The sequence below is a fragment of the Ahaetulla prasina genome, chromosome 5, assembly GCF_028640845.1.
Source record: "Ahaetulla prasina isolate Xishuangbanna chromosome 5, ASM2864084v1, whole genome shotgun sequence".
NCBI classification, from domain to species: Eukaryota; Metazoa; Chordata; class Lepidosauria; order Squamata; family Colubridae; genus Ahaetulla; species Ahaetulla prasina.
The window spans coordinates 4416483-4560661 of NC_080543.1; the positions used below are offsets into that span (position 1 = coordinate 4416483).

General features: G+C 44.2%; 2 protein-coding genes across 2 annotated transcripts; both read right to left on the bottom strand.

Moving 5' to 3' along the window:
- Positions 1-12454: 12454 nt before the first annotated feature.
- On the bottom strand, positions 12455-110706 carry CAPN5 (calpain 5). Its single transcript, XM_058186655.1, has 13 exons — positions 110638-110706; positions 91849-92025; positions 57116-57247; positions 35107-35315; positions 32093-32285; positions 25903-26096; positions 24576-24653; positions 21095-21290; positions 20099-20221; positions 18920-19116; positions 16357-16478; positions 14152-14288; positions 12455-13153 (listed from the first exon to the last, which is right to left on the bottom strand). The coding sequence occupies exons 2-13, from the start codon at positions 92008-92010 to the stop codon at positions 12971-12973; spliced, it is 1926 nt and encodes a 641-aa protein (XP_058042638.1). The 5' UTR covers positions 92011-92025; positions 110638-110706; the 3' UTR covers positions 12455-12970.
- On the bottom strand, positions 45934-47017 carry OMP (olfactory marker protein). The gene has a single exon (XM_058186656.1). It carries the CDS (start codon positions 46636-46638, stop codon positions 46156-46158), a length of 483 nt encoding a protein of 160 aa, XP_058042639.1. The 5' UTR covers positions 46639-47017; the 3' UTR covers positions 45934-46155.
- Positions 110707-144179: the final 33473 nt, after the last annotated feature.

Sequence of the window (144179 nt, forward strand, 5' to 3'; positions counted from 1 at the left end):
AGGGGACTGGAGGCTAAAACATATGAAGAACGGTTGCAGGAACTGGGTATGTCTAGTTTAATAAAAAGAAGGACTAGGGGAGACATGATAACAGTCTTCCAATATCTCAGGGGTTGCCACAAAGAAGAGGGAGTCAAACTATTCTCCAAAACACCTGAGGGTAGAACAAGAAGCAATGGGTGGAAACTGATCAAAGAAAGAAGCAACTTAGAACTAAGGAGAAATTTCCTGACAGTTAGAACAATTAACCAGTGGAACAATCTGCCTCCAGAAGTTGTAAATGCTCCAACACTGGAAATTTTTAAGAAAATGTTGGATAACCATCTGTCTGAGATGATGTAGGGTTTCCTGCCTGGGCAGGGGGTTGGACTAGAAGGCCTCCAAGGTCCCTTCCAACTCTGTTGTTATTATTATTATTAAGTCTGCACAATATAAAGCATATTGGCTGAGGAATTTTGGGAGTTGAAGTCCATGCATCTTAAAGCATGCTGGCTAGGGAATTCTGGGAGTTGAAGTCCACTTATCTTAAAATATGCTGGCTGGGGAATTTGGGGAACTAAATTCCACACATTTTAAACTATGCTGGCTGGGCAATTCTGGGAATTCAAGTCCACACATTTTAAAGTTGTCAAGATTGAAAAAATTTGCTCTATAGAATGCGACTTTGCAGTACAGCTCAAATTTTAATATATAATATAATAATATAATAACAGAGTTGGAAGGGACCTTGGAGGTCTTCTAGTCCAACCCCCTGCCCAGGCAGGAAACCCTACACCATTTCAGACAAATGGCTATCCAACATTTTCTTAAAAATTTCCAGTGTTGGAGGATTCACAATTTCTGCAGGCAAGTTGTTCCACTTATTGATTATTCTAACTGTCAGGAAATTTCTCCTTAGTTCTAAGTTGCTTGTCTCCTTGATCAGTTTCCACCCATTGCTTCTTGTTCTGCGCTCAGGTGCTTTGGAGAATAGCTTGACTCCCTCTTCTTTGGGGCAACCCCTGAGATATTGGAAAATTGCTATCATGTCTCCCCTGGTCTTTCTTTTCATTAAACTAGGCATACCAAGTTCCTGCAACCGTTCTTTATATGTTTTAGGCCTCCAGTCCCCTCATCATCTTTGTTGCTCTTCTCTGCACTCTTTCTAGAGTCTCAACATCTTTTTTACATCGTGGCGACCAAAACTGAATCCAATATTCCAAAATATTCCAATTTTCTCGAAACACAGTGGAGTTCAGTTTACAAAATTCCCCAGTTTATGGAAGATGACACCCAACGCATCCGGAGGGCACGATATTCAGAGAATCAGTCTCTTGTAACCTAACTTCCGCAGCCAGGTCAAATCACAAATCTAATTGCGTTCAGACGAAATGTTTAATTAAATATTGTTTATTTAAACAATATTTTGTTTAAATATAGCTGGTGTTCGGCTACCACCAGGATGGCTTATTCCACAACAGGGAAAACAAGAGCTGAGTTTTCCCCAAACACAATTATGTTTAACAATTATCCAGCTGCCCTGTACTGCGTCTAATATCACGTACCAATCCACACGGTCTGGGATGCAGTAATTTGGATTAACGCACTCAGCAGGGGATGGATTGCATGTGTTCATTCCTGTTCTAGGAGAAACAGTTGTGACTGCATGACAGCTGAATCTCCACTTCTTACAAGAAGTCCTTGTTTAGTGGCCGTTCCAAGTTACAAATGGCACTGAGAAAAAGTGACTTATGGCTGTTTTTCACCCTTAACGACCGCTGTAGCACCCTTATGATCACGTGATCAAAATTCAGATGCTTGGCAACCGGCTCACATTTATGATGGCCGCAGTGTTGCTTTCGTGAACTTCTGACAAGCAAAGTCAAGGAGGAAGCCGGATTCACTGAGCAACTTGTGTCAGCAAGAAAGGTCGTAAAATGGGGGGGAACTCACTTAACGACTGCCTTACTTAACAACAGAAATGTTGGGCGCAGTTGTGGTCGTAAGTCGAGGACCACCTGTAAGGACGTCTTTTGCCTCTTGTGGAAATCTACCAGAATGCTTTCTCTATGGTTCAATGCAGACCTACAACATTGAGCACGGACCGTGTCTAACCATGCAATACGAACACAATGCAACCCGCTTGAATATTTGCTTTTACTCCTCTTCACGGGCTAGAGTTCTACAGAGCCATAATCTACTTGAAGTTTGGGGCTTAACATTTTAAATAAACTCAGACATCATGATTTAGAGGCTGGGTCTTGGGGTTTAACCTATTGCTGTACAAGTAAGCAGTCGATTCTGGCTTATTATACAGCAAACTGTGGCTTGGTATGACAGCAGTCAAATCATTGCAGGTGGAAACTGTGTTTTCAACAGCCTGAAAACATCATTTGGTCCGAAGTTGTGGTTTTTATAAAATAAATATTGAGCTAAAATGTCACTTGCTGAGATAGGCGGTGGGAGGGAGGGAGGGAGGGAGGAAAGAAGGAAGGAAGGAAGGAAGAAGAAAAAGAAAGAAAAGGAGAGAGAAAGAAAGAGAAAGAAAGAGAAGGAAGGCAGGAGAGAAGGAAGGAAGGAAGGAAGGAAGGAAGGAAGGAAGGAAGGAAGGAAGAGAAAGAAAAAGAAAGAGAAAAAGAAAGAATGAGAGAGAGAGAGAAAAGAAAGAAAGGAGAGAGAAGGAAGGAAGGAAGGAAGGAAGGAAGGAAGGAAGGAAGGAAGGAAGGAAGGAAGGAAGGAAGGAAGGAAGGAAGGAAGGAAGGGAAAGAGAGAGAGAGAAAAGAAAGAGAAGAAAAGAGGGAAGAAAGGAAGAAGAAATAAAGAGAGAGAGAGAGAGAGAAAGAGAGAGAGAGAGAGAGAGAAGGAAGGCAGATAGGAAGGAAGGAAAGAAGGAAGGAAGAAAGGAAGAAAGAGAAAGAAAGAAAGAAAGAGAAAATGCTGCTATATTTTTCAGCCGTTTGTTTGCCCAAACACCTAAATTCCTGCACCTCACAGATCCCCACTCAAAAACAAAAAAAACCCTGGTTCACCTTTATTCCATTCAAGAGGCCAGACCTGGTCGATGCCTGGTCACAAAAAATGCTGGTATCCTTTGAAAACCAAGCACGTGCCTTCGCTCTGCACATTCCTAAAAGCTTTGCAAATGCAAGAGGAAGAAAGAAAAAAACCAAAACCCTGCAAATTCAGAGGCCCGGCGACCTGGTAAGGAAAAAAAATATATATATCCCATCCGATTCGTGTGTTTGGATTTCCCGAATTGAGATGAATCCTAAGAGGCGATCCAGTTTCAATAAAGTTATTTCCCTTTTGAAAAGGATCTTTGTGCAGGGTAGCCTTTCCACCCTCCAGCGAAGTAAGTATTTAAAAAAAAAAAAGATAATTTAAATATCCACCCGGGTTCAAGAAAAGACAGTTAAGAAGTGACAAAATCCAAAGGCTTTTGAGCAAATGCGTATGAATTCATATCAATGAATCTGGAATCGCCCACCTTTGCCCCTCCTTACCTTAAGTCACAGCAGCAATTTTCCTCTCTTTTTTTTGGGTGTTTTTAATTCCTGACTCAAAATCTGGAGATTCTTTGGGTCTTTCAAAGCAGGTTCAGAAACCAACCGGGGCAGGAACCGAGCAAAGGTGAGCAGCGGCCGTGATGCGGAGGGGAAACAGAGGCATCACCATCATCATCGTCGCTCCGATCTCCATTTCTCCGTCGTGCCCGGATTCTTTCCGCTTCCCATTGGCATTCAGCACCTGTTTCGCTTCAATAGCTGCCCATTCATACATACCAGGCTGCTCAGGGGGAAGGGAGGAGTTAGAGGCACCCTCGGAGAAGAATAACCTAGAAAGACGACAACTGGGAGGGAGGAGGAGCCCCCTTGGGCCGAGCGGCGAAGGGACCCAGCTAACAAGTGAGACGCCGTTGAGTTCAAGTCACACCCCAGGCGTGAAAGCCGGCTGGATGACGACTTTGTGCCGATCACTAGGAGACGGTGAGTTCTAGTCCTCCCTTAGGCCTGGAAGCCTGCTGGATGACTTTGGGCCAGGAGACGGTGAGTTCTAGTCCCACATTAGGCATGAAAGCCAGCTGGGTGACTTTGGGCCAATCAGCAGGAGACGGTGAGTTCTAGTTCCAACTTAGTCATGGAAGCCTGCTGGGTGACTTTGGGCCAATCACCAGGAGATGGTGAGTTCTAGTCCTCCCTTAGGCATGGAAGCCTGCTGGGTGACTTTGGGCCAATCACCAGGAGATGGTGAGTTCTAGTCCTCCCTTAGGCATGGAAGCCTGCTGGGTGACTTTGGGCCAATCACCAGGAGACGGTGAGTTCTAGTCCCACATTAGGCATGAAAGCCAGCTGGGTGACTTTGGGCCAATCACCAGGAGACGGTGAGTTATAGTCCTCCCTTAGGCATGGAAGCCAGCTGGGTGACTTTGGGCCAATCACCAGGAGACGGTGAGTTCTAGTTCCAACTTAGTCATGGAAGCCTTATGTGCGACTTTGGGCCAATCACCAGGAGACTGGGAATTCTAGTCCCACCTTAGTCATGGAAGCCTACTGGATGGCTTTGGGCCAATCACCAGGAGATGGTGAGTTCTAGTCCCGCCTTAGGTATGAAAGCCAGCTGGGTGACTTTGGGCCAGTCCCTCTCTTCTCAGCCCAACCCACCTCACAAGGTTCTTCTTGTGGGAAAAATAGGAGGAAGGTGTTTTATTTATGTTCACCTCCTTGAGTTAACTTATGAAATTATAAGGGAGGGAGGGAGGGAGAGGAAGGAAGGAAGGAAGGAAGGAAGGAAGGAAGGAAGGAAGGAAGGAAGGAAGGAAGGAAGGAAGGAAGGAAGGAAGGAAGGATTGATTAGATTAGGTTTTTAGAGGATTTTTGAAATCAAGCCAGAGAGGTTAGAAAAAGCAGGAGAGGGCAGGACAAGGAGTAATCAGTGGGGGGAAAAAGGAATCTAATCTAGAATTATAAATTTCCTGCCAGTGAGAACAATTAACCAGAGGAACTACTTGCCTCCAGAAGTTGTGGGTGCTCCATCACTGGAGGTTTTCAAGAAGAGACTGGACAGCCACTTTTCTGAAATGGTATTGGCCAGGGTTTCCTGCTTAGGCAGGGGGTTGGACTAGAAGACCTCCAAGGTCCCTCCCCAACCTGCGATTCCATGTTTCTTCTGACAAGCAAAGTGCAAATTAAGCAACCAGAATTCAGAAAGAATCTGGTACTACTTTTGAAGGGTAACCCTTTTTATTAAAACGGCAGAAGGTTTTATGAACTGCAAAGAATCACAAACATTGTATTTAATGAAGCAGGATATTTATTCACAAGAGATTTCTGCCTTCCAGTAAAATGTGTTAATTTTAAAAGGTGCTTAAAAAAAAAAAATCAACCGATTTGTTAATGTTTTGACCGCTGGTTATAATAAATCAGCTGCAAAATTGAATCCCCAAAGTCTCTTCCTTCGGTTATTCTGATTTAGGGACCCAGATAAACTCTGATTTATGCATTTAGCATCTTGATTAAATGTGTATAAATTATCTTCCCTGCAGAAAGGGCTGGCAAGCCAAGACAATTATTGTTTATTCAGCAAACCGTACTTAGGACATAGAATCATTATTTTTATATTTATTTATTTATTTATTTATCACATTTGTATACCACCCTATCTCCCTAGGGACTCAGGGCGGTTCACAGGCGAATAAAAAAAGTACATATAAATACAGAATAAAATAACAGTTAAAAAACTTATTCTACATGGCCAAATTTTTTAAAAAACAATATAAATAATAAAACCCATTAAAACCAATATAAAATTTAAAATCTAATCTAAAATCTAATCCATAGAACACAGAATCATAGGGTTGGAAGGGACCTTAGGAGGTCATCTACTCCAACCCGCTCCTGTTGAAGGCAGGAGACTTTATACCATCTCAAACAATTATCCAGTATTTTTGAAAACCTCCAGCCATAGATCATCAATTACGTAATAGGTTACAGGGAAAAACTCAACTTAACTGTCTTGCTCAGCTACAGAAATTTGGGGATAAATTGTGGTTGTAAGTTGTATGAGGACAAGATACATGAAGTCCTTGCTTAACAACCAAAGTTACGCCGCACCTGCCCAAGGCTAGTTATGATCTGTTTTTGATGTCCACACATCAAAAATGGGTTGTAACAGCCCTGGGGAGGTGTGTCGTAACTTTGAATGGTCCTTAAGCAAGGACTACATATATCTTCGCTTAACTTGCCCCAATAAGGGTAATCTTCAATTTACAACCACCCCTATGGTCACATAATTGATTATACCTTGGGCACTTGTCAATCAACTTCTATTACCACTGTTTGCAGTGTCCCCCAGTTATATGACATAATATTTTCAGCAGTTTTTTCTGGGTTCTGGTGTCGATTTCTACTTTCCAGGAAAAAATGCCCCTTGGTGAAAATCGGCTCACTTGATGACAGCCGCAAAGAAGGTCGTAAAATCAGCCACGGTCATGCGCTGGCTCGCTTAACAACTGTATTTCCAGCCCTAATTATGATCGTAAGCTGAGGACCATTGTGTAGTGCAACGGTCACCAACCGGTGGTCCGTGGACCACTGGCGATCCGCAAGAGAATTTTGGTGGCCCCCAGAAAGGTTATTTGCATTTTTTTTATATTGCACTAAATACTATTTATCTTTTTTTAAAAATTCATATTAGTGGTCCGCGGGTTTTAAAATTATGAATTTGGTGGTCCTTGAAGCCCAAAAGGTTGGTGACCCCTGGTATAGATTGCACAATAATAGAATTAAGGAAGAATTTTACAAATTCAAAGCCAGAAGTGGTGTCAGCGCCACCTTGTGGTTGCAAGCAGGAAGTTATTATTAATTGCAATTAATATTGACAGAGGGAGGGAGGGAAGGAAGGAAGGAAGGAGGGAAGGGGAGAGGGAGGGAGGGAAGGAAAGAAGGAAGGAAGCGGGGAGGGAGGGAGGGAGAGAAGGAAGGAAGGATGGAAGGGGAGAGGGAGGGAGGGAAGGAAAGAAGGAAGGGGGAGGGAGGGAGGGAGTGAAGGAAGGATGGATGGAAGGGGAGAGGGAGGGAGGGAAGGAGGGAAGGAAAGAAGGAGGGAGGGAAGGAGGGAAGGAAAGAAGGAAGGTGTGAGGGAGGGAGGGAAGAAAGGAGGGAAGGAGGGAAGGAAGGAAGGGGGGGGAGGGAAGGAAGGGGGAGGAGGGAGGAAGGAGGAAGGAAAGAAGGAAGGGGGAGGAGGAGGGAAGAGGAAGGATGGAAGGGAGAGGAGGAGGAAGGAGGAAGGAAAGAAGGAGGGAGGGAAGAAAGAAAGGAAGGAAGGAAGGAAGGAGGGAAGGAAGGAATGGGGGGAGGGAAGGAGATTTCTTAAACTGATCTCAATCCCTTTTAATTCTTAATGAAACGGTACAGTTTATAATAACTCCACTGCTTTATTTTTAAGATGTTCCCAACCGCCCTGTGCTCCTTTTTGACTTAAGGATTTTTGTGCAAATGCAGCTGTTTCAAAACCAGGTTTCTGCTTTGTGTAGTACACCCTTCTTCTCCCCGATGTTCTCCAGATGTGTTTCAAAAACAACACTTGCTGATTTCCATAACCCCCATTCTTCAGGGAAGAAGAATGAAGATACAGCTGTCAGAAATACCAATTCTTATGAAAAAGAAGCACAATTGTAGAATCATATAAAAGCTCAAATAGTTCATGTTTGAAATATCTCGAATCTTAAAGTGTTAATACTACTTTATAGTGCCTTAGTAAGGCCACACTTGGAATCCTGCATCCAGTTTTGGTCGCCACGATATAAAAAAGATGTTGAGACTCTAGAAAGAGTGCAGAGAAGAGCAAAAAAGATGATTAGGGGATTGCAAGATAAAACATATGAAGAACGGTTGCAGGAACTGGGAATGTTTAATGAAAAGAAGGACTAGGGGAGACATGATAGCAGTCTTCCAATATCTCAGGGGCTGCCCCAAAGAAGAGGGAGTCCAGCTGTTCTCCAAAGCACCTGAAGGCAGGACGAGAAGCAACGGATGGAAACTCATCAAGGAGAGAAGCAACTTAGAACAAAGAAGAAATTTCCTGACAGTGTGAACAATTAACCAGTGGAACAACTTGCCTCCAGAAGTTGTAAATGCTCCAACACTGGAAGTTTTTAAGAAGAGATTGGATAATCATTTGTCTGAAATGGTGTAGGGTTTCCTGCCTGGGCAGGGGGTTGGACTAGAAGACCTCCAAGGTCCCTTCCAACTGTTACTTTGTTATAGTCTGTTAAAATGATTTTATATTATTCTGAAAATTATAATTACAATTTAAAATAATTATAATTGAAGAAGTCACCAATCAAGAAGGCTCCAAACCTGGTGTGCGTGTATGATTTTGTTTGGCTCAGACTTGCTCTTTTAATTTTTAAAAAAAGTTCTACGATTTCTATCCAATCTTTCATGCAAACACATTTATTCTCTTATTCCCATTCTTGGGAGCGACTTTCAATGTACGTAAGGAAAAAAACAACAACGGGGCGCAGGTTCTTGAAAAGAAGGTCCCACACAAACAGCAGTCAAAATTAAACCGTTATTAACAGTCCAAACGTTGGTTCTGTTTTGGCTTTTAATTACAAATCTCGTACAGCCGGCTTATTTCAATGCATTTAAAATCCCATATAATCAAGACATTCTCCCCCAAATCTGCATTCATATATTTCACGAAGCATCCATTGAATAAAGTGCAAGTGACACAAGACTTTATAAACTTATAAAAATGGCTGACAGAACCAGCAAAATCAGAAATCAAACATCTTCGGTTTTACCTGATTTCATAATTGCAAGGACAGTCATAATGTTAATATGTTCCCAAGTTCAATAACTTTCCTTCAAATTATTAGAAACGCAAGGAAGGAAAATGAATTCAAAAAAGACACACCACAATAAAAGATACAAAGAGAGATGTATTGTAAAAGCAGAGTTTTCTCAATTCTCAATTTGTGTGGACTTCAATTCCCATAATAGCCCGCAGCTGACATCTACGGACTTCAACTCCCAGCATTCCCCAGCCAGGATGCCGGCTGGGAATGCTGGGAGTTGAAGTCCACCTATCCAAAAGTTGTTAACGTTGAGAATACTATTAATAAAGAATAATTCAGCGAATTATTTAAAATTTGGAATTTTAAAAAGGGATGGGGTTTATGCTAAGATTTGAGAAGACCGAAATAAACAGAAGATTACGCGACTATCGGATTTTTGGAAAAGACAAAATAAGAGCAGAAAAAATGGCGAGTAGAATTTCCTTCTGGATAAATTGTGGTTAAGTCCTCGACTTACAACTATCCTTTTAGTGACCGTTCAAAGTTACAACGGCACGGAAAAAAGTGAGTTGGGACCAATTTTTCACACTTACGACCGCTGCAGCCTCCCGATGTCACGTGATCAAAATCCAGACACTTGGCAACTGGCGTGTACTTATGACGGTTTTTAGTATCCTGGGGGTCTTATGATCCCATTTTTTGTGATCTTTTGATGAGCCAAGTCCAGGGGAAAGCCAGATTCACTTAACAACCGTGTGACTAACTTAAGAATGGCAGTGATTCGCTTAACAAGGGTGACAGGTAAGGTCGTAAAAAATGGGAGCAAAACTCACTCTGCAACTTGTCTCGCATAGCAACGACAATGTATGGCCTCGATTGTGGTCGTAAGTCGAGGACTACCTGCAATGCTTTCCACATGTAGGTTTATTTGGGGAGACATGGCACGGAAAAGGAATAAGGAGTTTGGGCCGTAGCGGAAACAAGGTCAGGGCGATAAGATGATGGTTGATTTCTCAGGATGTGCATCGTTAACCGTTTTACAAACAGCACAACTGCCCTTAATCCGAATCTTTGTTATCGATCCTCGTTTGCAGGGATCCATTTCACATTAATTTTACTACAATATGAAGCATTCACTGCTCTTTTACAGAAGGATAAAACAGAACGAGTGAAAACACTTTCGGTCCTTGGCAAAACACGGTGCTTTCAAAATTCGTCACCTCTTGTAAAAGCTTCTTTCTCTACAGATTGATCCCCAAACCCTCAAAATTGGAGCTTGATTCTAACACAAATATGACTCCCCCCACCGCCACTTTGGATTAGCAGAAACCAAAAGGTACAAATCAGGCAGTCCTTGACTTACAACAGTTCATTTAGTGACTTAAAGGAAGCTTGTTTTTTCAGAAATGTAAATTGGAAAAGCTTCAAATGAATTTGGGGTGTTCTATAAAAAAAAAAACGGGGGAGGAAAAACGCTCTCGGAGGATGCGACGGATTAAAGACTGTTCCATGATGGAAATTCAACTCCGTCTAAATTTTCAAAAAAATTGGTTTATTTTACATGGGAAATTTCTACAGGAAGAGTAAAAAAAACAAACAGTCAAACCAAGAGTAAAAAACGTAAAACAAGCCAATGGCGCTTCAACGACTCAAAAATATTTCTGTGGCACCTGGATATTTATGTGGAAAATACTCTTTAAAAATATGGCCATAAGACAAAATCATTTCGTTTCCCTGTTGCGCACCCACAGACTTACAAATGGGGTGTGCGTGAATTTAACAATAACCACAATGTTTGGGGAAGACCTCCAATCTGGAAATTTTTTTCCTTATTGCAATACTTTTATATATATATATATATAAATATATAAATATATATATAAATATATATATATATATATATATATATATATATATATATATATATATATTTATATATATATAAAAAATATATATATATTTGTTTTCTGAGGTTTTCGCAGGTGTTTGTATGTAGATCTTTGGTTATTCGGGTTTTCTCCCACGTAAAATTGGAAGTGTCTTGGCGACGTTTCGACGAAGTCTCATTCGTCATCTTCAGGCTTCAGCTTCGTGCTTCTGGGAGCAATGTGTGACTGCAGCTGTTTCTTCCTTTTTAACTGCTAGTGGGGGTTTGAACTGATTGGGTGGGAACTTGGCTGTGCTCTGATTGGACACTCACGAGGTCCACACAGGATGTCACCACCACACATCCACCCAGAAAGCAGACCCAAACCCACACTGATCATGAAGCACGACCAAGGACCAGAAGCCAGACTGCAGCTGCAACATTAGCCAATTCAAACCCCTCCAATCCATTCATGCAGCAGACTGACACCCACTATGAAGATGTAGCACGACCACAAAGCCAAACAACAGCTATGCAGCTCACCAGCTCAAATCCCCTGCAACTCAGACTAATCTGAGCACAACCAAGCCCCAACACAGGACACACCCCAGCCAATCAGAGCACAGAAAACCCCATCCAATCAGAGCACAGCCAAGCCCCCACCCAATCAGTTCAAACCCCCACTAGCAGTTAAAAGGAAGAAACAGCTGCAGTCACACATTGCTCCCAGAAGCACGAAGCTGAAGCCTGAAGATGACGAATGAGACTTCGTCGAAATGTTGCCAAGACACTTCCAATTTACACGGAGAAAACCCGAACAACCAAAGACCTATATATATATATATATATATATATATATATATATATATATATATATATATATATATATATATATTTATTTCCCTGTTCTGTTTCAAGGATTTATGTGAGTGAATTGTAAATCTAGGGCAGTGTTTCTTAATCTCAGTAGTTTAAACCATGTGGACTTCAACTCCCAGAATTCCCCAGCCAGCTTGGGGAGTTCTGGGAGTTGGAAGTCCACAAGGCTTAAAAGTTCCTGAGTTTGAGAAACGCTGTTCTGTCGGATACTGGAGATGGGATTCAGCTCCTGAAACACTCAACTTCGTTATTTATTTTAAAATTTTCTTTTAAAAACCCAGGAAGACGAAAGCAATTCCTGTTGAAATAATAATAAACAAAAAACTCCCGTTGAAATCAAAAGGACAACGGAAGGCATCTTAAGGACTGGAATGGTTAATGAAATGCAAACCAAGCTGTAGAGACTTCCATGGCTAAGCTTAGATCTTATGCAATTCCTGCAGAGGGCCCACAACGGGTATCGCACACATCATGTCCGATGAGGCTGTCCGTCTTGCGTCCCCCTAGCTTTGTCCTCCATGGATGTAGACAGCACCACCCACGGTGCATCGATGAAGACTGTGCCCTTTGGCAAATATGGCGATGCGACTCACAGGCTGGTCACACCCGTGTGTGCGCAGAGGGGGAGTTGCGTCCCTCCGTCAGTTTTTTTTTTGCACAGAACGTTGGCTCGGGAATTTCTCTGTGTGAGTTGACCTTCCAACTTTGGTTACTGATGATGTCCCAGGAAGGAGGAGGAGGAGGAGAAAAGAAGAAGGAGAAGGAGAAGGAGAAGGAGAAGGAGGAGAGGAAGAAGAAGAGGATGGGGAGGAGGAGGAGGAGGGGAGGAGGAGGAGGAGAAAAGAAGAAGAAGAAGGAGGAGAAGGAGGAGGAGAAAAAAGAAAAGAGAAGAAGAAGGAGGAGGAGAAAGAGAAGGAGAAGAAGCAGGAGGAGGAGGAGAAGGGGAGGAGAAGGAGAAAAGAAGGAGAAGAAGAAGGAGAGGAAGAGGAAGAGGAAGAAGAGGAGGAGGAGGAGAAGGGGATGGGGAGGAGGAGGAGAAAAGGAGAAGGAGAAGGAGAGGGAGAAGGAGAAGGAGAGGAAGAAGAAGAGGAAGAGGAGGAGGAGGAGGAGAAAAGAAGAAGGAGAAGGAGAAGAAGGAGAAGGAGGAGAAGGAGAGGAAGAGGAAGGAGGAGGAGGAGGAGAAGGGGAGGAGGAGGAGAAGAAGAAGGAGAAGAAGAGGAGGAGGTGAGGAAGACGTCGCATTTTGGCTTCTTGGAAAAAAGGCACCTTTTTGTGTCAAATTGTGAAAAACAACCCAGACTGAACTTAGAAGGGCTGGTCCCATTTCAAAAGTGAAGACATGCACGGTCTACGGAGACAACTGACAGGCACACACAATGACGTACATAGAGGAATCCTGGAAGATGGCGTAGAGCAGAGAAGGCCACCGCCTGGGCTCTGTGGTCTCAGATGCTCGTGAGAACGTTGCTACTCAACAGCTGCACCTTAAGAACGCCGGGAAGATCCGAAACCCGTTTGCTCCCTCTGTCTTGGAGGTGGAGAATGTGCAAAGGTTGAAGCTCGCTGGGGTCTCCGACCAAGGCGACTTGACCCAGAAACTCATCTGTGATCAGGTTGTGGTTCCATATCTGGAGGGAGAGAAAGAGGAAGAATAACCAAATAACAGAGTTGGAAGGGGCCTTGGCGGTCTTCTAGTCCAACCCCCTGCTCAAGCAGGAAACCTGATACCATTTGAGACAAGTGGCTGTTCAGTCTCTTCTTAAAAACCTCCAGTGTTGGAGCATTCGCAACATCTGGTGGCAAGCTGTTCCACTGGTTAATTGTCCTCACTGTCAGGAAATGTCTCCTTAGTTCTAAGTTGCTTCTCTCCTTGATTAGTTTCCACCTGTTGCTTCTTGTTCTGCCTTCAAGTGCTTTGGAGAATAGCTTGACTCCCTCTTCTTTGGGGCAGCCCCTGAGATATTGGAAGACTGCTATCATGTCTCCCCTAGTCCTTCTTTTCATTAAACTAGACATACCCAGTTCCTGCAACCGTTCTTCATATGTTTTAGCCTCCAGTCCCCTAATCCTCTTTGTTGCTCTTCTCTGCACTCTTTCTAGAGTCTCAACATTTTTTTTTTTACATCGTGGCAACCAAAACTGGATGCAATATTCCAAGTGTGGCCTTACCAAGGCCTTATAAAGTGGTATTAACACTTCACGTGATCTTGATTCTATCCCTCTGTTTATGAACTGTGTTGGCTTTTTTAGCAGCAGCTGCACACTGCTGGCTCATATCTAAATGATTGTCCACTAGGACTCCAAGATCCCTCTCACAGGTACTACTATTGAGCAAGGTACCACATATATGGTACCTGTGCATTTTGGTTTTCTTGCCTAAATGTACGAACCTTCCTTTTTTCACTGTTGAATTTCATTTTGTTTTTATATTTTGTTTAAGGTATTTTATATTTTCTTTATTTTATATTTTGTTTAAGTTATTTTATATTTTATTTATTTCATATTTTGTTTAAGTTATTTTATATTTTATTTATTTCATATTTTGTTTAAGTTATTTTATATTTTGTTTAAGTTATATCATATTTTATTTAAGTTATTTTATATTTTATTTTATGTTGTCCATTACCTGAATTATGATCGGCTGCCCCGGTTTCTTGCGGTAGAAAAGTCCTTTGACATCGAATTCTGGCGCCAGGGTGTTCTTCAGTACCGGTGATCGAATTTTCTCCCCTTCGCACTTTATGATCACATAGGGATCCACTCCTGAGGTCCAAGGGAAACGAAAGGAATTGTCAACTCATTGTTTCCTCTTCCCCTTAAGTAAGTAAGCCTGTCTTGATTCTTAAAATTCTTAAAATTCCTTGATTCTTAAATTCCTTCCTTAAAATTCGCATTGTATGACCGGTTTCCGCAAATTATTGCCACAGAATCATTGTATGACCAGTTTCCAAAATTCTCCAAATATTCTCCAAGTATGCCCTTTCAGCCAAACTTCTTCTACTACTATGAGGAACGTAAGAGGTGAAGGAGAAATTCCACCAATAGAAAAGAATATTTGTAGCTTGGGGTTTGAACTGTGGGGCCCTTGCTGCTCTCTGAGGTTGGTGGTTTTCTTGCAAACGTTTCATGACCCAACTAGGGAACATCCTCAATGCTAGAAGGGAGTAGGGTTTGCTCTCTGTTTATATACAAGAAGCTTGCTGGCAAAGATTGCTTGAAATCCTGGGATTAGAAAACTTACAACTCCGTCGACTTCGACATGACCTGTGTTTAACACACAAAATCATCTATTGCAATATCCTTCCTATAAAAGACTACTTCAGCTTCAATCGCAATATTACAAGAGCAAAAAACAGATTCAAGCTAAATGTCAACCGCTTCAAACTTGATTGCAGAAAATATGACTTCTGTAACAGAGTTGTTAATGCTTGGAAGTCATTACCTGACTCCATAGTCTCTACTCAAAATCCCAAAATCTTCAACCAAAAACTGTCTACTATTGACCTCACCCCATTCCTAAGAGGACTGTAAGGGGCGTGCATAAGAGCACAAAAGTGCCTATAGTTCCTCTCCTATGGTTCCCTTCATTATATCAAATTAATATAGTTGATCCATATTTTTTTTTACACACAGGTCCACACAGGATGTCACCACCGCACATCCACCCAGAAAGCAGACCCAAACCCACACTGATCATGAAGCACGACCAAGGACTAGAAACCAGACCGCAGCTGCAACATTAGCCATTTCAAACCCCTCCAATCCATACATGCAGCAGACTGACACCCACTATGAAGATGTAGCACGACCACAAACACGAAGCCAAACAACAGCAATGCAGCTCACCAGCTCAAATCCCCCTGCAACTCAGACTAATCTGAGCACAACCAAGCCCCCACCCAAACAGGACACATCCCCATCCAATCAGAGCACAAAAAAACCCCATCCAATCAGAGCACAGCCAAGCTCCCACCCAATCAGTTCAAACCCCCACTAGCAGTTAAAAAGGAAGAAACAGCTGCAGTCACACATTGCTCCCAGAAGCACAAAGCTGAAGATGACGAATGAGACTTCGTCGAAACGTCGCCAAGACACTTCCAATTTTACGCGGGAGAAAACCCGAATAACCAAAGACCTACATACAAATACCCGCGAAAACCTCAGAAAACAAATATATATATCAGACTCCGAGTCTGATAATGAAGATGAACGGCCTGTCATGCCTCCAGCTCCCGGCCCTGGCCCCATGCCGGGAGAGGATTCCAGGAGTGAACAAACAAGCCCGATAAACCTCACTCCTACGGCGTGTGTTCCTTTGGCTCAGCCTTCAGAGCAGGAAGCCAGCCAGGTGCTGAAATCACTCGTCCCTAATCCCTCTGACCCCTCCCTTTCCCAGAAGCTGACAGCAGATCCAGTTGAAGACAATTCAGTGTGGGAGGACCCTCGCTTCCGGAGATCTGAGAGGCGATGCCAGCAGAAGGAGGGGTGGGGCAGGCCTGGATAAATGCTGAGTCATGGAGCCACACCCCACAGCCTATATAAAGGACCTGCTTTTGGCATTCCAACCTTGACTCAAGCAAAGTCTTATCTAGTTGGCTGATATCGGACCCTATCGCTGAAGTCACAACTTGGACTCCTGCCTGCCCTGATAAACCTCAAAGGCACTTGGCAAGCTGCAGAGGGTTCGTTGCCAAGTTTGTCATGGACTTCCTTGACCCGGTCGTCGGAGTGGGAGTGGGAGACGACACCAACGTTGAGAAACACTGGCTTATAAGAAGACACCTATTTCCTGATTTCCTTTCTCTTTGATTGTGGATGGATTGAAACCCACCTTCTTCAGCGCCTTGATTCTTTAGCCCGGAAGCCGAGATGACATGGACTTGGGACACCAGTTGGGGATAGCCACATATTCCACTCCAGCAGGTGTGAGGGGGTTCGTCCAAGGTCAATTCTCTGAGAAAGAAGATGAAAAACCCAAGAGATATCAGATATTTTGAAGACCAGGGAATTAACCTCCTTTAGAAGCAAGGACCCAATTGTTGTGGTCCGCCAGCAGCCTGCAGAGCCGGCAGCGGAGTCTGCCAGTGAGGAGGCTGAGGAGGACCATCGACCAGTCCTGGAGTCTGGGGAAGGTTCGGACGAGGGCTCTGCGTCGGAGGCAGAGAAAGGGCCATCTGGGAGGTACCTGCTGCCTCCAAAGCCTCCAGAGTCGGACATCAGCGAGGCAGAAGGGGGGGCCTGTTCCCAGTGCGCACATGCTCAGAGCTGCCAGAAGGCAAGAACAGTTAAAACAAAAGGGACGACTCGGGAGTAGGGCTGGGAGACGATTGGCCCCTCTCATAAGACTTAAAAAGAGGAGCAAAGGCATGTGAGCTTTTGCAGGAAGCAACTTTGTTCGTTCTGGTCAGTTTAAATTCTGAAGCTCCGTTTTTTGACTCTGTGCTCCGTGTGGCCTTGCAAAGCTAATGGCCAATGAGGTCTTTGGCAGCGTGTCAAGGGAGATAAAAGTGGGTGATTAAGAGCCTTATCCCGAAGGACTCTTGACAACTATTTGGGACTCAGCTGTGAATGAACAGAATTCACAGCTGTTTCAATAAAAGAGGTTTTTGGGGACTACTCGTGTGTTTTAATGACTCAGGAAGCCTAGGTCAGAACACCAACCAGGCACAATCCGACGAAAAGCAGCTCTGAATTGTAGTTAAACAAGGTAAGAAACTGTAAAATGCAAAGAGGCCATGGGGTGGGCTTCACACAACGTCCGTAGCCAGATCGATGAAAGACCGAGGGACTGCCTTTGCACAACACGTATAGTTTTAACCCTGGTTAGGTTTTTGCAGCTTAATCCAAATTCTAACCAAACCTAGGTTTGTACGTGGACGATAATTTAGGTGAATTTGGAGAACCGGTTAATTCTGTTTTGTGAATGTGGAGAAGGTCCCGGATGAATACTGATCATGCGTTAATTATATATTGATGGCTGCGACGTGTCTCCAAGTCAGATTTACAAATGTCAGCTGCTGCAAGCTTGCACGAAGCCGTATCCTGATGCCCTCCCGACACAATTTTAAATACTGTTCTTTGAAAATTCAGGTCTTCTAAAACAGGGGTCTCCAACCTTGGCAATTTTAAGACTTGTGGACTTCAACTCCCAGAATTCCTCAGCCAGCTTTGCTGGCTGAGGGACTCTGGGAGTTGAAGTCCACAAGTCTTAAAGTTGCCAAGGTTGGAGACCCCTGTTCTAAACCCCTATTATTAATATCTAACTTTGTGGCACCATCTCAGGGAATATCCACAGGAAGGTCAAAATAGTTGAGATGATGGGTACAACCTGTGCCTATCATCTTGACATTTTTGGACCACCGTGAACACCCCCCGACCCCCGACCCCCACCCCACCTGGTTTCTACAGTCTGAGCTGTTTCCAGAAAGGCTTCGTTGCTGTCAAATTTAGCAAGAAAAAAAAGTACAGTAGGTAAAGATATTCATACATAGGTATAAAAATTTTCTTGCACGAGATAGGAAGGAAGGAAGGAAGGAAGGAAATAGAAGGGGAAGAAGGGAGGGAGGGAGGGAAGGAAGGAAAGAGAAGTGGGAAGGAAAGAAATAGGAGGGAGGGAGGGAAGGAAGGAAGGAAAGAAGGAAAGAAAAGTGGGAAGGAAAGAAATAGGAGGGAGGAAAGGAAGGAAGGAAAGAAAAGTGGGAAGGAAAGAAATAGGAGGGAGGGAGGGAAGGAAGGAAGGAAAGAAGGAAAGAAAAGTGGGAAGGAAAGAAATAGGAGGGAAGAAGGGAGGGAGGGAAGGAAGGAAGGAAGGAAGGAAAGAAATAGGAGGGAAGGAAGGAAGGAAGGAAGGAAAGAAAAGTGGGAAGGAAAGAAATAGGAGGGAGGGAGGGAAGGAAGGAAAGCAAGGAAGGAAGGAAAGAAAAGTGGGAAGGAAAAAAATAGGAGGGAGGGAGGGAAGGAAGGAAGGTAGGAAAAGGGGAAAGGAAAGAAATAGAAGGGGAAGGAAGGAAGGAAGGAAGGAAGGAAAGAAAAGTGGGAAGGAAAGAAATAGGAGGGAAGAAGGGAGGGAGGGGAAGGAAGGAAAACAAGGAAGGAAGGAAAGAAAAGTGAGAAGGAAAGAAATAGGACGGAGGGAGGGGAGGAAGGGAAGGAAGGCAGGAAAAGGGGAAAGGAAAGAAATAGAAGGGGACAGAAGTGAAGGAGGGAAGGAAGGAAGGAAGAAAGGAAAGAAGAGAATATGAGGGGAAGGGAACGGAAGACATCCTGTGGCAGTGAATTCCAAAGGTGATTTCTACACTCTGCATGTAAAGTAACCCCCTTTTCCTGATTGCCCTGATCTGCCCCCACTCAACCTCTTCCGAAGGGAAGGCCGAGGGGAGCCCCCTGGTCCTTACTGGAAGTCAGAAGGCACATCTGTGAACTGCCTGAGCAGGAACTCGGCCACGTGGCCAGCCTCGAAAGTGGCCGGAATGACGACATAGCGACCCTCTTTCAGGTCCGTCCTCAGGAAGACACTACGAGAGTTGATGTAGATGGAGCTGGCGACCTTGGTCTGTAGGGTGTGCATTCGATACGTCCGGTTGAGTTCCACCTGGGTGTAATAAAAAAATAATTCAGAGAAGGAATTAGGAAAAGGATTGTGTCTGGGTTTCTCGACCTTGACGACTTGAAGTTGGGAGGACGTCAACTCCCAGAATTCTCAACTTTCTCAACCTTTCTTGACTTTGATTACTTGAAAATAGGTAGACTTCAGCTCCCAGAATTCTCAACCTTTGTCAACCTTGATGAGTTGAAGATGGGACAATTTCAACTCCCAGAATTCTTACTTTCCCAACCTTTCTTGACCTTGGCGACTTGAAGATGGGTGGACTTCAACTCCCAGAATTCTTACTTTCTCAACTTTTCTCAACCGTAGTGACTTGAAGATTGGAGGACTTCAACACCTTCCCAACCTTTCTTGACCTTGGCGACTTGAAGAAGGGTGGACTTCAGCTCCCAGAATTCTCAACCTTCCTCAACATTGATGAGTTGAAGATGGGGGGATTTCAAGTCCCAGAATTCTCACCTTCTCAACTTTTCTCAACCTTAGTGACTTGAAGATTGGAGGACTTCAACACCCAGAATTCTCACTTTCCCAACCTTTCTTGACCTTGGCGACTTGAAGAAGGGTGGACTTCAACTCCCAGAATTCTCAACCTTCCTCAACATTGATGAGTTGAAGATGGGGGGACTTCAAGTCCCAGAATTCTCACCTTCTCAACTTTTCTCAACCTTGGTGACTTGAAGTTGGGAGGACTTCAACTCCTAGAATTCTCAATTTTCTCAACCTTGGCGACTTGAAGATGGGAGGATTTCAACTCCCAGAATTCTCACCTCCCCAACCTTTCTTGACCTTGGCGACTTGAAGATGGGTGGGCTTCAATTTCCAGAATTCTCAACCTTCTCAACCTGGAAGTTGGTCCACCCATCTTCATGTGGCCATGGTTGAGAAACACTGCTCTGCGGTCAGAACCAGAACGGTCCATTCTGGCCACCTCCAAACCTCTAATAAGAAGTTGGTCATCAAAGCTTACCTTGAAGATGTCAAATCCTATGGCGAGGTTTTCTCCCTTCCCTTCCTTCTGGCTGGCTCGTTTGGGCTTTTGCTGGATGCAAACCAAGACTTCGTCTTCTGCTTTCTTCACATCAAAAATGTACTGGGTGAAAAAGAGAGGCACACAACGATCAGATCGTTGAAGTCAGTCAGGTCAACAAAACGAGGAGAGTGAAAAAAACTAATGTTAGAAGGTATAAAAATATCGCTGGGGAATTCTGGGAGTTGAAGTCCACCTATCTTAAATTCGCCAAGGTTGGAAAACATTGCTCTAATGCATGGGTGTCAAACTCAAGGCCTGGGGGACCGGATCTGGCCCATGAGGTGCTTAAATCTGGCCCACGGAGCTGGCCTGGAAATACCAAAGGACTGGCCCGCGGTGACTCTACTGGCTAAAACGGGACATGGTGTGGCCGTGTGTTGCCCCCCTCCCTCGCTGTGACCCATTTTTGGCAGGCAGAGTGCTGCAGGAGGCTGTGGAGGCTGAAAACGGGCCACACGTTTTTGGCCGGCAAAATGCTGCAGGAGGCCGTGGAGGCTGAAAACGGGCCACACATTTTTGGTCAGCAGAGTGCTGCAGGAGGCCGTGGAGGCTGAAAACGGGCCACACGTTTTTGGCCGGCAGAGTGCTGCAGGAGGCTGTGGAGGCTGAAAACGGGCCACACGTTTTTGGTCAGCAGAGTGCTGCAGGAGGCTGTGGAGGCTGAAAACGGGCCACACGTTTTTGACTGGCAGAGTGCTGCAGGAGGCTGTGAAGGCTGAATATGGGCCTCGGAGGGCCTTGCAGGGCCTCCGTGTGCCCCATTTTGGCCAACAAGGTGCTGCTGGAGGCGTCCGTCCCATCTTTCCTCCCTCCCACTCCCCGCCCCCACTGGCCCACGGAGGAGAACTACAATGCTGATCTGGCCCTCAAAGAAATCCAGTTTGACCCCCTCTGCTCTAATGCCTTTCTCAATCTCCCTCTTGACCTTCCTACCTGGGGGTTTTGCAAGAAAGTATCCCGGTTGTTGATGCAGCCTCCGCAGCGGTTCTTCAAGGGGTCTTCATGCCGTGTCCAGGCGCCCTTCAAGACGGCTTCTTCCCAAGTCTTATGGATGCTCAGGTAGGACGTGTTGATCAGGCGGCATTTGATGATGTCAGTGAAGTATGTACAGAAGTCATCAAAGGCCATCCTAGGAAAAAGGAGAACCGGACATTCAGTTCTGGAATATCTCACCTTTCATTGCTCTATAAAGACCATCTTTCCTTGGCTATGCAAAGTGGATCCTGTATTCAAAAGCTCACAGCTGTCTTCTTCGGTCAGCCCAGAAGGAAAACACACATTTTTCCAGTGTTTCCACTAAGAAATGCTCCAGTTGGATTTATTTTAAACACACAACTCACCTAAAATGTGCCAAAATTTGCCTGCAATTTGACAGTTCAAATCCCACCAGGCTCAGACGTTGACTCAGCCGTCTATCCTTCAGAGGTGGGTAAAATGAGGACCCAGATTGTTGGGAGGCAAGAGGCTGACTCTGTAAACCGCTTAGAGAGGGCTGTGAAAGCACTGTGAAGCGGTATATAAGTCTTAAGGGCTATTAATAATAATAATAATAATAATATCAGAGTTGGAAGGGACCTTGGAGATCTTCTAGTCCAACCCCCTGCCCAGGCAGGAAACCCTACACTATTTCAGACAAATGATTAGCCAACATTTTCTTAAAAATTTCCAGTGTTGGAGCATTCACAACTTCTGCAGGCAAGTCGTTCCACTTATTAATTGTTCTAACTGTCAGAAAATTTCTCCTTAGTTCTAAGTTGCTTCTCTCCTTGGATAGTTTCCACCCATTGCTTCTTGTTCTACCCTCAGGTGCTTTGGAGAATAGCTTGACTCCCTCTTCTTTGTGGCAACCCCTGAGATATTGGAACACAGCTATCATGTCTCCCCTAGTCCTTCTTTTCATTAAACTAGGCATACCCAGTTCCTGCAACCGTTCTTCATATGTTTTAGCCTCCAGTCCCCTAATCATCTTTGCTGCTCTTCTCTGCACTCTTTCTAGAGTCTCAGCATCTTTTTTACATCGTGGCGACCAAAACTGAATGCAATATTCCAAGTGTGGCCTTACCAAGGCATTGTAAAGTGGTATTAACACTTCACCTGATCTTGATTCTATCCCTCTGTTTATGCAGCCCAGAACTGTGTTGGCTTTTTTGGAAGCTGCTGCACACTGCTGGCTCAGTGTGCAGCGAGGGAGGAGGGAGGGAGGAGGGAGGAGGGAGGAGGGAGGAGGAGGAAGGAAGGAAGGAAGGAAGGAAGGAAGGAAGGAAGGAAGGAAGGAAGGAAGGAAGGAAGGAAGGAAGGGCAATTGCTATTGCCCTCCCTTCCTTCCTTCCTTCCTTCCTTCCTTCCTTCCTTCCTTCCTTCCTTCCTTCTTTCCTTTACTTTCCTTTCCTTCCTTCCTCCCTCCCTCCCTCCCTGCCTGCCATAGTGGCACAGTGGTTGAGAATAAAGTATTGCAGGCTAATTCACAGCCAGTAGTTCGATCCTGACGGGCTCAAGGTTGACTCAGCCTTCCCTCCTTCCGAGGTTGGTAAAATGAGGACCCAGATTGTTGGGAGCAACAAACAGGCTATTGTTCTCTTCATTATAATATTATATGCATACTTTTACTTATACTTTTACTTATATATACTTTTTCTCTCATGATGAGTTATGGATATCTGCTTTTCTGTCTAACAGACAACAAGTGGTCAAAATTGGCAATGCTTTATCAAATCCTGTTCCTGTCAAGAGTGGCGTTCCTCAAGGCAGCGTCCTTGGACCAACACTCTTTATTCTATACATTAATGATCTTTGTGACCATATCTCAAGTAATTGTGTTCTCTTTGCTGACGATGTCAAACTATTTAACACCACAGACAACACTTCTATCATTCAAAATGACCTTGATCATCTAACCGCTTGGTCTAAAAATTGGCAGCTCCAAATTTCAACCAGCAAATGCTCAGTCTTACATATAGGAAAAAAGAACCCTAAAACTAAGTACATACTAGATGGACATTACCTTACAGACGACCCCCATCCCGTTAAAGACCTTGGAGTTTTCATGTCAAATGATCTAAGTGCCAAAGCCCACTGCAACTACATAGCAAAAAAAGCTCTAAGAGTTGTAAACCTAATTTTGCGTAGCTTCTTTTCCAAAAACACCACACTACTAACCAGAGCATATAAAACATTTGCTAGACCAATTCTAGAATACAGCTCACCTGTTTGGAACCCTCACCACATCTCTGACATCAATACAATTGAGCGTGTCCAGAAATATTTTACAAGAAGAGTTCTCCATTCCTCTGAAAACAACAAAATACCTTATCCCACCAGACTTGAAATCCTAGGCTTAGAAAACTTGGTACTCCGTCGCCTTGACAAGACCTAAGTTTAACTCACAGAATCATCTATTGTAATGTCCTTCCTGTCAAAGACTACTTCAGCTTTAATTGCAATAATACAAGGGCAACCAATAGATTTAAACTTAATGTCAACCGCTTTAATCTAGATTGCAGAAAATATGACTTCTGCAACAGAATCATCAGTGCTTGGAATACTTTACCTGACTCTGTGGTCTCTTCCCATAATCCTAAAAGCTTTAACCAAAAACTTTCTACTATTGACCTCACCCCATTCCTAAGAGGACCATAAGGGGCGTGCATAAGCGCACAAACGTGCCTACCGTTCCTGTCCTATTGTTTTTCTTTTCTCCTTCCTATATATGTTTATATATATTATAGGGCCGGAATAGCTCTGGCTGGTAAAGCCTGTTATTAAGAACACAAAGCCTGCAATTACTGCAGGTTCGAGCCCGGCCCAAGGTTGACTCAGCCTTCCATCCTTTATAAGGTAGGTAAAATGAGGACCCAGATTGTTGGGGGGGCAATAAGTTGACTTTGTAAAAAATATACAAAATAGAATGAGACTATTGCCTTACACACTGTAAGCCGCAGTGAGTCTTCGGAGAAGGGCGGGGTATAAATGTAAACAAAAATATATATATATATATATATATATATATATATATATATATATATATATATATATATATATATATATATATATATATATATATATATATATATATATATATATGTGTATATATTATATAATCTTTTTGTATGATGTTGTGACAAAATAAATAAAATAAATAAAATAAAATAAATAAATTTTTATGTTGATGATTGTATATACTGTTGTGACAAAATAAAATAAAATAAGTCTGTAAACCGCTTAGAGAGGCGCTGGAAAGCCCCGTCAAACAGTGTATAAGTGCTACCGCTATTGCCAAGTGCTAAAACTAAAACATACAACGAACGGTTGCAGGAATTGGGTATGTCTAGTTTAATGAAAAGAAGATAAGCATGGAACGTGCATCTGCTTTTTGCTTGCTGTCCCCCTTTTAATTTTCTTTGCACAAGATGCTCACCAAAATTCTCCATCGTCCTCCACGGTCATTCCGAGTTTCTCTCGTTCACTGGTGCTGACTTTCTGCCATTCCTCCGAGCTGGAAAAAGGAAAATAAGATTTTTGGGATGGCGAGTTAACACAGGAGAACCTTCGGGGCCGTGTCAGTCATTCTGCATTCTGGGAACAAGCCTATACGTTTAGTCCTCGAATTACAGCCCCTCGTTTAGCGACTGTTCAAAGTTACAACAGCAATGAAAAAAAGTCACTTATGACCGTTCCTCACACTTATGACCATTGCAGCAATCCCCAAGTTCAAGTGATCGAAATTCAGGCACTTAGCAACTGTCATGTATCCAGGACAGCTGCAGAATCCCAAGGTCATAGGATTACCATTCGTGGTCACGATTCACTTAATAACTAAAGTGATTTGCTTAACAACCGATTTGCATTTGGCTACGTGGTTGTCATTTGCTATCTTCCCTGACTGGCTTCTAACAACCAAAAGTTAACTGGGGAAGCCTAATTTGTTTAATGACGTGATTCATTTAACAACATGGCCAAACAGTGACTCTGGGCCAAAAAGCCAGCTGGGTGACTTTGGGCCAATCACCAGGAGATGGTGAGTTCCAGTTCCACCTTAAGACATGAAAACCGGCTGGGTGACTTTGGGCCAATCACTAGGAGACAGGGAGTTCTAGTCTCAATTTAGGCATGAAATGCATCTGGGTGACCTTGGACTTATCACCAGGAGATGGTGAGTTCTAGTGCTGCCTTTGATATGAAAGCCAGCTGGGTGACTTTGGGCCAATCACCAGGAGACAGTGAGTTCTAGTCCCGCCTTGGGCATGAAGGCTAGTTGGGTGACTTTGGGCCAATCACCAGGAGACGGTGAGTTCTAGTCCCGCCTTGGGCATGAAGGCCAGTTGGGTGACTTTGGGCCAATCACCAGGAGACAGTGAGTTCTAGTCCCGCCTTGGGCATGAAGGCCAGTTGGGTGACTTTGGGCCAATCACCAGGAGACGGTGAGTTCTAGTCCCGCCTTGGGCATGAAGACCAGCTGGGTGACTTTGCGCCAGTCTGTCTCTCTCAGCCCATCCCACCTTGCAAGGCTGTTGTTGTGAGGAAAACAGGCAGAGGAAGGAAGATTAGATATATTCGCCGCCTTGAGCCGTTTATAAAAATAATGAAAGTAGGTTATAAATAAACAAAATTAAATAAACATTCTTCCTAAGCAAGAACAAGATTCCCCAACCTGCCTTTGTGCCTGCATGAGAAAGAAAATTAACATGGATGGTTACAAGACATCTGGGGCACATGTGGACGGACGATGCAGCAGCCGGACTTACGTGTCACTCCAGGGGCCGTTCCACTCTCGCTCCCCCCAAGGGTTCCTCAACCGGATCATGTCCAGCTTTTCGGATTTGAAGAAGGCCAGCAAGCCGTGGCCAAGGCGGACTTTCCTGACGTCGGTGACTGCATAGGCGTGGCCTTTGACCAGGCCACAGTCCAGCCGGGCTTCCATATCGGCAGCTGACACGGCCTTGAAAAGAGAACGCAGGAATTTGGTGTTTTAGGGTTAAAAATTGATTTTTTGAGACCCTGGTCAAGAAACTCTGGCAAGGATGCTCAGGTTGGTGAAGTATGGGAAGACACGAGTGGTCTTAGAAGAAAAGTAGCAAGCCTCCACAAAAAATTCGAGTTCAGTGACTACTTCGCCCACTCTCCAAACTGAAATTTTGGAATAGTGACCATTTAGACCAATCACCAGGAGACGGTGAGTTCTAGTCCCACCTTAGGCATGAAAGCCAACTTTAGGTCAATCACCAGGAGACGGTGAGTTCTATTTATGACGGCCGCCTAACTGGGGTCACGTGACCACCATTTGCGAACTTGCCAGTGAGAATACACCAAAAAAAGTGACTTAGGTCCACTTTTCAGACTTATGACCGTTGCAGCATCCCAGCGTCACGTGGTCAAACTTCCGGTGCTTGGCAACTGGGATATATTTATGTATTCTCGCTGGCAAGTTCGCAAATGGTGGTCACCTGACCCCAGATAGGCAGCCGTCATAAATAGAACTCACCGTCTCCTGGTGATTGATCCAAAGTTGGCTTTCACGCCTAAGGTAGGACTAGAACTCACCGTCTCCTGGTGATTGGTCAAAGTCACCCAGTCGGCTTTCACGCTTAAGGCGGGACTAGAATTCACTGTCTCTTGATGATTGGCCCAAAGACACCCAGTCAGCTTTTATGCTTAAGGTGGGACTAGAATTCCCCATCTCCTGGTGATTGGCCCAACGTCACCCAGTCAGCTTTCATGCTTAAGGCGGAACTAGAACTAACCGTCTCCTGCTGATTGGCTTCTAGTCACCTAGCCGACTTTTCATGCCTAAGGCAGGACTAGAATTCACTGTCTCCTGGTGATTGGCCCAAAGTCACCCAGCTGGCTTTCATGCCTAAGTGGGGGGGACTAGAACTCACCATCTCCCACTTCCTAGCTTGGTGCTTAACCACTGGAGCAAACTGGCTCTAGATTTTTAGAAAGGCCTGCTCTGCAGTTCATCTTATGTAAACATAGCCAGATTTTTTAAATTTCATTTTGTCACAACATTATACACAAACATTGTCATAAATAAAACAACATATCATGAAGAAAATATATATATATATAAGTAAAAAAATATGCATCAGCTATATTAATTTGATATAATGAAGGGAACAATAGGACAGGAACGGTAGGCACTTTTGTGCTCTTATGCACGCCCCTTATAGTCCTCTTAGGAATGGGGTGAGGTCAGTAGTAGACAGTTTTTGGTTGAAGATTTTGGGATTTTGAGTAGAGACTATGGAGTCAAGTAATGAGTTCCAAGCATGAACAACTCTGTTACAGAAGTCATATTTTCTGCAATCAAGTTTGAAGCGGTTGACATTAAGCTTGAATCTATTTTTTGCTCTTGTAATATTGCGATTGAAGCTGAAGTAGTCTTTTACAGGAAGGATATTGCAATAGATGATTGCAATATATTATAGATATATATTATAGATATTGCAATAGATGATATTGCAATAGATGATATTGCAATAGATGATTACAGCATCTGTCTTTAACTCATCCGCCTATTAGACTACAGCTCCCCTGATCCCCAGCTGGATGTCCCTGTTTGATCATTGGGTCTAAGGAGGAACAGATAAAAGGCACCTTGTTATAACCCCCAATATGCAAAGATGGGGAATGAGATAGCCGCTTGTATGACTCGTGGACTTCAAGTCCCAGAATCCCTGAGCCAGCATGGGGAACTATGGCCCTTTTATGACTCGTGGACTTCAACTCCCAGAATCCCAGAGCCAGCATGGGGAACTATGGCCCTTTTATGACTCGTGGACTCCAACTCCCAGAATCCCTGAGCCAGCATGGGGAACTAGGGCCCTTTTATGACTCGTGGACTTCAAGTCCCAGAATCCCTGAGCCAGCATGGGGAACTAGGGCCCTTTTATGACTCGTGGACTTCAAGTCCCAGAATCCCTGAGCCAGCATGGGGAACTATGGCCCTTTTATGACTCGTGGACTCCAACTCCCAGAATCCCTGAGCCAGCATGGGGAACTATGGCCCTTTTATGACTCGTGGACTTCAACTCCCAGAATCCCTGAGCCAGCATGGGGAACTATGGCCCTTTTATGACTCGTGGACTTCAACTCCCAGAATCCCTGAGCCAGCATGGGGAACTATGGCCCTTTTATGACTCGTGGACTTCAAGTCCCAGAATCCCTGAGCCAGCATGGGGAACTAGGGCCCTTTTATGACTCGTGGACTTCAACTCTCAGAATCCCTGAGCCAGCATGGGGAACTAGGGCCCTTTTATGACTCGTGGACTTCAACTCCCAGAATCCCTGAGCCAGCATGGGGAACTAGGGCCCTTTTATGACTCGTGGACTTCAACTCCCAGAATCCCTGAGCCAGCATGGGGAACTAGGGCCCTTTTATGACTCGTGGACTTCAAGTCCCAGAATCCCTGAGCCAGCATGGGGAACTAGGGCCCTTTTATGACTCGTGGACTTCAAGTCCCAGAATCCCTGAGCCAGCATGGGGAACTAGGGCCCTTTTATGACTCGTGGACTTCAACTCCCAGAATCCCTGAGCCAGCATGGGGAACTATGGCCCATTTATTTATTTATTTGATTTTTTTGATTTTTTTTTTATTTTTATACCGCCCTTCTCCCGAAGGACTCAGGGCGGTGTACAGGCAACAATAAAATACAAAACACCACAATATACAATTTAAAATACGAATTAAAAAACTTATTATAACTAGCCTAGAACCTTAAAATTTATAAAACCAAACCCCATTTAAAATTAGTAGAAAATTTAAAATCGATAAAATTTATGTAGTTTAAAATTTAAAATTTAAAATTTAAAATTTAGGCCAGCCCCGTGCGAATAAAAAGGTATGTCTTCAGTTCGCGGCGGAAAGTCCGAAGGTCAGGTATTTGACGTAAACCTGGGGGAAGCTCGTTCCAAAGTGTGGGAGCCCCCACAGAGAAGGCCCTTCCTCTGGGGGCCGCCAGCCGACATTGTTTGGCGGACGGCACCCTGAGAAGTCCCTCTCTGTGAGGCGTCTGGTCGGTGGGAGGCATGTGGTAACAGCAGGCGGTCCCGTAAGTACCCAGGCCCTAAGCCATGGGCGCTTTAAAGGTCGTAACCAACACCTTAAAGTGCACTCGAAGGCCACAGGTAGCCAGTGCAGTCTGCGCAGGAGGCGGTGTTACATGGGAGCTACGCGAGCTCCTCTATCACCAGCGCAGCTGCATTCTGGACTAACTGAAGCCTCCGAGTGCACTTCAAGGAGCCCCATGTAGAGAGCATTACAATAATCCAAGCGAGAGGTAGCAGCGCAGTGACTGTGCACAAGGCATCCCGATCAAGGAAGGCGCAACTGCGAACCAGGCGGACCTGGTGGAAGGCCCTCCTGGAGCGGCCGTCAAATGATCTTCAAGCGACAGCCGGTCATCCAGGAGGACACCTAAGTTGCGCACCCTATCCTTTGGGGCCAATAACTCGCCTCCAACAGTCAGCGCGGCTGCAGTTGACTGAATCGGGATGCCGGCATCCACAGCCACTCCGTCTTGGAGGGATTAAGCTTGTGCCTGTTTCTCCCCATCCAGACCCGTACGGCTTCCAAACACCGGGACATCACTTCAACAACTTCATTGGGGTGGCCCGGGGTGGAAAAGTACAGCTGGGTGTCATCAGCGTACTGTTGGTATCTCAACCCGAAGCCACTGATGATCTCACCCAGTGGCTTCATATAGATGTTGAACAGAAGGGGCGAGAGAATCGACCCCTGCGGGACCCCACAAGTGAGTCACCTCGCGACCGACCTCTACCCCCCTGTCAACACCGTCTGCGACCGGTCGGAGAGATAGGAGGAGAACCACCGATACACGGTGCCTCCCACTCCCAATCCCCCCAACCGGCGCAGCAAGATACCATGGTCGATGGTATCAAAAGCCGCTGAGAGATCTAATAGGACCAGGGCAGAGGAGTACCCACTGTCCCTGGCCCGCCAGAGATCATCCACCAATGCGACCAAAGCTGTTTCCGTGCTGTATCCGGGTCGAAAGCCGGACTGGAACGGGTCTAGATAGACGGCTTCATCCAGGTATTGGGGTAGCTGTCACGCCACAGCACTCTCTACAACCTTCGCAACGAAGCGAAGGTTGGAGACTGGACGATAGTTACCCAAAATAGCTGGGTCCAGGGAGGGCTTCTTGAGGAGGGGTCTCACCACCGCCTCTTTCAAGGCGGCAGGGAAAACCCCTTCCAACAAAGAAGCGTTGATAATCCTCTGGAGCCAGCCTCGTGTCACCTCCTGAGTGGCCAGTACCAGCCAGGAAGGACACGGGTCCAGTAAACATGTCGTGGCGTGAAGCCTCCCCAACAACCTGTCCACGTCCTCGGGAGCCACAGGGTCAAACTCATCCCAAACCGGTTCAACAAGACGTGTCTCCTCTCTCTCGCTTGGATCATCCCAATTTCGGTCCAGACCATCCCGGAGCTGAGCGATTTTATCGTATAGATAACCACTAAACTCCTCGGCACGTCCCTGCAAAGGGTCATCCCGCACCTCCTGATGAAGGAGGGAGCGGGTCACCCGAAACAGGGCGGCCGGGCGGTTATCTGCCGACGCAATGAGGGTGGAGGCGTAGGAACGCCTCGCCTCCCTCATTGCCACCAGGTAGGTCCTAGAATAGGACCTAACTAGTGTCCGATCAGCTTCGGAACGACTGGACCTCCAGGTGCTCTCTAGGCGTCTTCTCCGGCGTTTCATCTCCCTCAGCCCCTCAGAGAACCAAGGGGCCGGACGAGATCTGCGCCGGGTCAGAGGCCGCAAAGGCGCGACACGGTCCAGGGCCCCAGCCGCGGCCTGTTCCCAGGCCGCGACTAGTTCCTCAGTCGTGCCGTGGGCCAGATCCTCAGGGAATGGCCCAAGCTCCGTCAGGAACCTCTCAGGGTCCATCAGGCGCCTGGGACGGAACCAACGTATAGGCTCCGTCTCCCTGCGGTGGTGAGTGGCGGTCCGGAAGTCTAGGCGAAGGAGAAAATGATCAGACCATGACATAGGTTCTGTTACTAAATCACCTAACTCCAGATCATTTAGCCACTGTCCAGAGATATAAATCAGATCCAGCGTGCCTCCCCCCATGTGTGTTATGACTCGTGGACTTCAAGTCCCAGAATCCCTGAGCCAGCATGGGGAACTAGGGCCCTTTTATGACTCGTAGACTTCAAGTCCCAGAATCCCTGAGCCAGCATGGGGAACTAGGGCCCTTTTATGACTCATGGACTTCAACTCCCAGAATCCCTGAGCCAGCATGGGGAACTAGGGCCCTTTTATGACTTCTGGACTTCAACTCCCAGAATCCCTGAGCCAGCATGGGGAACTATGGCCATTTTATGATTCGTGGACTTCAACTCTCAGAATCCCTGAGCCAGCATGGGGAACTATGGTCCTTTTATGACTCGTGGACTTCAACTCCCAGAATCCATAAGCCAGCATGGAGAACTATGGCCCTTTTATGACTCGTGGACTCCAACTCCCAGAATTCCTGAGCCAGTATGGGGAACTATGGCCCTTTTATGACTCGTGGACTTCAACTCCCAGAATCCATAAGCCAGCATGGAGAACTATGGCCCTTTTATGACTCGTGGACTTCAATTCCCAGAATCCCTGAGCCAGCATGGGGAACTAGGGCCCTTTTATGACTCGTGGACTTCAACTCCCAGAATCCCTGAGCCTGCATGGGGAACTATGGTCCTTTTATGACTCGTGGACTTCAAGTCCCAGAATCCCTGAGCCAGCATGGGGAACTATGGCCCTTTTATGACTCGTGGACTTCAACTCCCAGAATCCCTAAAGGCGCCATTGTTTCCTCACCCCTGGGGTAGAGCAAGGGAAAGCCCACCTCAAAATGCCCCTCCTCAAATCCGGTGGGATGCATAAAATTCTTCTTCATTCTGTCCTGACCAGACCTGCTTACTTTGATGGAGCAGCTGATGAGACCTCCTCGGTTATGGACCTTCAACACCCGCTCAAAAAGGAGGTTTCGCTTGGCTTCGTCATCGGCGTAGCCTCCTTCGACCAGGTCGATCGGTTCCGAGACCCCGCCAGTAAAATCCACCAAGGCATCGCCCGTGTTGCCTCCGTCTAAGGCTTCGTAGCATCCCGAGAGTCTACGGGTGGAATAAGAAAGAGACTTTGCCATTCAGGACCGTTCCTCACACTTACGACCGTTCCTCACACTTACGACCATTGCCCCATTTTTCTCCCCCCCCTCCACGGTCACGTGATCGAAATTCACAGGTTCTCAACAGGCATGTACGTAGGACAGTTCATCTGATCGCTTTCGTCAATCTTCTGAGAAGCAAAATCAGCGAGATTCGCTTCGTGACGCTTAGCAAGGGAGATTCGGGGCTCAATTGCTGTCATAAGTTGAGGACCGCCTCTACGTACATCAATGCTCCTCATTGCGAACATAACTGACAAGCGCCAGCAGGAGGTTAGGCAAAAGACTTAAAAAACAGGAGGAAGAGGCACTTGAACGGAAGGAAATATCTGTTAATTCAGGGTTGAACTGTTTGCTTGCAGACGTCTCTTTGCCCAACTAGGGAACATCATCAGTGCTAGGAGGGAGTGGGGTTTTGCTCTCTGCTTATATAGCAATCAGCTACACGGGGGACCATTAAGAACCATCACCAAGAGCCACTAAGAACGTTCCCACCGACAGGGTAAGCCACTCATATACAGTATAAAAAACAGCATACCCTTCTTCCTTCTAGCACTGATGGCGTTACCTAGTTCGGTAATGAAAGGACTGCAAGCCCAGAGAGAACCAAGGTTTGCACCGACGGCTTGTTTGGGGAAGCTCCTGACATCAGGGCACAACCAGGAAGCCAGAACTACGTAGAATTTTATTAATAAGGTTGAACATCAAGAAATCGAGCCGCAGAATCTCGGAAACCCAAGAAGCAAAACGCCTGTCCTCGCTGAAGAATTCATTTAACTCAGGGGTGTCAAACTGGATTTCTTCGAGGGCCGGATCAGCATTGCAGTTCTCCTGCATGGGCTGGCCGGGGGGGCAGTAGGGGGAGATGGGGCAGACACATCTGTTCTGTCCCCCCTCGGCTCCGTCCGAGCGATGGCTTAATTAGCCGGCACTATCAGCTCTGGCAGCAAACTAGCGAGCATCTGCCAAGTGACTCTGTTATCTCCCTTGATGCCAATGAGTCACCCAGGAACAAACAGTACTTCAGCTCTAGTTAAGCAGTTGATGTGCCTGCTACGAAGAGGCATAGCAGCCCTCGCTGGTTTTATATACTGTGGGGTGTGGCTCTGTGACTCGGCACTTCCTAGCCCTGCCCCACCCCTGCTTCTGTTGTTCCTGCCTCTCCTGCCTACGAAACCTAGGGTCCAGCCAGGCCTGATTGCCATCAGCTGGGTCTGCAGGCGTGGCCTGGGGGGAAAGAGTCAGGGGACGGAGGCCTTGTTATCTCCTCCACCTGGCCTGCCTCCGGCTCCTGGAGCTGAGCCAAGGAAGCCGGTGCTCCCAAAGTAAGTCCTGACGGCCCTTCCCCCTCACTTTCCAAGTCATTTTCTGGCAGGGGCCCCAGCTCTGGGGGCGCAGACACAACAACATCCTGCAGCAACCTGCCAGCCAAAACGGGGCACGGGGGGGGGCACGAGGTCCCCTCGTTCCCCATTTTCAGCCTCAACGGCCTCTTGCAGCATCCTGTTGGCCATAATGGCACGCGGGGAGCCTCACGCGCCCACCCCCCAGTGCCCCATTTTGGCTGCCAGAGGTACTGCGGGCTGCTCCTTTCCTATTTCCAGGCCAGCTCTGCGGGCCAGATTTAAGCACCCCGTGGTCCTCGAGTTTGACACCCCTGATTTAAGTGGGGCCGCTGTCTAAATCTCTCTTCAGCAGTTGGCAAGATTTGAAAGACCAATTTCCTTTTGCCAGATAGGATCTGTCGGTCCCTATCCCACCTAGGATCCAGGGGTGAAATCCAGCAGGTTCTGACAGGTTCTGGAGAACCGGTAGCGGAAATTTTGAGCAGTTTGGAGAACCAGTAGTGGAAATTTTGAGCGGTTTGGAGAACCGGTAGTGGAAATTTTGAGTAGTTTGGAAAACCGATAGCGGAAATGTTGAGCAGTTTGGAGAACCGGTAGTGGAAATTTTGAGCGGTTTGGAGAACCGGTATTGGAAATTTTGAGTAGTTTGGAAAACCAGTAGCGGAAATGTTGAGCAGTTTGGAGAACCGGTAGTGGAAATTTTGAGCGGTTTGGAGAACCGGTAGTGGAAATTTTGAGTAGTTCGGAGAACTGGTAGCAGAAATGTTGAGTGGTTTGGAGAACCGGTAGCGGAAATGTTGAGCGGTTTGGAGAACCAGTAGTGGAAATTTTGAGCGGTTTGGAAAACCGGTAGCGGAAATTTTGAGCAGTTCGAAGAACCGGTAGCGGAAATTTTGAGCGGTTTGGAGAACCGGTAGTGGAAATTTTGAGCAGTTCGGAGAACCGGTAGGGGAAATTTTGAGCGGTTTGGAGAACCGGTAGGGGAAATTTTGAATGGTTTGGAGAACCGGTAGTGGAAATTTTGAGTAGTTCGGAGAACTGGTAGGGGAAATTTTGAGTAGTTGAGAGAATTGGCAAATACCACCTCTGGCTGGCCCCAGAGTGAGGTGGGAATGGAGATTTTGTAATATCCTTCCCCCAGGAGTAGGGATTTTGCAGTATCCTTCCCCTGGAGCAGGGTGGGAATGGAGATTTCACAGCATCCTTCCCCTGCCATGCCCACCAAGCCACGCCCACCAAGCCACGCCACGCCCACCAAGCCACGCCACGCCCACCAAGCCACGCCCACTGAACCGGTAGTAAAAAAAATTGGATTTCACCACTGCTAGGATCCCGTCTAGATCCTATCCCACATAGGATCTGTGGGACCCCATAGGTCAGGAAAAGCTGGTAGGACACGCAATCCTCGAGGGGTCTCCTTACTTCGCGTAGGCTTTTTCCACCAAAGCACACCACAGTTCGTTCTTGGAGTTGGAATGGCAGTAGATGAGTTGGTTGTGGAGGGTGGGCAGCCGGTCGTCGATTACCACGTCGATCCACCGGCCAAAACGCCAGAACTGGAAATGGAAAATCCCGGCATAATTTTGCGGCTTCTCCGAAGACCATTCTTGCTCTTTCCAATCTGGAATTACCTGGCGGAATTGAAGGGAGCAAACAAGAGAAAGAGCGTTTAACGAACACAGGTGGTCCATAATTTTATTTTATTTTATTTTTTTGGCCTTTGGGCATGTCCGCCACATATGGTGGTATGAGCCCGTTATCTAATAAGCCCGTAAACTAATCAAGAAGAGAAGCAACTTAGAACTCAGGAGAAATTTCCTGACTGTGAGAACAATTAACCAATGGAACTCCTTGCCTCCAGAAGTTGTAAATGCTCCAACGTTGGAAGTTTTTAAGTAGATGTTGGATAACCATTTGTCTGAAGTGGTGTAGAATTTCCTGCCTAAGCAGGGGGTTGGACTAGAAGACCTCCAAGGTCCCTTCCAACTCTGTTATTCTATTTCTATTATTTCTATTTCTATTATTTCTATTTCTATTCTTTTCTATTCTCTTTCTGTTATTTCTATTTCTATTCTATTCTATTTCTAATTCTAATTCTATTTCTATTCTATTCTATTTCTATTATTTCTAATTCTATTCTATTCTATTTCTATTATTTCTATTCTAGAATAGAATAGAATAGATTTTTTTATTGGCCAAGTGTGATTGGACACACAAGGAATTTGTCTTGGGGCATACGCTCTCAGTGTACATAAAAGAAAAGATACCTTCATCAAGGTACAACATTTACAACACAAATGATGGTCAATATATCAATATAAATCATAAGGATTACCAGCAACAAAGTTACAGTCATACAGTCATAAATGGAAAGAGATTGATGATGGGAATGATGAGAAGATTAATAGTAGTGCTGACTTAGTGAATAGTTTGACAGTGTTGAGGGAATTATTTGTTTAGCAGAGTGATGGCCTTCGGGAAAAGGCATTCTATTCTATTCTATTCTATTCTATTCTATTCTATTCTATTCTATTCTATTCTATTCTATTCTATTCTATTCTTTCTAATTCTAATTCTAATTCTAATTCTATTTCTATTTCTATTAATTCTAATTCTAATTCTAATTCTATTCTATCCCTATCCCTATCTCTATCCCTATCCCATATGATTGCATTTCCAGTATTTCTGGATGAAAATACATACATGGTTAGAGAAAACAATAAAGCAATACATACATTTAAAGCCAGAAATATTTTTGTTAGGTATATTGCCAGAAAAATATGACAAAGGGAACGTATAGTTAATACTACATGTTTTGGCAGCAGTGGGAATTGTATTTGCACAACATTGGAAAAATGAGGAAATTCCTACAGATGAAAATGTAATTTAAAAAAATATTAGATTGTGCGGAAATGGATAGGTTAACATTAAAGATAAAGGATAAAGAAGATATTTTAAACGTGGGATTTGTTTTTACCAATGATTAAATAATAAACGTAGAAATTAGAAGTTGGAAGAATACCACTATATATAAGTAAATAATATTATTATTACTATTATTATGTATAAGTAAATTGACCCAGACAATCCTAACCCAGAAAAATGTATAAATAAAAATTAAAACAATGACAACAACGCAAGGTAGTCCTCGACTTATAACAGTTCATTTAGTGACCGTTCGAAGTTACAAGCGCCCCAGGATCGTTTTTCACACTTACAATCCTTGCAGCATCACTGTGGTCACGCGATCAAAATTCAGACGCTCAGCAAATGACTCATATTTATGACGGTTGCAGCGTTCTGGGGTCAGGTGATCCCCTTTGCGACCTTCTAACAAGCCATATTCACTTAACCATGTTATTAACATAACAGCTGCGGTGATTCACTTAACAGCTGTGGCAAGAAAGGTCGTAAAATGGGACACAAAACTCACTGAACAACTGTCTCGCTTAGCGATGGAAAGTTTGGTCTCAATTGCGGTCGTAAGTTGACAACTTCCTGTAATTAATGAATGTGCTGTTTGAATCCAGTTACAACTCAGGGGTGGGATTCACCTGGTTCAGACCGGTTCGGGCGAACCGCATGTTAATTTTAATCTGGCTCGCCGAACCGGTTGTTCCAAGGACTGGCTGACCTCGCCTCGCCCCGCCCCTCCCAGGAGTCTCTACCCGGCCAGTTTTAGATACCAGGTAAATGCAAGGCATGCGCGGAGGCGGCTCTGGGAAGGCGAAAAATGGAAGTACCGGAAGTTTGGAAACGGGCCCATTTCTGGCCTCTGGAGGGTCTCCGGTGCCTGGGGGAGGCCATTTTTGCCCTCTTGGAGGCTCTAGGAAAGCCTCCAGAGCCTGAAGAGGGCAAAAACCAGGCCTATTGGAAGTACTGGAAGTCCGGAAACATTTATTTATTTATTTAATCAAATTTTTATACCGCCCTATCTCCCGAAGGACTCAGGGCGGTTTACAGCCCGATAAAAATACAAATATAATACAAGATAAAACACTAATTAAAAAAACTTATTTAAATAGGCCAAAATTTAAAATTACAATTAAAATGATAAAACCCCATTAAAACTAAATTTAAAATTAAAATTCTAGTCCTCATTCATAGTGCTCAAACAGACTCATTTCCGGCCTCGAGGGCTTCCAGTGCCCAGGGGAGGCTGTTTTTGCCCCCCCCCCCGGAGACTCAAAGAAAGCCTCCGGAGCCTGGGGAGGGCGAAAATGCCCCCCCCCCCGCCGTGGTGCAGGAGGCTGAATAGGCCACGCCCCCATGGCCACACCCACCCAGCAACCGAGCAGCACACCGGTTACTGAAATTTTTCAATCCCAACCCTTGACCGCAGCCCTCAGTATTTTCTTTTCAAGTTGAATTGAAAGGAAACGCACAAATATTTTAATCCTTTTTCGTGGCTGGAAAAAAACCAGGACAATCTGTCCAAATTCCCCTTTTTAAAAATCCATTAGCCACTGACACCATTTAAAGGAAGAAATATGGAAACCACTCAGTGGAACAGAGCGATCCATAAAAAAAAATATATATCACTATTAATATTCACGCTGATCTCTTTTCGCTTAAAAGCTGTCACAATAAATAGGGGCAAACAGGGAATAAATTTCAAAAGGCTTTTTCTCCCGTTTAAAAAAAAAAAAAAGCCGATACGGTTTGTCCTTTTGATAGAGGCGGAAAAGAAAACCCTCTTAGAATGATTTGTGGAATAATTAATTTTTACCTTCTCCATTCCTGTGGTGCCTGATGAAAAAAGTAAATAAAAATTGGGATTTTTTTTTTTTAAGAAATCAGAATTTTAACATCCATGATAAACCTTCACCAAGCCTACTAGTTAAGGTTAGGTATAGTTTAATATATTTTAATATATTAATCATTCTCTCTCCCCCCCCTCTCTCATTCTTTCTCTTTCTCATTCTCTCATTGTTTCGCTCTCATTCTCTTTATCTCTAATTCTCTTGTTCATTCTCATTCTTTCTTTCTAATTCTCTCGTTCATTCTCATTCTTTCTTTCTTTCGCTCTGTCTGTCTGTTTGTCTGTCTACCTACCTATCTATCATCTATCTATCTTCTCTCTCTCTCTCTCATCTCTCTCTCTCTCTCTCTCTCTATCTAGCCAAGGTGGCGCAGTGGTTAGAGTGCAGTACTGCAGGCTCCTTCTGCTGACTGCTGACTGCCAGCAGTTTGGCAGTTCGAATCTCACCAGGCTCAAGATTGACTCATCCTTCCATCCTTCCAAGGTGGGTAAAATGAGGACCCAGACTGGGAAGCGGTATATAAGTGTCATTTCCCCCCGTTGGAGTCTGAATCCGAAGGGGAAGAGGAACGGCTGACAGAGAGTGAGAGTGTGGATCTGTTGGCTGTGGAAGAAACTGGGGAAGGGCAAAGTCAGGCTGGGCAGAGCAGGGGAGAGGTAGAACAAGGGAGAAGGGGTTCAGACAAAGACCAAGGCCCACCCCCTCCTCATCCTAGGCAGCGCAGGGAGGAACGGAGAAGACAGCAACGTGGGTGGGTTGCGTGGCTTACGAGGGAGGAAAGAGACCAGATCCTCTTTACAAGGCACAGCTGCTGATGGAGTTTAAAAGGAGAGGCAAATGGGAGGGGCGGTTGTCGGGAACAAACGTTGAGTTCGTTTGGTGTTTATCTTAGTTTCTGGCATCCTCCCAACGGGTTTGATTTACCGCCGTGCTACTTCACTTCTGGAATTCCTTATTTTGCTTGCCCCGCCAGATTAATTCCCTGGTCTTGCCTTGTTGGATTTTTAGCTGGAAGTTTTCTGCAACTTACACAACGTTTGGGGCTGAAGTATTATCAGCCAAAGACTATTACAGGTTGGTGGAAAAGCTTTCTCTCCAGGCCGGAGAGTTGAAAGGGACATTGGGGGGCACAGTTGGTGATAATAAATGGACTCATATTGGTTCTCTGGCTGTGTTGCCTTTGTGTCACACCCCGGGTCATCACAATAAGTCTAAGGGCTACTGCTATTGCTAATATATTTTGCATCCATAAATAAACTATATTTGCACACATCTATTCATCTCCGCCCTCTGCCTTTTATCCCCAGAGCTAGGGTGGGGCTTCGCTAGCAGCGGTGGTTCTTCCGTCCCAAGGACCGGCCTATAGATTTCCACTGTTCTCCTCTCCTCTGCCTTCTATGCATCCACGCATCAGGCACTGGATCCAGCTGTTCCTCCTCTTCCTCATCAGCCACCTCTAGACCTGGGGGCTGACGGATGGTCCAGGCTCTGCCTCTGTCTCTCTCTCTCTCTCTCTCTCTGTGCCAGCTCCCTTCCCTCTTCCCCCTCGGAGCTCTCAAGTTGCCTTGATGCTGACCCTGACTCCCGCGGCCCCTCCTTCTCTTCTGAGTCGGGCTGCTGGAGGGGCCGGGCCACAACGCACCATCACTCGAACACGGCAATGAAACACAACTCAGAAATATGTATCTTTTTTCCTGTTTTTATTAATTAGAGTGCTTTTTGTACAGTGGGAAGTAAGTACACTTGAAGAGTACAAGTAGTCATTACCAATTTTTATTTTCCAGCTCCAGAAGAAAAGAACCTCTTACATTAAAGAGAAGACTGTGACTTTGTTATGACCCAGGAAGAGAGTTTAAGATTGTAACCGAGGAAATCTCACTTCGGCTGTTAAGACAAGGACTGAAGAAATCTTTAAAGGTAGTCCTTGACTTACAACAGTTCATTTAGTGACTGTTCAAAGTTGCAACAGCACTGAAAAAAGTGACTTATCATTGAATTTTTCACATTTACGACCGTTGCAACATCCCCGTATCATGTGATCAAAATTCAGACACTCGGCAACCGACTCATATTTATGACGGTTGCAGTCTCCCGGGGTCCCGGGGTCCCGTTTTGCGACCCCTTGACAAGCAAAGTCAAATAGGGACGCCAGATTCACTTAACAAACATGTGACTCACTTAAGAAAGGTTGTAAAATGGGGCAACATTCAACAATTGTTTTGCTTAGCAATAGAAAAGTTGGGTACAATTGTGGTCCTAAGTCGAGGACTCCCTGTAATTTATCCATTATCAAAAAGGCTATTTTTTTTTCTACCAATCAAAATATGACACCATGTTTTCCTTTGGTATAGATTCGTTTTATAATATTGTACAAGAATATATCATTGTTATGGCTAATTTGATATTTTTCATACATACATACACACATATATATATATATAAAACATAACATAACATAACATAACATAACAACAGAGTTGGAAGGGACCTTGGAGGCCTTCTAGTCCAACCCCCTGCCCAGGCAGGAAACCCTACACCATCTCAGTCAGATGGTTATCCAACATTTTCTTAAAAATTTCCAGTGTTGGAGCATTCACAACTTCTGCAGGCAAGTCGTTCCACTTATTAATTGTTCTAACTGTCAGGAAATTTCTCCTTAATTCTAAGTTGCTTCTTTCTTTGATCAGTTTCCACCCATTGCTTCTTGTTCTACCCTCAGGTGCTTTGGAGAACAGCCCGACTCCCTCTTCTTTGTGGCAGCCCCTGAGATATATATATATATATATATTTGTTTTCTGAGGTTTTCGCGGGTGTTTGTATGTAGGTCTTTGGTTATTCGGGTTTTCTCCCGCGTAAAATTGGAAGTGTCTTGGCGACATTTCGACGAAGTCTCATTCGTCATCTTCAGGCTTCAGCTTCGTGCTTCTGGGAGCAAAGCTGAAGCCTGAAGATGACGAATGAGACTTCAAAACGTCACCAAGACACTTCCACTATATATATATATGACAGAGACACATGCAGCTGATTAATATATTCATTCTTGAGAGGATTGTTTTCTATTTTATTTTTTTTATTATTATAGTAATAAATCTAATACTTTTAATATTTATACTAAATTATCTTATCTCCTAAGGCATCTGCAGATTACTTTTCAAAAATGTGTCTGTGGTTTTTTAAAGCTTTTTCTTAGTTCTGTTTTACCCGATTTTTTTAAATTAAAAATTGCAATAAAACATCTTTAAAGGAAAGTGAACGCAGAAAACCCAACATCGTGAGCTGAAGGCAAGGATCCCTAGTTTAAAACGCCATGCATTTACAAGTAGTCCTCGACTTACAACAGTTCATTTAGTGACCGAAGTTACGACGGGATTGAGAAAAGGGATTTATGACCGTTTTTCACGCTAATGACTGTTGTACCATCTGCACGATCATGTGATCAAAATTCAGAACCGAAACTCAGAACCTGGGATCTGATTCATATTTATGACGGTCGCAATGTCCCAGGGTCACGTGATCCCCTTATGCGACCTTCTGATCAGCAAAGTCAAGGGGGGGGGGAAGCTCAGATTCACTTAACAATATTAAGTGTGACAAACTTAAGAACGTCAGTGATTCACTTAACAACCGTGGCAAGAAAAGCCGTAAAATGGGGCAAAATTCACTTAACAACCGAAATGTTGGGATCAATTCTGATCGTAAGTCGAGGATTACCTTGTACTGCATGTGTTAATCTTGCTAGAGACGACCTTGGGTTTTTTTTTTCCCCCCTCTGGCCACGTGGAACAAAGATAGAAATATAGGGAATATATTGGCTAGCGCAGGGGTCTGCAAACTTGGCTCTTTTAAGACTTGTGGACTTCAACTCCCAGTGTTCCAAAGCTGGCTGAGGAACTCTGGGAGTTGAAGTCCACAGGTCTTAAAGGGACCAAGGTTGGAGACCCCTGTTCTAAAAAAGCCACAGCAGCTTGCATTTAAACAAAAACTTCCCTCGCCGCTCCAACACCAAAATCTCCCACGCTTTCAAGCTTGACTTTTCTCCTAAGGGAGACATTGCTTCGTCTCTTGAAAAAGTCCGTTTTTGGAATAGCATCTACAGGAGCTTCTCAGGTCTAGCACCATGCGAGGGAGGGAGGGAGGGAGGGAAAGAAAAAAAGAAAAAGAAAGAAAGAAAGAAAGAAAGAAAGAAGAAAGAAGGAAGGAAGGAGATGGCAGAGAGGGAGGGAAAGACGGAGGAAGGAAAGGAAGAAAGAAGGAGGGAGGAAAGGAAGGAGATGGCAGAGAGGGAGGGAAAGAGGCAGGGAGGAAAGGAAGGAAAGAAGAAGGGAGGGAGGGAGGGAGGAAGGAGGGAGGAGGAAAGAAGGAAGGAAGGAGAAAGGAAGATGGCAGAGAGGGAGGAGGAGGAAAAATGAAAGAAAGGGAGGGAGGAGGGAGGGAGGAGGGAGGGAGGGAGGAGGAAGGAAGGAAGGAAGGAAGGAAGGAAGGAAGGAAGGAAGGAAGAAGAGAGACAGGAAAGGAAGGAAGGAAGAAAAAAGAAAGAAAAAGAGACGGAAAGAAGGAAGGAAGGAAGGAAGGAAGGAAGGAGAAAGAGAAGGAAAATAAAGGAAGGAAGAAAAAAGGAAGAAAGAAAAAAGAGTCAGGGAAGGAGGGAAGGAAGGAAGGAAGGAAAGAAAGAAGGAAGGAAGGAGATGGCAGAGAGCGAGGGAAAGAGGCAGGGAGGAAAGGAAGGAAAGAATAAGGGAGGGAGAGAGGAAAGGAAGGAAGGAAGGAAGGAAGGAAGGAAGGAAGGAAGGAAGGAAGGAAGGAAGGAAGGAAGGAAGGAAGGAAGGAAGGAAGGATCTAATACAGGGCAACTGCCAAGATTCAACCTAGATAGGGGCTACAGAGCAGGAAGAAATTATCCCTGGATTCTTCAGAGGCATTAAGAGAGGATTTTAAGATACTCTCTTCCCCGCTGCGATTCAGAAACAACAGGCTTATTCCCGCAGCCACAATCTCAGCGCACAAGGAGAACACAACACCTCTCTTTCGGTCTCGTTAACACCCTGCTGACCGAGAGACCCGGAGTCCTTGGCGGTCTCAGCCTGATGGTTTTCTTGCAAGACGTTTCATGACCCAACGAGGCAACATCATCAGTTCTAAGGCTGGAGAACTCGCTCCTAAGGAGGAAACCCCTCAAAGTCCCACAAAAACAACTCCCAACGGATTCCGGCGTTCGATTCCGCTTCGTGATTCTCCCCGCCTGGAAGGGATTCCCATAGTTTTGGTGAGAAGGAATGAGCCATCAAAAGTCTTAAGCACTTGGCCAAATTCAGAGGGACAAAAAGAAAAAAAAAGAAAAAAAGAACATGACCTCACAGGGGATTGAACTATCAATCAATCAATCAGAATAGAGCTGGAAGGGACCTTGGAGGTCTTCTAGTCCAACCCCCTGCTCAAGCAGGAGATCCCATACCATTCCAGACAAGTGGCTATGCAATCTCTTCTTTAAAAAACTCAGTGATGGAACATCCGCAACTTCTGGTGGCAAGCTGTTCCGCTGGTTAATTGTCCTCACTGCCAGGAAGTTTCTCCTTAATTCCAGGTTGCTTCTCTCCTTGATCAGTTTCCATCCATCGATTCTTGTCTTGCCTTCTGATGCTCTGGAAAATAGGTTGACCCCCCCTCTTCTTCGTGGCAGCCCTTCAAATATTGGAATAATGTCCTCACATTACCCCTAATCCTTCATTTCATTAAACTAGACATACCCCAATTCCTGCAACTGTCCTAGTTGCTCTTGGTTGCACTATATATATATATATATATATATATATATATATATATATATATATATATATATATATATATATATATATATATATATATATATATATATGTAGGTAGGTCTTTGGTTATTCGGGTTTTCTCCCGCGTAAAATTGGAAGTGTCTTGGCAACGTTTCGACGAAGTCTCATTCATCATCTTCAGGCTTCAGCTTCGTGCTTCTGGGAGCAATGTGTGATTGCAGCTGTTTCTTCCTTTTTAACTGCTAGTGGGGGTTTGAACTGATTGGGTGGGAGCTTGGCTGTGCTCTGATTGGATGGGTTTTTTTGTGCTCTGATTGGCTGGGGTGTGTCCTGTTTGGGTGGGGGCTTGGTTGTGCTCAGATTAATGTGAGTTGCAGGGGGATTTGAGCTGGTGAGCTGCATTGCTGTTGTTTGGCTTCATGTTTGTGGTCGTGCTACATCTTCATAGTGGGTGTCTGTCTGCTGTATGTATGGATTGGAGGGGTTTGAAATGGCTAATGTTGCAGCTGCGGTCTGGCTTCTGGTCCTTGGTCGTGCTTCCTGATCAGTGTGGGTTTGGGTCTGCTTTCTGGGTGGATGTGTGGTGGTGACATCCTGTGTGGACCTCGTGAGTGTGGGTCTGGTGTCATTCCTCGTGTCAAATATATATATTTGGGGACCAGAACTGGATCCAGTATTCCAAGTGGGGTCTTATTAAGGCTTTATAGAGCAGTACTAATACTTGACGTGATTAATAAAACTAGAAGGCATCCAAAATCCCTTCCAGCTCTCTTTATTCTCTATTCTGCATTCGAAGCGCCTCAAGCAAACCAGCCAATTTTGGGTGCCTCCAAGCAAAAAAAAAAAAAAAAGATTTCTCCGATCAAGCAAAAAAATGCCGTGTTCAGCTTTTCATTCGACCTCCGTCAATCGAGCAGAAAAAGTTTGAAAAGCTTCTTTCAAACCTCAGATTTGCACAAAGGGGAAAAAACGCACTGCTTTTCATTTAAAGGAATTTAATCCGCCGTGTAGCAAGGCGCTCGTTTCGGGTGGTGGCAAACCTTTTATTTTCCTGGAAAAGCCAGCGAGGGGATGGAAGTGATCTCGAGATCCTGAAGTTCGGATCCAAATCTAGCTACGGATCTACCAGAAAGTCACGCTGCTATCTCTGGTCTTCAGGTCCCAGTTTAGAAAAATGTTTCAATTTTGCAAAAGAGGACATCTGTTTAATACTTGTCGTGCTTAATGTGCCTCTAATTGATGGTAGGTTGTAGTGCTGGAGAACATAAAATAAGTTAGGAGAACTTTTGATGAAGAAAAGTCAACGTTTTTCGCAGCTTCCATGAAATTTAGGGCTTACTTTGAAAGAAAAAAAACGTTTAAAATTATCAAGAGCCTGGATTTAGGCAATGAGAAGCATTTTGAGCAGCGTGCAAAGCATTGCAATAAATCGGATCGAAGGAATATTAAGATATATGGCTGTTTTTTTTCACACCCAGCCCTGCTAGGTAGGCTTCCGAGACACTCCATGGGGGCCTAATCCCCTTTTCTGGAGGTCTTGAGTGTGATGGGGAAACGCTCCAAATTTTCGAAGATGCCTTCTGCGCCAGCCAGCTCGGTTCCTGTTTGGAGAGGCGATAGTGAAATGGATGGACCTATACACTGAATTTTTAAAAATGAAAAAAAACTTCTGGAGAAAAGTCTTCAACGTTTCCAACAGCAGATTTCCCAGCCTAGCGAAGGGAAGGTGGTATTTCTTAAGTCCTCCTTAGACCCGGATCTAAGGTCAGGCTGAAGGTCGAGGAAGGTCAACGTCAATTCTGCATTTCAAAAGTGCATCTGGTTTCAAAACTAAAGTCACGGTTGGAGCTGCAGAGCCCAAAACAAAAAGAAGATTATTTGAGGGGGGCGGAAAAGCCATCGAGGAGACGTAGTGGGACCAGAATTCAGACTTTGAATATGACGGAGCATTTCAGGTGAGCTGGCTCGAGACCGTCGCTGAAGGCCACCAAGAAATACATCACTTTCCGGATTTTGGCTAGCTCCGCCAATCTTTCTCCAAACTCCAGGGCATCGGCTTCGTTGCAATGTACCACGTCGGGCGCGTCCGGCTTCTTCCAAAACACGCCCACCGGATCCAAGAGCTGCCTTCTCATGAGGTTGGTCAAATCCGGCGTCCAGTGTTGAGAGGTCCCGATAATGGTGGCCTTACCCGGCTGGTCCAGGACGACTTTCCAGTTCAGGAAACGGAGGCCGTGTTGACGGGAGAAATCCAGGCGGAAGATGAATTCGTTGGCTTGAAGGAGCTTCTCGCCGTCTTGAGCCTTCTCGTTCTTCTGCCGGAGGGTCGTCACTCGAATCCTCATCACCTCGGTCAGCTGGACATCTTGGACCAAATGCAGCTCCAATTCGGCTGCCTCGGAACTCATAATTCTTCTTTATGAGTTACGGGGAGATTCTGCAGGGTTTGAACGAGTGACAGAGGTGCCTTGGCAGGCAAAAGGAAACTTCCTGCTGTGTCTTCGCTCGCTTGCTGGTACCCAAGTGATGCTAAGCAACCTGGCCTGGGGAAGCAGGGAACCCGAGGGCTTTTCCTCTGGGCATCTCATTTTCCAGGGAGGGACATGATCATCGATGGTACGATCCTCCCCCCGAGCTAAGTCTCTTGATATTAGCTGCCTTAACAACCATTCCCAAGCAAGAACACGTTTAACAGAATAACAGAGTTGGAAGGGACCTTGGAGGCCTTCTAGTCCAACCCCCTGCTGAAGCAGGAGACCCTCGACCATTCTGGATAAATACCTGCCCAGTCTCTTATTAAAAGCCTCCAGTGATGGAAGCATTTCTGGAGACAAGCCGTTTCACGGATTTAATTGTTCTCTCTATCAGGAAATTCCTCCTTAGTTCTCAGTTGCTTCTACAGATACGGATTAACAGAGTCGGATGGGACCTTGTAGGTCATCTAGTCCAACCCCCCGCCCAAGGAGGAGACCCGACACCATTTCTGACAGATGGCAGTCCGGTCTCTTCTTGAAAGCCTCCAGGGATGAAGCTCCCACAACTTCCGAAGACAACTTCCGTTCCATCCGTTGATTGTTCTCACTGTCAGAAAATTCCTCCTTATTTCCAGGTTGAATCTCTCCTTGATCAGTTTCCATCCATTATTCCTTTTCTGGCCTTCTGGAGCTTTGCAAAATAGCTTGACCCCTTTCCTCCTCTCTGTGGCAGCCATTCAAATATTGGAAAGATGCTCTCCTGTCTCCCCTGGTCCTTCTCTTCAATAGACTAGCCAGGCCCAGTTCCTGCAACCGTTCTTTGTATGTTTTAGCCTCCAGTCCCCTCATCATCTTTGTTGCTCTTCTCTGCACTCTTTCTAGAGTCTCAACATCTTTTTTTATAGTGTGGTGACCAAAACTGGATGCAGGATTCTAGGTGTGGCCTTCTCTCCTTGATTAGTTTCCATCCATTGCTTCTTGTCCTACCTTCAGGTGCTTTGCAGAATAGGTTTGACCCCCGTTCTTCTCTGTGGCACCCCTTAAATATTGGAAGGCTGCTATCATGTCACCCCTAGTCTTCCTTTTCATTAAACTAGACATACCCAATTCCTGCAACTGTTCTTAGTATGTTTTATCCTCCAGTCCTCTATTCATCCTGGTTGCTCTTCTCTGCACTTTTTTTCTAGAGTCTCAACCGTCCAACTGAACAGCATTCTCAAGATGGGCTAAAATTCAACTTTATGGTCAAAGGGCGGAGGGAAAGAAGAGATATTGAAGAAGGCTTTTTATAAGGGTTAATTGCAAACCTTTTTTTCCTAATGGTGATTCAATTTAGGAAGTCTGCCAAAGGTTTCAGATTCTTTCAGGATTTAAAGATGGTTTACAGAAAACAAAACACTTGCAATTCCACTCAGGGATTTGACCGGTAGCTGGCAAAACGCTTTCGACTTTGCTAAAATGAGGGGTCAGGATTGGATGCTTTGATCCATGGCTCTGCTTGAGCAGGGGGTTGGACTAGAAGACCTCCAAGGTCCCTTCCAACTCTATTATTCTGTGTTCTAAACCTTCCCTTAGGAAAAGCAGAACTCGGTTCTCTGACTGGAGGCTAAAACATACGATGAACGGTTGCAGGAACTGGGCCTGGCTAGTCTAAGGAAGAGAAGGACCCGGGGAGACAGGAGAGCATCTTCCAATATTTGAGGGGCTGCCACAGAGAGGAGGAAGGGGGTCAAGCTATTTTCCAAAGCACCTGAAGGCCAGAAAAGGAATAACGGATGGAAACTGATCAAGGAGAGATTCAACCTGGAAATAAGGAGGAATTTTCTGACAGTGAGAACAATCAACCGATGGAACGGAAGTTGCCTTCAGAAGTTGTAGGAGCTTCATCAGTGGAAGCTTTCAAGAAGAGACTAGACTGCCATCTGTCAGAAATGGTGTCGGGTCTCCTGCTTGAGCAGGGGGTTGGACTAGATGACCTACAAGGTCCCTTCCGACTCTTATTCCTTTGTTAATCTGGTTAAGGAGCTCATGAATGGAGGGCATGTGACACAGCCCACGGAGAATGTGATCATGGAAAGAGGACAATCCCTCGTGTCATCCACCTTCCAATTCCATTCATTAGGAGGTTCACTGGAGACCTAGGCTATGGCGTCGAATGGAGGATTGCAACACAGCTGTAGCAGCACAACAACGCATTCTAAGTTGCACTGGACACAATGGATGTTGCGGTTCCAGCTAGTCAGTGGCCAGCTTGGTGGCATCTGACATAAATACAATAGAATGAGTCCAGAAATATTTTACTAGAAGAGTTCTCCGCTCCTCCGAAAACAACAAAATACCTTATGCCGACAGACTTGAAATCCTGGGATTAGAAAACTTACAACTCCGTCGACTTCGACATGACCTGTGTTTAACACACAGAATCATTATTGCAACATCCTTCCTGTAAAAGACTACTTCAGCTTCAATCGCAATATTACAAGAGCAAAAAATAGATTCAAGCTTAATGTCAACCGCTTCAAACTTGATTGCAGAAAATATGACTTCTGTAACAGAGTTGTTCATGCTTGGAACTCATTACCTGACTCCATAGTCTCTACTCAAAATCCCAAAATCTTCAACCAAAAACTGTCTACTACTGACCTCACCCCATTCCTAAGAGGGCTATAAGGGGCGTGCATAAGAGCACAAAAGTGCCTACCGTTCCTGTCCTATTGTTCCCTTCATTATATATCAAATTAATATAGCTGATGCATATTTTTTTACTTATATATATATATATATATATATATATATATATATATACATATATATTTTCTTCAAGATATGTTGTTTTATTTATGACAATGTTTGTGTATACTGTTGTGACAAAATGAAATAAAAATAATAATAATAATAATCAACCTTCCCTGACATTTAGGAAACCTGGAAGCTCTGAAATTTGGTTATTTATGATTGTTTTGATCCCAAGTAGCCCTCGATTTGCAACCATTCATTTAGTGACCGTTTGAAATGACGTCACTGAAAAAAAGTGACTTGAAACCCGTCCTCCCACTTACGACCGTTGCATCCCCCTAAGTCATGCGATCAAAATTTGGATGCTTGGCAACTGGCTCATATTTATGACGGTTGCAGTGTCCCAGGGTCCTATGATATCCTTTTAGGGCCTTCTGACAAGCAGTGTCAATGGGGAAGCCAGATTCGCTTAAGAACCGTGTTGCTTAACTTAACAACCGCAGTGATTCACTTAGCAACCGTGGCAAGAACGGTCATAAAATGGGGCAAAACTCACTCAACAAGTCTCTTGCTTAGCAGTGGGAATGCTGGGCTAAGTTGTGGTCGTAAGTCGAGGGCTAATGCAGCCTATTATTATTAACAGCAACTGCTTGCAATATTGCAGGTTCAAGTCCCACCAGGCCCCAGGTTGACTCAGCCTTCCATCCTTTATAAGGTAGGTAAAATGAGGATCCAGATTGTTGGGGGCAATAAAAGTTGACTTTGTATATAATATACAAATGGATGAAGACTATTGCTTAACACAGTGTAAGCCGCCCTGAGTCTTCGGAAAAGGGCGGGATATAAATGCAAAAAAAAAATAAAAAAAAAAATAAAGTAGTATTTCTTAAATTAATTTTAAACGGGGTTTTGTACTTTTAACTATAGTTTTAAATTTGGCCTAATGGAATAAGTTTTTTTTAAATGTTGTTTTAACATGTATTTATTTTATATTTTATGTTTTATAAGGCTGTCCTCTCCTTCGGGAGATAGGGCGGTCTAGAAATTTGAATAATAAATAATAAATAATAATACATTTCTCAAGTTCAGCAACTTTAAGACATGTGGGCTTTTTTTTAGCGCTTGTTCAGCTGATAAAATTATTTCACGCTTTTGTGTTATTCGGGGCTGTACAGAGAATTCAGATATGTCTACAGGACTAGTGTGAGAATTCCAAGCTGTTTTTTCTCCACTTTAATATCTTTATCCAATTTCAAAGGCAAACGTTAAAATTCAAACTAACCTAAAAAGAGAAAAACAAATTAAAAGTGACCACAAAATACAACCAATTTAGAACGAAGAGGGCCTCCAATTTCCTTTTAAGTCCAGCAATAAGTCAACAACCTCTCTCTGCATTTAAGCAAATCATACCAGTATCTCGAAATACAGAAGTCCTCGACTTACGACCACAATTGTGCCGAAGATTTCTGTCGCTAAGCCAGACGGTTGTTAAGTGGGATTTGCCCCACCTTACGACTATTCTTGCCACCAATCGGTAAGCGAATCACCGCAGGTGTTAAGTTAAGTCACTGCAGTTGTTAAGACAGTATCACAATTGTTAAATGAATCCGGCTTCCCCCATCGATTTTGCTCGTCAGAATTTGGCAGGAGGAGATCACGTCGCGACACTGTGACCGTCATAAATATGAGTCAAATTGCCCAGGGTCCGAATTTTGATCACGTGACCGTGGGGAGGCCGCAAAGGGTGGTTAAGTGTGACAAATGGTCATCCGTCTTTTTTTTTTTTTAAATGCCGTCGTAGCTTTGAACGGTCACTAAACGGACGGTTGTAAGTCGAGGACTTCCTGTTCTAACCGTCCGTTTCTAATGCATCCGTATTCGTAAATATTCTGCAAGCTTTTCCTGTCAGGGCGACGAGCACAAGGAGAAAGTTCAAACTCCTTTCGGCACAAAAGGCCACGACGGAAAAATCAGCGTTGAGCAAACAAGCCGGGAGCGATTTGGGAGTCCAGAAAGGAAGAAATCTCAAATAATAATAAGACTCTAGTGAGCCTTCCTCCTAGGCTTCAGTAACATCCCACAGGACACAGAGGGAGGCTTGAGGAAGTCAGTTGTGTGTATGTGTGTCTCTCTGAAACGAAATACAGGTACAGGTAATCCTCAAATTACAACCGTTCGTTTAATGACTGTCCAAACTTATAACGGCCCTGAAAAGGACAGTTGTCGTGTCCCACTCCTCCGCTGACGGCCGGGTCAGGGAAATCCGAATCAGGCTTGCCTCTGCAGCTCTGTCCAAAGTCCTAGCAAAGTCCTCAGAGCAGGCAGGAGACCAGAAAGTGACTTCAGCAAGATAAGTTCGACTTTGCCTGACTCAGAGACTGCCAGAAAGTAGATCCTTTATATAGGCCATGGGGTGTGGCTCTATGACTCAGCACTTATCCAGGCCTGCCCCTCCCTTCCTTCTGTTGCCTCCGCCTATCCAGTCTTCTGATGCGAGGGTCACTCCAATCAGCAGCTGTTGGAAGTAAACTTTCCTCAGGCTCACATGCTGTGGAGGAGGGGGAGGGGTCTAGCTGCTCCGTTTGCCTGGGCATGGAGCCAGGGCTGGGGCCGGGAGGTGCTCCTTCTTCTTCAGCCTGTCTGGGCATGGAGCCAGGACTTGGGCCGGGAGGCATACATTCCTCAGTGTTCGGGAGCAGGTAAGAAGGCCCCGGCTGCTCTGAGGGCGGGCAAGACACAACAACAGTTGTAAGGATTTGTTAGGACAGCACAGAAGTGACTTACGAACTTTCTTCACACTTAACGACCATTGCAGTAGCCCCATGGACCCAGGATCAAAATTCAGAGGCTCGGCAACTTACTCATATTTATGACGGTCGCTGTGGTGGTGGTAGTGAGTCACGTGACCCCCTTCTGACAAGCAAAGCCAACGGGGGAAGCCACGTTCACTCAACAGCCGTGTGATTCGCTTATCGACTGCAGCCATTCACTTAAAAAACAACTGCGGCAAGGAAGGTCGTAAAACGGGGGCAAAGCTGACTGAACAAAGGTCTCACTTAACCACAAACATTTTGGACTCAATTGGGGTCGTAAATCAAGGATTACCTGTATATACTGCTTCACAGTGCTTTATTTATTTATTTATTTATTTATTTATTTATTTATTTATTTATTTATTTATTTATTTATTTATTTCAATTTTTATACCGCCCTTCTCCCGAAGGACTCAGGGCAGTGTACAGCCTAGTAAAAATACAATGTATAAACATTAAAAAGAAATTAAAAAGAAATATTATACATGGCCAAAATTTTAAAACCATTTAAAATCATAAGACATAAATACCCCAATAAAATATCAATCCAGTCCCGCTTGAATAAATAAGTGCGTTTTCAGCTCACGGCGGAAGGTCCGAAGATCAGGCACTTGACGGGGGGGGGGGGAAGTTCATTCCAGAGCGTGGGAGCTCCCACAGAAAAGGCTCTTCCCCTGGGGGCCGCCAGCCGGCATTGCTTGGCGGACGGCACCCTGAGAAGTCCCTCTCTGTGTGAGCGTATGGGTCGGTGGGAGGCAAAAGGTAACAGCAGGCGGTCCCGTAAGTACCCGGGTCCTAAGCCATGGAGCGCTTTAAAGGTGGTAACCAAAATCTTGAAGCGCACCCAAAAGACCACAGGAAGCCAGTGCAAGCTGCGCAGGATTGGTGTTACATGGGAGCAACGAGTCGCTCCCACTATTACCCGCGCAGCTGCATTCTGAACTAGCTGCAGCCTCCGGGTGCACTTCAAGGGCAGCCCCATGTAGAGAGCATTGCAATAGTCCAAGCGGGAAGTGACAAGGGCATGAGTGACCGTGCATAAGGCATCCCGGTCAAGAAAGGGGCGCAACTGGCGCACCAAGCGTACTTGGTGGAAGGCCCTCCTGGAGACGGCCGCCAAATGATCATCAAACGACAGCCGCCCATCCAGGAGGACGCCCAAGTTGCGCACCCTCTCCGTTGGGGCCAATAACTCGCCCCCAACAGTCAGCCGCGGCTGCAGCTGACTGTACTGGGGTGCCGGCATCCACAGCCACTCCGTCTTGGAGGGATTGAGCTTGAGCCTGTTTCTCCCCATCCAGACCCGTACGGCCTCCAGGCACCGGGACAGCACTTCGATAGCTTCATTGGGGTGGTCCGGGGTGGAAAAGTACAGCTGAGTATCATCAGCGTACAGATGATAACTCACCCCGAAACCACTGATGACCTCACTTTATAGCCCTCTCTGAAGCGGTTTCCAGAGTCAGCCTCTTGCCCCCAACAATCTGGGTCCTCGATTTACAACCATTCTTTTAGTGACTGTTCAAACTTACGACGGCACTAAAAAAAGTGGCTTGTGACCATTTTTCACCCTTATGACCGTTGGAGCATCGCTACGGTGATCAAAATTCGGATGCTTGGCAACTGACTCATATTTATGACGGTTGCAGTGTCCCCAATCTCCTTTTGCGACCTTCTGGCAAGCAAAATCAATGGGGAAGCCATTGATTCACTTAACAACCGTGATACTGTCTTAACAACTGCAGTGACTCACTTAACAACTGCGGCGAGAAAGGTCACGAAACAGAGCGCAACTCACTTAACTAACCACTGTCTTTCGTAGCAACATAAATTGCGGTCCTAAGTCAAGGACTACTACCTGTATATCGATATATTTAGAAGCACAAACGGTACCGTCTTTTGAAGAGGTAGAATTTCACCAAGCGCCCACTAGAGGGAGACACCTCCCTCCAGGTAAGGAAGGGAATACAATAAAGTAAAAGCGAATTTTTCTCTCCTGTGTATTATGCTCAACTGACTTGCAAAATACAATACAACTAATTTATCCATCTTTTTTCCAACCAGTTTCCCAATTGGAAAAGGAGTATGAAATTGCATCCCAAGGGGAGAAATTGCTTGCAAATTGAACTGCAGAAAAAATAATTGCTACCAACCTGCCTTCCATGGAGGACCTGTATACTGCACGAATCAAGAAGAGGGCCATGAAAATATTTGCAGATCCCTCGCATCCTGGACATAAACGGTTTCAACTCCTACCCTCAAAACGACGCTATAGAGCACTGCACACCAGAACAACTAGACACAAGAACAGTTTTTTCCCGAAGGCCATCACTCTGCTAAACAAATAATTCCCTCAACACTGTCAAACTATTTACTGAATCTGCACTACTATTAATCGTCTCGTAGTTCCCATCACCAATCTCTTTCTACTTATGACTGTATGACTATAACTTGTTGCTGGCAATCCTTATGATTTATATTGATATATTGATCATCAATTGTGTTGTAAATGTTGTACCTTGATGAAGGTATCTTTTCTTTTATGTACACTGAGAGCATATGCACCAAGACAAATTCCTTGTGTGTCCAATCACGCTTGGCCAATGAAAAATTCTATTCTATTCTATTCTATTCTATTCTATTCTATTCTATTCTATTCTATTTCTTTTATGTACACTGAGAGCTTATGCACCAAGACAAATTCCTTGTGTGTCCAATCACACTTGGCCAATACAAAATTCTATTCTATTCTATTCTAAATCTATAGATATTAGAGAACGTGCATACCAGAATAAAATATACCTGCAGTTTTTTGTTTGCATCACATTGATCCTAAACCAGTTCCTCTCTCTCAGCCCAACCCACCTCACAGGGTTGTTGTTGGGGGTGGGGAAGAGGAGGAGGAAGGAAGGAATATTAGGAATATTTGCCACCTTGAGTTGCTTATAAAGTGGAGGGAGTCCTTGACTTACAACAGTTTATTTACCGACTGTTCGACATTACGACATCACTGAAAAAAGTGACACGGCTGTTTTCCCACACTTACGACCGTTGCAGTATCTGCACGCAATCAAAATTTAGACACTTGGCAACCGAGTCACATTTATGACAGTTGCAATGTCCTTTTGTTGACCTTCTGAACAAGCAAAGTCAATGGAGAAGCCAGATTCCCTTCAATAACCATGTGACTAACTTAACCATTGCAGCGATTCGGTTAACCACGGTGGCAAGAAAGGTTGCAAAATGGGATAAAGCTCACATAACAACCGTCTCGCTTAGCCACAGAGATTCTGGGCTCAACTGTGGTGGTAAGATTTAATTTTTAATGAAATAGGATTTAATAATGGTGGTCGTTTGTGCATAAGAGCAAACAAACGTGCCTACCGTTCCTGTCCTATTGTTTCCTTTCATTGTATTCAATTGATATGGTTATTGCATACTTATGCTTATAGAATAGAATAGAATAGAATAGAATAGAATAGAATAGAATAGAATAGAATAGAATAGAATAGAATAGAATAGAATTTTATTGGCCAAGTGTGATTGGACACACAAGGAATTTGTCTTGGTGCATAGGCTCTCAGTGTACATAAAAGAAAAGACACCTTCATCAAGGTACAACACTTACAACACAATTGATGGTCAATATATCAATATAAATCATAAGGATTGCCAGCAACAAGTTATAGTCATACAGTCATAAGTGGAAAGAGATTGGTGATGGGAACTATGAAACGATTAATAGTAGTGCAGATTCAGTAAATAGTCTGACAGTGTTGAGGGAATTATTTGTTTAGCAGAGTGATGGCCTTCGGGAAAAATCTGTTCTTGTGTCTAGTTGTTCTGGTGTGCAGTGCTCTATAGCGTCGTTTTGAGGGTAGGAGTTGAAACAGTTTATGTCCAGGATGCGAGGGATCTGCAAATATTTTCACGGCCCTCTTCTTGATTCGTGCAGTATACAGGTCCTCAATGGAAGGCAGGTTGGTAGCAATTATTTATATATATGCTTATATATTATATAGTTCCTTTCATGCTTATGCTTATATATACTGTTGCGACAAAATAAATAAATAAATAAATAAATAAATAAATAAATAAATAAATAAATAAATAAATAAATAAGTCGAGGACGCGCTGTTACAAACCCATTTCACACGACAGCTAAGTACAATAGTGGCCAAAATTGTGGAAACCTTTTGGGGAAAGTGTATTTTCTAAAACTGGCTATTAACACCACTTTTTTTGGGGGGGGAGTAGTACCATAAAATTATATATTAATGGAAAGATAATTTAATCAAGAATGTCATGCAATAACTTTTGTGAAGGATTTGCTATTAGAATAGCAGTTACTGTATAAAGAAGAAAAGTGAAACACGTAGAAAAAACGAGATAAACAAAAATGATCACCATAGAAAAAACGAGATATACAAAAATTATCCCCATGTCAATTAATCCTTAGTTGGGTAACCTTTAGCTTGAATCACAGCCTTACAAGGTCTTCCCATGGAGTGAACCAAGTCTTTGAGTTCTGCAGCTGTTCTAATGTGAAACCAAGATTGAATGATGGCTTCTATTAACTGGGTTTTATTGCTGGGTCGCTTCTGACTAACCAGTTTCTTTAGTCAGCTCCTAGATTTTCAAATGGGTGAAGGTCTGGGCTATTCCCAGGTCATTCCAACAGTGGAATATGAGTATCTTGAAACTCCCCCCCAAAAAGTGGTGTTATTAGCCATCAAACCTCAAAAATACACTTTCCCCAAAAGGTTTCCACAATTTTGGCCACTACTGTAGATTGTGTCAACACAGCCATTGGAAGCAAACAAGATCATATTTTTTTTTCTGACAATTTCCAAAATGGTTACCTTCTGCCATAGGGCCTCCCTGGATGCCAACGCTGAGCAGGCAGCCACGAACCAGCAGTTGCCCACCTGCCCCTGATGTAAGTCATGGGAGCTGATTCCATCCACAAAGAGATGGGGGTCCTCACAGATGTCCTGCAAGGGAGAGAGACAAAGCAGGTTTGTTGGTGAAGGCCAGGAGGGAAAATGTGGACGCAGAAGTTCAAGACGTTCTTAGGCTGTTTCTGTCCCAATCTTCATCTTTGGTACGTGAACCTGGGAAAAGAAGCCTTATGGATTTATTTGCTGGCTAGAACTTTGTGCTGGGATTTTGTTCTGGTTTATGGAAACATAAAAGTCCTCTCTCAAATTTGAACACTCTCTCCCAACAGCTGTTGTGACCCAGGCCCAAGTAGGTAGTAGGAAACTCAGTCAGTGTAAAAACAAACAAACTTTATTCGGAAAGCTTTCAATTCTTCCTCAATTATTTTTTTTCTTTCTTAAATTTTTACTACTTCTTGGGCTATTTTCTGCTTTATTTTTTCCATTTCTGATTTTTGTTCACTTGCATCCTACAAGATAGGCATTAATCAAGACATCAGTTCAGACACCTTATACGTTGCTTCAGAGTGAATGCAGCCATTTTTCTTTGCAACATGAGATTTTTATCTTTCATAGAAATCATATATTATTCTTATACACTCTTTGAAACTGAACAACTGCATGAGGTGACCGCAGTGTGGCTCAGGCTGTAAGAAGCCTGTTATTAAAACACAGCTGCCTGCAATTACTGCAGGTTCTAGTCCCACCAGGTCCAAGGTTGACTCAGCCTTCCATCCTTTATAAGGTAGGTAAAATGAGGACCCAGATTGTTGGGGGGGCAATAAGTTGACTTTGTAAATATACAAATAGAATGAGACTATTGCCTTACACACTGTAAGCCGCCCTGAGTCTTCGGAGAAGGGCGGGATATAAATGTAAATAAATTTTAAAAAAATTACTTCATTCTCAGCGTCGTCCAACTAAATTAAAGCAAATTCCTCCCAACACAAATTCCTCAGTCCTATCACCAACCTTGGTCCAATTAGGCAAACTGCCAAAGGCCTTTCTTGGCAAAAGTTCAGAAGACACTGATACGAAACAAATGCAACAAGACGAAGCTATCAACATTGTTTTCCGGTAAAGAGCCCAAATGCTGTTGCTGGTCTTTTAAGCCTTATGGGAGGGGCCAATCATCTCTCGGCCCTACTCCCGAGTCGTCCTCTTTGCTTCAGCTGCTCTTGCCTTCTGGCAGCTCTTCTGATGAGTGCATTAGGAACAGGCTCCTCCTGTTCCTCTGCCTCACTACTGTCAGCTTCTGGAGGCTCTGGAGTCTGCACCTCACTCCCCGATGGCCCTGGCCCCATCTCAGCCTCTGACGCAGAGCCCTCATCCGGGTCTTCCCTAGCCTCCAGGACTGGCCCATGTTCTTCCTCAGCCTCATCGCTGTCCAACTCTGTTGGACAGCTCCGCAGGCTGCTGGCGGACCACAACAACAGCAACCATGCAAAGTAGATTGGACTGTGGCCCTATTCCCACAAGCAATTGAGTCAAGAATGTGGTTCAGTTCCAACCACCAACTCAAATGGGTCAATGCTGGGTCCTATTCCAAGAACTCAACTGGGTCGATGCTGGCTCCTGTTGCAACAACCAACTCAACTCGGCTGATGCTGGCTCCTGTCCCAACAACCAACTCAACTGGATCAATGACATGTCCTATTCCAACAACCAACTCGACTGGGCCAAGAGACATGGTCCTGTTCCAACAACCAACTCAACTGGATCAATGACATGTCCTATTCCAACAACCAACTCGACTGGGCCAAGAGACATGGTCCTGTTCCAACAACCAACTCAACTCGGCTGATGCTGGCTCCTGTCCCAACAACCAACTCAACTGGATCAATGACATGTCCTATTTCAACAACCAACTCGACTGGGCCAAGAGACATGGTCCTGTTCCAACAACCAACTCAACTCGGCCGATGCTGGCTCCTGTCCCAACAACCAACTCAACTAGATCAATGACATGTCCTATTCCAAAAACCAACTCGACTGGGCCAAGAGACATGGTCCTGTTGCAACAACCAACTCAACTTGGCCGATGCTGGCTCCTGTCCCAACAACCAACTCAACTGGATCAATGACACGTCCTATTTCAACAACCAACTCGACTGGGCCAAAAGACATGGTCCTGTTGCAACAACCAACTCAACAAGGTCAATGATGTCTTGCATTTAGATTGAAGCTAGACATGTACAGATTATCCATCTTCCATCTCAACCAGTGATGTAATGGATGCACCTCTGTTTTTGTGCATAATAGAGATGTCCAGCTGGTGGCTAGGAACTCCGTCTTGCCAGATCAGAGCTGAAGAAGCTTCTTGGATAAGAAGCGAAAGGTCTTCAAAGAAAAAAAATCAGAAAGTCCAGTTGTCTCTTCAAAAAAAAAAGCACGACCTGGATGACGGAGAACCTCCATAGCAGAGTTGCTATTCAGCAGGTTCTGGAAAACTGGTAGCGGAAATTTTGAGTAGTTCGGAGAATCGGCAAATAACCACCTCTGGCTGTCCCCAGAGTGGGGTGGGAATGGAGATTTTGCAGTATCCTTCCCCTGGAATGGGAGGGAATGGGGATTTTGCAATATTCTTCCTCTGCCATGCCCACCAAGCCACACCCACAGAACCAGTAATAAAAAAATTGAATTCCACCACTGCTCCATAAATATTTCCATTCATTGCTTTTTGTCCTTGCTTTGGAGAATAGCTTGACTCTCTCTTCTTTGGGGCAGCCCCTGAGATATTGGAACACAGCTATCATGTCTCCCCTAGTCCTCCTTTTCATTAAACTAGACATACCCAGTTCCTGCAACCGTTCTTCATATGTTCTAGCCTCCAGTCCCCTCATCATCTTTGTTGCTCTTCTCTGCACTCTTTCTAGAGTCTCCACATCTTTTTTTACATCGTGGCGACCAAAACTGAATGCAATATTCCAAGTGTGGCCTTACCAAGGCATTATAAAGCGGTATTAACACTTCACGTGATCTTGATTCTGTCCCTCTGTCAATGCAGCCTAAGATTGTGTTGGCTTATTTTTTATTTTTCTTTCTTTCTTTCTCAGACTCAGGCCACTGCAAAAATGGGGTCCTTCTCCTCAGCAGAGACCACGTCCCTGCCTTAAAACCATCTTCGTGGCCTGAATCCACTTCCTCTTTTTCTATTCTGGTATTTGGGGCAGGGGGGAAATAATTATTTATTGCGTATACAGAAAAGCTAAATGGGTGGAGAGAAAAGAAATGAATGCAGTTTTGCAACTTAGCGACCGGTGACGCAGTGGAGAACAATGTCTTCTGTCCTCCAACACCAAGCGACCTCTGTTCTGTCATAAATCATTTTCCAGAAAAGTTGCGTAGCAGGAAAAATACAAAACCCAGCCCTAATTTTGAAAATAATGAACTGCATCGGCAAGAATGCAGAACATTTGCTCTGGGGGACGGACAGACAATGCGGAATCTCAAGTTACTGCTATTATTATTATTTTTCCTCGTCTGAAAAATCTCCACCATCTCATTTGGGAGAGGATGTTGAGAAAGTCCACTTTTCACTATGAAGGCTTCCAAACTTCTCCAGATCCATCCTGGGTTGGGATCAATTGGGCAAAATAACCAAAGCTCCCAATTTCATTCGATTAAAAGCAAAGGTTTTCAGACTTGGCAGCTTTAAGACTTGTGGACTTCAACTCCCAGAATTCTTCAGCCAGCATGCATCGATTTCACTGGCTGCTCTCCGAGTTGGGTTGTTTTCTTGCAGACGTTTCATTACCCAACTAGGTAACATCATCAGTGCTAGAAGGGAGTGGGGTTTTTTTTGTTTTTTGTTTTAATTTATACCCCGCCCTTCTCCGAAGACTCAGGGCGGCTTACACTGTGTTAAGCAATAGTCTTCATCCATTTTTGTATATTTATATACAAAGTCAACTTATTGCCCCCCCCCCAACAATCTGGGTCCTCATTTTACCTACCTTATAAAGGATGGAAGGCTGAGTCAACCTTGGGCCTGGTGGGACTTGAACCTGCAGTAATTGCAAGCAGCTGCTGTTAATAACAGACAGACTTAGTCTGTTGAGCCACCAGAGGTTTGTTTTCTGCAAGGAAGCCACTGTATATACAAACAGATGCATCCAAAAACCAGTGAGGCATCCAAAATGCCCTTCTCTTGCTAATTCCAGCCCTTCAAAAGGGCTTCCTTCAAACTTTGACCCACAGAGCCACAAAGATAATAAGGGGTCTGGGGTTGAAAATGTAGGATGAATTGCTAAAGGAACTAGGTATGTCTAAAACAAAGAGAAGGACTAGGAGTCATATGAGAGCAGTTTTCCAATATTTGAGGGGCTGCCCCAAAGAAGAGGGGGGTCAACTTATTCTCCAAAGCAGGGGACTCCAGGCCTTGGCAACTTTAAGTCTGGAGGACTTCAACTCCCAGAATGCCCCAGCCAGCTTTGCCCAGTTCTGGGCTGCTGTTTATGCAGTTCTGGGCTGCATAAACAGAGGGATAGAATCAAGATCACGTGAAGTGCTAGTACCACTTTATAGTGCCTTGGTAAGGCCACACTTGGAATACTGCATCCAGTTTTGGTCGCCACGATGTAAAAAAGATGTTGAGACTCTAGAAAGAGTGCAGAGAAGAGCAACAAAGATGCTTAGGGGAATGGAGGCTGAAACATATGAAGAACGGTTGCAGGAACTGGGTATGTCTAGTTGAATGAAAAGAAGGACTAGGGGAGACATGATAGCAGTCTTCCAATATCTCAGGGGCTGCCACAAAGAAGAGGGAGTCAAGCTGTTCTCCAAAGCACCTGAGGGTAGAACAAGAAGCAATGGGTGGAAATTAATCAAGGAAAGAAGCAACTTAGAACTAAGGAAAAATTTCCTGACAGTTAGAACAATTAAGAAGTGGAACAACTTGCCTCCAGAAGTTGTGAATGCTTGAACACTGGAAAAATTTAAGAAAATGTTGGATAACCATTTGTCTGAAGTGGTGTAGAGTTTCCTGCCTGGGCAGGGGGTTAGACTAGAAGGCCTCCAAGGTCCCTTCCAACTCTGTTGTTATTATTATTATTATTATTACCTTCCAAATCCACAGAGGATCTGAGACTAACTATTTCAAGCAAAGTGAACCAAGGTGGACCTGGATTAAAGTGACTGGAGGATTTTATTGGATTTGTTTTCTTTTTGTGTTTCTGGAGAGAAATATGCCAACAAAACGTCTTCTTTTTAGAAATGCATCGCTTTACAAAAGCTAACCAGGGCTTCCCCCTGCCGCCGTTGTGAATCAGGCATTTAGCAAGTAGGAAAAGGAGACATTGGAGGACTTATAGAATTATTTGCGCATTCCCTTTTAGTGAAGTATTCACTTTACAGCCAACCAATTAGCAGCTTGACAAAAACCACAGAAATGGTGGCAGATACCGAAGGATATTGCTGACATCCCCAAACACACAACCGTCCTGCAAGTGAAGAAGGATCAGCCTCTACCCACCCAATTAACTACAGGATGTCCTCGACTTACGACCACAATTGAGCCCAGAATCTCTGTTGCTAAGCGAGACAGTTGGCCCCATTTTTACAACCTTTCTTGCCACAGTGATTAAGTTGTTGCTTGAATCTGGCTTCGCCGTTGATTTTGCTTGTCAGAAGGTCGCAAAAGGGGATGCTGCAATGGTCGTAAATCGAGGACTACTTATATTTTTTTGGGGGGGATGGAAAGGGGTGGATGCTAATTGTCAAGAGGGTGGCCTTCTCCTGCGCCTGAGAAAGGGTGGATTTGATTTAAACGGATTTAAATCACGACTAAAAAGGCTTGATTTAAATCCACTCGGTTTAAATCAACATTTTAAAAAAGGTTTTATTTATTTTTTTCACAACAACAAAAAAAAGACACTCTCATCCAACAATTACAATGTGCTGAAGGGGTGTTTACGTATCTTCTTATGCAATCTCAAAATAATCATCTCTTTCATACATATATCTTACATTATTTTTTCTAACATATCTTTCCTTCTAACCAGTAGTAAAATAAGTCCCATATTTTATAATATTGCTTATCTTCTTGATCTCTAATTTCAAATGTCAATTTATTCATCTCTGCACATTCCATCATCTTCCTAATTATTTCATCTTGCAAAGGTAGTTTCTCATTTTTCCAATTTTTAGCAAACACAATCCTGGCTGCTGTAATAATATTCACAATTTTGTCCCGCAGCGGCTCCTCCTCTGATCTGCTGTTTGACTTACCGAGAGTCCCAATTCTGCAGAATATACACAGCCTCATATGCTACATAACTAAGCTCCGTTTCGTGCTGAATAAACTAAATCATGGATGTATCTTGAAACAGAAAAACTATCTTTAGGTAGATGTTTACTCCAAAAGCATTTTATTAAAATAAATTTGATTTAAAAAAAATAAATTAAATTTTAAACATCAGATTTTTAATTATTTTTTAAAAAAGAAATCATTGATTTTTTATCCACCCTGGCCTGGGATCAATTGGGCAAAATAACCAAAGCTCCCAATTTCATTCGATCAAAGCAGAGGTCTTCAAACTTGGCCGTTTTAAGACTTGTGGACTTCAACTCCCAGAATTCTGGGAGTTAAAGTCCACAAGTCTTAAAGCTGCTAAATTTGAAGACCTCTGGATTAAAGCTTTGCTGGTTTTCACATCAAGCCAAAAGTCCCACAGCAAAACGAGTGCAGCTAAAAGAAAGGATGAGAACTTCAATTTCGGAGGCTCGGCCAAGAAAGTCTGTTTTTCATTAAGGAGACATTACCAGAGTACAATCTTTCAAGCGAGGCTGCCAAAAGCTAAAATCTCCTCCAGGATCATCATAAATCAGGAAAAGACCGTCTAGGGGCAACGTTTGTTTCTCAGCCCTGGCAACGTTAAGAGGGGTGGACTTCAAGAATTCCCCACCCAGCATGCATGGATTTCACTGGGTGCTCTCTGAGCTGGGTTGTTTTCTTGAAGACGTTTCATTACCCAACTAGGTAACATCATCAGCGCCAGAAGGGAGTGGAGTTTGTTTTCTCCAAGGAAGCCACTGTATATACAAAACAAAAAGAAAATCCCAACTCCTTGTAGCACTGATGATGTTACCTAGTTGGGTAATGAAATGTCTACAAGTAAACAACCAAGCTCAGAGAGCACCAAAGACCCCACAATCCTCCTCCTCCTCTTTGCAACCACCTTCCCTTTCTAACACTGATGATGGTACCTAGTTGGGTCATGAAACGTCTGCAAGAAAACCCACCTAAGGACTAAGGACCCCACAGTCCTCCTCCTCCTCCTCCTGGCACTGATGACGTGACCTATTTGGATAATCCAATGTCTGCAAGAAAACAACCAAGCTCAGAGAGCACCAAGCACCAAAAACCACATCTTTTTTGTTTTTTCCCCCATCCTAAAAGGCCCAATTATATAGTCAAAAGTTTCGGAAAGATCTTTGGCAACTTCCAGGTAAACTCTCTTCTAGCACTGATATTTATCTAGTTGGGTAATGAAATTTCTGCAAGAAAACAAGCTTGGAGGGCACTAATAATAATAATAATAATAATAATAATAATAATAATAATAATAATAATAATAATAATAATAATAATAATAAAAAAAAAATTTAATTTTTATACCGCCCTTCTCCCGAAGGACTCAGGGCGGTTCACAGCCAGGTAAAAACAACAATGAATGAATACAATACAGGTAAAACAATAATTAAAAAACTTATTCAAATTGGCCCCAATTTAAAATACATTTAAAACCATAAAACCCATTTAAATTTAAAAACCCAGTAATAAAAATTCTAAAAAATTCTATGCCAGTCCTGCGCGAAAAAATAGAGATGTCTTCAGCTCGCGGCGGAAGGTCCAAAGGTCAGGAAGTTGTTGAAGTCCCGTGGGAAGTTTGTTCCAGAGGGTAGGAGCCCCCACACAGAAGGCCCTTCCCCGAGGGCCGCCAGCCAACATTGTTTGGCTGACGGCACCCTGAGGAGTCCCTCCCTGTGAGAGCGCACAGGTCGGTGGGAGGCAAACGGTGGCAGTAGGCGGTCCCGTAAGTAACCCGGTCCTAAGAACAGTCCTCCCCCACTCATCTCTCCTCCCCTGTTCTCTCCTCTCCTCCTCCTCTCCACACACCACATTCCCTGCTAGCACTGATAATTATCTAGCTGGGTAATGAAACATCTGCAAGAAACCAACCCAGCTCGGACAGCACCAAGGGCCCCCATAGTCCTCTTCCTCTCTGCATACCCCAACCCGCTCTAGCACTGATGATTCTCAGTCCTCCAGGTCATGGCTGTCCCCACCATTCAGTCAGCGCTGAAGAAGCTTCTTGGATGAGAAGCGAAATGTCTTCAGAGAGAAACCAGCCTCTTGAAAAAAAGCACCTTTGGGATAGCACTGATGATGTTACCTAGTTCAGTCATGAAACGTCTGCAAGAAAACAACCCAGCTCAGAGAGCACCAAGGACCCCACAGCCCCCTCCTCCTCCTCTACTTCCTCCTCCTCCTCCTCCTCCTCTCTTCTAGCACTGATGATGTTCCCTAGTTGGGTCATGAAACGTCTGCAGGAAAACCACCAAGCTCCAAGAGCTCCAAGGACCCCACAGTTCAGCCCTGAGCTACAAATATTTTTGGATTTCACTCCCAGAATCCCACAACCAAACTTGCATGGACTTCCACTCCCAGAATTCCCCAGCGAGCATGCAGGCTCCATTACTATCTGTCACAAGGCCTCATCGGTGTGCCTTTAAGAGCGTCCGAATAAAGTTGGGAGAAAATAAATTGAACCAGGAACAAGGAGGCAGAAGTTTAATCTTCGTTGTTCTTATCTTGATCTATCGGCAATTATCTCCTTATTTCCCTTTCTTTTATATTATATTTTAACAAAATAGGGAAGGGGCAGTTTGCGCATCTCACCCAAGGCTCTAGCCCCCTTACATTTTTGAGCAAATCTATACCCCAATAAGGGCCAGTCACTTAATCCCCAAAATCTAAAAACAAAATGCAAACCGCAAATGAAACCCAGATGCTTGGAAAATGGAACTCTTTTCCCACTACTACAGATGGTATTTCAGCCAGTTGTTGTTGTTTTTTCCCTAAGCAGGAAATGATTTTTTCTCTTGCTGTATTCGCTTATTCTGCAGGAGTTGCTAAAGTACAAATCTCTCGGGTCATAAAGATAAGATTACGATGCTGGGTTCGGCTGTCCTCCTTTGTTTTCTCTGAAACCCCACAGACACAAAATGTGGTTTTTCTCTCTCTATTTTTTTTTTCCTGGGATCAGCCAATGTTGGCTACCTCAACTGGCTCTTAATCTACAGCTAGCCTTTATTCCTTAATTGCTTCCAGAGTAACAAGAGTTGGAGGGGACCCTGGAGGTCTTCTAGCCCGACCCCCTGCTCAAGCAGGAAATTCTACAACATTTCAGATAAGTAGCTGTCTAGACTCTTCTTATAAACCTCCCATGTTGGCGTAGCCATGTTTGCCTTGTGAAGGCAAATCGTTCACCGTCAGGATTTTCATTATTTTCTACCCCAAAAAGTGGAATCATTAACAAATAAATACATATAAGTGGTCCTCAACTAATGACTGTAATAGAGCTTGTCCATTACAATCAAAAATCATGATGGCCATTCAGTGAAACGCTCATGTGATCCCCACACTTACAACACCTCGTTCCTATTCTGTCCGATATGGCCATTAAACGAATGTGTGGGGGGGTTTTTTCCATAGAGTTTCTTATTTTATAACATATAAAAATCCCATTTTCGGTTAAACGGTGTGTTGTCTGGGTATAAATAGTTTTAGGAAATAATAAACTGTTTACAGCAATGTTCATCACATTGGTATTAGTTCTATAGTAATAATGATAATGATATTAATTTTAATATTTGCTTCTCCATTTTAACAAACTTCCCTTGTATTTTTAGTCCTCTTCTTAAATTCTCATGTTTCTAACTTCTGTTTTTATTGATAAAATAATCCTATGTCAAAAAGTATTTGGTTTCTTTCTTTTCCTTAATTGTAAGTGTTAGTCTATCCATTTCTGCACATTCTAGTATTTTTTTAAATCACATTTCATCCGTAAGGATCTTTTCACTTTTCCATTGTTGTGGAAATACAATTCTGGCTGCAGTTAATACATGTAAAATCAAATATGTATTCCCCTAGTTATAAGGTAAAAGGTAAAGGTTCCCCTCGCACATACGTGCTCGTCGTTCCCAACTCTAGAGGGCGGTGCTCATCTCCGTTTCAAAGCCGAAGAGCCAGCGCTGTCCGGAGACGTCTCCGTGGTCATGTGGCCGGCATGACTCAACGCCAAAGGCGCACGGAACGCTGTTCCCTTCCCACCAAAGGTGGTCCTTATTTTTCTCCTTGCATTTTTTACCTGCTTTCAAACTGCTAGGTTGGCAGAAGCCGGGACAAGGAACGGGAGCTCTCCCCATTATGCGGCACCAGGGATTCGAACCACTGAACTGCCGACCTTTCGATCGAGAAGCTCAGCATCTTAGCCACTGAGCTACCTCATCCCTTGTTATACTTATCCAGTAAAATGCTCACCAAAAATATTTCTGGTTTTAAATCTATATGTTGCTTTATCATTTTTTCCAAAGATTTACGTATTTTTTGTGCAATATTTTTTTGCTCAGAGGAACACAGGGTGCCTCAGGGTGGGTGATGCCCTGGGATACCCAATACAGACCCTACCCCTGCCTCTCCCAAGGCCTTTCCCAACCCCTGAGTTGTGCTTCCTACCCCACAGGGTCACTGCGGGTCTAGGACCTGCATCCCACTCTGTTGGGTCCCTGCGTCAGTTTTAAGAGTCAATGACCGCAGGGCTCCTGCAGTGGCCGTAACTCCGAAATAGGATCGTAAGCAGCTTTTGAGGGGTCTGTCATAACTTAGAAGGGTTGCTAAGCGGCCAGGTTGTAAGTTGAGGACTATCTGTATCATCTCGAAGCAGGAAGGAAATGAGCCGGAGATGAAAATAACAATGTTCTCATGGGTTAAAGTGATGCCACATAATTTTAGAAATTAGAATGTAATTGTGGGAATTTACTCCAGGAAGTATTCTTAATTTCCCAGTCTACACCGAATTCCCAGGGTGTCCGAGTGGTTTCCCATCCAAACATAACCGCTCCCAATCCTGCTTAGCTTTCCAAGCCACCTATATGTCACCCAGCTGCTGCCACCTGCTGGGCCAAATGATGAATAGGCACCAAAACAATAAGATTTAGATGATGCTCAGATTTGTCCAGGAAATATATAAATAAATACATTAAGCAGCCATAGACATCCGGACACAAACACACACACACACAATTTTTATATCAAGTACCAGAGAATCTGTGAGATGGGTGGCTATATAAATTTGACGGATGGATGCATGATTGATTGATTGATTGATAGATAGATAGATAGATAGATAGATAGATAGATAGATAGATAGATAGATAGATAGATAGATAGATAGGTAGGTAGGCAGGTAGACAGACAGACAGACAGACAGACAGATACCGGTATACGATGGATGGATGGATGGATGAACAGACAGAGGTAGATGATAGATAGATAGATAGATAGATAGATAGATAGATAGATAGATAGATAGATAGATAGATAGATAGATAGATAGATAGATACCGGTATACGATGGATGGATGGACAGATGGACAGACAGATAGAGGTAGATGATAGATAGCTAGATAACTAGATAGACAGATAGCTAGATAGACAGAGAGATAGACAGAGAGATAGACAGAGAGATAGATAGATAGATAGAGAGAGAGAGAGAGAGAGAGAGAGAGAGATAAAGTAGATAGATATAGATAGATAGATAGATATAGATAGATAGATGAGAGAGAGAGATAGATAGATAGATAGATAGATGCGGTATCGATGGATGGATGGACAGATGGACAGACAGATAGAGGTAGATGATAGATAGCTAGATAGCTAGATAGACAGATAGCTAGATAAAGAGAGAGATAGACAGAGAGATAGACAGAGAGATAGATAGATAGATAGATAGAGATAGATAGATAGATAGAGAGAGAGAGAGAGAGAGAGAGAGAGAGAGATAGATAGATAGATAGATAGATAGATAGATAGATAGATAGATAGATAGATAGATAGATAGATAGATAGATAGATAGATAGATAGATAGATGCCGGTATACGATGGATGGATGGACAGATGGACAGACAGATAGAGGTAGATGATAGATAGCTAGATAGCTAGATAGACAGATAGCTAGATAGACAGAGAGATAGACAGAGAGATAGATAGACAGAGAGATAGACAGAGAGATAGATACCGGTAGATGATGGATGGATGGATGGATGGACGGACAGACAGATAGAGGTAGATGATAGATAGATAGATAGATAGATAGATAGATAGATAGATAGATAGATAGATAGACAGACAGACAGACAGACAGACAGACAGACAGACAGACAGACAGACAGACAGACAGATAGATAGATAGATAGATAGATAGATACCGGTATAAAATGGATGGATGGATGGATGGATGGATGGATGCACAGACAGAGGTAGATAATAGATAGATAGATGATAGGTAGGTAGGTAGGTAGGTAGGTAGGTAGATAGATAGATAGATATAAAATATATAGAGAGAGAATGAGACAGAGAGAATGAGACACAGAGAGAGAGAAAGAGAGAAAGAGAAAGAGAGCGGGAGAGACCAACTATTGATCTTCTTGTTTCGGATTAGCAAAACCTTGTAACTTATTTATGATTTCATTTTAATGTTGTAAGCTGCCCTGGGTGGAAAACAATTTTAATTAATGAATAACTCTCAGTGCTTTCTTCAAGTTATTTTCAAGAGGAAGTTACAAGGACGGGCAGTTTCTCTGCCTCCTTGACTTTCCAAAGAATTGTTCAGGGCCGTCTCCACTTGGTTGGAAGCAATCAATTGTGTTTGCTTACGGTCCGGTCCCTCCCTCGTTGAGCTAATCGGTTTCACGGGTCATAAATTGTAAGCAACATTTGCTAGGAGAAACCGAGGGAAAGTTGATCACACCCAAGTTAAGTCCACAAAACGAGCTGGATGTTTTCTTGATGCGGGTGAAGGAGGAGAGTGCAAAAGCTGGCTCGAAACTCAACATTAAGAAAACGAAGGTCATGGCATCCGGCCCTCTCAATTCCTGGCAGCTAGATGGGGAAGAAATGGAGGTAGTGACAGATTTTATTTTCCTGGGCTCCAAAATCACCGCAGATGGGGACTGCAGCCATGAAATTAAAAGAAGCTTGCTCCTGGGGAGGAAAGCTATGGCAAATCTAGACAGCGTACTAAAAAGCAGAGACATCACCCTGCCAACAAAAGTGCGTATAGTCCAGGCTCTGGTTTTCCCAGTTGCAATGGATGGCTGTGAAAGTTGGACCATAAGAAAGGCTGAGCGCCAAAGAATGGAGGCCTTTGAACTCTGGTGCTGGAGAAGACTCCTGCAAGTCCCTTGGACTGCAAGGCGATCCAACCGGTCAGTCCTAGAGGAGATCAACCCTGACTGCTCTTTAGAAGGCCAGATCCTGAAGAGGAAACTCAAATCCTTTGGCCACCTAATGAGAAGGAAGGACTCCCTGGAGAAGAGCCTGATGCTGGGAATGATGGAGGGCAACAGAAGAAGAAGGGGACGGCAGAGAAGGAGGTGGCTGGATGGAGTCACCGAAGCAGTCGGTGTGAGCTTAAATGGACTTTTTTTTAAATTTGCATTTATATCCCGCCCTTCTCCGAAGACTCAGGGCAGCTTACACTATGTCAAGCAATAGTCTTCATCCATTTGTATATTATATACAAAGTCAACTTTTATTGCCCCCAACAATCTGGATCCTCATTTTACCTACCTTATAAAGGATGGAAGGCTGAGTCAACCTTGGGCCTGGTGGGGCTTGAACCTGCAGTAATTGCAAGCAGCTGTGTTAATAACAGACTTTCTTAGCAGTCTGAGCCACCAGGGGCTCCGGAGGATGGCAGAGGACAGGAAGGCCTGGAGGAACGTTGTCCATGGGGTCACGATGGGTCGGACACGACTTAGCAACTAACAACAATAACACCAGTCCCTCCCTCGTTGAGCTAATCGGTTTCACAGGTCATAAATCATAAGCAACATTTGCTAAGAGAAACCCAGGGAAAGTTGATTACACCGACGTTAAGTCCACAAAATGAGCTGGATGTTTTCCATCCAGGGGCCTCAAGATAAGCCTGGAAGCAGCCAAGTTCAAAGACAACCCAATATTGCTGAAGAAAAAGCATGGGGCCAAGCAGACTCACAAAAAAACCGGTAGTCCTCAACTTACAACGGTTCATTTAGCGACCGTTTCGAAGTTACGACGTCACTGGAAAAAAAGGGGACATGTGACCGTTTTTCACACTTGTGAGCATTGCAGCATCTTCATGGCTGGATTTTTTTTTTATTTGTATTTATATCCCGCCCTTCTCCGAAGACTCAGGGCGGCTTACACTATGTCAAGCAATAGTCTTCATCCATTTGTATATTATATACAAAGTCAACTTTATTGCTCCCAACAATCTGGGTCCTCATTTTACCTACCTTATAAAGGATGGGAGGCTGAGTCAACCTTGGGCCTGATGGGACTAGAACAGGGATGTCCAAACTTGGCCCCTTGAAGAGTGGTGGACTTCAACTCCCAGAATTCTCCAACTAGCAACTTGCTTAAATTTATAGCTCATGCTGGCTGGGGAATTCTGGGAGTTGAAGTCCACCACTCTCCAAAGGGCCAAGTTTGGACACCCCTGGACTAGAACCTGCAGTAATTGCAAGCAGCTGTGTTAATAACAGACTGTCTTAGCAGTCTGAGCCACCAGAGGCCCTAAGATGCTTGGCAACTGACATGTACTTAGGACAGTTGCAGTGTCTCCCAGTCATGAGATCAACTTTTGCGACCTTCTGGACAAGCCAATTCGATGGGGAAGCCAGATTCACTTAACAACAACTGAGTTATTCATTTAACAACTGCAACGATTCACTTAACAACTGCGGCAAGGAAAGTCGTATAATGAGGCAAAACTCAGCAAAAAAAAGATATTGCTTTCTATTTTTATTTTTATTTTATTCTGTGTTGATATTGTAAGGCGCCTAGAGCAAACGGTCTGCAAACCTGGCTCTTTTAAGACTTGTGGACTTCAACTCCCAGAATTCCCCAGCATGGTGGACTTCAAGAAGCTCCTTCTGGATTTGATAGCCAAGATGGTCATTCTGGATTGGATAGCCAAGATGGTCATTCTGGATTTGGCAGCCCAGCTAAAATAAGGGACTTCCAAGAAGCTCCTTCTGGATTTGGCAGCCCAGCTAAAATAAGGAACTTCAAGAAGCTCCTTCTGGATTTGATAGCCAAGAAGCTCCTTCTGGATTTGGTAGCCCAGCTAAAATAAGGGACTTCAAGCAGCTCATTCTGGATTGGATAGCCAAGAAGCTCCTTCTGGATTTGGCAGCCCAGCTAAAATAAGGACTTCAAGATGGTCATTCTGGATTTGGTAGCCCAGCTAAAATAAGGACTTCAAGATGGTCATTCTGGATTTGATAGCCAAGAAGCTCCTTCTGGATTTGATAGCCAAGATGGTCATTCTGGATTGGATAGCCAAGATGGTCATTCTGGATTTGATAGCCAAGATGGTCATTCTGGATTTGATAGCCAAGATGGTCATTCTGGATTTGGTAGCCCAGCTAAAGTAAGGACTTCAAGATGGTCATTCTGGATTTGGCAGCCCAGCTAAAATAAGGAACTTCAAGAAGCTCCTTCTGGATTTGATAGCCAAGAAGCTCCTTCTGGATTTGATAGCCAAGAAGCTCCTTCTGGATTTGATAGCCAAGATGGTCATTCTGGATTTGGCAGCCCAGCTAAAGTAAGGGACTTCAAGATGGTCATTCTGGATTTGATAGCCAAGAAGCTCCTTCTGGATTTGATAGCCAAGAAGCTCCTTCTGGATTTGGCAGCCCAGCTAAAGTAAGGACTTCAAGAAGCTCCTTCTGGATTTGATAGCCAAGAAGCTCCTTCTGGATTTGATAGCCAAGAAGCTCCTTCTGGATTTGATAGCCAAGATGGTCATTCTGGATTTGGTAGGCAAGATGGTCATTCTGGATTTGGTAGCCCAGCTAAAGTAAGGGACTTCCAAGAAGCTCCTTCTGGATTTGGTAGCCCAGCTAAAATAAGGAACTTCCAAGAAGCTCCTTCTGGATTTGGTAGCCCAGCTAAAATAAGGAACTTCCAAGAAGCTCCTTCTGGATTTGGCAGCCCAGCTAAAATAAGGACTTCAAGATGGTCATTCTGGATTGGATAGCCAAGATGGTCATTCTGGATTGGATAGCCAAGAAGCTCCTTCTGGATTTGGTAGCCCAGCTAAAATAAGGGACTTCAAGCAGCTCATTCTGGATTTGGCAGCCCAGCTAAAGTAAGGGACTTTAAGAAGCTCATTCTGGATTTGGCAGCCCAGCTAAAATAAGGGACTTCAAGCAGCTCATTCTGGATTGGATAGCCAAGAAGCTCCTTCTGGATTTGGTAGGCAAGATGGTCATTCTGGATTTGATAGCCAAGAAGCTCCTTCTGGATTTGATAGCCAAGAAGCTCCTTCTGGATTTGGCAGCCCAGCTAAAGTAAGGGACTTTAAGAAGCTCATTCTGGATTTGGCAGCCCAGCTAAAGTAAGGGACTTCCAAGAAGCTCCTTCTGGATTTGGTAGGCAAGATGGTCATTCTGGATTTGATAGCCAAGAAGCTCCTTCTGGATTTGATAGCCAAGAAGCTCCTTCTGGATTTGATAGCCAAGATGGTCATTCTGGATTTGATAGCCAAGAAGCTCCTTCTGGATTTGATAGCCAAGATGGTCATTCTGGATTTGGTAGCCCAGCTAAAATAAGGAACTTCAAGAAGCTCCTTCTGGATTTGGTAGCCCAGCTAAAATAAGGACTTCAAGAAGCTCCTTCTGGATTTGATAGCCAAGATGGTCATTCTGGATTGGATAGCCAAGATGGTCATTCTGGATTTGATAGCCAAGAAGCTCCTTCTGGATTTGATAGCCAAGAAGCTCCTTCTGGATTTGATAGCCAAGATGGTCATTCTGGATTTGATAGCCAAGAAGCTCCTTCTGGATTTGATAGCCAAGATGGTCATTCTGGATTTGGCAGCCCAGCTAAAGTAAGGGACTTTAAGAAGCTCATTCTGGATTTGGTAGCCCAGCTAAAATAAGGAACTTCCAAGAAGCTCCTTCTGGATTTGGTAGGCAAGATGGTCATTCTGGATTTGATAGCCAAGAAGCTCCTTCTGGATTTGATAGCCAAGAAGCTCCTTCTGGATTTGATAGCCAAGATGGTCATTCTGGATTTGATAGCCAAGAAGCTCCTTCTGGATTTGATAGCCAAGATGGTCATTCTGGATTTGGTAGCCCAGCTAAAATAAGGAACTTCAAGAAGCTCCTTCTGGATTTGGTAGCCCAGCTAAAATAAGGACTTCAAGATGGTCATTCTGGATTTGATAGCCAAGATGGTCATTCTGGATTTGGCAGCCCAGCTAAAATAAGGACTTCAAGAAGCTCCTTCTGGATTTGATAGCCAAGATGGTCATTCTGGATTGGATAGCCAAGATGGTCATTCTGGATTTGATAGCCAAGATGGTCATTCTGGATTTGGTAGCCCAGCTAAAATAAGGAACTTCAAGAAGCTCCTTCTGGATTTGGCAGCCCAGCTAAAGTAAGGGACTTTAAGAAGCTCATTCTGGATTTGGTAGGCAAGATGGTCATTCTGGATTTGGCAGCCCAGCTAAAGTAAGGACTTCAAGATGGTCATTCTGGATTTGGCAGCCCAGCTAAAATAAGGACTTCAAGATGGTCATTCTGGATTTGATAGCCAAGAAGCTCCTTCTGGATTTGATAGCCAAGATGGTCATTCTGGATTTGGCAGCCCAGCTAAAGTAAGGGACTTCAAGATGGTCATTCTGGATTTGGTAGCCCAGCTAAAATAAGGAACTTCCAAGAAGCTCCTTCTGGATTTGGTAGGCAAGATGGTCATTCTGGATTGGATAGCCAAGATGGTCATTCTGGATTTGATAGCCAAGAAGCTCCTTCTGGATTTGGTAGCCCAGCTAAAGTAAGGGACTTCCAAGAAGCTCCTTCTGGATTTGGCAGCCCAGCTAAAATAAGGAACTTCCAAGAAGCTCCTTCTGGATTTGATAGCCAAGATGGTCATTCTGGATTTGGTAGGCAAGATGGTCATTCTGGATTTGGTAGCCCAGCTAAAGTAAGGGACTTCCAAGAAGCTCCTTCTGGATTTGGTAGCCCAGCTAAAGTAAGGGACTTCAAGCAGCTCATTCTGGATTTGGCAGCCCAGCTAAAATAAGGACTTCAAGATGGTCATTCTGGATTTGATAGCCAAGAAGCTCCTTCTGGATTTGATAGCCAAGAAGCTCCTTCTGGATTTGGTAGCCCAGCTAAAATAAGGACTTCAAGATGGTCATTCTGGATTGGATAGCCAAGATGGTCATTCTGGATTTGGTAGCCCAGCTAAAGTAAGGGACTTCAAGCAGCTCATTCTGGATTGGATAGCCAAGAAGCTCCTTCTGGATTTGGCAGCCCAGCTAAAGTAAGGGACTTTAAGAAGCTCATTCTGGATTGGATAGCCAAGATGGTCATTCTGGATTTGGTAGCCCAGCTAAAGTAAGGGACTTCAAGCAGCTCATTCTGGATTTGATAGCCAAGATGGTCATTCTGGATTTGGTAGCCCAGCTAAAGTAAGGGACTTTAAGAAGCTCATTCTGGATTTGGTAGCCCAGCTAAAGTAAGGGACTTTAAGAAGCTCATTCTGGATTTGGTAGCCCAGCTAAAATAAGGAACTTCCAAGAAGCTCCTTCTGGATTTGATAGCCAAGATGGTCATTCTGGATTTGGTAGCCCAGCTAAAGTAAGGGACTTTTAAGAAGCTCATTCTGGATTTGATAGCCAAGATGGTCATTCTGGATTTGGTAGCCCAGCTAAAGTAAGGGACTTCCAAGAAGCTCCTTCTGGATTTGGCAGCCCAGCTAAAATAAGGGACTTCCAAGAAGCTCCTTCTGGATTTGATAGCCAAGATGGTCATTCTGGATTTGGTAGCCCAGCTAAAGTAAGGGACTTCCAAGCAGCTCATTCTGGATTTGGTAGCCCAGCTAAAATAAGGGACTTCCAAGATGGTCATTCTGGATTGGATAGCCAAGAAGCTCCTTCTGGATTTGGTAGCCCAGCTAAAGTAAGGGACTTCCAAGAAGCTCCTTCTGGATTTGGCAGCCCAGCTAAAATAAGGAACTTCCAAGAAGCTCCTTCTGGATTTGATAGTCAAGATGGTCATTCTGGATTTGGTAGCCCAGCTAAAATAAGGGACTTCCAAGAAGCTCCTTCTGGATTTGATAGCCAAGATGGTCATTCTAGATTTGGTAGCCCAGCTAAAGTAAGGGACTTCCAAGAAGCTCCTTCTGGATTTGGTAGCCCAGCTAAAATAAGGAACTTCCAAGAAGCTCCTTCTGGATTTGATAGCCAAGATGGTCATTCTGGATTTGGTAGCTCAGCTAAAGTAAGGGACTTCCAAGATGGTCATTCTGGATTTGGTAGCCCAGCTAAAATAAGGGACTTCCAAGATCGTCATTCTAGGTTTGGTAGCCCAGCTAAAATAAGGAACTTCCAAGAAGCTCCTTCTGGATTTGATAGCCAAGATGGTCATTCTGGATTTGGTAGCCCAGCTAAAATAAGGGACTTCCAAGAAGCTCCTTCTGGATTTGGTAGCCCAGCTAAAGTAAGGGACTTCGAAGAAGCTCCTTCTGGATTTGATAGCCAAGATGGTCATTCTGGATTTGGTAGCCCAACTAAAATAAGGGACTTCCAAGCAGCTCATTCTGGATTTGGTAGCCCAGCTAAATAAGGGACTTCCAAGATGGTCATTCTGGATTTGGTAGCCCAGCTAAAATAAGGGACTTCCAAGATGGTCATTCTGGATTTGGTAGCCTAGCTAAAATAAGGGACTTCCAAGCAGCTCATTCTAGATTTGGTAAACCAGCTGAAATTAAGGGACTTCCAGGAAGCTCACTCTGCCCTTGAAAGGCACTTTATCATCACATTTAATCCGAGAACCGCCCTTGTTGTCTAATGGAGCGAGGTTTCCACTTTTATTGAATATAATGCAGAACTGCAATTTGTCGAGTAAACAGGTGCACTTTAGGTCTAGTTGGAACTCAGAAAAAAAGATTTGGCAACCATTGGGAAAGGCAGCTGAATTTCTCCAGGGGATCACTTCTAGCAATCGATTGTCTCTTTGCAATCTTTGGCTCCAGGTCCAACTGGATTTTCTGCATTCCTGAGACCGTGAAGCTAAAGCAGTTATAGGAACTGTTGAAGCAGCAGCCTTAAAATCCAACCCTGGTTTTGACATAAGTAAGAAAGGTTTTAAGAATAATAAACCTTTTCCTATAGATCTTTTTCTAAAAGATTTCTAAAACTTTGAATCTGCCTTTTTTCTTAATTAGATCTACCAGCTAGTGCAGAGTGAACTTCAACTCCCAGAATTCCCCAGTGAAGGGAACATATATACTAAAATACTAGAATTAGTAGGAAACTTGCTAATGATATTTGATGTCTTGGTCTCTTGTTTGTATAACTGCACATGGTAAATATCTGTTTCCCATAACACTGACATATATATATTGTGCCCTTTTGTGGTTAGAACATAAATATGCCATCATGGATGGTTATGGAGGTCACACTGACTAAATTCCTGAATTGTTACTGATACCTCATCCCACCAATGACAGTCTCTGGAAATTGTCAGAGTCCATCATTTGATCTCTCCCCACCCCACTCTGGCTGAGAACGTGTATGTCATCCTCCAGGAAATCAAGTGGTAATTAAGAAGACAAATGGAAAGATAACACCACAGAAAGAAATCAGATTACATACACTGACCCTTACTATTGTGTGACCTGATGTAAATCCAGAAGTTAGTTTACATTCACTGACTTATACTATGGGAACATGCAAACCAGATTCCAGAATACGCAGATGCCAGAGTTGAGGATTTATGACTTTTTGGGTATAAGAGGACATCGCTTTCTGTCATAAGTTCGTAGTTCTTCCTTGCATGTATGTATGCACCATTATGTGTTTGGAACAGCTAACCATTTAAGCTTGATCAAGATTAAATGCTATTTTACTCAAGCCTCTGTTTAAGTCTCTTGATTGGCATGTATGAGCTTAGACATATTAATAAATGGACTTTACACCAGCATGGTGGACTTCAACTCCTAGAATCCCCCCAGCATGGTGGACTTCAACTCCCAGAATCCCCCCAGCATGGTGGACTTCAACTCCCAGAATTCCCCAGCATGGTGGACTTCAATTCCCAGAATCCCCCAGCATGGTGGACTTCAACTCTCAGAATTCCCCAGCTAGCTATGTTAGCTGGGGAATTCTGGGAATTGAAATCCACTCCTCTTAAAAACGCTAAACTAGAACAACTCTTCATCCCCCCAGTTGTCACAAATATTTGACAAATCGTGGTTGATCAAATAAGCCAGGATGAATTTATGTACCCGCCAAGCCATAAACTGTGATTCACAACCTGCATTACACTCCAAAGCAAACTGTGATTCAAAAAGTTAAAGCATTCTGTACTAACCAACTAATAATTTACTCCATACCTACAGTACATTGTTGTTGGTTTTTAACTCGACAATAGAAGTCAGCTATATATATATATATATATATACAAATGTGATCAATAAATATATATATATATATATATATATATATATATATATATATATATATATATATATATATATATATGTGTGTGTGTGTGTGTGTGTGTGTGTGTGTGTGTGTGTGTGTGTGTGTGTGTGTGTTTGACGAAGTCTCATTCGTCATCTTCAGGCTTCAGCTTCGTGCTTCATGATCAGTGTGGGTTTGGGTCTGCTTTCTGGGTGGATGTGGTGGTGACATCCTGTGTGGACCTCGTGAGTGTGGGTCTGGTGTCATTCCTCGTGTTAGGGACACGTTTGTCAATAAGGGCAGGTTTCCAAATGGCTGGTAGGCGGGAGGTATCATCTCGTTTGTTCATGCTGTGTGGGCGTTTTTCTATCTCAATGGCTTCTCTGATTATTCTGTTGTTAAAGTGTTCAGTTTTGGCGATAGTTCTGGTCTTTTTAAAGTCAATATCGTGTCCTGTGGCTTTAAGGTGTTGGACCAGGGAAGAAGTTGGTTCCTCTTTTTTGACTGAGTTCTTGTGTTCTTCAATGCGTGCACTTATTCTTCTGTTGGTTTGTCCAATGTATGTGGTGGGGCAGGCGGTGCATGGGATTTCATATACTCCTTGATTTTCTAACTCAATTTTGTCTTTGGGGTTTCTTAGGATGGTGGATATTTTTTGGTTTGTGCAGAATGCTGTCTTGATGTTGTGTTTGTGGAGGATCTTGCTGATTCTGTCTGTGGTGCCTTTTATATATGGGAGGAGGGCTGTGCCGTTTTCTTGTTCTCTGTCTTGGATTTTAGTGGGGGGTTCTTTTTGGATTAGTTTGGTAATCTTATTTCTCTGGAATCCATTGGATGTTAGTACATTTGTGAGAGTGTGTAGTTCGGTTTTTAGGTGTTGTTCGTCAGCTAAGCGTTTTGTTCTGGAGATGAGTGTCTTGGCTACGGAGTTGATCTGTGCTGGGTGGTGGTGTGAGTGCGTGCAGATAGCGGTTTGTGTGTGTGTGTGTGTGTGTTTGACGAAGTCTCATTCGTCATCTTCAGGCTTCAGCTTCGTGCTTCTGGGAGCAATGTGTGACTGCAGCTGTTTCTTCCTTTTAACTGCTAGTGGGTGGTTCTTTTTGGATTAGTTTGGTAATCTTATTTCTCTGGAATCCATTGGATGTTAGTACATTTGTGAGAGTGTGTAGTTCGGTTTTTAGGTGTTGTTCGTCAGCTAAGCGTTTTGTTCTGGAGATGAGTGTCTTGGCTACGGGGGTGATCTGTGCTGGGTGGTGGTGTGAGTGCGTGCAGATAGCGGTTTGTGTGTGTTTGACGAAGTCTCATTCGTCATCTTCAGGCTTCAGCTTCGTGCTTCTGGGAGCAATGTGTGACTGCAGCTGTTTCTTCCTTTTAACTGCTAGTGGGGGTTCTTTTTGGATTAGTTTGGTAATCTTATTTCTCTGGAATCCATTGGATGTTAGTACATTTGTGAGAGTGTGTAGTTCTGTTTTTAGGTGTTGTTCGTCAGCTAAGCGTTTTGTTCTGGAGATGAGTGTCTTGGCTACGGAGTTGATCTGTGCTGGGTGGTGGTGTGAGGGTGCGTGCAGATAGCGGTTTGTGTGTGTTTGACGAAGTCTCATTCGTCATCTTCAGGCTTCAGCTTCGTGCTTCTGGGAGCAATGTGTGACTGCAGCTGTTTCTTCCTTTTAACTGCTAGTGGGGGTTCTTTTTGGATTAGTTTGGTAATCTTATTTCCTAGGAGCCATTGGGTTTCTGTAGACTAAGACATCTAGGAAGGGAAGTTGGTTGTTAACTTCTGTTTCCATGGTGAACTGTATTTTGGAGTGTAGGCTATTGAGGTGCGTGAGGAAGTTGTCAAGTTTTTCTTTCCCGTGTGGCCAGATTATGAAGGTGTCATCTACGTATCTGAGCCAGAGTTTGGGTTTGTGATCAGATTTTTCTAGAGCTTGGGTTTCAAAGTGTTCCATGTAGAGGTTGGCAATGACAGGTGAGAGGGGTGATCCCATGGGTGCTCCTTCTATTTGTTTGTATTTTTGTCCATTATAGATGAAGTATGTGTTGGATAGGCAGTGGTTGGTCAGATCTAGGAAAACAGAAAGCAGACCCAAACCCACACTGATCATGAAGCACGATTAAGGACCAGAAGCCAGACAGCAGCTGCAACATTGGCCATTTCAAACCCCTCCAATCCATACATGCAGCAGACTGACACCCACTGTGAAGATGTGGCACGACCGCGAACACGAAGCCGGACAACAGCTGGGCAGCCCACCAGCTCAAATCCCCTGCAGCTCAGACTAATCTGAGCAAGCCCCACCCAAAGAGGACACACCCCATCCAATCAGAGCACCAAAAAACCCCATCCAATCAAAGCACAATAGCTCCCACCCAATCAGTTCAAACCCCACTAGCAGTTAAAAGGAAGAAACAGCTGCAGTCACACATTGCTCCCAGAAGCACGAAGCTGAAGCCTGAAGATGACAATGAGACTTGTCGAAATGTCGCCAAGACACTTCCAATTTTATGCGGGAGAAAACCTGAATAACCAAAGACCTACATACAAACACTCACGAAAACCTCAGAAAACATATATATATATATATATTTATATATATAGGTCTTTGGTTGTTCGGGTTTTCTCCCGTGTAAAATTGGAAGTGTCTTGGCGACGTTTCGACGAAGTCTCATTCGTCATCTTCAGGCTTCAGCTCGTGCTTCTGGGAGCAATGTGATCGCAGCTATTTCTTCCACTGCTAGTGGGGTTTAACTGATTGGGTGGGGCAACTGTCTCTGATTGGCTGGGGTTTTTCTGTGCTCTGATTGGCTGAGGGTGTGTCCTCTTTGGGTGAGGCTTGGTTGTGCTCAGATTAGTCTGAGCTGCAGGGATTTGAGCTGGTGAGCTGCACAGCTGTTGTCCGGCCGTGTTCAGCACATCTTCACAGTGGGTGTCAGTCTGCTGCATGTATGGAGGGTTTGAAATGGCCAATGTTGCAGCTGTCTGGCTTCTGGTCCTTAATCAATCAAAGCACAATAGCTCCCACCCAATCAGTTCAAACCCCACTAGCAGTTAAAAGGAAGAAACAGCTGCAGTCACACATTGCTCCCAGAAGCACGAAGCTGAAGCCTGAAGATGACGAATGAGACTTCGTCGAACGCCAAGACACTTCCAATTTTACGGAGAAAACCCGAACAACCAAAGACCTATATACAAACACCGTGAAAACCTCAGAAAACATATATATATATATATATATATATATATATATATATATATATATATATATATATATATATATATTGTGCCCTTTTGTGGTTAGAACATAAATATGCCATCATGGATGGTTATGGAGGTCACACTGACTAAATTCCTGAATTGTTACTGATACCTCATCCCACCAATGACAGTCTCTGGAAATTGTCAGAGTCCATCATTTGATCTCTCCCCACCCCACTCTGGCTGAGAACGTGTATGTCATCCTCCAGGAAATCAAGTGGTAATTAAGAAGACAAATGGAAAAGATAACACCACAGAAAGAAATCAGATTACATACACTGACCCTTACTATTGTGTGACCTGATGTAAATCCAGAAGTTAGTTTACATTCACTGACTTATACTATGGGAACATGCAAACCAGATTCCAGAATACGCAGATGCCAGAGTTGAGGATTTATGACTTTTTGGGTATAAGAGGACATCGCTTTCTGTCATAAGTTCGTAGTTCTTCCTTGCATGTATGTATGCACCATTATGTGTTTGGAACAGCTAACCATTTAAGCTTGATCAAGATTAAATGCTATTTTACTCAAGCCTCTGTTTAAGTCTCTTGATTGGCAGTTATGAGCTTAGACATATTAATAAATGGACTTTACACCAGCATGGTGGACTTCAACTCCCAGAATCCCCCCAGCATGGTGGACTTCAACTCCCAGAATCCCCCAGCATGGTGGACTTCAACTCCCAGAATCCCCCAGCATGGTGGACTTCAACTCCCAGAATCCCCCAGCATGGTGGACTTCAACTCCCAGAATTCCCCAGCTAGCTATGTTAGCTGGGGAATTCTGGGAATTGAAATCCACTCCTCTTAAAAACGCTAAATTAGAACAACTCTTCATCCCCCCAGTTGTCACAAATATTTGACAAATCGTGGTTGATCAAATAAGCCAGGATGAATTTATGTACCCGCCAAGCCATAAACTGTGATTCACAACCTGCATTACACTCCAAAGCAAACTGTGATTCAAAAAGTTAAAGCATTCTGTACTAACCAACTAATAATTTACTCCATACCTACAGTACATTGTTGTTGGTTTTTAACTCGACAATAGAAATCAGCTATATATATATGTGTGTGTGTGTGTGTGTGTGTGTGTGTGTGTGTGTGTGTGTGTTTCGACGAAGTCTCATTCGTCATCTTCAGGCTTCAGCTTCGTGCTTCTGGGAGCAATGTGTGACTGCAGCTGTTTCTTCTTTTTTAACTGCTAGTGGGGGTTTGAACTGATTGGGTGGGAGCTTGGCTGTGCTCTGATTAGTCTGAGCTGCAGGGGGATTTGAGCTGGTGAGCTGCACGGCTGTTGTCCGGCTTCGTGTTCGCGGTCGTGCTACATCTTCACAGTGGGTGTCAATCTGCTGCATGTATGGATTGGAGGGGTTTGAAATGGCCAATGTTGTAGCTGCGGTCTGGCTTCTGGTCCTTGGTCGTGCTTCATGATCAGTGTGGGTTTGGGTCTGCTTTCTGGCTGGATGTGCAGTAGTGACATCCTGTGTGGACCTCGTGAGTGTGGGTCTGGTGTCATTCCTCGTGTTAGGGATTCATTTGTCAATAAGGGCGGGTTTCCAAATGGCTGGTAGGCGGGAGGTATCATCTCGTTTGTTCATCTGTGTGGCGTTTTTCTATCTCAATGGCTTCTCTGATTATTCTGTTGTTAAAGTGTTCAGTTTTGACAATAGTTTTGGTCTTTAAAGTCAATATCGTGTCCTGTGGCTTTAAGGTGTTGGAGCAGGGAAGAAGTTGGTTCCTCTTTTTTGACTGAGTTCTTGTGTTCTTCAATGCGTGCACTTATTCTTCTGTTGGTTTGTCCAATGTATGTGGTGGGGCAGGCACTGCATGGGATTTCTCCTCTCTTCCTTCCTCCCTCCTCCCTCCTTTTCCTTCCTTCCCATCCATCCATTCCTTCCTTCCTTCCTTCCTCCCTCCTCCCTCCCTCCTTTTCCTTCCTTCCTTCCTCCCTTCTTTCCATCCATCCTGGAAAGAACATAATGGGCAATGGAAGCCATTTGGCTAATTCTGGGAAGAAAAGTTGCCCAGATGGTTGCATGAAAGAAGTAATCGGGATCCAAGGTGGTTTAAAGGCAGTTTGACTTAGAGGGCATCGTTGTTCCCTTCTTAGGAGAAAAAAAAAGGAACAAGGTCAAACGTTTTTTTGTCAAATTGTCAACAGTTCCTGGGCTATTTTTTTTTTTTCCATTCTGGAAGTCTATTCAACTTTCCTGTTTGACAAATACAATAAGAGTAGATTCCTTCCTTCCCATCCAATTCCTTCCTTCCTCCCTTCTTTCCATCCATGCTGGAAAGAACATACTGGGCAATGGAAGCCATTTGGCTAATTCTGGGAAGAAAAGCTGCCCAGCTGGTTGCATGAAAGAAGTAATCGGGATCCAAGGTGGTTTAAAGGCAGTTTGACTTAGAGGGCATCGTTGTTCCCTTCTTAGGAAAAAAAAAAAGGAACAAGGTCAAACGTTTTTTTGTCAAATTGTCAACAGTTCCTGGGCTATTTTTTTTTTCCATTCTGGAAGTCTATTCAACTTTCCTGTTTGACAAATACAATAAGAGTAGATTCCTTCCTTCCTTTCTTCCTTCCTCCCTTCTTTCCATCCATGCTGGAAAGAACATACTGGGCAATGGAAGCCATTTGGCTAATTCTGGGAAGAAAAGCTGCCCAGCTGGTTGCATGAAAGAAGTAATCGGGATCCAAGGTGGTTTAAAGGCAGTTTGACTTAGAGGGCATCGTTGTTCCCTTCTTAGGAAAAAAAAAAAGGAACAAGGTCAAACGTTTTTTTGTCAAATTGTCAACAGTTCCTGGGCTATTTTTTTTTTCCATTCTGGAAGTCTATTCAACTTTCCTGTTTGACAAATACAATAAGAGTAGATTCCTTCCTTCCTTTACTTCCTTCCCATCCAATTCCTTCCTTCCCATCCAATTCCTTCCTTCCCATCCAATTCCTTCCTTCCCATCCATCCATTCCTTCCTTCCTTCCTGTACTTCCTCCATCCATCTATTTCTTCCTTCCTTCCTTTACTTCCTTCCCATCCAATTCCTTCCTTCCTTCCTTTCTTCCTTCCTTCCTCCCTTCTTTCCATCCATGCTGGAAAGAACATACTGGGCAATGGAAGCCATTTGGCTAATTCTGGGAAGAAAAGCTGCCCAGCTGGTTGCATGAAAGAAGTAATCGGGATCCAAGGTGGTTTAAAGGCAGTTTGACTTAGAGGGCATCGTTGTTCCCTTCTTAGGAAAAAAAAAAAGGAACAAGGTCAAACGTTTTTTTGTCAAATTGTCAACAGTTCCTGGGCTATTTTTTTTTTTTCCATTCGACCCTGAATTTCCTTGTTTGGGCTCTTGCAAGCTTCAAACTTCTCCCTGCAACTGGCTGCATTCCATGAGTCAAAATCTTCCTAGCATCTGCTACTGAGACTCACGGTGTTTGTGTGTGTGTGTGTGTTTGTGTACTTTTCAGGATTGTTTGGAGCAAGACTGGAGTGTCTCAAAGCCGGAGATGGTTTTAGTTTTGCTGATCTGAGCCTCATTTCCTGCCCTCTCCTTCTCTTTGACTTCGCCATGCATCTTTTTTTCCATTCTGGAAGTCTATTCAACTTTCCTGTTTGACAAATACAATAAGAGTAGATTCCTTCCTTCCCTCCCTCCCTTTTCCTTCCTCTTCTTCATATCCTTCAGTCTATCCACTCCTTGTTTCCTTCCCTTCCTTTACTTCCTTCCCTCTTCCCATCCATCCATTCCTTCCTTCCTGTACTTCCCTCCATCCATTTCTTCCTTCCTTTTTCCCCTTCCTTCCTTCCTTCATTCCCTCCCTTCTTTCCATCCATTTCTTCTTTCCTGTCCTTTTCTCCATCCTTTCCTTCCTTCCTTTTCTCCCTCCCTCCCTCCCTCCCTGCTTCCCATCCAATTCCTTCCTTCCTGTCCTTTTCTCCATCCCTTCCTTCCTTCCTTCCTTCCTTCCTATTCTCCCTCTCTTCCTCCCTTCCCTCCCTCCTTCCCATCCAATTCCTCACTTCCTATCCTTTTCTCCATCCTTTCCTTCCTTCTTTTCTCCTCCCTCCTTCCTTCCTTCTTCCTGTCCTTCCCTCCATCCATCTATTCCTTCCTTCCTTTTCTCCCTTCCTTCCTTCCCTCTCTCCCTCCCTCTCTTCTTTCCACCCATTTCTTCCTTCTTGTGCTTTTCTCCATCCTTTCCTTCCTTCCTTTTCTCCCTCCCTCCCTTCCTACTTCCCATCCAATTCCTTCCTTCCTGTCCTCTTCTTCATCCTTTCCTTCCTTCCTTTTCTCCCTCCCTTCTTTCCATCCAATTCCTTCCTTCCTGTCCTCTCCTTTTCTCCCTCCCTCCCTTCCTTCCCTTCTTCCCATCCAGTTCTTTTCTTCCTGTCCTTTTCTCCCTCTCTTCCTTCCCTCCCTCCCTCCCTTTCCTTTTCTCCATCAATCCTTTCCTTTCCTCCTTCCCCTCCCTCCCTTCCTCCCTTTTTTTCTCTCTCTATCTGCCTACAAATGTTTTCATTTGCTAGAATTCCATAACAAGCCATCCTGGGAAATGAAACCTTGCCTCAGGCTTCAAGACATTCAATATTTAAAATATAAAAAATGTTTGGTACAGAGCAACATCTGTTGAGCATCTGGAGAGCTGCCTCTGGAGTAACAGTGGCAAGTCGCTCCAAGTCTATTTCTCTGCCAAGCCAGTATCTCTGCCGGCATCCATCCTTATTCATTAATCACGCAGCCAACAACTGGGCTCTAATGAGGTTGTGGAATCTGATATGCGAACGGCGGAGAAGCAACACCAAAAATCCAAAATCTCTCTATGCAGCCTTCCTTCTGAACCGCTTCCCGTTTTGTTTTGCCTCTACCGGCAGTCCTCGACTTACGACCACGAGGGAGCCCAAGATTTCCGTGGTTAGGCGTGACCTCGGTTAAGAGAGTTTCGTCCCCTCTTACGACCTTTCTTGCCACGTTCGTTAAACGAATCACTGCAGTCGGTAACTCAGTTAACCTGATTGTAGAGTGAATACGGCGTCTCTCGTTGATTTTGTTTGAGAGACGGTCACAAAAGGGGATCACATGACCGCCGGGACACTGCGACCGTCATTAAATAGGAGCTAAGAATTTTGATCACGTGATCACGGGAATGCTGAAACAGTCATTAAGTGTGAATAATAGTCATAAGTCGCTGTTTTTTCCAGTGCCGTTGTAACACTGAACGGTCACTAAATGAGCGGTTGTAAGTCGAGGAGTTCCTGCATTTATTTTGGACCAGGGGTCTCCAACCTTGGCCATTTTAAGACTTGTGGACTTCAATTCCCAGAGGTCCTCAATCCTGAGGACCTCTGGGAGTTGAAGTCCACAAGTCTTAAAGTGGCCAAGGTTGGAGACCCCTGTTTTGGACAGCTAAGGAGGTGCAAAATTATCCTGTAAAATGATCGTCAAGACTCTGACCAATGGTCATTCTACTTAGGGATGAGTTGTTTTCTGGATTCCCAAGAAAGCATCTGATAGGAAGGATGGGGCTGGGGGGGCGGCAGGAATATTACATTTTTATTTATTTATTTATTAAATTTATATGCCACCCGTCTCACCATTGAGCGACTCTGGTCAGCTTACAACATCTAGGTTGGTTGTCTCTTTATAACAGAACAGAAGAACAGAGTTGGAAGTGACCAACCCCTTGCTTAGGCAGGAAACCCTACACCACTTCAGACAAATGCTTATCCAACATCTTCTTAAAAACTTCCAGAGATGGAGCATTCACAATTTCTGGTGGCAAGTTGTTCCACTGGTTAATTCTTCTCACTGTCAGGAAATTTCTCCTTAGTTCTCTTAGTTACCTTCTCTCCTTGATGAGTTTCCACCCATTGCTTCTTCTCCTGCCTTGAGGTGCTCTGGAGAATAGTTTGACTCCCTCTTCTTTGTGGCAGCCCCTGAGATATTGGAAAACTGCTATCATGTCTCCCCTGGTCCTTCTTTTCATTAAACTAGACCTACCCAGTTCCTCCAACCGTTCCTCCCCTGGTCCTTCTTTTCATTAAACTAGACCTACCCAGTTCCTCCAACCGTTCTTCATATGTTAAGAACAAGAATATAAAAACACGCTAAAAACGTGATGATAGCAGGAACAATAAACGAACAGGAGAAAACCTTGCTCAGTACCAATGATGCATTAAACTCCTTAAATTAAAATTGACATCAAACCACGGTCTGTGAAAAGGGGACTTTCGCTTCCCCCACGTTCTCCAACAAACACCAGACAAAGGGCTGTATTGTTCTCGCTCTGAAATTCAAATGATTTTTGTCTGGAGGGTGCAGCTGAGAGAAATGACATTTATCTTTGCAGATGGACAATTGCATCATTTTTTTGGAAACAGAAATGCAGTCATTCAAGCTGTGCATTAAAAGCTTGGGAGATTCCCAAGGGGAGATCCGCAGGATCCATGGTAAGAGGAGATCTAGTTCTCCCATGAACCTTGAAAAATATCCTGCATCTCGGAATGGTCTTCTAATACAGGTAATCTTCAACTTACATTGACTCGTTTAGCGACCGTTCAAAGTTACAACGGCATGGGAGTGACTTAACGAACGTTCTTCACATTTATGACCGTTGCAGCATCCCCCGTGGGCCATACGTGATCAAAATTCGGGTGCTTGGCAACTGACTCCGATTTATGACGGTTGCAGTGTCTTGGGATCACGTGATTCTCCTTTTTGTGACTTTCTGACAAGCAGGTCAATTCGCTTAGCAATCCGTGTTACTAACTTCTCAACTGCGGTCACTCCTTTTAACAATTTTGGCAGGTTAGAAATGTTAAATTCACGCAGGCATAGAATCTGAGGGAAAATTTTTATAAAATGTTTTATAGATGGCACTTAGATCCTAAGAAATTATCGTGTATGTACCCAGATATGCAAGCAAAATGTTGGAGATGTAATTGTGATGATGCTACATATTTGAGAGCATATGCACCAAGACAAATTCCTTGTGTGTCCAATCACACTTGGCCAATAAAAAAATTCTATATTTTCACATTTGGTGGACTTGTAAGGATATAAAGGCCTTTTGGATAAAAATTTGGTGGATTTTACAAAATGTTTTGAAAAAGAAGATAAAGTTCCTGACGCAATTCTTTTTGTTGGGAATTATTACGGACTGTACAGTAATTGAGATTAAATTGATTTTAAATCTAATAACAGCAGCAAGATTACTAATAGGACAATACTGGAAGAAAAAAGAAGTACCTACAATAGAAGAATGGATATTGAAGGTTGCCAATTTGGCTGAGATGGCGAAGATATCAGCCTTTTTGAAGGACAATACGCAAGAAAGATACTTAAAGGAATGGGAAAAATGGATTGACTATATTCAAAGTAGATATCAGACTAAGAGTTATCAGACTGTTTTTGAATGATTATGATGTATTATTTTTGATTGTTTTCGGGGGAAGTTAGGAATTGATGATTGTAGGGGTATAATTAAGTTGGGACGAAAATTCTTTAGCATATGCTTGTTTTATTTTTAACTATACCTTGTGCTCGTTCCGGGAAGTCGGGGAGGGGTTGTGAAGGAGGGAGGAGGAGAAAGGAATTTTCTGTAAAACTTTTTGAATTAAAAAAAAAAATTTGGCAAGAAAGGTTTGCCAAACGGGGGCCAAATTCACTTAGCCGCTGTCTTGCTTAGCAACGGAAATTTTGGGGTCAACTGTGGTCGCAAGTTGAGGGTTACCTGAATTAATAGCTAGGATACTAATAAGGCTAGATGGAGCCGGATGGAAGCTCCCCCATGCAGAAAATTTCAGTAATTTTTGACTTACAACCACTTGTTTAGTGATTTAGTTCAAAGTTACTATGAGACTGAAAATGTTACTGACATCTGGTTACACCTCGCGCTTACAACTGACGGGGCATCTCCCAGGGTCACGGGATCAAAATTTGGAGTGCTTGGCATGTTCTTACAATGGTGCAGTATCCTGGAATCAGGTGATCACTATTGGCAACCTTCCAAACAGATCGTGAACAAGCTAAGAAGGAAACCGGAAAACCAGAACACGTCCTCTCCAGCAGCCAACGCCCAGAGAAGCAGGGATTAACACCAGACAAACAATCAAGCAGAAAACAACCAAGAAGAAAACCGCACCCCTGCCAACACTAGTAGAACATCTGCACCTCAATAATTGTCTGGTTTGGTTCTGCAACCCAACCAGACAGACACAGACTTCAGAGGATCATTAGAACTGCAGAAAAAACAGTTGCTACCAACCTGCCTTCCATGGAGGACCTGGATACTGCACGAGTCAAAAAGAGGGCTGGGAAAATATTTACAGATCCCTCACATCCTGGATATAAACGGTTTCAACTCCCACCCTCAAAACGACGCTATGGAGCACTGCACACCAGAACAACTAGACACAAGAACAGTTTTTTCCCCGAATACCATCACTCTGCTAAACAAATAATTCCTTCAACACTGTCAAACTATTCACTAAGTCTGCACTACTATTAATCTTCTCATCGTTCTCATCATCCATCTCCTTCCACTTATGACTGTATGACTGTAACCTTGTTGCTGGTATCCTTACGATTTATATTGACTGTTTCCCTATGTCTATCAATAAGTGTTGTACCTTATGATTCTTGATGAACTTATCTTTTCTCTTATGTACACCGAGAGCATATGCACCAAGACAAATTCCTTGTGTGTCCAATCACACTTGGCCAATAAAAAATTCTATTCTACTCTACTCTACTCTACTCTACTCTACTCTACTCTACTCTACTCTACTCTACTCTACTCTACTCTACTCTACTCCACTCCACTCCACTCCACTCCACTCCACTCCACTCCACTCCACTCCATTCCATTCCATTAATTCTATTCTATTCTATTCTATTCTATTCTATTCTATTCTATTCTATTCTATTCTATTCCATTCTATTCCATTCCATTAATTCTATTCTATTCTATTCTATTCTATTCTATTCTGTTCTATTCTATTCTATTCTATTCTGAACGTATCTTTTTTTTATGTACGCTGAGAGCCTATGCACCAAGATAAATTCCTTGTGTGTCCAATCACACTTGGCCAATTAAAAAAAAATCTATTCTATTCTATTCTGGGTGTAAACAGGGAGCAAACCCACAAATTCACCAACATTGATGCCGTTACCTAGCTGGGTCGTGAAACGACTGCAGGAAAACAACCAATCACGGACCCCATAGTCCTCATCCTCCTCTCTATAAACCCCTCTCCCTTCTATCACTGATAGCGTTACCTGGTCAGGTCATGAAGAAAACCACCAAGCACAGAGAGCGCCATGTTCGCTTCCTCCTCTCCGCAAACCCCTCTCCCTTCCCAGCGCTGATGATGTTACCCAGTCAAATAATGTCTGCAGGAAAGCCACCAAGCTCAGAGAGCCCCGAGGACCCCACAGTTCAACCCTGAGCTACAAATATTCTCTTCTCTTGATTATGATCAAGCCCCTCTGATTAGGTAATCAGAAATAAGAAGAAAGAGAGAGAGAGAGAGAGAGAAAGAAGGGAAGTTAAAATGTCTCAGTGGCACTACCCCATCAAGCATGGTAGAACTTTCAAGTTCATCTCTGATATGGAGAACCTCAACGAATTCCAGGACCCGCCTTCCCGCTTGGCCTTACTTTGGGTCGCTTCCATTGGATCCCCTGAATCCGAGACTTGTAGAAGAGCGAGTCATCGTTGGCGGGAAAGAGGGGATCTTCAAACAAGATTTTCCTCCTCTGACAGTCCTTCTTCAAAGTTGAGTACCGCTGGTTTTCATATGGCTTCACTGATGAGAACATTCTTCCCAGTCACCCCTGGAACGACAGAAGGCAAAACTTCAACAACAAGCAACAGACAAAAAAACCCTGATCCAACCTTGGATGCTTCGCTCCAAGCATATCCAGAAGGTGACAGGTTGGGGAAGATGCTGCCCAACCACGACAAATCCAGTGAAGGACGATTTTGGACACCAAACAAGAGTTATAATTTCTGGATAGTGAGAACAATTTATCGATAGAACTTCTAGAGCAGCGGTTCTCAACCTGTGGGTCGGGACCCCGTTGGGGGTCGAATGACGATTTGCCAGGGGTCGCTTAAGACCATCGGAAATATGGGAAGTATACTTGCGAGTCGAAGAATCGCACTCCAATGGTTGACTCCACAAGCCAGCTGCAGGCTCTTCAAATCGCTAGCCGAATTCGGCTTCAGGCGCGATGAATTAAAAAAGAGAGAAATCTTTGCTCTGATTCTCCCTCTCAAGCCAGCTGCAATCACTCCCAGTTGCTAGCCTAATCTGGCTTCAGGCGCGATAACCTTAATAGGGGAGGAGTCTCCGCTTTAATGCCTCCGTCCTCAAGGCAATCGCAAGCAGTTCAGATTGCTAGCCAATACGGCTTCAGGCGCGATCAATTCAAAACGAAAATAATTTTACGGTTGGGGTCGCCACATCGTATTAAAGGGGTCGCAGCACTATAAAGGTTGAGAACCACTGTTCTAGAACCTCTAGAAGTTGTGCGTGCTCCAACACTGGAGGTTTCTAAGAAGATATTAGACAGCCATTTGTCTGTGTTAGAAAGTCTGTATTTAGCCCTGCAGAACAAACACTGCACTGTCCCCATGTGTTTTTCTCCTTAACTGCGAAAAGGAAAGCACATGGGGACTGTGCACTGTTCGTTTTGGAGGGTCTATATCAGGGGTGAAATCCAGCAGGTTCCAGAAAACCGGTAGCGGAAATTTTGAGTAGTTCGGAGAACTGGCAAACACCACCTGTGGCTGGCCCCACAGTGGGGTGGGAATGGGGATTTTTGCAATATGCCAACATTGACAGGGCAAGTTACTAGTATAAAAAAGACCAAAGCTCGCTTTCTCCTCAAAACACTGATAATGTTACCTAGTTGGGTAATGAAACATCCGCAAGAAAACCATCAAGCTCAGAGAGAACCAGCGACCTCATGGTTGTCCTCCTCCTCTTCTCCTCCTCCTCCATTCCACCAACCCCTTCCCTTCTAGTATTGATTTATTTTTATTTATTTTTATTTTTATTTGCATTTATATCCCGCCCTTCTCCGAAGACTCAGGGCGGCTTACACTATGTTAGCAATAGTCTTCATTCTATTTGTATATTTATATACAAAGTCAACTTTTATTGCCCCCAACAATCTGGGTCCTCATTTTACCTACCTTATAAAGGATGGAAGGCTGAGTCAACCTTGGGCCTGGTGGGACTAGAACCTGCAGTAATTGCAGGCAGCTGCTGTTAATAACAGACTGTCTTACCAGTCTGAGCCACAGAGGCCTGATGATGTTCCCTAGTTGGGTAATGAAACGTCTACAAGAAAACCACCCATCTCAGAGAGCACCAAGGATCGCACAGCAAAGCAAGTAAGCATCTAACCATTTAATTCTGTTTGGGGAGGTAATTTGTTTTCTCTTTTTTTAACACGTTAACCTCATTTGCTTCCTACACTTCTCAAAACACAGCATACCCTTGATTATTTATTTAAATAAATTTAAATAAATTTATTTATTTTAATAAATTTAAATAAATAATAAATTATGCAGCTTCCTCATTTTCTGCATATGGGCACTATGCAAACCCTAAATTAAGCAAACGACTGCGTTCGGGTAGGGAGCGGAGCCACAAAATGCAACCTAACGGAGATTCAAATGATCCACGCTTCCCCTGAATTGTTTAGGCATGTGTGAACGCAGCCATTTTTGTCCACTGGCAGAAGCTAATATTCTTGCCAGCAACTCCGGAAATCTTCGTGGGAAGCTCAGATTTCTACACGCTTCTACAGTTGTATATATCCCGCACGTTCAGCTAGCGAGCTCTTCGGATTTCACATTGTTCTTAAAACATCCCCTCCTGCGGCTGCCCGCATTTGGCTGCGGGGAGACCAATAATATTGTTAAGTGAATGAAATGCCAGATTTTATAACCTCTTTTTGCCACCGTTAAAGCAAATCGCTCAGCTGTTAAGTGAATCACGGGGTTGTTAAGTGAATCTGGTTCTTGCTATCGGTTTTGCTTATTGGAAACCAGCTGCCTGCTGCTTTCCAGATTATGATCCATGTTTGTAAGTGTGAGGATAAGTCGTAAAGTCCCTTTCTTCGGTGCTGTTGTAACTTCGAACAATCGCTAAGGAAATGGTCCTAAGTTGAGAACTGCCTCTCTACGGAGTGTCCTGGGCATATATAACCACAATGGAGCCTGCCCACTACGGTGTACAGAAAGTCTTCTATTTATAACAGTTCAAAAAACAGTTCAAAAAACGGTTCAAAAAAAATAATTGCTACCAACCTGCCTTCCATTGAGGACCTGTATACTGCACGAATCAAGAAGAGGGCCGTGAAAATATTTGCAGACCCCTCGCATCCTGGACATAAACTGTTTCAACTCCTACCCTCAAAACGACGCTATAGAGCACTGCACACCAGAACAACTAGACACAAGAACAGTTTTTTCCCGAAGGCCATCACTCTGCTAAACAAATAATTCCCTCAACACTGTCAGACTATTTACTGAATCTGCACTACTATTAATCGTCTCATAGTTCCCATCACCAATCTCTTTCCACTTATGACTGTATGACTATAACTTGTTGCTGGCAATCCTTATGATTTATATTGATATATTGACCATCAATTGTGTTGTAAATGTTGTACCTTGATGAACGTATCTTTTCTTTTATGTACACTGAGAGCCTATGCACCAAGACAAATTCCTTGTGTGTCCAATCACACTTGGCCAATAAAAATTCTATTCTATTCTATTCTATTCTATTCTCTTTTATGTACACTGAGAACTTATGCACCAAGACCAATTCCTTGTGTGTCCAATCACACTTGGCCAATAAAAATTCTATTCTATTCTATTCTATTCTATTTCAAGTGGTCTGGGGCTCCCAGCTTGACCCTCATGGATTTTGACCATCATGGGTATCGCCTGATAACCCTGGAGGCAACAGTAACCACTGTTACTGTTATCTTTTTCTTGGTTGAAAGGAAAATCATAATCGTTAATACAGGTAAGTCCTTGACTTACGACGATTCGTTTAGTGACCATTCAAGTTTACAACGGCACTGGAAAAAAAAATCACTTATAACCGTTATTCACATAACCATTGCAGCATTCCCGTGGTCACGTGATCAACATTCAGACACTTGGCAGGTATTTATGACAGTTTTAGTGTCCTGGGGAGGGGTGTGTGTGTGTGTCATGTGATTCCCCTTTTTGCGACCTTCCAACAAGCACAGTCAAGGCAGACGCCCGATTCATTTAACAACCGTGTGATTGGCTTAACCACTGCGGTGATTCGCTTAACGACAGTGGCAAAGAAGGTCATAAAATGGAGGCAAAGCTGACTTCACCACCGTCTTGCTTAGGAACGGAAGTATTGGGTTGAATCGTGGTTCACTAAGCCACCGGTCGGTTGTTAAGTCGAGGACTACCTCTGCACGATTAATTTTTTTACCGTTTTGTTTTGTTTGAAATATTTTGTTTTAATTGGGTTTTAAATTGCTTATTTATTATTGTTGTGTTTTAATATGCCTGTGAACCGCCCTTAGTCCTACGGGAGATGGTGCGGTATAAAACTATAAAAATAAATAAATAAATAAATAAATAAATAAATAAATTTTGTTCTATGCCTGCAGCCTTGGTCCACTTTTCCAGTAACCTAATTTAGGAGAAAGGAGCAAAACAATATTAGAAGACTTAAGAGCTGCTTTTCTAAAAGTTGGAATCAGCAACGTTTCCTGATTTAACAAAGAGCATTAGCTATTCCTAATCGGCTCTTCACCATCCTGGATCAAGTCCAGCAATCTCAATTGTTGGCCGACAGAATGTCCCTTTCAAGGAAGAAAAAACAACAATTTCTTGCTTGGACCTTGAATCACAATTTGCAACAAGACAAAACCACAGAGGAAAAAGAAGATTGGAACAGATCATGTTTTAACAGAAACATTGCTATGTCTAATAATCTAATGAAAAGAAGGACTAGGGGAGACATGATAGCTGTGTTCCAATATCTCAGGGGTTGCCACAAAGAAGAGGGAGTCAAGCTATTCTCCAAAGCACCTGAAGGTAGAACAAGAAGCAATGGGTGGAAACTAATCAAGGAGAGAAGCAACCTAGAACTAAGGAGGAATTTCCTGGCAGTTAGAACAATTAACCAGTGGAACTGCTTGCCTCCAGAAATTGTGAATGCTCCAACACTGGAAGTTTTTAAGAAGAAATTGGACAGCGATTTGTCTGAAATGGTATAAGGTTTCCTGCCTGAGCAGGGGGTTGGACTACAGGACCTTCAAGGTCCCTTCCAACTCTGACATATGTTCTTTACAGAAAGCGCAGATTTGAAGATTTATTTGATTTACTGCCATTTGATTTACTGTATGGATAATTTGAAAAGAGTCCTGAGCAAATTCAGAGAATTTGCAGATAGCCATCGGGGTTTTTTTTTTAGGACTGAATCCGCTCTCTTCCTTTTCCCTTGATTTAATTAATTAGGCTGCTTGGATCTAAGCCAAAGGTTTCCTGACAGATTAATTTTTCCCAGCAGGAAATGGCTTCACAAGGACACGTAAAAACTTTCTCCAGACTCAGTGAGATCATTACATCCACCCCCAAACAAAATATTGCATCTAGTTCTGGTCACCACAATACAAAAAAAAAAAAAAGATGTTGAAACTCTTTGTACAGAGAAGAGCCACAAAGATGATTTGAAGACCGGAGGCTAAAATATACGCAGGATGGTTGCAGGAATCAGACATGTCTAATTTAATGAAAAAGAAAACCAAAGGAGTATTATTTTTATTTTATTTTATTTTTTATTTTGTCACAACAGTATATATAAGCGTAAGCATGAAAATAACTATATAATATATAAGCATATATATATAAGCATAAGCATGCAATAACTATATTAATTGGATATAATGAAAGAAAACAATAGGACAGGAACGGTAGGCACGTTTGTGCTCTTATGCACGCCCCTTACGGACCTCTTAGGAATGGGGTAAGGTCCACAGTAGACAGTTTTTGGTTGAAGCTTTGGGGATTTTGAGAAGAGACCACAGAGTCTGGTAGTGTGTTCCAAGCATTAACAACTCTGTTACAGAAGTCATATTTTCTGCAATCAAGATTGAATCGGTTCACATTAAGTTTAAATCTATTGTTTGTTCTTGTATTGTTGTGATTGAAGCTGAAGTAGTCTTCAACAGGAAGGACATTGCAATAGAGGATTCTATGAGTTAAACACAGGTCTTGTCTGAGTCAGCGGAATAGCAGTCTTCCAATATCTGAGGGGCTGCCCCAAGGAAGAAGGGGGTCAACCTATTCGCTAAAGTACCTGAAGGCAGGACAAGAAGCAACGGATGGAAATTAACCAAGGAGAGAAGCAACCTGGAACTAACGAGAAATTTCCTGACAGTGAGAACAATTGACCAGTGGAACGGCTTGTCACCAGAAGTTGTGGGTGCTCCATCACTGGAACTTTTTATGAAGAGATTGCACAGCCATTTGTCTGAAATGGTAGAGGGTCTCCTGCTTGAGCAGGGGGTTGGACTAGAAGACCTCTGAGGTGCCTTTCAACTACAGTATATTCTATGGAAGAGTTTGGGGTGGAAGAGAAGTGGTACTGTGAGAAGTGAGGCCTCCACGCAGCTGCACTTTCCCTGGGTCGTGTGATCCCCTTTTGTGACCTTCCAGCGGGGGAGAGAGAGCCAGTTTCGCTTAAGAACTGCGTGATTCACTTAACAAGTGTGTCATAAAACATTTTACAACTGTGGTTGTGAAATGTGGGGGGGAAAAAAACCTCACTAAACAACTGCCTTGCTTAACAACATAAATATTGGGCTCAGCTGTAGTCGTAATTCAAGGATTACTGGTAATAGGTCTAATCTAATCTCACCAAATCTTAGCACCAAATCCCAGCACTGTGGTCATAACTCAAGGACTTCCTGCATGTAATTATAATGGTTGCAGCGTCCCAGGAGTTTCCCAGCTGGCTTCTGACAAGCAAAGTCAAAGGTGAAAGCTAGATTCGCTTAATGACTGCATGTTTCACTTAGCAACCGGCAGCGACTGGCTTAACATCTGTGGCAAAAAGGGTCGTAAAACTGGGCGCAACTCACTTAACAACTGTCTTGCTTAGCAACAGAAATTTTGGCCTGAATTGCGGTTTGCTAAGCGATCGGCCATAAGTGAATACTGTTTATTCAATTAATGGAAAGCAATTTTTTTTTTTAAATTGCAACACAAAAAGTAATGGAACAGTGGAAATAAAACAAGACATAACAAAGATAAAGTAACAAAATGTAATGTGTTACTATAATGTTATTAACAGAAAAAATGGAATTGGAAGGCAGTGTTAATTCCCTGTGCCTGTATAAATCTAAAATATTACATTATGAAGTAAAAATACATATCCCCTAAAACAAGGAAGTTAGTATGTATTAAGCACGAACGGATGAACAGAACAGAAGCAATTATTTCTGGGCTTTATTTTCAATGCGGCAACATAGAATTTTGTCTCCTGCACAAGCGATAAAAGGATTTGCAATCTTCTAGAAGACCATTCACACCGAGAAATAGTTTGCCAGGAAATTTACATATTAGGGGCAAAATAGAAGCAGACCCCATATCCCTGTAAAATTGACATCCTAAATAATACATGCAAAATGTATGTTAATCTCCTTGTCAGCCTCTCTCATTATCTACTTTGCAGCATTGCAGATGGTTAAAAAAAAAATAGATGGCTCTAGGCCCTTGCAAAAGTTGCTAGCTAATTATAATTGGGGCATTATTCATTGTTAACTGCCTGCATTAACTTTTAAAAGTAACGTTAATTAAAATGTTGAGGGGTGAGTTAAGTTTGCCCTGCCACCATCCATTTCTTTGTCATGTTTCCACTTCCTTTTGAGTAAGTGGTCAACCTTTCTCTCGGTGGGTTTCTTAATGACTCTCTACCCCGTCTCCCCGTCCCAAAATGTGCACCTTGCAATAATGAACAATAGGTGTGGACCACTTCTTCACTTTATTGCTTTCTAGAGCAGAGTTAAGATGTGTGGACTTCAACTCCCACAATACCCCCCAGCCAGCCATCGGCTTGGTCATGTGACCAATCTGTTTTACAACTGTTAAAACGTACATGCAGTCCTGGACTTACGACCACAATTGAGCCCAACAATTCTTCTTGCTAAGAGAAACATTTGCTAAATGAATTTGGTCCCATTTTACGACCTTTCTTGCCAAGGTTGTCAGCGAATCGCTGCACTTGTTAAGTTAGTAACATGGTTGTTAAGTGAATCTGGTTTCCCCATTGCCTTCGCTTGCAGATCCCTCGCATCCTGGACATAAACTGTTTCAACTCCTACCCTCAAAACGACGCTATAGAGCACTGCACACCAGAACAACTAGACACAAGAACAGTTTTTTCCCGAAGGCCATCACTCTGCTAAACAAATAATTCCCTCAACACTGTCAGACTATTTACTGAATCTGCACTACTATTAATCTTCTCATCGTTCCCATCACCAATCTCTTTCCACTTATGACTGTATGACTATAACTTGTTGCTGGCAATCCTTATGATTTATATTGATATATTGATCATCAATTGTGTTGTAAATGTTGTACCTTGATGAACGTATCTTTTCTTTTATGTACACTGAGAGCCTTTGCACCAAGACAAATTCCTTGTGTGTCCAATCACACTTGGCCAATAAAATTCTATTCTATTCTATTCTATTGTCTGAAGGTCGCAAAAGGGGATCACGTGACCCCAGGACACTGCAGCCGTCGTAAATATGAGCCAGTTGCCAAGCAGCCGAATTCTGATCATGTAACCACGGGGGATGATGCAATGGGCATAAGTATGAAAAACAGAAGTTTTTCAGTGCTGTTGTAACTTAGAACAGTCACTAAATGAATGGCTGTAAGTCAAGGACTACCTCTACAGGGAAAGGACTACTGTAATAGGATTAATCTAGGTAGTCCTCAATTTACAACAGTCATGTGATTAAAATTTGGATGCTTGGGTACACAGGACACTCTTGTAGAGAGGTAGTTCTTCAACTTACGACCATTTCCTTAGCGATTGTTCGAAGTTACAACAGCACCGAAAAAAAGGGACTTACGACTTATCCTCACATTTACAAACATTACAAGCCCGTGATCATAAATTGGGCATCTGGAAAGCAGCAGGCATGTACAACGGTCGCAGAGCCACATCCAACCTTCCCAGCTGGCTTCCAACAAGCAAAACCGACAGCCAAAACCAGAATTCACTTAACAACCCCATGATTCACTTAACAACTGAGCGATTTTGCTTTTAACGGTGACAAAAAAAAGAGGTTGTAAAATCTGGCATTTTGTTCACTTAACGGCCGCACCGCTTAGCAATGGAAATTCTCTTCCCAACTCTGGTTGTAAAATGAGGACTATCTGCGACACAGCTCTTCCTCTGCAATACCTATATTTGCATTGCTGATTTTTGCTACGATTGTTAGCATCTTTTCCCTGCACCACGCCCAGAGTCTCTTCGGAATAGGGTGGACATTAAACGCTGTAAAATAAATACGATAAGCACTAAAAAAAAATAAAATAGTTTTGCCTGCAAATCCCTCTCGCTCTACCGGTTTCTGAAATGGTGGGGCTCTTTTTGCTTCTTTCTAATCCAACAGTCTTATCAAAATACTTTGCTGAAATAATGTTGAGAGGAAAAAAAAACCCCGAGTCACGATGATAAGAGAGAAATCTGAATTTTGCAATGTATTGATTTACATCTTATAACGTAATAAAACATTTGATTTGGTCGGAAAAAACTGTAGAGAGGAGAGAATGTCTCACACTATGGAATAAAAGGCAGTCTTTGACCTGCAACTACAACTTCCATCGCTAAGCTAGGCGGTTGTTAAATGAGTTGCACCTGATTTTGGCCTAAAATGTTGTTCTTAAGCAAATCACCTGCAGTTGTTAAATGAATCACAAAGTCGTTAAGTGAATCGGGCTTCCCCCTTGTGGCTTTGCCTGTCAGAAGGTCGCCAAAGTGGATCACGCAACAACCGGGACATTTGCAACCGTCATAAATCTGTGTCGCATTTTGATATTGTGATGCTGCGACAGTCCCAAGTGTGAAAAAAGGGTCACACGTCGCTTTTAACGATGCCATTGTCACTTTGAACGGTCGCTAAATGAACGGTTGTAAGTCGAGGACTACAGGTGTCCTCGACGTACGACCACAATCAAGCCCAACATTTCTGTTGTGAAGCAAGACATCTGTTAACGTCAGTTTTGTTCCATTTTGGTTTTCAGGCACGAGGAAACAACAGATGGGCTAAAAAAAAAAAAAGCTTCTAGTCCTCATGATCTCCTGATTTATTTATTTTTTGCCACTGTTGTTAAGTGAATCGTTGGTCAGGTGGTAGCAAAAAAGGGATTGCATGACCTCGGAACACAGCAACGGTCAGAAATATGAGTCACTTGTCAAGCGTCTGAATTTGGGTCATGTGATCACGAGGATGCTACACATGTAACCGTGTGTAACTACATGTACATTTCACGTAACTGTGAAAAATGGTCATGTCCCTTTTTTCCAGCGCCACTGGGTCCCTTTGAACGGTCACTAAGTGAACTGTTGCAAATCGAGGACTCCCCGTGCTTGTAAACACATGTCAATAAAGGCGGCGCACACGGATGTGCCCCCTTCTCCCTAAAAAGGGAGTTCCTCCTCGATACTTTGCAAAGCTTTGCAAATAATTAAAAACAATGAATCAAACAATTCTAAAGAAACTTTTTCGGTGGGAAAAAACAACAACAACACACCCACACACACAAAGGTGTTCAGGGCAGATCCGGGTAAACGAAAAGCCTCCACTGAACAAACTTGTCCTCGGTTTTCAAGCACGAGGAAACAACAAATGGGCTAAAAAAAAAAAAAAAGCTTCTAGTCCTCATGATCTTCCGATTTTTTTTTTTAAAAAAAACACCCCTGAGAAAAAAGCAGCAAGACAGCGGTTTGACTCTGGGGTCAATTCGCACATTATACAAGACCAAAGATGGTTTGCTTGGTTTCAATATAATGGGTGTTTAAATAACTGTTAAGATATTTAATAGTTGGAACAGTAAAGTGTATAATGGACCAGAACAGGGGTCTCCAACCTTGGCCACTTTAAGCCTGGTGGACTTCAACTCCCAGAATTCCCCAGCCAGCTTTGCTGGCTGGGGCATTCTGGGAGTTGAAGTCCACCAGGCTTAAAGTGGCCACGGTTAGAGACCCCTGGACCAGAACACACAAGTTGTAGTTGATTGATGGGAGAGGGCCGGCTCCTGCATGAGGCAATCTACGTTATGATTGGCTGAGGAGGTTTAAAGGGGGAGGTTCCCTTGCCAAGGTTGAAGACCCCTGGACCAGAACACACATGTTGTAGTTGATTGATGGGAGAGGGCTGGCTCCTGCATGAGGCAATCTACGTTATGATTGGTTGAGGCGGTCTAAAGGGGGAGGTTCCCTTTTTTCCCGCCTTTTTCAACTTCCACGGGCTCTGTAGGCTGTTCTGCGATTTACCTCACGATCTAGATAATGTGCCCGATTGTCTTGTCCGACGCAAATATAAATGTAAAAATACACTTATTTATATAAAACTACAAGTTTGTGTCAGCCTCTCTGATTCCCATTCGCTGCACAATTCCCCGACGGTAACCATGGGTCGCCGGGTTAAACCAGAAAAGAATACAAAATATCAGAGTTTTGGAAGGGACCTTCGAGGTCATCTAGTCTGACCCCCCCCGCCCCTGCTCAAGCAGGAGACCGTATAGGACCATCCCCATCAAACGATGGAGGCTCCACAACTTCGGAAGGCAACCCGTTCAGCTGATTTAATTGTTCTCATTGTCAAGGAAATTTTAGCAAAACACATCCGCCTGGTCCCATAGCTGCTGCATTCACACAACCCCCCTTAAACCTGGTTTGACTGAATTAAGCCACCATCTGGCTTTCCAGACAGCCAGAGCCAAAGACTCGTGTCTGCACAATATTCTAAGCTCAATGAATGAAGGTTAAAAACTGATAAAAGTCGGTTAAACTATTTAGTTATAACTGACTTATGAATGCGGCGTGAATCTGATCGAGGTATAAGCCAGAATGGCTGTGTTCAACTCCAAATCAAACCAGCATTTCTTAGCCTAATGTGAGAACCTTATTATTACCAATCCAAGAGAAATTTTAAGGAGGAAAACGCTGCACGCAAGCTCAAAAATAAAATTATTTCGGTTGAAGAAAAAGGTTGTCCTTTCAGTCTGATTTCATTTATTAAAAGCATCCATCCTCTCAAATAGGTCATTAACATCACCATGCAATGATGTTAGTCCTTGACTTATGACCACATTGCAGCCCGACATGCCTGTTGCTGAGCGAGACGTTCGTTAAGTGAACTTTGCCCCGTTTTACGGCATTTCTTGCCGCAGTCGTTAAGTCAGGACCACAATTGAGCCTAACATTCCTGTTGTTCGGTGAGAATTGGCTAAGGGAGCTTTGCCCCATTTTATGACGTTTCTTGTCGCAGCCGTTAAGTGAATCCCTCCAGTTGTTAAACGAGTCACATGCTTGTTAAGTGAATCAGGCTTCCCCATTGATTTTGCTTGTCCGAAGGTCGCAAAAGGGGATCACGTGACCCCGGCGACACTGCAACCGTCATAAATACGAGTCAGTTGCCAAGCATCTGAATTTTGACCACAGCTGTTAAGGGAACCACTGCAGTTGTTAAATGAATCACATGGTTGTTAAATGAATCTGGCTTCCCTATTGACTTGGTTTGTCAAAAGACGATCACATGACCCCGGGACACTGCAGCCGTCATAAATACGAGTCAGTTGCCAAGCATCTGAATTTTGACCACAGCTGTTAAGTGAATCATTGCAGTTGTTAAATGAGTCACACGGTTGTTAAATGAATCTGGCTTCCCTATTGACTTGGTTTGTCAAAAGACGATCACATGACCCCGGGACACTGCAGCCGTCATAAATACGAATCATTTGCTAAACGTCTGACTTTTGATCATGTGACCTCGGGGATGCTGCAATGGATTTAAGTGTGGAAAACGGTCATAAGTCACTTTTTTCAATGCCGTCGTAACTTTGGACGGTCACTAAATAAATGGTTGAAAGTCGAGGACTACCTGTATATGATGTCAACTGCCCTGTCCTTAATAGCTTTCAAAACTGGAGGTTTTTAAAAACAGATTGGATAACCGTTTGTCTGAAATGATTTCCTGCCTAAGCAGGGGGTTGGACTAGAGGACCTCCAAGGTCCCTTCCAACTCTTGTTATTCTATGCTATTCTTTTGCAACTGAGATTTTTTTTTCAAACCAAGAGGAAATTATAGCACGGATAGGGCAGTTCGTTCACACATTACATTCAACTCTCCTGGGGTTGACTTTGTTTTAGTTCCAAAGGCTAAGCACACTTTCTGCTTATGGCTTCCGAAGCGTAACTTATGGCTTATGCAATGCAGGAATCCAGTCAACTGTGGCTTATTCAACAAAGCATTGTTATAGAAACCTGGCATATTTGAATCCAGTCCAAGTGCAGACCACATGTGACCTTGTAAATGTTGCCGGGACCTGAAGTTCATTGCCTTGCTCACGTTTCGGGTGGATCTGCACCAGGGTTGCTTAACCTGGGCAGCTTTAATATGGGTGGACTTCAACTCCCAGAATCCCCTCCAGACCACTTTGACTCCCAGAATCCCTCAGCTGACTTCAACTCCCAGAATCCCCCAGCTGACTTCAACTCCCAGAATCCCCCAGCTGACTTCAACTCCCAGAATCCCCCAGCTGACTGTGACTCCCAGAATCCCCCAGCTGACTTCAACTCCCAGAATCCCTCAGCCAGCTTCGGCTCCCAAAATCCACCATCCCACTTCAACACCCAGAATCCCCCAGCTGACTTCGACTCCCAGAATCCCTCAGCTGACTTCGACTCCCAGAATCCCCCAGCCCACTCAATTCTGGGAGTTGACGTGCATTAGTCTTAAAACTGCCAAGGTTGAAAAATTCTCACGCAGATGAGGACACGATACATCTCCTATGATGGGAAATGGAATTTAATTACGGCTAGTCCTCAACTTACGACCACAACGGAGCCCAAAATTGATGTTGCTAAGCAAGACATTTGTAAAGTGACTTTTTGCCCCATTTTGTGACCTTTCTTGCAACAGTTGTTCAGGGAATCACTGCAATTGTTAAATTAACCTGGAATTAAGGAGAAACTTCCTAACAGCGACAATAATTAACCAGTGGAACGACTTGCCACCAGAAGTTGTGGGTGCTCCAACACTGGAGGTTTTTAAGAAGAGATTGGACAACCGTTTGTCTGAAATGGTATAAGGTCTCCTGCCCGAGCAGGCGGTTGGACTAGAAGACCTCCAAGGTCCCTTCCAGGAATATTCTGAATGATTGTCACGGTTGTTAAGTGAATCTGGCTTTCTCATTGACTTCTCCTGTCAGAATGTCGCAAAAGGGGATCACATGACCCTGGGACACTGTGACCGTCATAAATATAGTTGTTAAGCATCCAAATTTAATCACATGACTGTTGTAAATTGAGGACTACCTAGATTAATCCTATTACAGTAGTCCTTTCCCAGTAGAGGTAGTCCTTGACCTACAACCATTCGTTTAGTGGCTGTTCCAAGTTAGAACAGCACTGAAAAACTTCTGTTTTTCATACTTATGCCCATTGCGTCATCTCCTCCCCCCCCCCATTACATGATCAAAATCCAGATGCTTGGCACCTGACTCATATTTATGACGGTCGCAGCACCCTGGGGTCACATGACCCCCTTTTGCGGCCAAGTCAATGGGGAAGCCAGATTCACTTAACAACCGTGTTACTAACTTAACAACGGCAGCGATTTGCCTAACAACTGTAGCAAGGAAGGTCATAAAATGGAGCAAAACCCAGTTAGCAACCGAAATTTTGAGCTCAGGTGGTTGTAATTCAAGATTGTAGCCAGCGATGGGTTTCACATTTCGTTGCTATCGGTTCGCCCCACGCATGTTTTCCGCGTATGCGCCTGGCCTCAAACCCATCTGCGACCTGTGAACCGGCTGAATTCCACCTCTTGATTGTAGCTCAATTTCTCCCAGTTGCAAGCCAATGTCCTGAGCAGGATTTACAAACAAGGATTAGGAACTACTAGGTTGAACCTTGTGTGATAAGCTGGAACAATAAACGTCCCTGCTCTTCCATTACTAAAGCCATAAATATTTATCGAACATCACAGCCATAAATACAAGGCTGACCTGTGAAGTCATTTGCGTGACAATCTGGATGTGATCCACCCAGGAGAAAGCAAAAAGCTCACCCAGCCTCACAAAAGTCAAGTTTTCAGCAAAACCGAGGCCTACAGATAGTCCTCGATTTAAGACGGTTCATTTAGAGACCATTCAAAGTTACAACGGGACTGAGAAAAAAAATGATCTCGCAGTTATGAGCTTCGTAGCATCCCCAGGATCGCGTGATCACAATTCAAATGCTTGGGAACTGGTTCATACTTCTTCTTCTTCTTCTTCTTCTTCTTCTTCTTCTTCTTCTTCTTCTTCTTCTTCTTCTTCTTCTTCTTCTTCTTCTTCTTCTTCTTCTTCTTCTTCTTCTTCTTCTTCTTCTTCTTCTTCTTCTTATTATTATTATTATTATTATTATTATTATTATTATTATTATTATTATTATTATTTGAATTTATATCCCGCCCTTCTCCGAAGACTCAGGGCGGCTTACACTATGTCAAGCAATAGTCTTCATCCATTTGTATATTATATACAAAGTCAACTTATTGCCCCCAACAATCTGGGTCCTCATTTTACCTACCTTATAAAGGATGGAAGGCTGAGTCAACCTTGGGCCTGGTGGGACTTGAACCTGCAGTAATTGCAAGCAGCTTATGACCGTGGCTGTGTCCTCAGATCACGTGATCCCCTTTTGTGACCTTCTGACTAGCAAAGTGAAAAGGGAAGCCAGATTCACTTAACAACCAGGTTACTGACTTAACAACTTCAGTGATTCACATACCGACGCTGGCAAGAAAGGTCCTAAAATGGGGCAAAATTCACTTAACCAATGTCTCACTTAACCACAGAAATGGTTATTGGCTAATGGGCTCAACTCTGGTTGTAAGTCGAAGACTACCTGTATGTACCATCAACAATCAACAATCACCGACAATCACCAATTTGATATACCAAAAGAAATATGTTTAGCTGACTTCTATTTTTTTTTTGTTAAAAAATGAAACATTTGGTTTTAGCCTCCATACTACGCACAGGTAGTCCTTGACTTGCAATCATTTGTTTAGTGACCATTCAAAATTACACAGCACTTATCAGTCCTCGCACTTATGACCATCTCAGCATCCTCACAGCCGCGTGATCAAAATTTGGGGGCTTGGAAACCAACATGTGTTCACAATGGTTGCAGCAACCTGGGGTCACTATCTGCGACCTTCCCAGCAGGCTTCTGACAAGCAAAATCAATGGGGAATGTTGGATTCACTTAACGACCGCATGATTCATTTATTCAAACGAAGTCAATGTGGAAAAACGGACTGGCTTAACGAGCACATAATTCACTTAACAATTGCAGGGATTGGCTTAACCACCATGGCAAAAACGGTTGTAAAGTCAGGCACAGCTCACGTAACAATCGCCCTGCTTAGTGACAGAAATTCTGGTCCCAACTCAAGGATTTTCTGTAGCGAACTCAGGCAGCACTATTTCAAACCTGATTTATTCAAAGCTGTGTGCCTATTTATTCATGCCACCAGCCGCCTGCCTCCAAGACACATTCAACCATGCGAAAACCGACGTTTTGTGCAGAAGAGACTGAATGTCTGCGAAACACAGAATCTTCAGGCCGAATGGGTTCCGAGAGGCCATTTAATCCACCCTCCTGCTCAACAGGAATCAAACTGAATGGCCGCCCATCAAATCCCTGTCCAGCTTTTGCACGGAGACATCTATTAAAAAATTGGATAGTCCACCACACCCTTTGGCCACTATTTTTTTTTTTAAAGAAAAGAACATTGTTGGAATCTGCCTAGCTGCATCTTAAAGCAGAACGGGCCAAAAAATAAAATAAAATGTATTTATTTATATTTCATATTTATTTTAGCTTTTGATCTTCCTTCCTTTCTCTCTCCGCTGCTTCGGATACCTGGTTTATCCTTTATTTTTTATTTTTTTTTGCATCGCCACTCTTTTGGCAAAGCCCTTTCAAATTTCTCCTAGAAACTCAAAAAGAGTTGGAAGGACCTCAAAGGTCATTAAGTCCAGCCCCTTGCATACAGGATTCCTTAACAACATCCCTGATAGATGACTAGCCAATCTTTGTGTAAAAGCCTCCCATTCCTTTGACTGACAAGACTTTCACAAGGTCTTCCTAAATTATCTTATCTACATCAGTGTTTCTCAACCTTGGCCATTTTGAAGATGAGTGGACTTCAACAAAGCTGGCTGGGGAATTCTGGGAATTAAGTCCACCCATCTTCAAGTTCCCAATGCTGAAAACACAGAATAATAAACTCAGAAGGGACCTTGGAGGTTTTCTAGTCCAACCCGCTCTGCTCAGGCACATTTATCTATTTCTTTGTCACAACAGTATACACAAACAAATGTCATAGATAAAAAACAGCATATCTTGAAGAAAATATATATATATATAAAATTAAAAATATGCATCAACTATATTAATTGGATATAATGAAGGGAACATTTGGATTGTATAACTATATCAACTATATTAATTGGATATAATGAAGGGAACATAATGAAGGGATATAATGAAGGGAACATTCTTTGCAATCTACATCCTTGATATTTTATCTCATGAGTTCTAGGAACTTGGCAAGATTTTAGGGAAGGGGCAGAGAAACGAAACAACAAAAGCAATGATGTTTGAAGAACAGGAACTAAGTTACAAAAACTAAGTTGCAATGGGAAGTAAGTTAGGGACTCCACTCCCAGTTTAACATCAAAAACACAACTCCACAATTGACCTCACACAACGCACCGAGCCCCATTGCGATTTTTCCAGCTATGGCTTAGCGATAGTTAGATAGATAGTTAGTGCAATATTATTGAGGCTAATATGATAATTTCCCATTCTTCATCTCTGCTGTCTCCTTTATGAGGATTGCAGGAATTGGAAGTGGAGATACATTTAACTTTATCATCATATGTCATAAATTACTACTTTTCAAGTCTCTTTCATTGTACTTTTCTGCATACGAACAGAACAGATAGAAATGTTTATCTGCCCATGTGTATATTTCTATATAAGAGAGAATTTGAAATGTCTTGGAAAGTTTTGAATTATTGATTGGAACAATGACAAAACTGCTCTCCCAAAGCCGGTTACCACGGGTTCATAAACCATAGTTGATCAGTGGTGCAAAGAGCTTGTCGGATCAGAAAGGTCGGCAGTTCAGCGGTTCAAATCCCCAGTTACAGAGGGGGGGTTGGACTAGATGACCTCCAAGGTCCCTTCCAACTCTGTTACTGTTCCTCATCAAGTGCAGCCCCAAGCCAGAACCTAAGCTTAAGGAAGGGGTCTTTTTACACATTTCTTCTCCAATCCAGGGACTTCTTGGCTTTTGCTTACTTTTTCATTCAAGTTTCTAGTCCCTGGGGCAAAGGAAGGGGAGGGTGAGAGGTGTTTGGCCAGAAGAAACTTCTTGGGATAAGGCTGCTTCAGGAGGAGGTGGAGGCTACTTCCAACCGGTTCCTTGTTCCTCCTGGCCAAACAGCACCCGCCCCCCCCCCACAACTTCCTTTGCCCCAGGGACTAGAAACTTGAATCCCCCTTTTCCTTTCTTTCTTCAGCTTCGGTTCGCTACACCTGCAAAAGCTGCGATCTCTCAACCCTCTTGGCCCGGAAGCCCCGAGGGGGTTTATTATTTAAAAAAAAATTAAAAAAAAGCCAAGGCGGCTTCTTTGCAAGCCAGGATTACCCCGTGTGGGTTTTGCAAGCCACCATTGCACAATTGCACCAGCCCCAGCCAGGAGGTTGCAAGGTTTTAAGACCCCCCCGGCAAGGAAAACAAAGCAAGGGAGGAAGAGGAGGAAAGCGGGGAGGGGGTTGGAATCGAGTAGATCTCCGGGGATCCCTGCATACACACCCCGGTCTGTCTGCAAGAGCTGGGAATGCACGTCTGGAACCCCCTCCCTCCCTCCCTCCGTCCCCAACCCAGCCAAACACACGGCAGCCCCCCCCCCCCGCTTTAAGCGAGCTTGAACCCCGCGTCTCCTGCACCAGGGAACGCCGGAGGGAGCAAGTCTGGCTTTGCAAGAGGGCGCCCGCGGTCGCCGCAGCCCCTCCAGCCAGCCACGGCCGAGGCTGCTCCCGCGATCCTTGCCTCCCCCAGCCTCACCTCGCTCGCCAGCCTCAGCCGCTCTCCGGCTCCCAGCCACCGGCCCTTCCCACCGCCAGCTGTGAATTTCCAAGGGGGAGGGGCCTGGCCCAGAGGGAGGGGCCGGAGGCAGCGCTTGCGCGTGGGTGGGAGGGAGGGAAGGCATTGGAATTGGATTTGGAATTATTAGGATTAGAATTAGAATATATAAAATAAAAGACTACTTCAGCTTCAATCGCAATATTACAAGAGCAAAAGATAGATTCAAGCTAAATGTCAACCGCTTTGATTGCAGAAAATATGACTTCTGTAACAGAGTTGTTAACGCTTGGAACTCATTACCTGACTCCATAGTCTCTACTCAAAATCCCAAAATCTTCAACCAAAAACTCTCTACTACTGACCTCACCCCATTCCTAAGAGGGCTATAAGGGGCGTGCATAAGAGCACAAAAGTGCCTACCGTTCCTGTCTTATTGTTCCCTTCATTATATCAAATTAATATAGTTGATGCATATTTTTTACTTATATATATATATATATATATATATATATATATATATATATATACATATACATACATACATACATATATATATATTCTGGGAGCAATGAAGCACGAAGCTGAAGCCTGAAGATGACGAATGAGACTTCGTCGAAACGTCGCCAAGACACTTCCAATTTTACACGGGAGAAAACCCAACAACCAAAGACCTATATATATATATATATATATATATATATATATATATATATATATATATATATATATATATATATATATATATATATATATTTCTTCAACATATGTTGTTTTATCTATGACAATTTTTTGTGTATACTGTTGTGACAAAAAGAAATTTAAAAAATTAGAATTAGAATAGAAGAAGAGAAAATAGAAGAGAATAGAAGAAGAGAAAATAGAAGAGAATAGAATAGAATAGAATTGAATAGGAGAAGAGAAGAGAAGAGAATAGGAGAAGAGAAGAATAGAACAGAACAGAACAGAACAGAACAGAACAGAACAGAACAGAATAGAATAGAATAGATGAAGAGAAGAGAAAAGAAAATAGAATAGAATAGAATAGAATAGAAGAAGAGAAGAGAAAAGAAAATAGAATAGAATAGAATAGAATAAAGAAGAGAAGAGAAGAGAAGAGAAAATAGAATAGAACAGAATAGAACAGAACAGAATAGAATAGAATAGAATAGAATAGAATAGAATAGAATAGAAGAATAGAATAGAATAGATGAAGAGAAGAGAAAAGAAAATAGAATAGAATAGAATAGAATAGAAGAAGAGAAAAGAAAAGAAAATAGAATAAAATAGAAGAGAATAGGAGAAGAGAAGAGAAAATAGAATAGAATAGAATAGAATAGAATAGAATAGAATAGAATAGAATAGAATAGAATAGAATAGAATAGAATAGAATAGAATAGAATAAGTGGAGAGGAGAGGAGAGGAGAGGAGAGGAGAATATTTTCTTGCAGACATTTAGTGACCCAACTAGGGAACATCATCAGTGTTAGAAGGGAGTGGGGTTTGTGAGGAGAAAGAAGGAAGGGAAGGAGGGAGGGGGGAAGGGAGGGAGGGAGGGAGGAGGAGGAGGAAAAGAAGAAGAAGGAAGAAGAAAAAGAAGAAGAAGAAGAAGAAGAAGAAGAAGAAGAAGAAGAAGAAGAAGAAGAAAAGATGAGGAGGAGGAAGAAGAAGAAGAGGAGAAGGAGGAGGAGGAGGAGAAGAAGAAGAAGAAGAAGAAGAAGAAGAAGAAGAAGAAGAAGAAGAAGAAGAAGAAGAAGAAGAAGAAGAAGAAGAAGAAGAAGAAGGGTGCCCTCTGAGCTGTTTTCTTCTAGACGTTTCATGACCCAACTAGGGAACATCATCAGTTTCCTAAACGGAGTTGGGTTTCCTCTCTGTTTACCTAGGAACCACTAATATAAGGAACCCCAAGAAGACTTCCACCAACACTGACAGAGTAAGCCGCTACTATATAAACAGAGAGCAACCCCCCACCCCTCCTTCTATGATGTTAGAAGGTAACACTGTGTTATGTAGTTGGGTCATGAAATATCTGCAAGGAAACCACCAAGCTCAGAGAGCACCAAGGACCCCAGAGTTCTCCTTTTCCTCCTCCTTTTCTTTTCCTTTTCTTCTTCCTCCTCCTCTCCACAAAGCCTGTCTCCTTCCAGCACTGATGATGTATCCTAGTTGGGTCCTGAAACGTCTGGAAGGAAAACACCAAGCTCAGAGAGCACCAAGGACCCTGCAGTTCAACTCTAAGCTACAAATATTCTCCTTTATTGGCAGTTCTTGCATCTCAAAATACGGGCTAGTGCGTCCTAGTATTGGTCAACTTTCAAATTTTTCAAGATGTGTGGACTTTAGTTGTATCCTGCCTTTATTATTTTTACAAATCACTCAAGGCAGCAAAAATATCCCAACATACCTTCCTCCTCCTATTTGTTTTCCCCCACAACAACAACAACCCTGTAAGGTAGGCTGGGCTGGGCTGGGCTGAGAAGAGAGTGATTGGCCAAAAATTCCACCGGTTAATTGTCCTCACTCTCCGGAAGTTTCTCCTTAATTCCAGGTTGCTTCTCTCCTTGGTGAGTTTTCCTCCGTTGTTTCTGGTTTTTGCCTTCGGGTGCTTTGCAATCCTTTTTGCAAATACATAATACAATATACAATACAATAATACAATAATAATAATACAATAAGGGGCGTGCATAAGACCACAAATGTGCCTACCGTTCCTGTCCTATTGTTCCCTTTCGTTATAACAAATTAACATGGTTGTTGCATACTTTTGCTTATATATATATTTTTCTTTTATAATGTGTTGATTTTCTTATGTTGATGTTTGTGTATACTGTTGTGACAAAATGAAATAAAAAAAAATAAAAAAATAATAATTGCACATCAGATATTTGCAAAGAGAGCTGTGGTGCCCAGATAAACGTGAACAGGGAATCTCCATGACTTGTGTGGAATTAAGAAATTAAGTTAACCTTAGGCCTAATAGCAGTTTTAGTTCCCTGATCTAAAGTGACGCTATTGAAGAAAAGCGTTTTAAATATTCAAATATTCATTGCCTAAGAGGTGGTGTCGATCTATCGCTGTGAGAAATCAAGATGCAATCCAATTACGTGACTTGTGTGGTTTGCCAAGCAGTTTCAGCAGTTAATGTTATGTTGGATTTGCCTTTCTTTGATCTGTGGCGCACTGGGAAGTAAAGTTTATCGTGGTTTGAACTGCCATTTCTTATCTCTAGGTTGCACTATGGACTGAGAGAAACACAGCCCTTAACGGTGTCTTTCTTGTTTTATTGGTAAAGGTAAAGGTTCCCCTCGCACATATGTGCTAGTCGTTGCTGACTCTAGGGGGCGGTGCTCATCTCCGTTTCAAAGCCGAAGAGCCAGCGCTGTCCGAAGACGTCTCCGGGGTCATGTGGCCGGCATGACTCAACGCCAAAGGCGCATGGAACGCTGTTACCTTCCCACCAAAGGTGGTCCCTATTTTTTCTACTTGCATTTTTTACCTGCTTTCGAAACTGCTAGGTTGGCAGAAGCTGGGACAAGGAACGGGGGCTCACCCCATTACGCGGCAGCACTAGGGATTCGAACCGCTGAGCTGCCGACCTTTCGATCGACAAGCTCAACGTCCTAGCCCCTGAGCCACCGCACCCCATTTAATGGTCCTTTTATTAAAAATTACAAAGAAAAAGATGGACATACGTACAAAAGAAAGGAAAGGGAAAGAATAAAAAGGGGGGAAAAAGTGGAAAAAAGAAAAAAAAGAAAAGAAGAAAAAAAAGAATATGCTAAAGAAACAGAAAAAATATCTCAAGAAATGATTGTTCCCTTCATCACAAGCCTAAACGATTTTAATAATTGATCACTTTCTCTTAAAATATCCTAGAGCAGGGGTCTCCAACCTTGGCAACTTTAAGCTGTTGATAAGCAAGGGGATGGATAGAAGTTGGTTTCCTAGAATACTCCTAACCTTAACCGTCAATCAAGGGATGCAATCAAGATCAAGGGAGGTACTAATACCACTCTGTAAAGCCCTAGTAAAACTACACCTAGAGTACTGCACCCAGTTTTGGTCACCAGACTATTAATAAGATGTTGAGACTTTAGGAAGAGCGCAGAGAAGAGCAACCAGGATGATTAGGGGACTGGAGGCTAAAACATATGATTTTTTAAAAATTATTATTATTTTATTTGCATTTATATCCCGCCCTTCTCCGAAGACTCAGGGCGGCTTACAATGTGTTAAGCAATAGTCTTCATCCATTTGTATATTATATACAAAGTCAACTTAATTGCCCCCAACAATCTGGGTCCTCATTTTACCTACCTTATAAAGGATGGAAGGCTGAGTCAACCTTGGGCCTGGTGGGACTTGAACCTGCAGTAATTGCAAGCAGCTGTGTTTATAACAGACTGTCTTAGCAGTCTGAGCTACCAGAGGTTGAGTTCCTGCAACCGCCCTGATGGACAGTTGCAGGAACTGGGCCTGGCTAGTCTAGTGAAGAGAAGGACCGGGGAGACAGGAGAGCATCTTCCAATATTTGAGGGGCTGCCACTAAGAACTATTTTCCAAACCACTCGAAGCAGGGGTGAAATGCTCCTGGTTCGGACCGGATCAGCCGATCAGTGATGGCAACATCCCACCCCCATGCCCTCCCCTCGCCAATGCCCACCCAATGCCCGGTTGCCCGCTTCCCCGCTTGCCGCTTCTTTTAAAACATACTTTTAAAAGGTAAAAAAAAAAAAAAGACTCTGATGATCCCAGCTGAGCCGGGCGATCGTCAGAACCTTTTTTTTTTTTTTACTTTTAAAAGCATTTTTTTAACAACCTATTCAGCCGAGTAGGTTGTTAAAAAAATACTTTTAAAAGTAAAAAAAAAAAAGAACGCGCGCCACAGCTGATCACTCCCCCCACCCCCCGCGCACTGTTCTACTTACCCCTGGTCTCCTTTTGGTGTGCCCCTCGCATTTGGATAGTAAGCCTATTAGTAAACCAGTTTTACTTAACCAGTCCTTGCAAACCAGTTCAGATTTCACCACTGAGCCGAAGGCCGGACAAGGAATAATGGATGGAAACTGATCAAGGAGAGATTCAACCTGGAAATAAGGAGGAATTTTCTGACAGCGAGAGCAATCAACTGATGGAACAGAAGTTGCCTTCGGAAGTTGGGGGAGCTTCATCCCTGGAGGTTTTCAAGAAGAAACCGGACTGCCACCTGTCAGAAATGGTGTAGGGTCTCCTGCTTGGGTGGTGGGCTGGACTAGATGACCTCCAAGGTCCCATCCAACTCTATACTTTTTCTGTTATGATTTAAACAGAGCAGGAAACAAACTTCAGGCTAAGATTCAAAACTAGAGAGCGTGTCCAAATGGTCAATCACAGAGCACTGCTTAATATATATATTGAATATATATCAGGGGTCTCCAACCTTGGCAACTTTAAGCCTGGAGGACTTCAACTCCCAGAATTCTGGGAGTTGAAGTCCTCCAGGCTTAAAGTTGCCAAGGTTGGAGACCCCTGATATATAGCACAGGGAGTCCTCGATTTATGGCCACAACTGGAGCCCAACATTTCTGTTGTTAAGTGTGATATTCATTAAGAGAACTTTGCCCCATTTTACGACTTTTCTTGCCACGGTTGTTAAACGAATCACTAGCGTTGATAAAATTAGTAAACCGGCTGAATAGAATAGAATAGAATAGAATAGAATAGAATAGAATAGAATAGAATAGAATAGAATAGAATAGAATAGAATTTTATTGGCCAAGTGTGATTGGACACACAAGGAATTTGTCTTGGTGCATATGCTCTCAGTGTACATAAAAGAAAAGATACCTTCATCAAGGTACAACATTTACAACACAATTGATGGTCAATATATCAATATAAATCATAAGGATTGCCAGCAACAAGTTATAGTCATACAGTCATAAGTGGAAAGAGATTGGTGATGGGAACTATGAAACGATTAATAGTAGTGCAGATTCAGTAAATAGTCTGACAGTGTTGAGGGAATTATTTGTTTAGCAGAGTGATGGCCTTCGGGGAAAAACTGTTCTTGTGTCTAGTTGTTCTGGTGTGCAGTGCTCTATAGCGTCGTTTTGAGGGTAGGAGTTGAAACAGTTTATGTCCTGGATGCGAGGAGTCTGTAAATATTTTCACGGCCCTCTTCTTGATTCGTGCAGTATACAGGTCCTCAATGGAAGGCAAGTTGGTAGCAATTATTTTTTCTGCAGTTCTAATTATCCTCTGAAGTCTGTGTTTTTCTTGTTGGGTTGCAGAACCGAACCAGACAGTTATAGAGGTGCAAATGACAGACTCAATAATTCCTCTGTAGAATTGGATCAGCAGCTCCTTGGGCAGTTTGAGCTTACTGAGTTGGCGCAGAAAGAACATTCTTTGTTGTCCTTTTTTAATGATGTTTTTGTTGAGTGAATCTGGCTTCCCCCATCGACTTTGCTTGTCAGAGGGTCACAAAATAGGATCGTGTGACCTCAGGATACAGCAACGGTCATAAGTATGAATCGGTGGCCAAGCGTCTAAGTTTTGGTCATGTGACCGTGGGGCTGCTATAACGGTCATAACTGTGGAAAACGGTCCCAAGTCCCTTTTTTCACTGCCGTTGTAAGTTTGAACAGTCACTAAATGAACTGTTGCAAGTCGAGGACTGTATAGAATTACAGAAGATCATTTGTAATAAATGAAATAATAGTTTCACTGCCGGGGGAAATGAGGAATGTTGAACCGTGCAATTTTTATTTACCGCTCACTTTGGGAGATTCCTAAACAAAAAAATGTGTTACATACCAAGGTGGATTTCTGGGAGTTCAAGTCCAGACTTCTTAATAGTCCCAAAGCTTGAAAAACGTCATTCGGCATCTGGGGTCTCGAACTTGGCAACTTTACAACTTGTGGACTCTCAGAAAATGGGGGGGGGAAATGGGAAAAAATAATCCCGCTCGTTCCCAGAAATTCTGCTTGGAAGGATGCTTGCTATTCGGGGCATCAAAGCTATCATTGTCTTGCAGGAAATCAACCAACAACAAAAAAGAACTCTAGAATTTAAGAAGCTGGCAGTGCAAAAAATCAATTTTAAATGAGTTTATATGTGTTTGCTCAGAAGGAAACTCCACAATTCCAGGATGAGACACTCTCCCAAGGATTCTCGTGGGAGGAGAGAGAAGTTATAATGTGTGAATCAGTGAGCATTAGCTATTCATTTTTATAGTTATTTTTATAAACAACTCAAGGCAGCAAACATACCTAATATTCCTTCCTCCTGATATTTGCCCCACAATAGCCACCAATGAGTGAGGGGAGGGAGGGTCTGGCCAAAAGTTACCCGGCTATTGTTACAGAAATATTTCCTAACCTGAACAAAGAAACAGAATAATCACAGGTCGGAGGGAGGGAGGGAGGGAAGAAAAAGAAAAAGAAAAAGAAAGAAAGAGAAAGAGAGGGGGAGGGAGGGAGGGAGGGAGAAAGAGAGACGGGGAGAGAGAGGAAGGAAGGAGATGGGAGGAAAAAGAGATAAAGAGGGAGGGAAGGAGGGAGGGAGAAACGAAGGAAGGAAAGAGACAGGAAAAAAAAGAAAGAAAGAGAGGAGGAGAGAGGGAGGAAGAAAAAGAGAGGGAGAGAGGAAGGAAGGACATGGATGGAAAAAGAGATAAAGAGGGAAGGAAGGAGGGAGGGAGAAAGGAAGGAAGCAAGGAAAGAGACAGAAAAAAAAGAAAGAAAGAGAGGGGGAGGAAGAAAGGGAGAGGGGGAGGAAGGAAGGAGATGGATGGAAAAAGAGATAAAGAGGGGTGGAAGGAGGGAGGGAGAAAAGAAGGAAAGAAAGAGACAGAAAAAGAAAGAAAGGGAGAGAGAGGAAGGAAGGAGATGGGTGGAACAAGAGATAACGAGGGAGGGAGGAAGGAAAAGAAAGAAGGGAGGCAGGCAGGCAGGAAGGAACAAAAGAAGTAAGGAAGTGAAAAGAAAGATAGAAAAAGAAAGCGAGAGAGAAAAGAAGGAAGGAGATGGTTGATTGGTTGGAAGGAAAGAAAGATAAAAAGGGAGGGAGACAGGAAGGAAGGAAGGAGGGGAAGAAGAGCTAAAGAAAGTGAGAGGAAGTAAGTAAATGAGATGGATGGGTGGAAGGAAAGGAAAAAGGGAGGGAAAGGAAGGAAGGAAGGAAGAGGAAGGAGGGGAAGAGTAGGGAGGGAGGGAGGAAAGGAAAGAGAGAGAGAGAAAGAAAGAAAAAGAAAGAAAGAAAGAAAGAAAGAAAGAAAGAAAGAAAGAAAGAAAGAAAGAAGTTAGCTGAAAGGCACTTTAGAGAGCAAGGAAGGATCTCCTACTGCCCCCTCCTGGCCAGTAGAAATTCTGATGAAGATTTTATTTATTTTATTTATTTATTTTATTTTGTCACAACAATATATGTAGGTATTATACAAAAAGTTTATATAGTAAATAAACACATATATGGGTAAATGTAAGGAGGTATAAGCATATATATAGGAAGAAGAAAAGAAAAACAATAGGACAGGAACGGTAGGCACGTTTGTGCGCTTATGCACGCCCCTTATGGTCCTCTTAGGAATGGGGTGAGGTCAATAGTAGAAAGTTTTTGGTTAAAGCTTTTAGGATTATGAGAAGAGACCACAGAGTCAGGTAAAGTGTTCCAAGCACTGATGATTCTGTTACAGAAGTCATATTTTCTGCAATCTAGATTAAAGCGGTTGACATTAAGTTTAAATCTATTGGTTGCTCTTCTAGTATTATTGCAATTAAAGCTGAAGTAGTCTTTGACAGGAAGGACATTACAATAGATGATTCTGTGAGTTAAACTTAGGTCTTGTCGAAGGCGACGGAGTTCCAAGTTTTCTAAGCCTAGGATTTCTAAGTTTTCTAAGAAAACCCAAGTTTTCTAAGCCTAAAATGAACAATTGCAACCTTGAGGTTCTACAACTTTTTAAGATTCAATCTCCCAAACCAGAAAAACTCCAATTATAAGAAGTTTCCGGAAGGTCACCAGCGCCACTTCTTGGGAACGGCCATTTCCAAAGTTCAGGTCAACGAACCCCCAAAACCAACCCTGACCTCCAAAGCTGCTTTTCCCAGCATGATGGAAACGGTTGGGTGCCAATTCCGCTGGGAAGGCCTGATGGAAATAGAATAAAAGAATGGATGGATTAGATATTAAAACCAGGACTTCATTTGTCTCCAAAGCTGGTGTGAAGCCAATACAGGGGTTGCAAAGTAGGGACAACATCGCCCCTAATTTCTGCCAGGTGGGTGAGACCGTTGTTAAGTGATTTTTTTTGGTCCCATTTTACCGCCTTTCCTGCCGCAAGCGAATCTCTGCCGTCGTTAAGTTAGGAACACGGTTGTTAAATGAATCTGGCCTTCCCCCATTGATTTTGCTCGTCGGAAGGTCGCAAAAAGGGAGACCGCTTGACCCTTGGGACATTGTGTCCGTCATAAATATGAATCAGAAGGGAACAGAATACCAGAGTTGGAAGGGACCTTGGAGGTCTTCTAGTCCAACCCCCTGCTCGGGCAGGAAACCCTGTACCAGTAATGGTTTTCCGGACTAAGTGCCAAAAGCGCATGCTGCCCGCTTCCCAGCGCATGTGTGCATGGGTCCCCGCACACGCCACGCGCATGTGTGTGGGAGACCTAAAGACCAGCTGGCCAGCGGAAGGCGAACCCACATGCGCGGCAGAGACAACCCACGTGCTCACAGAGATCGCCATCACGGCCCTATACCATTCCAAAACAAATGGCTGTCCAATTTCTTCTTAAAAACTTCCAGGGAAGGAGCGCCCACAACTTCTGGTGGCAAGTAGTTCCACTGGTTATGTCGTGTCCCACCCCCACTCCGACGAACGAGTCAAGGAAGTCCGTAACCAATTTGGCAATGAAGCCTCTGCAGCTTGCCAAGTGCCTTCGAGGTTTATCAGGGCAGGCAGGAGTCCAAGTTGTGACTTCAGTGATAGAGTCCGGTATCAGCAAACTAGATGAGACTTTGCTTGACTCAAGGTTGGAATGCCACAAGCAGGCCCTTTATATAGGCTGTGGGGTGTGGCTCCGTGACTCAGCATTTATCCAGGCCTGCCCCACCCTTCCTTCTGCTGGCGTCGCCTCTCAGATCTCCGGAAGCGAGGGTCCTCCCATGCTGAATTGTCTTCAGCTGGATCTGCTGTCAGCATCTGGGAAAGGGAGGGGTCAGAGGGAGCAGACCCGGGTAATTCTACCACCTGGCTGGTTCCTGCTCTGAAGGCTGAGCCAAAGGAACACACGCTGTATGAGTGAGGTTTATCGGGCTTCTCCTTTCACTCCTGGAATCCTCTCCGGGCATGGGGCCAGGGCCAGGGGCTGGAGGCATGACAGGCCGTTCATCTTCATTATCAGACTCGGAGTCTGATAAAAGGCCCGGTTGGAGACGGGAGGGGCCCGGCTGAGGAGAGGAGGGAGGACGAGTCACAACAGGTTAATTGTCCTCACTGTTAGGAAGTTTCTCCTTAATTCCAAGTTGCTTCTCTCCTTGAAACCATTGTTTCTTGTTTTGCCTTCGGGTGCTTTGGAGAATAGTTTGACCCCCTTCTTCTTTGAGGGCAGCCCCTGAGACATTGCTATCATGTCACCCCTAATTCTTCTTTTCTTTAGACTGGCCAAACCCAATTCCTGCAGCCGTTCTTCGTATGTTTTAGTCTCTAGTGCCTTTGATCTTCTTAGTTGCTCTTCTCTGCACTTTTTCCAACGTCGTTTTTTTGCAGTGTGTTGAGCAAAATTTGGTGTGGCCTTACTAGGGTTTTGTAAAGCAGTACTAATACTTCACATGCATTAATTATGGCCGTAAGTTGAGGACTAGCTGCATCGGTGAGAGCAGATCCAAGCTTGGCACTACCATGCCTTTAGGATGGCAAAATTCAAACATTCTTCCCAGCAGATGGCGGCCTTCAGTTCACAGTGTTGTACTCCTGGAGTAAAAGCAGGAAACTAAAGCTGGAATATACAGGCAGTCCTGGATTTAACGACCACAACTGTGGCCCAAAGTTCTGTTGTTAAGCGAACTTCGTCACCCGGTGTCGTGTCCCACTCCTCCTCCGACGGCCGGGTCTGGGAAGTCTGTATCAAGCGTGGCCACGAAGCCTCTGCAGCTTTGCCAAATTCCTGTCAGGCAGGAATGCAAGGTGTGACTTCAGCAAACCAGATGAGACTTTGCCTGACTCAAGGAATGCCAAAAAGAAGATCCTTTATATAGGCCATGGGGTGTGGCTCCATGACTCAGCACTTATCCAGGCCTGCCCCTCCCTTCCTTTTGCTGACGCCGCCTCTCCATTCTCCGGAAGCGGGGATCCGTCCACTGTGTCTTTCCGTCCTCCTGATCTGCTGCCGGCAATTCTAGCACGTGGCTGGCTTTGTGCTCACACGTTGTAGGAGGAAGGTTTGTTTGCTCATTCTGTCCGGGCATGGGGCCAGGGTTGGGGGCTGGAGGCATGCCAGGCCGTTCCTCTTCATTATCAGACTCTGGTTCAAATAGCAGGAGGGGCCCGGCGGAGGAGAGGAGGGCGGGCGAGGCACAACACCCGGTTATTAAGTGAATCTGGCTTCTCCAGTGACTTGCTCGTCGGAAGGTCGGCAAAAGGGGAAATCACATGACCCACACCCACCCCAGGGGGCACTGCAAACGTCATAAACTGGAACCAGTTGTTAAGCGTGCAAATCAGAGGTGGGTTTCAGCAGGTTCTGACCAGTTCTGGAGAACTGGTAGCGGAAATTTTGAGTAGTTCGGAGAACCGGTAGTAAAAATTCTGACTGGCCTCGTCCCCCTCTATTCTCTGCCTCCCAAGTCCCAGCAGATCGGGAGGAAATGGGGATTTTGCAGTATCCTTCCCCTGGAGTGGGGATGGAATGGAGATTTTATAGTATCCTTCCCCTGCCACGCCCATCAAGCCACAGCCACAGAACCGGTAGTAAAATAATTTTGCACCCACCACTGGTGCAAATGTGTATCACATGACCGCTGCAAAGGTCATAAGCGTGAAAAACGATTGTAAGTCCCTCTTTTAAGTGTAATTTCGAATGGTCATGTCGTAAATCGAGGATTTATCTGTACTTCTTTACTGTACTAATCTCCGTGTTTCCCCGCCTCCCCTCCCCCCCAAGTCGTGCTGTTGTGTCTAGATATATATTTTATGTACATATAGGTAGTCCTCGATTTACAACCATAATTGAGGCATACATTATTGCGGTCGTAAGTTGAAGCATAATGTGTGAGCCAGATCCAATTTTTTGGGGGAACATTTCTGCAGTGGCTGTTAAATGAACGCTAACACTGGGCTTACTAAGCGAAGGCTGCTGTCTTTAAGTGACTTCATTTTACTCCATGGCTGTAATTTCCAAAGTAAACTGAAAACATTTTTGAATCTAATAATAATAATAATAATAACAGAGTTGGAAGGGAACTTGGAGGCCTTCTAGTCCAACCCCCTGCCCAGGCAGGAAACCCTACACTATTTCAGACAAATGGTTATCCAACATTTTCTTAAAAACTTCCAGTGTTGGAGCATTCACAACTTCTGCAGGCAAGTCGTTCCATTCATTAATTGTTCTGACTGTCAGGAAATTTCTCCTTAGTTCTAAGTTGCTTCTCTCCTTGATCAGTTTCCACCCATTGCTTCTTGTTCTACCCTCAGGTGCTTTAGAGAATAGTCTCTCTTCTTTGTGGCAACCCCTGAGATATTGGAACACTGCTGTCATGTCTCCCCTAGTCCTTCTTTTTATTAAACTAGACATACGCAGTTCCTGCAACTGCTCTTCATGTTTTAGCCTCCAGTCCCCTAATCATCTTTGTTGCTCTTCTCTGCATTCTTTCTAGAGTCTCCACATCTTTCTCACATCGTGGCGACCAAAACTGGATGCAATATTCCAAGTGTGGCCTTACCAAGGCATTATAAAGCGGCACTAACACTTCACGTGATCTTGATTCTATCCCTCTGTTTATTCAGCCCAGAACTGTGTTGGCTTTTTTGGCAGCTGCTGCACACGGCTGGCTCATATCTAAATGGTCGTCCACTAGGACTCCAAGATCCCTCTCACAGTTACTACTATCAAGCAAGGTACCACATATACCGTACCTGTGCATATTATTTTTTTGCATTTTGCATTTTGTTTTTTTTTGGCCTAAATGTAGAACCCTCCTTTTTTCACTGTTGAATTTCATTTTGTTAGTTAGCGCCCAATGTTCAAGTCTGTCAAGATCTTTCTATAACTTGAGCCTATCTTCTGGAGTGTTGGCTATTCCTGCCAGCTTGGTGTCATCTGCAAATTTGATGAGTTCCCCATCTATTCCCTCGTCCAATCTCTCTGTCATATGACCATCGGATGTTGCAAACAGCCATAAAGGTGAACCAGATGCCAATGGTCAAAAATACGATCGTGTGATTGCAGGGGTGTGTGCAACACATACATACACAGGGTGTGTGTCTCCTAACCTTGAAATCATAACTTTGGGGACGTCTGTCATAACTTTGAATGGTTGTGAAGCAACTTGTCGTAAGTCGAAGTTCTATGGGCCACCAATTTCATTCTCATAACTCTGGGTGGCTAGTAAAACTTCTTTTTGTTGTATAATTACTTTATATTAAAATACAGGATAGTGTGTGTGTGTTAAGACAGCTTTACTTGGCAACTTTACGACTTGTGGACTTCAGCTCCCAGAATTCCTCAGCCCGAATGGATGAATTCTGGGAATTGAAGTCCAGAAGTCTTAAAAGTTGCTGACGTTTCGAGATTTTTGTGCTGGAGGGAAAAAAGGAAAAAAAAACAAAGAGAGACCACGGTGAAATTTTAATTACAAAACAAAAGTCCTTTAATGGTATTGATTAGCTATAAATTCATAATTAGTGCTTTAGGAATAAATGGATTAAATACATTATTCTCAATAAGCCATTATAGATTGTCTTTATGTATCTGTTATTTAGAGATACGGGTAAGACAAAGAAACCCCATTAGACGTATTTCAATATATATCAAAATGCTTCCGACGTTATTTATTACATTGGTCTTTATATACAGTTAGCTGCTGTTTCCATAATTCAGCCACGGTAAATTTACCTGTAAAATAGGAAGAAAAACAAAAAAACCCAACCCAGATCTAGATTAAATAAAAACCATAATGGTTTGGTTGCTTTCCATAATAATAATAATAATAACAATAATATAAAAAGATATCACTTATTCCTTTTGGCAGGCTGAACTCAAGACTCGCGTTTCAAAGTAAACCATTTCAGAATCAGTGCATTAAGGTTTGTCGTCCCTCCCCCGCAAACAATCCTAGTTAGAAGGTTGTTAAGCATCCTTCGAGAAAGGTTACAATTTAGAAGTTAGAAATGAAATTCGAATTCAACAGAAACAGCCAAGGGTATATTTAACCGGCTTTGGGGGGGGAGGTGTCTGCAGGAGCCAAGGATCAAGGCTGCATAGGTGAAGTGTTTCTCTGAACATCTGGTTGGGGCCTTGGAGAACATCTGGAAGAGCCAAGTGGAGCACCTGGGAACATCCTTCTATTTCATCTTGCACACATCATCATCATTTCCTTTTAACAACCCAATAATCCCTTGCAGGGTGGAGTCTAGACAACTGAATGGAGCTAGCCGAGTTTTTTACTGGCTGGATGCCTTCCTGTCACCGATGAGGAGTTTTGTTCAGCAGATAATATTCTCACTGTGGCCCAGAGAGAGAAATATCTGCCTCTACCTAGGATTGAACTCACAGCCTCCCGATTCTGAGGCGAGAGCTCGATTTCTAGGCATCCCTGGACAAAAATGGGAATTCTGGGAGTTGAAGTCCACCCAGCTTCAAGTTGCTGAGGTTGAGAAATATTGAATTCAGGTCTGTCCTTGGGGGTTTTTATGGTCTGGTGGCCAGCCAGGAAACTGAGTAGGGTTTTCCACCAAACCATGATATAAAATAGTCAAAATGTTCTTGATTTCCAACTGTAGCTTGGTACTCCTTGGTGCAGAATCCTAAACATTTGGAGTTAAGTACGGAGGGAACGCGGAGCAGTGTAAGCAATTCAGCCCAACAAATGAGCCGGCTCCAATCTCGGCGGTGTTTGTAAACCGAGATGCTCCATCTTGGTTTAAGCATCTGAAAGATACTTTCCCCCCCCCCCGATTCTCAATAATTACACAGAGGTTGTTGCTGCTGACGTTATTTTAATAAAGAACCACTGTTAGGAATCCAGGGAAGTAATGCTAGGTACCGAACAGATTCTCAAAAGGTTTGGAAGGAAGGAGCCATGTTAACAAGGGCAGGGGAGGAAGAGAAGCTAAATCATGGTTAATTTAACCACGGTTTATGGCATCAGCCACAATTGATTGAACTTTCCCATCATCCAATCAAACAAACTGCATTATACCTTAGCAGGGGACCCAACCGATAAAATTTCAAGGTTAGCAAAACACGATTTAAGGCCAGGATAAAGAAAGAACATTAGGAAGAAACTAAAGATTGCAGGGCCTTGATTTTCTTTTGTATATAGGAGGAAAGAAAATATTTTAAGATCAGGTCACTGTAGCCACATCACTTGTGTGTGTGTGTGGGGTCTGACTTGGCCTACCTGGAAGGGCTGGGATTTGGCTAATTAAAAAAAAAACAGAATCACACTCAAAAAGGCGGGGGGGATACGCCTTCTTCCCGACCTCCGGGCCTTTAAACGCGAGCTCAAGACTTTTTTGTTTCACCGAGCAGGGTTGGCCTAAGAGTAATTTTTAACTGAGTGGTTTTATTACTTGTGATTTTAATGTTCGGCCTTATGGTTTCAGATTTTTAAATTTCAAATATTGTGTTTTAATTTTTGTATATGTCTTTTTAACTTGGCTGTAAACCGCCCTGAGTCTTCGGAGAAGGGCGGTATAGAAATGTAAATAATAAATTAAAAAAATAAATAAAATAAATAAATTTTGCAAAACAAACTCCCAGGAATCGTGAGAAATCTTCTTTCGATTCCCCCAGCAAATTTCAAATCTGGGGGACGTTTGGTTCACGGTTGTTAAGCGAATCGGGCTCCCCCCATTGACTTTTGCTGGTCAGAAAATCCCAAAAGGTGGATCGCAAGACCCCACTCTACCCCCCCCCCGGGACACGGCAACCGTCGTAAGTACATGCCAGTTGCCAAGCATGTCAATTTTGATCACGTGACCACGGGGATGCCGAAACGATCGTTCAGTGTGAAAAGCGGTCAAAACTAACTTTTTTTCCCCCGGTGGTGTTGTAACTTTGAATGGTCGTTAAGTCGAGGGCTAGTTGCACCTTTCCTAGCTAGGCCATCCCAGTGTCTGGGAGCTGAGAGCGAATTAGAGAGGGGTGTCCAAATTATAGAAGATAAGCGATACTTCCTCTTGTCTTAATAATTGTTTTTTGGGGGGGAGGCAGAGTGGTTGTAGGGAGAAATTGAAAGGCCCCCAAAATGCAAATAACAATTTAGTAAGGCCAGATAGGAGAACGATTTAGTAAGGCCAGCTAAGTAGTGCATTTGTATTTTTATTTTTTTAAAAACAAAACACCGTTAAGGCATATAAACATTGCACGGGTAGTCCTTGACTTACAACCCCAATCGAGCCCACAATTCTGGTCGCTAAGGGAGACAGCTGCCGAGTGAGTTTTTGCCCTGTTTTACGTGGCTTTTCTTGCCGCCTTTGTTAAGCGAATCGCTGCGGCTGTTTTGAGTGAGGCAGTTAAGGGACTTTGGCTTCCCCGTTGACTTTCCGCATCGGAAGGTCGTAAAAAGGGGATCGCGTGACCCACCCACCCCCGGGACGCTGTGACTGTCATAAATACGAGTCAGTGGCCAAGCCTGGTCTGTATTTTGATCACGTGACCATGAGGATGCTGCAACGGTCGTTAAGTGTGAAAAACGGTCATTTTTCAGTACCGTTGTAACGTCTTAGAATGGTCTCTAAATTAAGGGTTGTAAGTCGAGGACTAGCTGTATTCTTCCCTAGTATTAATTCCAGGGTTTAGTGTCCGGTATTTTAATAGTAAATTAGGGGGTCGAAATGATAAAAGCTATGCCGTATTTCCACTTAAGAGTAACGGGTTTTTTGAGGGAACGGAGGGGGTGTAAAAGGAGAAATTAGCAAGCCTCCAAAATCCAACACTTTCAGCCAAGGAATAGAAATAGCAATTTATAGTGAGGCCAAAGAGAATAATTTTATGCTAAGTAGTGCATTTCGCTTTTAAAAAAATGAACACCCGTGCATTGTTAAGGCATGTCATTAACACTAGATATACTTTGTGCTGTTTCAGCATACATTCAATTTATATTCTTCCCACCACGTTAAGGTTAAGAAATCCTCCTGGATTTCAGGAGGAAACTGTTTTGATGCTAGATCAGCGGTTCTCAACCTGTGGGTCGGGACCCCGTTGGGGGTCGAATGCCGATTTGCCAGAGGTCGCCTAAGACCATCGGAAATATGGGAAGTATACTTGCGAGTCGAAGAATCTCGCTCCAAATGGTTGACTCCACAAGCCAGCTGCAGGCTCTTCAAATCGCTAGCCGAATTCGGCTTCAGGCGCGATGAATTAAAAAAGAGAGAAATCTTTGCTCTGATGTCTCCCTCTCAAGCCAGCTGCAATCCCTCCCAATCGCTAGCCTAATCTGGCTTCAGGCGCCATAAACTTAATAGGGGAGGAGTCTCCGCTTTAATGCCTCCGTCCTCAAGGCAATCGCAAGCAGTTCAGATCGCTAGCCAATACGGCTTCAGGCGCGATAAATTCAAAACGAAAATGATTTTACGGTTGGGGTCGCCACATCGTGGGGAATTGTATTAAAGGGGTCACAGCACTATAAAGGTTGAGAACCACTGGGCTAGATGAAACATTGCACAATTCCGAACGAAAGACCTGCTAAGAAGCCGTCCGCTGAATATGGTACAACCAGAGCTTAAAAAAAAATAAAAATAAAATTGAGCAGCTCTAGAACAGGGATCTCCAATCTTGGCAACTTTAAGCCTGGCGGACATCAACTCCCAGAATCCCCCAGCCAGCTTTGCTGGCTGGGGAATTCTGGGAGTTGATGTCCGCCAGGCTTAAAGTTGCCAAGGTTGGAGATCCCTGTTCTAGAAGATTGATGGCTCTTTGGCCAAGAAAGCCGAAGAATTAGGCAGCTTGTAAAAATTGTCTAATTGTTCCTGGAGGACAGACCTGGCAAAATTCTAGCAAAAAAAAAAAAAAAGAAGGTAAGATTGGATGAGTAAGCAGAACATCCAAATGAAGGAGCACGGCTAGGAAAATTCCCAGGAAGAAAAGCTAGAATTTAGGACAACTGGAGTGGTAGAGATTAAAAGACTTGCAAAGGAACTTGTAGATTCTTCAATGACACCCTGCTTCTCCCAAGAACCGTCTCCCTTCAAGCGGGTCTAGGTGGGAGGAATTTGGAGCGTGTCTCTTGGGAAAAAAAAAAAGCCGGGCGTTTAAAAGTTGTGGCTGATCTGTCCCCCTCCGCAGTCCGGGAGACACAAGCGATAATTTAATTAGCCGGCAACTATCAGCTCTGGCAGCAAACTAGCGAGAGTCTGCCGAGTGTCTCTGTTCTCTCTCTTGATGCCGATGAGTCAGCCAGGAAACCAGGAACAAACAGGACTTCAGCTCTAATTCTCCCTCTAAGCAGTTGATTTGCTTGCCACGAAGTGGTATAGCAGCCCTTGCTGCTTTTATATCCTGTGGGGTGTGGCTCCGTGACTCAGCACTTCCTAGGCCTGCCCCACCCCTGCTTCTGTTGTTCCCGCCTCTCCTGCCTACGAAACCTAGGGTCCAGCCAGGCCTGATTGCCATCAGCTGGGTCTGGAGGCGTGGCCTGGGGGGGAAGAGTCAGGGGAGGGAGGCCTCGTTATCTCTTCCACCTGGCCTGCCTCTGGCTCCTGGAGCTGAGCCAGGGAAGTCGGTGCTCCCGAGGTAAATCCTGACGGCCTTTCCCCCTCACTTTCTGGCAGGGGGCCCGGCTGGGGGGGGGGGGGCGCAGACACAACAGTGGCTGATCCATCACTCTTGGACAACTGCCTGGAATGATATAGGCCCATGATGGCGAACCTATGTTGCTCTTCCCGGTTCCAGCGCACCGACCAGCTGGTCTTCATGTGTGCGGGAGCACCGGAAACAGGAAGAGCAGCTGCCTGGTGCGCATGCGGGGAAAGATGATTTTTCCGGCTCCTGGCGCGCCCATGAGCACCGGCCAGCTGGTCTTTCGCAACCTGTTGGGGACACCAATTTCTGGAATTCCCAGTCGGGAGTGGGGGGTGGGGGTGGGGCTTTTGGGTACGCCCAGAGCACCAGTAGAGCCTCACTTGAAGAGGCCGCATTAATCCACGGGGCTTCGTTAAATGCCATTTTCTCCCTCCTGATGCTCCCTGGAAGTGTGGGCTAACAGCTTGCCATGGATTTAGAAGGCATCGTTGACTGGGAAGGATTCACGAAAGAAGTTGAAAAACTAATGGGATATATGTAGTTCCCCTTACTCCCCCCTGCACTGATGAAGTTATCTAGTTGGGTCATGAAACATCTGCAAGAAGACAACCCAGCTCAGAGAGCAGCAAGGACCGTACACCACTCCTCCTCCTCCTCCATCTTTCTACAAACCCCATCTCCTTCTAGCACTGATGATGTATCCTAGTTGGGACATGAAACATCTGCAAGAAAGCCACCCAGCTCAGAGAGCAACAAGGAGCCGACAGTCCTCCCTCCTCCTCTCCAGAAACCCCACTCTCTTCTAGCACTGATGATGTATCCTAGTTGGGTCATGAAACGTCTGCAAGGAAACAACCAAGCTCAGAGAAAACCAAAGGCCCCAGAGTTCCCCCTACTTATTAGAAGGTAACACTAGTGAGGAAACAAATACTGAGTCCCTTAGAGTAAGGGTGGTCCTCTTGGCCAGGGGTCTCCAACCTTGGTCCCTTTAAGACTTGTGGACTTCAACTCCCAAAGTCCCTCAGCCAGCAAAGCTGGCTGAGGAACTCTGGGAGTTGAAGTCCACAAGTCTTAAAGGGACCAAGGTTGGAGACCCCTGCTCTTGGCAATCTTAGGACTTGTGGAGGTCAGCTCCCAGGATTCTTCAGGAATGAAGGAGGTCTTCTGGGAGTTGAAGTCCACAAGTCTTAAAGGGACCAAGGTTGGAGACCCCTGCTCTTGGCAATCTTAGGACTTGTGGAGGTCAGCTCCCAGGATTCTTCAGGAATGAAGGAGGTCTTCTGGGAGTTGAGGTCCACAAGTCTTAAGGGACCAAGGTTGGAGACCCCTGCTCTTGGCAACCTTAGGACTTGTGGAGGTCAGCTCCCAGGATTCTTCAGGAATGAAGGAGGTCTTCTGGGAGTTGAAGTCCACAAGTCTTAAAGGGACCAAGGTTGGAGACCCCTGCTCTTGGCAACCTTAGGACTTGTGGAGGTCAACTCCCAGGATTCTTCAGGAATGAAGGAGGTCTTCTGGGAGTTGAGGTCCACAAGTCTTAAAGGGACCAAGGTTGGAGACCCCTGCTCTTGGCAACCTTAGGACTTATGGAGGTCAGCTCCCAGGATTCTTCAGGAATGAAGGAGGTCTTCTGGGAGTTGAAGTCCACAAGTTTTAAAAGTCTTGTTGGGAGACATAAAAGAACGGTTGGGAGACTCTTGCCGTAGGACATTAAATGGAGCAGTGGGTCCTCTTCGGGGATTCCCACCTGTTTCACGATCCGGATAGAAGCCATTTGGTTCCAACCACCGAGCGGATATCTTGATCAGTCAAATGAAAAATTCAGGAATGACTCAGGGGAAGGGAAAAAAAGCACAGCCATTGCTTGAGCCCCGGCATTGCCTGTCCCTCAAACCAGGCCTTCAGAAGAAACCCAAATATTGTGGCACAGCTTTAACAATGCAAATACGAGGAAAACCTCCCATCGAGAGGTTGGTAGGCGGGAGTGCGCTTGATCCGTTGGGATTCGCCGTCGTTCCGGAATGGTAAAAGAAAAGGGGGAAAAATTCTTTTTTTTTGTAGTGCCAAGAGCTCCCCATGAGGCAGGCAGAGGTCATTCGAAGGCTGCTGTCTGTTTCTTCTTCGACTGGTCGCTTCTTATGGCTTCTTCGTTGATTCTACTAAGAGAACAGGCCAAATCCCGAAGAGAAACTATTGAAAAGAAAGGGAAAAAAAATTCTTAGGCCATTGGGCCAAGACAAAAAAGGAAGGAAAGAAAGAAAGGGAGGGAGGGAGGGAGGAAGGAGAGGGAGAGAGAGATGGAGGGAGGGAGGAAGGAAGACGGAAGGAAAGGAAGGAAGGAAGGAAGGAGAGGAGAGGAGAGGAGAGGAGAGAGAGATGGAGGGAGGGAGGAAGGAAAGGAAGATGGAAAGAAAGGAAGGAAGGAGAGAAAGAAGGAAGGAAGGAAGGAAGGAAGGAAGGAGGAAAGGGAAGGAAGGATGGAAGGGAGGAAGGAAGGAAAGAAGGAAGGAAGCAGTGGTGGGATTCAAGTAATTTAACAACCGGTTCTCTGCCCTAGTGATTTGTTCCAACAACCAGTTCACCAAACTGCTCAGAAAGTTAACAACCGGTTCTCCCGAAGTCGTGCGAACTGGCTGAATCCCACCATTGGAAGGGAGGGAGGGCGGGAGGCAAGGAAGGAACGAACGAAGGATGGAAGGGAGGGGGGAGGGAGGGAGGGAAGGAAGGAAGGAAGGATGGAAGAAAGGAAGGAAGGATGGAAGTGAGGGAGGGAGAATAGGAAGAGCAATAGCACTTAGACTTATATACCGCTTCACAATGCTTTTATAGCCCTCTCTAAGGGGTTTACAGAGTCAACCTCTTGCCCCCCAACAATCTGGGTCCTCGTTTTACCCACCTTGGAAGGACGGAAGGCTCAGTTAACTCTGAGCTGGTTAAAATCGAACTGTTGGCAGTGGGCAAAGTTAGCCTGCAATAATGCATTCTAACCACTGTGCAACAAGAAAGGAAGGAAGGAAGGGAGGAAGGAAGGGAGGGAGGAGGGAGGGAAGGAAACTTACCTCCCTGAAGAGGCTCATCTGGTTATTATTGACCTGCAGTAATTACAAGTAGTCCTCAACGTACAACTGTTCATTTAGTGACCATTCAGAGTTACTACGGCACGGAAATAAATGACTTATGACCGGTTTTCACACTTAAGACCGTTGCATCATCCCCCATGGTCACACGGTCAACATTCGGACATTTGGCAACTGGTTCATATTTATGACGGTCGCAATCTCCTGGAGTCACGTGATCCCCTTTTGCGACCGTCTGTCAAGCGAAGTCAATGGGGAAGCCAGATTCGCTGAACAACCGAATTTGGCTGTTACGAACTTTAACAACTGAGACGAGAAAGGTCGTAAAAGGGGGAAAAATTCACTCAACAACTGCCTCGCTTAGCAACAGAAATGTTGGACTCAATTGCCTTATGCACGATAGGTTTTTAACCCGAGGGAGGAGAAAGTAATACAGGTTGACCTATGACCACAATAGCAATAGCACTTGGATCTATATACCACTTCACAGTTGCTTTCACAGCCCCTCTCTAAGCGGTTTACAGAGTCAGCCTCTTGCCCCCCAACAATCTGGGTCCTCATTTTACCCACCTCGGAAGGATGGAAGGCCGAGTCAACCTTGAGCCAGTCAGGATCGAACTCCTGGCTGTGGGCAGAGCTTGTCTGCAATTCTGCATTCTAATCACTGTACCACCTCCTTCCTTCCTTCCTTCCTTCCTTCCTTCCTTCCTTCCTTCCCTTCCCTTCCCTTCCCTTCCTTCTCAATAGCACTGAGACTTATATACCGCTTCACAATGCTTTTCCAGCCCTCTCTAAGCGGTTTACAGAGTCAGCCTCTTGCCCCCAACAATCTGGGTCCTCATTTTACTGACCTCGGAAGGATGGAAGGCGGAGTCAAACTGGAGCTGGTCAGGATCGAATTGCGGGTAGTGAGCAGTGAATTACTTCATTCTAACCACTGTGCCATCTATCTTCCTTCCTTCCTTCCTTCCTTCCATCCATCTTCCTTCCTTCCTTCCTTCCATCCATCCATCTTCCTTCCTTCCTTCCATCCATCTTCCTTCCTTCCTTCCTTCCTTCCTTCCTTCCATCCATCTTCCTTCCTTCCTTCCATCCATCCATCTTCCTTCCTTCCTTTTATCCTTCCTTCCTTCCTTTTATCCTTCCTTCCTTCCTTCCTTCCGTTCATCTTCCTTCCTACCTTCCTTTTATCCTTCCATCTTCCTTCCTTCCTTCCTTCCTTCCTTCCTTCCTTCCTTCCTTCCTTCCTTCCTTCCTTCCTTCCTTCCTTCCTTCCCAATAGACTTATATACCAGTTCACAGTGCTTTAAAGCCCTCTCTAAGGGGTTTACAGAGTCAGCCTCTTGCCCCCAACAATCTGGGTCCTCATTTTACCCACCTGGGAAGGATGGAAGGCCGAGTCGACCTTGAGCCAGTCTGGATCGAACTCGTGGCAGTGAGCAGTAAGTTAGTGTGCGATACTGCACTCTAACCATTGTGCCACCAGATATAGAACAAGTGATGAAAGAGAGACAGGAAGGAAGGAAGGAAGGAAGGAAGGAAGGAAGGAAGGAAGGAAGGAAGGAAGGAAGGAAGGAAGGAAGGAAGGAAGGAAGGAAGGAAGGAAGGAAGGAAGGAAGGAAGGGGTAGAGCAATAGCAATAGCACTTGGATTTATATACTGCTTCACACTGCTTTCACAGCCCTCCCTAAGTGGTTTACAGAGTCAGCCTCTTGCCCCCAACAATCTGGGTCCTCATTTTACCGACCTCAGAAGGATGGAAGGCTGAGTCAACCTTGAGCTGGTCAAGATTGAACTCCTGGCTGTGAGCAGAGCTTGTCTGCAATTCTGCATTCTAACCACTGTACCACCTCCTTCCTTCCTTCCTTCCTTCCTTCCTTCCTTCCTTCCCTCCCTCCCTCCCTCCCTCTCTAAGCAGTTTACAGAATCAGTCTCTTGCCCCCAACAGTCTGGGTCCTCATTTTACTGATTTCGGAAGGATGGAAGGCTGAATCAACTTTGAGCTGGTCAAGATTGAACTTCTGGCTGTGGGCAGAGCTTGCCTGCAATTCTGCATTCTAACCACTGTACCACCTCCTTCCTTCCTTCCTTCCTTCCTTCCTTCCCTCCCTCCCTCCCTCCCTCCCTCTCTAAGCAGTTTACAGAATCAGTCTCTTGCCCCCAACAATCTGGGTCCTCATTTTACCCACCTCGGAAGGAAGGAAGGCTGAGTCAACCTTGAGCCGGTCAGGATCGAACTCCTGGCAGTGAGCAGAGCTTGTCTGCAATTCTGCATTCTAACCATTGTACCACCTCCTTCCTTCCTTCCTTCCTTCCTTGTCTTCCTTCTTTCCTTCCTCTCATTTCCTTTCCTTCCTTCCTGTCTTCCTTCCCAAGCAATAGCACTTAGGCGAGAGATGGGCTTCACATAATTTAACAATCAGTTCGCCCAGCACCGAATATGTGTGTGCGCGCCTTCTGTGCAGACTGGCACACATGCACTTTGCTCCTGCGTGCAATTTAGAAAATAGGATGTCATAGTGCCAGAGCGGGTGGGCAGCCTCCCATAGGTTGCTACTACCGGTTCTCCTGAACCGGCTGAATCCCACCGACTTAAGACATATGCCGCTTCACAGTGCTTCATAGCAGGGGTCTCCAACCTTGGTCCCTTTAAGACTTGTGGACTTCAACTCCCAGAGTTCCTCAGCCAGCTTTGCTGGCTGAGGAACTCTGGGAGTTGAAGTCCACAAGTCTTAAAGGGACCAAGGTTGGAGACCCCTGCTTTAAAGCCCTCTCTAAGCGGATTAGAGCCAGCTTCTTGCCCCCAACAATCTGGGTCCTCGCTTTACCGACCTCGGAAGAACGGAAGGCTGAGTCAACCTTGAGCCGGTTAGGATCAAACTCCTGGCATTGAACCATGAGTTCGCCTGAAGGCCAAAATTTCCATTTCTAAGCCGGAACAGATGTTAAGTGAGTTTTGCTCCATTTTACAACTTTTCTTGCCACAGCGATTAAGTGTGTCACTGCAAGTTGTTAAATTAGTCACACGGTTGTTAAGTAAATCCGGCTTCCTCACTGACTTTTGCTTGTCAAAAGGTTGCGTAAGGGGAGCGGGTGACCCTGGGACACTGCGGCCGTCATAAATATAAGCCGTTTGCTAAGGGTCTGAATTTGGATCAGGTGACCATGGGGATGCTATAATGGCCGTTAACCGTGGAAAAACGGTCATAAGTCACATTTCTCAGTGCCCTTGACACTTTGAACGGTCACTAAGCAAAATGTCGTTAAATCGAGGACTGCCTGTAGCGTAATTCAGTTAGGTGGAATGCAATAAACAAAACAAAATGAGACTTAGCCAGATGTGGATTTATCCCAAAGGTGTTTTTTTCAAAAGGCAACTGGGCTTTCTTATTTTTTTTTTTCCCTTGAAGACTTGTCCCTTCTCATCCAAGGAGCTTCTTCACCTCTGACTGAAGAACCGAAGAAACTTCTTGGATGAGAAGCGAAACGTCAAGGAAAAAAACCAAGAAAGTCCAGTTGCCTTAACAACTTTGGGACAACCATTAATAGATAAGGTCTTGATAAGGCCACACTTGGAATATTGCGTTCAGTTTTGGTCGCCAAGATATAAAAGAGATGTGGAGACTCTAGAAAGAGTGCAGAGAAGAGCAAAAAAGATGATTAGGGGATTGCAAGATAAAACATATGAAGAACGGTTGCAGGAACTGGGTATGTCTAGTTTAATGAAAAGAAGGACTATTATTATTATTTTATTATTATTATTATTATTTTACATTTATATCCCGCCCTTCTCCGAAGACTCAGGGCGGCTTACAGTGTGTAAGGCAATAGTCTCATTCTATTTGTATATTTACAAAGTCAACTTATTGCCCCCCCCAACAATCTGGGTCCTCATTTTACCTACCTTATAAAGGATGGAAGGCTGAGTCAACCTTGGATCTGGTGGGACTAGAACCTGCAGTAATTGCAGGCAGCTGTGTTTTAATAACAGGCTTCTTACAGCCTGAGCCACACCGCGGCCCTAGGGGAGACATGATAGCAGTCTTCCAATATTTGAGGGGCTGCCCCAAAGAAGAGGGAGTCAAACTATTCTCCAAAGCACTTGAGGGCAGGACAAGAAACTAACGGATGGAAACTCATTAAGGAAAAAAGCAACTTAGAACTAAAAAGAAATTTCCTGACAATAATTAACCAGTGGAACAACTTGCCTCCGGAAGTTGTGAATACTCCCAACACTGGAGGTTTTTAAGAAAAGATTGGACAGCCATTTCTCTGAAATGGCATATGTTTTCCTACTTGAGCAGAGGGTTGGACTAGAAGACCTCCAAGGTCCCTTCCAGCTCTGTTATTCTGTTAAGGGCAGAATTCTCTACTAAGAAAATTCCGCTAAGTAAAAGACAAGCTGTTAACTTACATTTCCACCTCTCCTCAATGGGAATAGCCTGCCCCACCCATGCCATCCATGGATCCCGTCAGTCAAATAATTTTTGGCCGGTGGGTATCCAGGAGAAGGGCCTGGGTTCCTGCCCTTTGGAATATCCTGCCCCCCCCCCCGCCCCCGGGTAAAAATGGCTCCCATCCTTTTGGTCTTCTATAAGGACCTGAAGTCCTCCCTCTTGTGGCCTCCTATGGTGGAATTGCCTCTTCATTCATCTCCTAACCCCCCCTTTGCTCCCACCGCCTCCCCATTTTTTAATTATAATTTTACGCTTGACTGTAATTCCACTTTTATTATTTTAGAAGCATTTATCTTTTACAGTTTTAATGCTATAAGCCTGTGCAGAGTTCCTTCAAAACGAGATGGGCAGCAGATAAATCTTATGGTATGGTACGGTAATGGTAATGGTACGGTGTTATGGTATGGTATGGTAGTGTGGTTGGTACAATGGTTGGAAACTTATCAATGAAAATATTTGCAGATCCCTCGCATCCTGGACATAAACTGTTTCAACTCCTACCCTCAAAACGACGCTATAGAGCACTGCACACCAGAACAACTAGACACAAGAACAGTTTTTTCCCGAGGGCCATCACTCTGCTAAACAAATAATTCCCTCAACACTGTCAGACTATTTACTGAATCTGCACTACTATTAATCGTTTCATAGTTCCCATCACCAATCTCTTTCCACTTATGACTGTATGACTATAACTTGTTGCTGGCAATCCTTATGATTTATATTGATATATTGACCATCAATTGTGTTGTAAATGTTGTACCTTGATGAAGGTATCTTTTCTTTTATGTACACTGAGAGCATATGCACCAAGACAAATTCCTTGTGTGTCCAATCACACTTGGCCAATAAAAATTCTATTCTATTCTATTCTATTCTATTCTATGAGAGAAGCAATCTGGAATGAAGGAGAAATTTCCTCACAGTGAGGACAATTAACCAGGGGAACAGCTTGCCACCAGAAATTGTGGGCGCTCAATCACTGGACAGTCACTTGTCTGAAATAGTATAGGTTCTCCTGCTTGAGGAGCGGGCTGGACTAGAAGACCTCCAAGGTCCCTTCCAGCTCATTCAAGGTAAGGTAAGATAAGGTAAGGTAAGAAGGTAAGGTAGGAAAAGGAAAAGAATAAAGCAAAGCAAGGCAAGGCAAAAAAGTAATAAAATAATACATAAAACAAAAATTTACCGTATTTTTCAGAGTATAAGACGCACCTTTCCCCCCTCCCCCCAAAAGAAGGGCGGTATAAAAGTTTAATTAATTAATTAATTAATTAAATAAATAAATAAAAGGGGGTGAAAATTTGGGTGTGTCTTATACACTGAATGTATAACCTGCCCTTTGGCCTCTGCCTGCCAGCAATTTACCTCCTTGCAGCAAACAGCCCGTTTCAGCTTCAGCACAGCCTGATTGTCCTTCAGCCTCCCGACCCTCAGCTGTTTCAGGCCGCAGGGATGGCCATCGCCTATTGCTGCGCGGGTCTCTGCTGTTTGCTGCAAGGAGGTAAATTGCTGGGAGCAGATTTTTTTTTTTTTTGCTTGTGCTAATCAAGCTCTGCTGAAAACGAAAACGAAAGCAAAGCAGGCTGTTTGCTGCCAGGAGGCAACATTGCTGGGAGGCAGATGTCTTTTGCTTGTTTTCCTCACCAAAAAAAGGTCGGTGCGCCTTATAGTCCGGAGCGTCTTATACTCCGAAAAATACGGTAATTTCAGGGAAACACTGGCGGCATTGGGAAAACCAGAAAAGTTGTCTCTTGCATTTCTGTTTGTATCAATGCTCTAGGGTGGGGGGGGCGGGGGGGGCGTCCACTCTTGACAAGTTTAAGACCTGTGGACTTCAATTCCCAGGAGAGACTGGGCAGCCATTTGTCTGAAACGGGATAGCGCAGTTAGTGATGGCTAACCTTTTTGCCATCGCGTGCCAGGAGGGCGGGCTGGGGGAGGGGCACACGCACGTGCCCACACCCATAATTCTATATGCCCCGCCCCCACACGTGCAACCCTCCCCACACTCCCCCCCCCTTCCGCTCCTGGCATGCGATGCCCCTGTAGGCCCGTTTTTCTCTCTCACCTGGCTCCCGAGCCTTTCTAGGAGTCTGGGGAGGGCAAAAACGGCCTTCCCCACTCCCACAGGCCCTTCTGCTGGGCCCAGAAGGCCCGAAAATCAGCTGAGCTTGCGTGCCCACTGATATGGCTATGCAAGCCACCTGTCGCACACGTGCCATAGGTTCGCCATCACGGGTATAGGGCAGGGGGTTGGACTAGAGGACCTCCGAGAGTCCCTTCCAGCTCTATACTAATTGTGTTGTGTCTCGTCCGATCTCACCACAGCCGGGGCCTTCTTATCTGCTTCCAAACGCAGAGGAATGTCCTAGTATGCCTCCCGGCCCCAGCCCTGGCTCCATGCCCAGACAGGCTGAAGAGGAGGAAGTATCTCCAGCCCCCAGCCCTGGCTCCATGCCCAGGCAAACGGAGCAACTAGACCCCCTCCCCCTCCCCCACAGCATGTGAGCCTGAGGGAGGTCAATTGCCAACAGCTGCCGACTGGAGTGACCCTCGCGTCAGAAGACTTGATAGGCGGAGGCAACAGAAGGAAGGGAGGGGCAGGCCTGGATAAGTGCTGAGTCATGGAGCCACACCCCATGGCCTATATAAAGGACCTGCTTTCTGGCATTCTCTGAGTCAGGCAAAGTCTAAACATATCTTGCTGAAGTCACTTTCTGGTCTCCTGCCTGCCCTGACGACTTTGCTAGGACTTTGGCAGAGCTGCAGAGGCACGCCTGATTCGGATTTCCCTGACCCAGCCGTCAGCGGAGGAGTGGGACACGACAAATTGATTCTAGTTCCCCCCCCCCCCCAGTGCTGTTATAACTTTGAGCGGTCCCTAAACGGACAGCTGTAAAAGTCGAGGGCTAATCTGTATGCTACTTTTTGCTCCTGGGGAAAAAAAAACAAACGGCTAGTGAATAAAACATCGGGCTGTAGGGGTTTGTCTTTATGGACCGTTTTTTTTTATTCTCGGCCTGTCTTGAAATAATCAAGCCATGCTGCTTCGCTTCCAGCGAACAACAGAAGGTCGGTGTCTGAAATACTAAGTAAGAGCGTCCCTGGATAATACATGATTCAAAAGAGGCCAGGAATATCAATCAATCAAATGAGACAGAGGAATCTGCACGGCAGATGTTTGGATACCTTCGCGTCTCAGGGAGACCTGTCATTCACTCATCAAATCTACGTGCATTGGAAGAGACGGTGACGTTTCCGTCATATTTAGCAGGGGTCTCCAACCTTGGCAACTTGAATCCTGAGGGACTTCAACTCCCAGAATTCCTCAGCTAGCAAAGCTGGCTAAGGGCCAACTTCTTATTTTGGTCGGTTTTGCAAATTTAAGGGTTGGAGGAAGATTCGGAGGTAGGATCTGGAGCCTGGCATGAGTAGGTGAATGTACTAACCGAGTAAGGCATTTGCAGGCAGTCCTTGACTTACAACCACAAATGAGCCCCAAAGTACAGCAACAGTTGTGAGTTGCACACCATTTCACGACCGTTCCGGCCACCGATATTAAGCAAATCGCTGTGGCTGTTAAATGAATTGGGGCGGTCGTTAAGTGAATCGACTGTCCCCTTCTTGACTTTGCTTGTTGGAAGACGGCTGCGAAGGTCTGGCGGTGACCGCGAGACCCCAGAACGGTGCAACCATCATAAATGTGGTTATTCTGGGAGTTTGAGGTGCCCCAGGCTTCAAGTTGCCAAGGTTGGCTATAAAACGCACTAATGCAGATCAAATTTAAGATCTCTGGTGAATTACAGCCTGACATTTCTTAGATAAATATATAAGTATGTTCACCAGTGGGGGGAAATACAAGGTAGTCCTCGACTTGCGACCACAACTGAGCCCCGAATTTCTGCTGCTAAGGGAGACAGTGCTCAAGTGAGTTTTTGCCCCGTTTTAAGACCCTTTCTTGCCACCCGTGTTAAGCCGCTCAGCCAAGTCGTCACACGGTTGTTAAGTGAATTTGGCCTTCCCCCCCATTAGCTTTGCTGGTCGGAAGGTCGCAAAAGCGGATCGCGTGACCACCCCACCCCACCCCAGGGCACCGCAACCGTCGTAAATATGAGTCAGTTGCCAATTTTGATCACGTGACCACGGGGAGGCTGCAATGGTCGTTAAGTGTGAAAAACGGTCATAAGTAATTCAAATGGTCACAAAATGAATGGTCATAAGCCGAGGACTCACCTGTACTTCAAATTTTCATCAAAGAATTCATTACTTTAAAGCCTCAAGATGCTAAAGACATTTTCGTAGGCTGCCTTAACCAAACTAGAATCTGATTTTGGAGTTACAGGTAGTTCTTAACTTACAACTTCATTTAGCAACCGTCGGAAGTTATGACGGCACTGAAAAAAGGGACTTATGACCGTTTTTCAAACTTACGACCGTTGCAGCATCCCCATGGCCACGTGATCAAAATTCAGTCACTTGGCAACTGACTCATATTTATGACGGTTGTAGTGTCCCGGAAGAGTCACGTGATCCGCTTTTGCGACCTTCTGACATGCATAATCAGTGGAGGACGCCGGATTCACTTAACAACCGCGTGACTAATGTAACAACGGCAGTGATTCACTTAACAACCGGGGCAAGAAAGGTCGTAAGATGGGGCAAAATTCACTTAGCAAATGTTTCATTTAGCAGCAGAAATTTTGGGCTCAATCTGTGGTCGTAAGTGGAGGACTAACTATACTGATAAATCGAATTACATGGCTGGGATCTACCTATCGGCTTCTCTTCTTTCTCAGACGTCTTTGAGGGGCTTTGTGGTAAAATTACAACTCAACAAATTCTCAGGGGGAAAACAGACATTGTTTATTCTGCAAATTTTGCAATAGCAAACGCAAGCATTCAATGTGATAAATCTTTTCAATGCAATAAAAGAAAATAAATAAGATTTCTGGATGCAGGAAACCCTGATATCTTCTTCTCAATGTTATATTGATTCTGCAGATTTTATGTGTGCCGTAACTTTTGTTTTTCTCTACAATAAACAAAAAATAAATAAAAAAAAAATAAAAAAAATCACTTATCCACCACTTCAGGTTTGGCCTAAGAAGCCTTTAGCTATTTGGGGAGGGGGAGAGCCCGCTGGACAGAGTCATTAGCAACTTACCTTGACCTTTGGCCTGTATTTCAGGTAAAGTGTCCGGGAATATAAACTAGAATCAGAAGAAAAAAAGGGAGAAAAGAAGATTAAAAGCAACATCTGGGATAACATCAGTTTTGAGTCAACATCATTGCCTGGACCACTCTGGAACTCAGCTCCACCTCTGGGGCCAGCTAGGAGGCTGTGATCGATCCTTCCTTCCTTCCTTCCTTCCTTCCTTCCTTCCTTCCTTCCTTCCTTCCTTCCTTCCTTCCTTCCTTCCTTCCTTCTCTCCCTCCCTCAAGTCTGTCCGCCCATCCATCCATCCACCCACCCTCCTTCCTTCCTTCCCTCTCCAATGTCCATCCATCCATCCATCCTCCTTCCTTCTTTCCTTCCCTCTCCACTGTCCATCCATCCATCCATCTTCCTTCCCTCTCCAGTGTCCATCCATCTTCCTTTCTTTCCTTCCTTCCCTCTCCATTGTCCATCCATCCATCCATCCTCCTTCCTTCCCTCTCCACTGTCCATCCATCCATCCATCTTCCTTCCCTCTCCAGTGTCCATCCATCTTCCTTTCTTTCCTTCCTTCCTTCTCCAATGTCCATCTATCCATCTTCCTTCCTTCTTCTCCAATGTCCATCCATCCATCCATCCATCCACCCATCTTCCTTCCCTCTCCATCCATCCATCCATCCATCTTCCTTCCCTCTCCAATGTCCTTCCTTCCTTCCTTCTTTCTCCAATGTCCATCCATCCACCCATCTTCCTTCCCTCTCCATCCATCTATCCATCTTCCTTCCCTCTCCAATGTCCTTCCTTCCCTCCTTCCTTTCCTTCCTTCCTGCTCCAATGTCCGTCCATCCATCCATCCATCTTCCTCCCTCCCTCAACTCTTTCTCATCTTCCTTCCTTCCTTCCTTTTCTCCTCCAATGTCCATCCATCCATCCAGTTGTGTGAATCCCTCATCTTCTACGATGCCACTGTGCTAATGCCTTTGTTCCTGACTGTTTAACAGCTGAAGCTGATCAGCTGTACTTTTGAGCAGGTCGTTTCCCCCCTCCCTCCCCGCCCCGGAAAACCCCTGGGAAAGGGAAGGGAAGATACCTGAACAGGATATGAAGGTAGGACCCGAGTCCCGTGAAGATGTGCCACCAAGCGTGAAACTGCGTGAAAACACCCACGAGCGGAGGCAGCCTCTCACGTAAGCCCCTGTGGAGAGAGTCAATCGCCAAGGTCACCCATTGGCTTCCCCAGCGTCCTTCAAAGACCAAGGAGCATCCAAGCAAACCTTGGCTTCTTTGAGAATCTGTAAGAGGAGCCTTTCAGAAGTTGCAGGGGAGAAAATAAAGAGGTCTTCAAGATAGAAACCAGGTAAAACTAAGGCCCCTAACCTCCCTGAGGGCAAGAGGCTTCCAGGGAATCTAGGAGGCTCCTCAGCCCCATACCTGAGGGATCGCCTTCACCAAATGTGATCTCCCCATCCAACCAGAGACAGCAGAACGGACCGGCTGCAGAACCTTTGAGCCTGACAGTCTTAGCTGACAGGGACTAGAAGGCAGGGAAAGGGAGAGGAGGGGAGAGGGGGAGGGGAGGGGAGGAGAGGAGAGGAGAGAAGGGGGATAGAAGGAGGGGAGGGGAGAGGAGGGGCAAGGAGAGGGGGAAAGGAGGAATGGAAGGGAGAGGAGAGGAGGGAAGGGATATAGAAGGAGGGAAGGGGAGAGGAGAGGAGGGAAGGGGGATAGAAGAAGTGGAGGGGAGAGGAGGAGGGAGGAAGAGGAGGGAAGGGAGAGGAGGAGGAAGGATATAGAAGGAGAGGAGGGAGAGGAGGGAGGGGAAGGAGGAATGGAAGGAGAGGAGAGGAGGAAGGGGATATAGAAGGAGGGAAGGGAGAGGAGAGGGAAGGGGATAGA

Coding starts and splice junctions, on each gene's coding strand:
- OMP (XM_058186656.1), bottom strand. CDS start 46,638: ATGAGTTCCGAGGCAGCCGAATTGGAGCTGCATTTGGTCCAAGATGTC.
- CAPN5 (XM_058186655.1), bottom strand. CDS start 92,010: ATGTTCTCATCAGTGAAGCCATATGAAAACCAGCGGTACTCAACTTTG. Junction 26,097..32,092: donor TCATCAGCTGCTCCATCAAA/GTAAGCAGGTCT, acceptor TCTCTTTTCAAG/GCCGTGTCAGCTGCCGATAT. Junction 19,117..20,098: donor TAGGATTTGACATCTTCAAG/GTAAGCTTTGAT, acceptor TATTACACCCAG/GTGGAACTCAACCGGACGTA.